This window comes from Prionailurus bengalensis, chromosome F2, assembly GCF_016509475.1.
Source record: "Prionailurus bengalensis isolate Pbe53 chromosome F2, Fcat_Pben_1.1_paternal_pri, whole genome shotgun sequence".
NCBI classification, from domain to species: domain Eukaryota; kingdom Metazoa; phylum Chordata; class Mammalia; order Carnivora; family Felidae; genus Prionailurus; species Prionailurus bengalensis.
This window is the reverse complement of record NC_057353.1, coordinates 23,412,543-23,519,261: the sequence shown is the minus strand read 5'-3', so window position 1 is coordinate 23,519,261 and position 106,719 is coordinate 23,412,543. Positions and strand designations below refer to the sequence as shown.

Sequence of the window (106,719 nt, the reverse complement as noted above, 5' to 3'; positions counted from 1 at the left end):
GTTAGGGAACTCAGCGACTCCATAAAGCATAAAAACACTAGTATCATAGGAGTTCCAGCAGAAGACAGGGAAAAAGGGGGCAGAAGTTTTATTTGAGCAAATTATAGGTGAAAATTTCCCTAATCTGAGGAAGGCAACAGACATCCATATCTGGGAGGTACAGAGAACTCCCATCAATATCAACAAAAGCAGGCCAACACCAAGACATATCATAGTAAAATTTGCAAAAATACAGAGATAAGGAAAATATTCTGAGAGTAGCAAGCGAAAAGAAATACCTAACTTACAAAGGAACTCCTTAAGGCTGGCTGCAGACTTATCAACAGAAACTTGGCAAGCCAGAGGGGGTGACATGATATATTCAATGTGCTGAATAGGAAAAATATGCAGTCAAGAATATTTTACCCAGCAAGGCTGTCATTCAGAAAAGAAGGAGAGTTAAAGAGTTTCCTAGACAAAAACAAAAAACAAACAAACAAACAAACAAAACAAACAAAAAACAAAACAAAACAAAAAAACAAAGGAAAATTAAACTAAACTAAACTAAACTAAACTAAACTAAACTAAACTAAAGGAGTTTCTGACCACTAAACCATCCCTGTAAGAAATATTAAAGGACACTCTTTGAGTGGGAAAGAAAGACCAAAAGCAACAAACACTAGGAAGGAGCAGAGAAACTCTCCAGAAATACCAACTTTACAATAATACAGTGGCACTAAATTCATATTTATCAATAACCACTCTGAATGTAAATGGACTAAATGTTCCAATCACAAAACATAACATAAGGTATCAAAAAGATTTAAAAAAAAGAAAGAGCCATCTACATGTTGCCAACAAGAGATTCATTTTAGACCTAAGACACCTCCAGATTGAAAGTGAGGGGATGGAGAACCATTTATAATGCTAATGGACGTCAAAAGAAAGCCAGAGTAGCCATACTTACTTCAGACAAACTAGATTTTAAGCCAAAGACTGTAACAAGAGATGAAGAAGGGCACTCTATAATAATAAAGAGGTCTATTCAACAAGATCTAACAATTGTAAATATCTGTGCCCCCAAATTGGAGAAACTCAAATATATAAATCAATTAGTAACAAACTCATTGATAACAATACAATAATAAGGGACTTTAAAACCCCACTTATGCAATGGGCAAATTATCTAAGCAGATTATCTAACAAGGAAACAATGGCTTTTGAATGACACACTGGACCAGATGAACTTAACTGAAATATTCAGACATTTCATCTAAAGCAGGAGAATACACACTCATTTCAGTGCACGTGGAACATTCTCCAGAATGGATTACATACTGTGCCACAAATCAAGCCTCAACAAGTACAAAAAGACTGAGATCATACCATGCATATTTGCAGACCACAACACTATGAAACTTGAAGTCAACCACAGGAAAAAATTTGGAAATCAATAAAAACAAGGAGGTTGGAGAACTTCCTACTAAATAATGAATGGGTTAACCAAGGAATTAAAGAAGAAATTAAAAAATACGTGAAAGCAAATGAAAATAAAAACATGACAGTCTAGAACCTTTGGGATGCAGCAAAGGCAATCATAAGAGGGAAGTATACAGCAATATAGGTCTATCTCAAGAAGCAAGAAAAGTCTCAAATACACAACCCAACCTTAGACCTAAAGGAGCTAGAAAAAGAACAGCAGATAAAGTCTAAAGCCAGTAGAAGAAAGGAAATAATAAAGATTAGAACAGAAATAAGTGATATAGAAACAACAACAACACAGCAGAACAGATCAACAAACTTAGAGCTGGTTCTTTGAAAAAATTAATAAAATCAATAAACCCCTACCTAGACTTAACAAAAAGAAAAGAGAAAGGATCCAAATAAATGAATCTTAAATTAAAAAGGAGAGATCACAACCAACACGACGGAAACACAATAAATTATAAAAGAATATTATGAAAAATGAGATGCCAACTAATTGGGCAATCTGGAAAACAATGGATAAATTCCTAAAAATATATAAACTACCAAAACTGAAACAGGAAGAGATAGAAAAATTGAATAGGCCCATAACCAGCAAAGGAATTGAATCACTAATGAAAAATCTCCCAACAAACAAAAGTCCAGGGCCAGATGGCTTCCCAGGGTAATTCTACCAGACATTTAAAGAAGAATTAATACCTATTCTTCTCAAACTGTTCCAAAAAATAGAAACGGAAGGAAAAGTTCCAAACTCATTCTATGAGGCCAACACTACCTTGATTCGAAAACCAGACAAAGACCCCACTAAAAAGGAGAAATACAGACCAAATAACCTGAGGAACATGGATGCAAAGACCAAATTCCCTGATGAACATGGATGCAAAAATTTTTGACAAGATACTAGTTAATTGAATCTGATAGTACATTAAAAGAATAATTCACCACAATCAAGTGGGATTTATTCCTGGGGAGGCAGGGATGGTTCGATATTTGAAATCAATCAACAATGATATACCACATTAATAAAAGAAAGGATAAGAATCAGATGATCCTCTCAATAGATGCAGAAAAGCATTTTGAATACAGCACCCATTCTTGACAAAAACTCAACAAAGTAGGGAGAGAGGGAACATACCTCAACATTGTAAAGGCTATATATGAAAGACCCACAGCTAATATCCTGAATGGAGAAAAACTGAGAGCTTTTCCTGTATGGTCAGGAATAAGATAGAGATGTCCACTCTCACCACTGTTAACTAAACAGTACAGGAAGTTTTAGCCCCAGCAATCAGACAACAAAAAGAAGTAAAATGCATCCAAACTGGCAAAGAAGAAGTCAAACTTTCACTATTCACAGACAACATGATAATCTATGCAGAAAACCCAAAAGACTCCACCAGAACATTGCTAGAACTGATACAAGAATTCAGCAAAGTTGCAGGATACAAAATCAATGTATAGAAATCTGTTGCATTTCTCTACACCAATAATGAAGCAGTAGAAAGAAAAAAGAAATCAATCCTATTTACAATTGCATCAAAAACCATTAGATACCTAGGAATAAACCCAACAAAGGAGATAAAATTCTGTGCTCTGAAAACTATAGAACACTTATAGTGTTCCATACACACAAAGAAATGGAAAAACATTCCATGCTCATGGATTGGAAAGACAAAAATTGTTAAAACGTCTATACTATCCAAAGCAATCTATACATTTAATGGAATCCCTATCAAAATACCAACAGCATTTTTCACAGAGCTAGAACAAACAATCCTAAAATTTCTATGAAACCACAAAAGACCCTGAATAGCCCAAGCAATCTTGAAAAAGAAAAGCAAAGTTGGAGGCATCACAACTATATTACACTTCAAGCTATATTACACTGCTATAGTCATCGTGACAGTATGGTATTGGCACAAAAACAGACACATAGATCAATGGAGCAGAATAGGGGTGCCTGGGTGGCTCAATCAGTTGGGCGTCTGACTTTGGCTCAGGTCATGATCTCACAGTTCAGTGGGTTTGAGCCCTGTGTTGGGCTCTGTGCTGACATCTCAGAGCCTGGAGTCTGCTTCAGATTCTGTGTCTCCCTCTCTCTCTCCACACTCTGTCTCCCCTCTCTCTCCCTCCCTCACTCACACTCTGTCTCTCTCTCTCAAAAATAAATAAAATGTTAAACAAAAAAATTTTTTTAATGGAGCAGAATAGAAAACCCAGAAATGCAGCCACAACTATATGGTCAACTAATCTTTGACAAAGCAGGAAAGAATATCCAAAGCAGGAAAGAATATCCAATGGAAAAAAGACAGTCTCTTAAACAAATGGTGTTGGGAACTGGACAGCAACATGTAGAAGAATGAAACTGGACCACTTTATTACACCATACACATAAATAAACTCAAAATGGATGAAAGACTTAAATGCGAGACAGAAAACCATCAGAATCCTGGAGAACACAGACAGCAACCTCTTTGACATCAGCCCTAGCAACTTCTTACTAGATGTGTCTCTGGAGGCAAGAGAAACAAAAACAAAAATAAACTATTGAGACTTCATCAAGATAAAGAGCTTCTGCATAGTCAAGGAAACAATCAACAAAACTAAAAGGCAACCTACGGAATAGAAGACATTTTCAAATGACATATCTGATAATAGGTTAGTATCCAAAATCTATAAACAACTTATCAAACTCAATACCCAAAAAAGAAATAATCCAGTTAAGAAATGGGCAAAAGACATGACACACATTTTCCAAAGAAGATACATATATGGCTAACAGACACAGAACAGATGCTCAATGTTACTTATCATCAGGAAATACAAATCAAAACCACAATGAGATACCACCTCACACCTGTCAGAATGTCTAAAATTTACAACACAGATAAAAACAGATGTTGGTGAGGATGTGGAGAAAGGGGAAACCTCCTACACTGTTGGTGAGAATACAAACTTGTTCAGCCACTCTTGAAAATAGTATGGACTTTCCTCAAAAAGTTAGAAGTCAAACTACCCTATGACCCAGCCATTGCACTACTGGGTATTTACCCAAAGTATACAAAAATACTGATTCGAAGGGGCACATGCACCCTGATGTGTATAGCAGCATTATCAATAATAGCCAAATTATGGAAAGAGCCCAAGTATCCATCAACTGATGAATGGATAAAGAAGGCAATGGATTATTCAGCCATCAGAAAGAACAAAATTTGCCAATTGCAATGACATGGCTAGAGCTAGAGTATTATGCTAAGTGAAATAAGTTAGAGAAAGACAAATACCATATGATTTCATTCATGTGTGGAATTTAAGAAACAAAACAAATGAACATAGGGGAAGGGGAAAGAAAAGAGAGAGGGAGGCAAACCATAAGAGACTCTTAACTATAGAGAACAAACTGATGGAGGTAGGTAGGCAGACAGGGGAAGATCTAAATGGGTGATTGGCATTAAGGAGGGCACTTATTGTGATGAGCACTGGGTGTTATATGTAAGCGATGAATCACTAAATTCTACTCCTGAAACCGGTATTAACCTATGTTAACTAATTAGACTTTAAATAAAAACTTGAAAACAAAAACAAAATAAATAAAATAAAATAAAATAAATAAACTCACTAATTGATAAGACACTGAGTTGCTCCTCTTCAGGGAAGGGGTAGTGCTTTTTTTTCCCAAATTTATTGAGATATAATTAACATAGAGGACTGTATAAGTTCATTTATCCATTCTACTGTTGATGGACATTTGGGTTGTTTCCAGTTTTGAGCTCTTAGAAATAATGCTGCTATGAACATTTTTATATATGGCTTTTGGTGTTCACATATACATTTTGTGTAAATACCCACAGGTAAAATTGTGGAATATACATATGTTTGGCTTTACAAATTTCTGGCTAATGGCTTCCCAAATTGTCTGTGACAATTTATGCTTTCTCCAGCAGTGTATGAGAGTTCTAATTACTCCACATCCTTACCAGCCAACACTTAGTATTGACATTTTCATTTTAGCCATTCTAGAGTAGGTATAGTGGTATTGTATTTACTTAGATACTCTCTTTTGTGAAGTGCTTCTTTTGCCCAGTTTCTACTGAGTTGCCTGTCTTCTTTATATTTTCTGTATATGCATCTTTTTTTGCTGTAAGTACTGAAAATATCTTCTCTCAGTCTGTGGTTTGCCTTTCACTGTCTTAATGTTGGATTCTTATGAACAAAAGTTCTTAATTTTAATATAACCCATATTATTTTTTTCCTTTAAGGTTAATACTGTGTTAAGAAATTTCAATTACCCCCAAGGTTCTGAAGCTATTCTCTTATGTTCCCATTCACATTTAGAATTACAATCCATCTAGAATTGATATTTATATATGGTATTAGGCACAGGTCAAGATTTCTTTTTTTGCACATTAATGTCTAATTGACCCAGTATCATTGACTGAAAAGGCCATTATTTCTTCTGCTGCACTGCACAGTTGCCTTTGTTGTAAATCAAGTTACTGTGTATGTGTGGGTCTGCTTCTGGACTCTTTCTTCTATTATTATGGACTAATGAAAAACAAAGCCACTTTCTTTCATTTCCAGATGATTTTGAAATATATTTGATATCACTCCCCATATATATAAAATAAATAGTTTTCAAGGCCAACCACAGTCTGAATCCAACCTATATTTCTAACATTACCTCCCACCAGCGGCTGGCACAAGAATCTTTAGCTCTAGCTGAGTCATGCTGAGTCCCTGGTCCAATTCTGGTTAAATAATGTATTTTAAAAACTTCATCTCCATTACTTCCTGGTGACTAGAACGAACTTTGCTGCTCCCAAGCTAATATCTCATGAGTCTGGGATATATTGATGGAATTACACCTTGACTCTTAATCTCTGACTCCATGCTTTATTGGTCTGACTTTACATTTGCCACAAGGTCCTGATTCTAATTCAATTCCCTTACCAATTATGGTGTAAACCTGGACTTCCTGCTTGACTGGGACCCAAACACCATGCCTGAATATTGCCAAAATGTTCTTAATGAGACTAAAAATGTTTCTGTGGAAACTCAAACCAAGTGGGATCTGTTTCACATGCTTCTTGAGACTGTAATGCACCTCCATTGTTGGCTGCACTTGTGAGTTTTGCCTAGAGATCCCAGCCATGGTGTCCACTCTCTGAAGTAAGCTCCATGGGTAATCATTGCAGTCCCAGGTCATGTATCTTCTTGAAAGTTGTGATGTCAACAGATCACGACTATGAGGGCCAGCCCAGAGCCAGGCCTTTCTTGTAGTCTTTATCCTACATTTTCTCTTTTTTACTCTTTCTCTCTCACCTGCAGTCCGGCAGTCATATTCTGTCTTGCTTCATAATCAAAATCATATGTATTTCAACATCTAACCTATGTCTCTAACTTTACAAGCAGCCATGCCATCCTAATCATCACTTATAAACATTCCAACCTTACTGTCTCCATGAAAAGATGCTTATTCTTATGCCCCTCTATGTTAATTGCAGTATTATTTATGATAGCCAAGATATGGAAGAAACCCAAGTGTTCATTGGTAGAGGAATGGATAAGAAAAAAGATACACACACACACACACACACACGGAATATTACTCTGTCATAAAAAAACAAAATCTTGCCATTTGCAACAATGTGAATAGAACTAGAGGGTATAATGCTAAGTAAAATAAGTCAGTCAGAAAAAGACAAATACCATGTAATTTCACTCATATGTGGATTTTAAGAAAAAAACAACCAAACAAGAAAAAAAGAGACAAAAAAAAAGGACAAAAAACCACTCTTAAATATACGTTGTCGGGGGAGGTGGGTGGAGGGAGAGGTGAAATAGGTGAAGGGGATTAAGAGTACGTTCATCATGAGCAATGATGTATAGAATGTTGAATCACTATACTGTACACTGGAAACTAATATAACACTGTATGCTGTTACATTGGATTAGAAAATTAATTTTTTAAAAGATGCTTATGCTTTCCCTTCTTTTTTCACAGCTCTACCTCTCCTTTAAGACCCATCTCAAATCATCCCCTCCCAATCTCCTTTCATTTGCTTTTATTTGTATGTCTACTTCAGCATGTATCACAACTAGCCTTAGATCATAAGTAATTATATGTGTCTATATAATTCTATAACTACATTTGTCTGTTTCCCTTACAGACTGTGGAACACTGGACAATCCCTTACAGACTGTGGAACAATATTGTCTGTGGACAATATTTTTAATACCTATAAATCTCAGTCTTGGGCCTTGTGCATAGCAGAGTTGTAAATATTCACTGAGTTTAAGTTGTGTGATGGAGGGGAAAAGATAGGATTGAATACTGGCTATACCACTTATCTACCTGCTACCCCACATGCCTGCTGTGTGACCTTGGCCAAGTCATTTAATTTCTTTGAGTTTCTCAGCAGCAAAATTGGGAATAATTGGGAATAAACTGCCTTGCCAGTTTATTATTAAATGACATGATATGTTTAAGTGCACTTAGCATATAGTAGTCTCATAATAGAAACAATTTAAGTCTTATTTATTTAAGTCATCTCTCCATCCAATGCGGGGCTTGAACCCACAACCCCAAGATCAAGAGCCAGACACTCTTCTGACTGAGCCAGCCAGGCACCTCTAGTAGATTTGTTTTTAATATAAAGTTTCCTAAGTATAAAACAGAGAATAGAACTAACAGATGAAATGATGAGTTTCCCAGGAATAAATGATTGGAAAGTTCTTATGCTAGAAATCCCATCATTTTATGTTTTGATTTAAAATTATCAAATATAGGGGCACCTGGGTGGCTCAGTAGGTTGAGCGTCCAACTTCAGTTCAGGTCATGATCTCATGGTTCATGAGTTCCAGCCATACATAGGGCTCTGTGTTGACAGCTCAAAGACTGGAGCCTGCTTCCGATTCTCTTTCTCTCTCTGCCCCTCCCCCACTAGTGCTCTGTTTATCTCTCTCTCTCAAAAATAAACATTAAAAAATTTTTTTTAAATAAATAAAATTATCAAATCATATTACAGTGGGGTATTTTAAGATATTAATCTCTGGTCTCACTACTTACATGCCATCACCAACAGTAAATGCTATTTCATATAATTTAGCATCAACCTGATAGGAAATTTGAAGTGACTATAAGTAAATAATTTCCATCAGGATATAATTGGATAGGAAAATTATTTCTAACCGATGAAACATTTTCCATTAACTGCTGTGGAAGCTGGATGTTCTACTATAAACAAGAGTGGGGTTGCTTTAGAGCATTCATACTACCAGACCTTAGTTGTATATCTAGGCTGGCTGTACTCTCCACATAGGGGATTCTTTTCCCTTGGCTCTTCACGTGGCTTACTGTTTCTCAGGTTTCATGTCCCAACTTGAATATCAATCACAGTTATTTCCTGTGGCTACCCTATCCAAATGAGGTACCACTCCCTGCCTAACTCTATTATTTTTTTTATATACCAGTCTCTTTGTTTCCTTCCTAGCAATTGGTAAAGTGTAATTGTTTATGTATTTGTTCAATCAGCCTGTCTCCCTCTATACACTATAAGTACCATGAAGGAAGGAACCATGTCCCTCTGGGTTACAGCTGATCACCAGAGCTAGTGCATAATAGGTACTCAGTGAATAACTAATGGACTGATTAACTTAACAATGTAAATAAACTTATTGCTCACCACTACCCTGTTTACCTCAACAACTTCTTCATTCAACTTTTAGTTGGCTGAAGAGCTCTCAGAACTAAATTCCACGAGTTTTTACTTCAATGGTTCTAAAATTTGGGGCCACATTTTCTCTTCCGCAAGGGTTTTTTTAGATATTGATCTACAGTTTTTTAGTGCCAGAATGGAGAATTCTGATGCCAACTGATTTATTCTTCTTAATTTTGTAAGGCAATATCTATAGGAGTTTTTCTTTATGTTTAAATTCTAGTATTGTTATTAGGCTATGTGTCTCTGCTGATTGATCTGTATTACCTTTCCAAAAAATTTCATTAGAATACATTTTTAACTTTTCCCAATTTTTTATAAGAATTTCAAGCTTTGAGAAAACAATACTACAATGAACACCTGTATACTCTTTACTTAGATTTATCAGTTAGCATTTGCCACATATGCTTTATCTGTCTTTATATATATATATAAAGTTTGTTTTAAAAAATTGGCTCATGCAGTATGGGGGCTGGCAAGTTTGAAATCCATAGGGCAGACTGGCAGGCTAGATATTCAGGTAGAAATTGACACTACAGTCTTGAGGCAAGATTTCTTCTTGAGGAAAGCCTCAGTTTTTGCTCTTAAAAGCCTTCAAGTGATCAGATGGGGTCCCACTCAGATTATCAAGGATAATATCTTCTATATAAAGTCAACAGGATCGTACATGTTTATCACATCTACAAAATACTGTTACAGCAACATTAGAATGTGATTAAATAACTGGGTACTATATATACTAGCTGAGATGACACATGAAATTAGCTATCAAAATTATCTCTACATTTCTCTATGTAGCTATAGCTCTTTATGTAGAATACATATACATATGTGTGTGTAAAATTTGTAATTTTGACTTACCATTTGAAAATTGCAGAAATCCTGACACCTTTACCCAGGTGTCCTAAAGACTATTCTCATATATAACCACAATACAGTGAGTACAATAAAGTAACTTCAATACAGTTAAATTAAAATTTCCCCAATTGTCATATTTTAAATCTAGCATTTACTAAAGATTACTTATTGCCTTTTTTTTTTTGTCTTTTTACTCTTCTTTCTCCCTTCCTTCCTTCCTTCCTTCCTACCTTCCTTTAAACTCTATAGTCAATGTGGGACTCAAACTCATGACTTTGAGATTAAGAGTTACATGCTCTACAAGCCAGCTAGGCACCTCATTATTTTACTCTTTAATTCTTGCACAATCCTCTTCTGTTACACTTGTCGCGCTGACTTTTTTTTTTTTTTATGCTGACATTTTTTTTAAGAGCCCTGGCCAACAGTGTTAATGAATGTCTTGCAATCTGGATTTGACTGATTGTTTCCTCATGATTAGATTCAGGTTAAAATTTTAGTCAAAGAACACTAAATAAGGAATGCTGTATATGTACCATTAAATCCCACTAGGAGGCATATAATATCAGTTTGTCTCTTCATTGGTAATACTGTTTGGTTCATGCAGTATCAGCTAAATATCTCTATTAGCAAAGAATATGCCTTACCCTTTGAAATTTATAAGTAATCTAAGGGTTGGTCATTTGTGACTATCCTCTTCTTCAGCAACATTTTATCTAATGGTATTAGTGTCCATTGATGATCTTTGCCTGAATCAGTTATTACACTGGTAGTTACAAAATGGTGATTTTCTAATGATCATTACTTCCTCATTTATTAGCGAACATTCTTCTATAAAAGAGAAGTTTCCCCTTTCCCTTTTCTTTTGGAGCACTGTTATGATTTGTTGGTTTTTTCTCATATTTTATGATTCATTACCATAATTATTCTTTTTTATAACCAAAATATACCAATATGACAAGTGGGAACCCCTTCAAAATAGGATACTAGTTCCTTTTTACATGTCCCCATTATTATGTGTACACTTACTTTTTGTCACAATGATATGTTTTTGGCTAAGCTTGAGCTTTCCATGCCCCAAACTTCCTTTTAGTGAGGAATAATACTTGAAACCAAGTCCTGTGCTCATTGTTACTGGATTATCATTAGTTCTATGCCCTATCAGTGGGTAGAGCTAGAGTATGTATGCATGTTTGTGTGTGTTTGTCTTTCCCTCCTTTTTTTCATATGCATAGGATAGGATGATGTATCCTCTTCCATGCCTTGCATTTTTTCACTTAATCATTCCATGTACATTCAAAGAGATCTTTCTCATTATTTTTATAGTTACACAGTATTCCATTGTGTAATTGCACCATAGTTTATGAACTGTTCTACTATGGATAGACTCTTATATTGTTCCAATAATTTTGTAGTATAAATAATTCCACAAGTAGCCTTGTAGAAATTTTATGTTGTATTTGTGGAGGGGTAAATCAATGTGAATTTCCTGAAGCAGGAACGCCGGAACAAAGGGTAAATGCATGTTTACTTTTGCTAGATATTGCCAAATTCCCCTCCAGAGAGGTTGTATCATTTTTCATGCCCAACAACAATGTATAAAAGTGCCTGTTTTCCCACACTATTTTAATTTCTACCAATCTGAGACCTGAGAAATGGTATCTCAGTGCAGTTTTACTTTGTGTTTCTTTTCTTTCTTTTTTTTTTAATGTTTATTTATCTGTGAGAGACAGATAATTCCCTTACCAATTAACTGACTGGGCCACCCAGGTGCCCCTGTATAATTTATTTCTTAAATGGTATAATTCACCAGTGAATCCATCTGGGCCCGTGCTTTCAGTTTTGTAAGGTTATTAATTATTGATTCCATTTCTTTAATAGATGGAGGACAATATTTATTTAAAGAGAGCATGTGCGAGTGGGGAAAGGGAGAGAGAATCTTAATCAGGGTCCACACCCAGTGCAGAGCCCAACGTGGGGCTCGATCTCATGTCTGTGAGATCATGACCTGAGCCAAAATCAAGAGTCAAACACTTAACCAACTGAGCCACCCAGGTGCCCCAATGTAGGACTACTTAGATGTCTATTACTTCTTGGGTGAGCTTTGGCAGAGTATGTCTTTCAAAAAATTGGTCCCTTTCATCTTGGCCCTCAAATTTGTGGGTACAGAGTTGTTCATAATAATATTCCTTTATTTTCCTTCTAATGTGCATGGGATTTGTAGTGATGTTCCTTCTTTCATTTATGGTATTAGTAACATGTGTTTCTTTTCTTAGGTAGTCTGACTTTAGGCTTATTGATATTATTTATTTTATCAAAGAACCATATTTGGTTTTGTTGATTTTATTGATTTCTTATTTTCAATTTCATTGATTTCTGCTCTAATTTTTATTATTTCTTTCTTTTGTTTACCTTGGATTTAATTTACTCTTCTTTTTCTAGTTTCTAAAGGTGGAAAATTTTATTGAATTTAGACCTTTTTTCTTTTCTAATATGTGTATTTGATGCTGTAAATTTCTCTAAGTACTGCTTACACTGCATCCCATAAATTTTGGTAAGTTGTAGTTTCGTTTAGTTCAAAATATTGTAAACATTTATCTTGCAGTTTCTTCTTTGACCCATGCATTATTCAGAATTGTGTTGATTAATCTTCAACTATTTTGAGATTTTCCAGGTATCTTTATGTTGTTTCTAGGTTTTTTTTTTTTTAAGTTTATTTTGAGGAAGAGAGAGAGAGGGTGCATGCATGGGTGGGGGAGGGACAGACAGGGAGAAAGAATCTCAAGCAGGCTCCACACTGACAGTGAGTAGCCCGATTCAGGGCTCTAACTCACAAACCATGAGATCATGACCTGAGCTGAGATCAAGAGTTGGACTCTTAACAGACTGAGCCACCTAGGAGCATTTTTCTTCCTAGTTTAATTTCATTGTTGTCTAAAATCAGACACTGTATGACTTCCATTCTTTCAAATTTGTTAAGGTGTGGTTTAAGGCCAATTATGGTCTCTCTTGGTGAATGTTCCATGTGAATTTGAGAAGAATATGTATTTAGCTGTTGTTGGATGAGATAGTCTATAAATGTTAATTCATCCAGTTGATTGGTGGTTATGTTGAATTCAACTATATCCTTAATTATTTTCTGCCTGCTGGATTTGTCCATTTCTAAGGGAGGGGTGTTGAAATCTCAAATAGTGAATTCATCTATTTCTCCTTGCAGTTCTATCAGTTTTTGCTTCACATATTTTGACGCTATTTTAAAGTGCATACACATTAAGGATTTTTATGTTCTCCTGAAGTATCGATCCTTTTATCATTATGTAATACCCCTTTTTATCCTCGATAAGTTTCCTTACTCTGAAATTTGCTCTGTTTAGAATTAAACAGTTACTCCAGCTTTCTTCCGATTCATGTTAACATGATATATCTTTCTCTATTCATTTCCGTTTAATCTAGAAGTGTCTTCATATTTAAAGTATGTTTGTTGTACATAGCATATAGTTGTATCCTGTTTTTTGATCCACCTTGATAATCTCTGTCTTATTTAAAGTGATTGTTGATAAGAGTTGGATTAAGGTCCACCATATTTTTTCACTGTTTTCTACTTGTTTCCATTCTTTGTTCCTATTTTTGTTTCCCTTGTTTATGCCTTTATGGTTTTAACTGAGCATTTTATTTTTTTATTATTATTATTTTTTTAATGTTTATTTTTATTTTTGACAGAGACGGAGACAGAGCATGAGCAGGGGAGGGGCAGAGAGAGAGGGAGACACAGAATCAGAAGCAGGCTCCAGGCTCTGAGCTGTCAGCACAGAGCCCGACGCGGGGCTCAAACTCACAGGCTATGAGATCATGACCTGAGGCGAAGTCAGACACTCAACCGACTGAGCCACCCAGGCGCCCCTAACTGAGCATTTTATAGGATTCCATTTTCTTTCCTTCCTAAGCAGTGTGTGTGTGTGTGTGTGTGTGTGTGTGTGTGTGTGTAGTTTTTTAGTGATTATCCTACAGTTTGCACATTTACAACTAATCCAAGTCCACTTTCAAATAACACTATACTGAATCAAGAGTAGTGCAAGTTAATTTATAATAACAAAATAATCCTAACTCATCCCTTCCATCCTTTGTATCATTGCTGTCATTTATTTCACCTATACATAAGTTTGTATAAATATATATTCACATACATAATTGAATACATTGTTGCCATTATTAGTTTGAACAAACTTATCTTTTAGATCAACTAAGAAAAACAAAAATGAAAGTTTACATTTTACCTTCACTTATTCCTTCGATGTCTTCTTTATGTAGTTACAAGTTTTTGATCTATATCATTTTCTTTCTCTCTGAAGAACTTCATTTAACATTTCTTGCCAGGCAGGTCTACTGGCAATAGATTCCCTTTTGTGTGAGAAAGTCTTTGTTTCTCTTTCCCTTTTGAAGGATAATTTCACTACAGAATTGTAGTTTGGTCGTTTTTCCCTCTCAACAATTTAAATATTTCAGCCCATTCTCTTCTTGCTTGTATGGTTTCTGACAAGTTGAATATAATGCTTTTCTTTGTTCCTTTATAGGCTGTCTTCCCCTTGTGGCTTCTTTTAAGATGTTTTCCTTTATCTTTGATTTTCTGCAGTTTGAATATGTTATGCCTACACTTAAATTTTTTTGTTTTTGTTTTCTTGGCATTTACCCTGCTTGGTATTCTCTCAGTTTCCTGGGCCTGTGGTTTGGTGTCTAACATTAATTTGGAGACGTTCTTAGCCATTCCTGCTTCAGTATTGCTTCTGTTCCTTTCTTTCTTCCTTTTTCTTCTGGTGTTCCTATTGCTTATACGCTACACCTTTTGTAGTTGTCCCACAGTTCTAGGATATTCTGTTCTGGTTTCTTTTTAGTCTTTTTTTTCTCTTTGCTTTTCAGTTTTGGAAGTAAGTTTCTACTGTCATATCCTCAAGCTCAGAAGTTCTTTCCTCAGCCATGTTCAGTCCTCTCATGGGCTCCTCAAAAACATTCTTCATTTGTTACAGTGTTTTTGATCATTAACATTTCTTTTTGATTCTTTCTTAAAATTTTCATCTCTTTGCTTAATTACCCATCTGTTCTTGCACGTTGTATACTTTTTCCTTTAAAGTTTTTGGTATTTAATCATATTAAAAAAAAATTCCTGCTCTGATAGTCCCAACATTCCTGCCATATCTAACTCTAGGTCTTACATTTATTCAGTCTCTTTAAACAATTGTCCTCCTAGCACAGGAATGTGTTCACAAACCCAAAAAACTCTGTTTCTGGGGTTTTTATGGAGATATCATCATGCAGGCATGTTCAATTACTAACTCAATATTCAGTGCCTCTCACCTCTCTGGGGGTTTGGAGAGTTGGACTGGCATTCTAGGCTTCTAGTCAAGGCTTGATCTTTTTGCCCATCAGCTTCCATCCTGAATATATACAGGGGCCTGTCAAGAGTTAACATATGATGCTCTATCACTGAGAAAATTCCAAGGGACTTAGGAGCTTTGTGTCAGGAACCAGGAACAGAGGCAAAATATATATTCTTTATTGTACTACATATTTTAAAATATTTTTTTTCCATTTTTTGCTTTTTTTCAGAAGTCATCAATTATGGCTATATATTTATATATATATGAATATTTTTATGTCTTCCATATCTATCATTTCTTCTCTACTCTTTTTTTAAAATGAATATCCAGTCTGTGTTGTTTTTTTTAAGTTTGTTTGTTTGTTTGTTTCTTTCTTTCTTTCTTTATTTATTTTGAGGGTGGGGTGGGCAGGGGGGTGCAGAGAGAAAATCCCAATCAGGTTCGTGCTATCAGGACGGAGCCCAATGTGGGGCTCAAACCCACAGCTGTGAGATCATGACCTGAGCCAAAACCAAGAGTAGGACACTTAGCCAACTGAGCCACCCAGGCACCCCCAATCTGTTTTAATTTTCTATTGTCTCAAAAATGTCTGTTTAAAACTGAGGGTGGATGGGGGGTGGGAGGGAGAGGAGGGTGGGTGATGGGTATTGAGGAGGGCACCTTTTGGGATGAGCACTGGGTGTTGTATGGAAACCATTTTGACAATAAATTTCATATATTGAAAAAAATGTCTGTTTATAGTTTGTTTGGATCAGGTTCTACACAAGTTTATAAAGCTACATTTATTTAATATCCTCTTATCTTTCATTCTGTGAGTTTTCCTCCACTTCTCTTTTTGTTATTTATTGAAGAAATTATATCATTTGTCCTTAGAATTTTCTATAATCTGACTTTAGCTATTTTCAGCCTCATGATGCAGTTTAATAAATTCCTGTATTTTGCACCTCTCTCATCCTTATTTCCTATAAACAGAGCATGAGATATAGAGTCTTGATAAGATTTTTTTTTTTTTTTGGCAAGACCACTTCACATTACTTCCTATTGTATCATCTTCAAGAGGCATATACTATCTGGTTGTCCCACTGTTACTGACATTAAAATTGATCAATTCATTCAGGTATATCATGTATGATCCATCCATAATAAAGTTCCATCCATAACAAAAGTTCCCTTTAACTTTTGTTCAAACTGATTCCTTTGGCACCCATTAATGATTGATGCCATGTTCCATTATTTCACTAGGGCTAGCACAATTATTCTTTTTCTTTTTTTTCATAGCTTCCATGTACAATATCTGTAATTCTTCTGTAAAGAATTCCCTTTCATCAATTATTGGGTCACCTTGAAATACAATTTATATAGGAAAGGCAGGAAAATGCTAATCTTTCCCCTCTCTCCCCAATGAGTTGGTGACCTAGCAAACTCTAAAGATGACCAATGAGGGTTTTTTTTTTAGTTTTTTTTTTTCCAACATTTATTTTTGGGACAGAGAGAGACAGAGCATGAACGGGGGAGGGGCAGAGAGAGAGGGAGACACAGAATCGGAAACAGGCTCCAGGCTCTGAGCCATCAGCCCAGAGCCCGACGCGGGGCTTGAACTCACAGACCGTGAGATCATGACCTGGCTGAAGTCGGACGCTTAACCGACTGCACCACCCAGGCGCCCCTTTTTTTTAGTATTGTTATGAATTTAAATTTTATGACACACAAACATACATATATATATTTCCATGTATACAATTATGTGCTCAGTATATTACAGTCCTTACTTGTTTTGTTGCTCAAACCATCTTCTTTTTGCCAGAAGATCCCCTTCAAAGTTGGCTTCTCTGATAATTTTAAACTCTGTTCATTTTTCATTTCATTTGATAAAGCCAATTAAGCAAACAGAGCCAGCAACAGAATAAAGTGTAATATTTACCTAATGATTCTCTAAATTTTCACATAAGTAATTCTAAGTGTACCCTCAAATCCCCAGAGTCTGAAGAACATTCTGTTTTAAATAATTTACCCAACAGTAAAATTCATGCTCTAAGAGGATGTACTATATTTACCCTGTGATTTCATATACCCTATAATCATAAGATTATATTTCCCCCAGTCCTATGATATTATGATTTAAGAAGCTATTAGGAGCCTTCCTCAACATGAAATCAAATAATTATGACCAACATTGCCCTCCTTCTTCAGTTGGTAACATTTTCAAATATTTCCCACTCTATTGACTGTCTTTAGCCTATGAAATTGCTCAAATCTCTTTCTGATAACAAACAAGAGACAAAACTTTCCCCCAACTCTTGACCTGGCATTTATCTCGAGTATAGTCTCATCTCCTTCTTTCTCTTCTCAGCTAAGACTCTTGATGTCTCCATATCTTCCCTTACCAGTTCACTCAACAATTCATTCCAATGAAAAGTAATCTGATGACTATCAGTGATATACTCCACATTGCCAGTTCAGTTGAACTTTTTTTTTTTTTTTTAATTTTTATAAGTCCTCTTGGATGAATTTACATTACTGATTACTTACTCCCTGTTCAAGACTCTTTGGCTTTAGGCCACTCTCTCCTTAAGTGTTAGTGCTCCCCTAGCCTCTGACCTCAGCAACATCTTCTTCCTAAACTCTCTCTTGGGGTAATCTCTTTATTTTCATGGTTTCAAATATAATCATTTTACCTAATGAGCTGTACTCCATGTGGTGCAGTCTCCCACTCTATTTTCAAAACTGCCCCATGAGCTTTCTTTGATGAAATCTCAGGAAAGAGCTAGAACTTCTCCAATTCCTCTGTCACAAGAACAAGCTTGTATCAGTCATTATAATTTTCAGGCCATCTAATGTTATATCACAATCTAAAACTTCACTTAAATGAAAGCTTCTCCCTACCTTCTCCCAGCTTAAGTCTGTGATGTAAGATTATCTGCTGAATATATTCCATTTAATTGTGGTAGTGACTTCTGTCCTTTTTGTCTCTCAGGCATTTCTTTTGTCATCTCCCTTCATTCTAGTATGAGAAGCTTCTTTCTTATGGGAGAGCTCATCACATGTGATTTGAGTGGGGCGGACTGCCTCCCCCCCCATGCTAGGAGAGTCAGCCCAGGCCTAACCAATCAGAGTACCTCACCTCTCATCACTGATTTGTTGAGAGATAGAGCTGATGAGAGCTAAGCTGACTGGAGGCCCTCCCAGATATTTGCTGCTAGAATTATCCACTAGGGCTAGTTAGCTGGTAGGATGAGTCTGTAGACTAGTAGCCATTTTGCTCACCACAAAGACTGACAGAAAAAGAGCCCTCCATATCAGCTGAGCCTCTGTTCTGAGGATTTTCTAGTGAATTCATTTGAGATATATTTTACAATTTCCCTAGAAAAAGGCATGACAGATGTCCTATAGTTAATTTAAAATCCTGAAGCATGTCCAAATGAATTATTTTTTTCTTCCCCTTCTACTTCCATTTCTTCTATATCTACCAATTCCCATATTTTCTAGTCAAAAAACCTGGCACTTAACTCTTTCCTTGTCCCCTTCATACAACAAATCTTAGTCCTATCTGTTACCCTGCCTAAATATCTCAAGAGCTCTTCCTTTTATTTCTCTACATGCCCTAGTCCAAGCCCACATCCTCCACTTGTCAAACACTTACAATAGCCTCCTTTTATGATTTTTCTTTTCTTCTCTTACCTGACTAAATCTGTTCACTCACCAGAGAAGTCAGGGCAAAACACAAATCTGGTCTTCTACTTCCCATTTGAAAACATCTCACATTTGGCAAATGGTTTCTAAGATAAAGTCCAATCTCTTCATGAACCAACAAAGCCTTCCAAGGCCATGTTTTGCCTGCCTCTTGTCTCCCACCTCCTTCCATCAATTTCAATTGGGCAATATCAAACTTGTCATTCCCTTTCAACACCAATTACATGGTTCCTGCTCCCTCTGCCCAGAATGCCTCTCTTTTACTGTTTTTCACCTCTGCAAGGTCCTTAGTTCTTCCAGAAAGTGGTCTTAAGCTCCTAGACAAGGACAAGTGCCCCCCACTTATGATCCCATAACAGCAAGTAAGTCGCTTTTTCCATATTCTATCAAAATCCTTTCATCTGTTTTCCTGATTGTAAGCAACGTGAGTATGGGGACTGTTTCTTACTCATTTTTAGATCCCCAGTGCCTGGCATTCAATATATGCTTTTTGTACAAAATTACCACAATTTTTTTATTTTGTCAAACTGTCTGAAAAGTCACAATTAGATATATTTGGGGGCATCAGATATTCTTGGTAAAATGTAAAATCCACATTGCCTATTAAATTTCATAGTTTAAAATGAATCAATTTGCTTAGAGTTATTTTTATTATAAAACTCCGGCGCCTGGGTGGCTCAGTCGGTTGAGCGGCCGATTTCGGCTCAGGTCATGATCTCGCGGACCGTGAGTTCGAGCCCCGCTTCGGGCTCTGTGCAGATGGCTCAGAGGCTGGAGCCTGTTTCAGATTCTGTGTCTCCCTCTCTCTGACCCTCCCCCGTTCATGCTCTGTCTCTCTCTGTCTCAAAAATAAATAAACGTTAAAAAAAATTAAAAAAAAAAGTTTAAAACTCCATTGATATGGGTCCTTAAGAGAATAGATTTGGAAGGATTTTTTAAAGAATTCAATCTGTAGAGTTAGAGTTCCCAAGGTAGAATTCTGATTCTGCTATGGATAAGCATGTGGCTTCGGCAAATTATTACCTAGCCTCTCTAGGCCTATTTTCTTACCTGTAAAATGAGAATTGTTTTATGTATTTCATAGTGCTGTTTTAAAGATTAAATGATACAAGAAATACAAGTCTCTCTTGCATTGCCTATATGGCACATATAAATATTCAATCCCAAGTAGCTGGCATCATTATTATTAATAAAGGCAGGTCTGGAAGGATGCCACATGTGGGGAAGGACACTGGGTGGGGCTGGGAAAGGCAACATCCCAACCTTGAAACTTTGCTTATGGCAAGCTCAGTTCAAAGCACAGACTGCTCTATGTTCACAAGGGGTATGAAATTTGGGGATCTTGTCATAGGTATTTCTCAGTCACTGCCACACACACCCCACTTCTTATCTCTAGCCAACATGTCATCTGCCCACTGGAGAGAGAACTTGGAGTAAGTCAGAAGAAAAAGTAGGTATTGCCTGTCAACTGGATGGTGATATGCAGTTCACAAAGCTTCTTCACATTAATGATCTCACCTAACTCCACCACAAACCACGTGTTGGCATTTTTGTCCCTGTTTTACAGATGACGAAACAAGGTCCAGAAAAGTTTAAATGACCGATTCCAGGTCATGAAACTAAGAAGTAGCTGAGTTACGATTCAAATGTAGGCCTTCTGATTCCTAGTCTAGAGCCTTTTTTGACACATGGTAAACAGAGATCAGGCAAAAGGGGGCATAAAAAAGGGATGAGAAAGTTAGGCCGGAGGGAAGGTCATAGGATGAAAAAGAACTATCTGGCAAGGACAAAATCAGTAGGGCTGCCATCCATCCTAAGCAGCAGAGAAAGGATAAATATGTTTTTGGGCAATGATGGCCTTATGAGCAGGTGAAAAGAGGGAGATATGAATTATGATGAGACAGTTATGGAATTTTTTACAAGGAAAATCACTTATCTGGAAAGTTCTGAAAAAATAACTGACTCCCCATTTTACAGATGGAAAAGTCCAGACTGAGGAGATACCTACCCAGCCTTCAATCTCATATCATTAATGGGAGAGCCAGTCCAAAGACCAACCATGACTTACTGGTATGGATATATTAAAATCTTGAAGTGCTTTTATTTTTTAAAAAATAGCTTTATGGGGGAGGGGTGGGGGATGCCTGGCTGGGTCAATTCGAAGAGCCCGCGACTCTTGATCTTTGGGTCATGAGTTTGAGCCCCACGTTGGGTATAGAGATTACTTAAAAAAAAAACAATAAAAATAGAAATAAAAAGTTCTTTAGGGTATAATTTATATACCATAAACTTCACACATAATTGCTCAAAATGTTGAGTAAATTTATACACTTGGGTAACCATCATCACAATCCAGTTTTAGAACACTTCTATCACCCACCCCCCTAAAAAATAAAACACTGAAATACTTCAGTAGTGGTTAGTAAATAGCCACTTCCCTCAAACCCCCAATCAATCCTTCAATCCTCTGAATCACCCCAGATCTTCCTATAATCTAATTTCAGATACCTGGTCCACCGGGTAGGGAATATCCAGGCTCCTGCCCCAGCATTGAGCAGCTTCTGTTCTGCAGGGTTGGAACCTTTGCCACACCTGTGCCACATCTGTTGTAAAGTAACTTCAATATCACCCCTGGGAAGGATGAAGGCAAGCATATAACTCCTCTGGTTCCCAATCTGGAGCTTTTCACACAGGACCCTGCTTTTCAGAAACATAGGAAAATACACAAGTGAACAAAAGAAAGCAAGTGCTATGAAATTATATCTACATAAAGGATAAACTGGTTTTGAAAGGTCATGAGATTGAGCTGCTATCTATCATGACAGTTACCTCTTCAGTAGAGGTGTTCTTACCTTGAGGTTTATACACGTCTGCTATTGGATGAAGTTCTTCTGAAGGTCAGGTAACTCCCTGAAATACAAAATTTCACAGGTATGCGCATTTTTCTGTGGAGTGGGTCCATGGACAAAAAGGAAAAAAAATAGGATAACTTGCTAAGAACATGTTTGATAAGAGGTTTAGGGGAGAAGCAAACAAGGAATGTGCTCAAGGAATGTAGACATGGGGAAAAGAATTCTAGCTAGAGGGACAGGTAAAGGGGAGAAAGTGAAGACGAAGTTCTCTTGATTCACAATTTTGTTTACAAACCAAATATGTATGTGAATCAACTATTTTTGACATATAAAATAAGTCATACATATTAGGTCATACATATAAACCATGTGTTATTTTGCTAATTTTCTTTGTCCTTTATTAATAGATTTCACATGAAATGACTAGTTTGGGTTACACTTTTTTTAAAAGGAAACTTCATTTATTTTTATGTTTTATTTTTGAGAGAGAGCAAGAGTGAGCATGGGCAGGGGAGAGGAGCAGAGGCTCAGCATGGAGCCCAACACAGGGCTTGATCCCATGACCCTGTGATCATGACATGAGCTGAAATCAAGAGTCAGACGCTTAACTGCCTGAGCCACCCAGGGCTTTGCTTATTTTAAATTATCACTCAGGGACGCCTGGGTGGCTCAGGCAGTTAAGCATCCAACTTTGACTCAGGTCATGATCTCGTGGCTTGTGAGTTTGAGCCCTGTGAGTTTGAGCCCTGTGAATACGAGCCCCACGTAGGGCTCTGTGCTGACAGCTCAGAGCCTGGAGCCTGCTTCAGATTCTGTCTCCTCCTCTCTCTGCCCCTCCCCTGCTCATGATCTGTCTCTCTCTGTCTCTCAATAATAAATAAATGTTAAAAAAAAATTATCTTAAAGTATCACTCTAAATTGTGAATATAGAATTTTGCTACTTTATTAAATCCCATCTGTAGCTCAACTGGATTACACTAGCATTTTAAAATTGTTAACTAAGGCCCCCAGTATGTCTATATAAATTGCAGTGAAGTCAAATTCATTCCTAACATATTTATAAACATGATTTTTTAACTCAAAATAGTACAGCATTCCCATTGCATTTTATCTTAGACTTTTTAAGATAGTATTTTGGATATATCATTTAAATTTGATTATCTCTAGTAGGTACATGGAATTTGAAATCTGGAAGAAACCTTCAAGATTATGCAGCCAGACTTGCTCATTTTACTGATAAATAAACCCAAAGAGATTAAGAGCCCTGACCAAGCTCACTAATGACAGAGTGATAAGACTATAAGCATTGGATTCATAGCTTGGTGTCTTTTCCAACATCCAATTAACAAGCTAATGATTACTGAACTACCTACATTTCTTTGATGAGATCAGGCAGTAGGAGACTACGAACAAACCATCTGTGGAGACACAGACTCAAGTGAAAACTTCTCAATTCTACCTCTTCACACTCCAACAAGCATATTCTCATAGGACTTCTCCTAAGTCTCCAGTTTAGTGCATCACTAGAACTCAGACATTCATAAATCAGATTATATTATCAATATTGCAGTATTTGCCCCGTGATCACTTTGTAGGTTCTTCAAGTTACTAGACTCTGGTTTCCCATATTTCCTCCCTTTTTCTGCCAGAAAGTCCAGCTGCTTTTAGTCCTCTGTATCACAGGCTCTGCCTTTGCCTTGGTAGGTAAGACCTCAGGCACATACATAGCTTGTGTATGTCCTCTTTTCTTTTGTCTTCCAGGGAGGTGGAGGGGGGGTAGTTTGTGAGATGAGGGAGAATCACCTCCTTGAACATGATGGTCATTTGTAATTGACCTGGAAATCAAAAATTATCAAATACTTTTTATGTTTAAATTTCTCCAGTTGTCTCAAAAATATCTTCTTTACAGTTGGTTTGAATCAGGATTCCAACAACGTTAAACATTTGCATTGGTTTAATACGCCTGTTGTATCTTTTATTGCAAATGGTGCCATTAAAAAGGTTCATTAAGGGTATGGGAAATCTTAATTTTATTATCGTTGAACTGTTTTCCAAAGGGATTGTACCCATTTCACTCCTATAGAGTTTATGAGAGCTTCACCTCCTCCTCCACTTTTGGTATTGTCAGACAGTTTGCCTTTTGCCTATCTGATACTAAGTCCCACACTGTAAAGAAATGATATGTGAGCCTAGTCTTCAAACACTGTATAATGAAATGTTTTCGATAAAAAGATTTCATGCTCCCTGGAAATACTATACACTTCACCCCATCTGAAAGTCATTGTTTTAGTTCCTGAGTACATCAGGATCTTTCTGTTACATATCAAAGAAAAAATGAAAAGATAGTAAGCATATACTATTTAATATTTCCCAGGAAAGATATAGTTGGTACTGACTTATCCCTCCCATGAAGATCCTTTTTAACATACATATAACCCAAGGGACCAGATGTTGATTTTACTGTGAGGAGTGTTGTAAGGAATTCTGTAACTCCTTTTCTTATTAGTATGTCATGGCAGGTTGTTGGTTCTGCCGATGTCATAATGCTTTGTTTGTGGGGGTCATCCGATGTCACTTATACTTTACGAAGACTCAGCTTTTTAATAAAATTAACTCTTGGGGTGCCTGGGTGGCTCAGTTGGTTAAGTGCCAACTTCAGTTCAGGTTATGATTCCGTGGTTCCTGGGTTCAAACCCTGCATCGGGCTCTTTGCTGACAGCTTGGAGCCCACTTCAGGTCTTCTGTCTCCCTCTCTCTCTCCCCCTCCCCTGCTCATGCTCTCTCTCTCAAAAATAAACAAACATTAAAAAAAAAAAAGCTAAATAAAATGAACTTTAGATGGTAAAACCTGACCTTCTGGAGAAATTTTCTGAGAACATAGGGATAAAGATTTCCAGAAGAAAATTTATCTGGAAAAGCTTTCCTCTTTCCTTGGGATATATGGGTTTTACTTACAAATGAAATGTTGACAACACAACTGAGCTGACACCAGATATGCTTCTGGATGATTCCTGGTTGCCAAGACCCTCCAAACATTCCTCAAGGACACAGTCATTTTGCACAACAAAGGGAAACCAGCCCATTTCTGGCAATAGGGTGGAATTCTAAGAGGAAAAAGCAAATCAATATAACTTCCTCTCCAGTGATGAAGAATGATTCATTCATATTATACTATAGAATAATCGGTCTTTTTAAAAGATCTTTTTCCTTTTTGAAAACACTTCAGAGAATTTCTCAGAGAACGTAATGATCTATCTTTAGGGGGAGAAGAATAACATCCTACATTGCTCTTATATTTAAAATCTTACAGAAATTTGCAAAAAGAGCCCAAGTTAATAAAATGATAGATTTTAAGCGTTCCTTCTGGTAAAGTAAAAGCATTCTATTCAATGTATCAGCCACCTAAATCTTTAAAAGAACATGAGGTACAAGCCTTTGGCTTCCATTTTCCTGTTAAAAACCAATGACATCTTCAGTCTTGGGATAGCTTTTAAAACTGTGGCTTCTGATAAATGTTGGCAGAACTGGTGCATTCCCAGAATAAATTCTGAATGCTCAGCTTTCCCTATTCAAAAACATCCCTCGGTCAAATGACTACAAAACTGCCCACCATGAAACAAGCTGAAGAGAAGTCCGGATGTGCTACAAGCTGTAAGTGTAAATTATAAAGTGCACTGGCACATTATGTCTAAGATCAAATCTCTATAAACAAATGTGAATGCCCTAACAACCCTATTACTGATACACGTGAAGTTTAAAACTGAGGGGCTGGGGTAGTGAGGAGACAACAGCACACAAACAAAAGAAAAACTTCCCTTTTCAGGCAAGTTTCAGCTCTATCCTTGCCTTTAAAATACCAAAGTGCTGTTTTGCTCTCAATTCTTGTCCCACTGTACAAAGAAATCTGTGTCTCTATCCCCCAAATTAGGAATATGAGAAGCTTTCCAGACTGTAAAGACCAGAAAGCAGCCCCGCAGGTAACTGGCCCCAAGGGTGTGAAAGCGGGCATGGTGGTGTGGAAAGCCACGCGAAAGGAAAAAAATCTGTAAACCCTACACCTGTGGTTGAAAACAAACAAACAAGAACACCCCACGGGACTGGACATCATCAAAATCTCGGGGTATAGAGAGAAAAAAACAACCACCATGGCGAGATCAGAACCAGAGCGACGTTTCTTAGACGACCAGGTCAGCAGGTGAGCTCGCCGGGCACGCCGGAGAGCTGGATGTGACTGAGTACCGACAGCGCCATTTACTGTGCTCTCGCCTGCCCCTCCCCCACGGAGGCCCAGCGCTCCAGCCAATCCCCTCCCGCCGTCCCCTTCCCATCGGAGGCCCCGCCCCCCGCGCCCAGGATGCTGGGCCCCCGCGGCGTGACGCGAGCACGGCAGCTCCGCCCCCTGCGTCTCTGGCCTCGCCGGCCTTGGGGGGATGGTTCCATCATGGCGTCAATGCAGGTGAGAGGAGTTTGCAGCATCTGGGCGGGCGAGGGAGCCGCCAAGAGAACGCAAGCGTTTTGTCAGGGGCGGCGTCTGGGACTCTGGGGCACCCGGGCGGGCTCGGGAGCGGCCCTGGTAGCCAGTCCTTTCCCAGCCTCAGGACGTTGGGGAGGGGTGAGAGAAGGCGAGAAGAAGGGCGGGGGAGGGGGGTCCTCGGTCGGTCGAAGCGGACACCAGCCGGCCGGGAAGTTGGGGGATAAAGAAGGCTAAGAGGGGGGGAAAGGGCGAAGTTTGGCGTTGGTTCGGCGACAGTGGTCTCGAAATCATCTGTCGTTCACACACACACACTGGCCTGTCCGCCCGCCGCAGGGATGCCTTCTTCGCGGTCCCCGGCCCAGCGGAAACAGCTGCTTTCGCCGTTGTCACTGGGGCAAGGGCGGGCCTGAGAGGGGCTGAGTGTGGGGTAGCTGAGAAGGCGGCTGGCTGCAAAGGAGCCTCGCGGCCTCTGCCCAGGCCTCCCACGCCCAGCTTCCCTGACTATTCGGCCCCTCGGCTCTCCTCTCTTTTGACTCTTAATCCTTTGCCCCGTGTATCTTCCTCTGTTAGCCTTCCCACTCTCAACGAGCATTAGTCCGGCAGCTCACTTTGTAGCTCTCCCCGAAGCTGCCCTTAGTCCATCAGCATCATTTGTCGCCTAGTATGCAGTCTCCCCGAGATCTGAGTCACCAGCCCCCTTATACCTTCGGGATAGCTCGCCCTCAAAATTTTTTTTCTACGGTGCCCCACCCTTGTGATCGCGGTAAGGCTACAGCCCTTTGCCCTTCTTCCCCAGGTCTTTAGTGGAATCTTAGTTTGGTAGGAGGCGTTTATTAACCCGTGTCATAGCTACCTGAGTTAGCAGTTCATGGTTTTCTGGCTTTCCAACTTAATACATTCTTTTTTTCCCCAAGCCATGGAGTTTGGTGTTTTGTTTTGTTTTGTTTTCCAGGCAAAGATGGCAACCACAACTGCAGTTTTGTAAAGATTGACTGTGTTATCTATAGCTGCATTTAATTTTACAGATGAAGACTAGCTCTAATGAAAGTATATAGGAAGAGAAGGTAGAACTCTTGTTTGGAGTGTCAGCTGAGTGCTTTTTAGAGTTTTGACATCATCTTAAAGAGACTGACATTTTTCTCAGAAGGATTTAGTGCTTTTGTTTCTAGAAGAATAAGCAAATCTCCCTATCCCCCCCCTCTGTTTTTTCTCTCGTTTCTAGGCAAGATCACTTTTTCTTCTCTTTTCTGCATCTTCCTCTTTTGTGGACATATTTGCTTCACATTTACTTCTGTGCTTTTTCTTATCTATTCCCTTTCAACTTATTTTCCGTGCGGTATTTTTACTTTTGCTTCTCACTCTGGACTTTCCTTCAGAATAGAAAAATGTATATAATGTTCCTAGTTGAAGGGATGTCACAAAATGGTGCGGGGAAAAAAACAAGAACAATTTGAGGAAACATTATACTTTACACCAACCTCCCCAGAGACGTTAGAGAAGTTTCGTCATTTGAGGCCAAAAAAGGAACTGTGGAACACTAGTTGAACAGTAGATAGGCTATATGACTAATTTAAGATTATTTGTATTAAGATTAAAAGTATTTGTTTTAAGACTAAAAATTAAGGTTAAATCCACAACACTTGTGAGATTGTATTTGATGGGGAATTATAGGGATAACTAATTGGTTAGATTTAGACTCCAGGGTTCTGGAAAAGGCAGATTTCAGTTTTTAAAAGGAAAAAGTACAGAACTGAGTCAGTACAGAACTTAATGGTGATAATCTTGGATTTTACATGGCGACTTAAGCAATAGAGAAAAAAAAAAATACTTGCCACTGCATTTTTCTGTGTCCCAAGTACTACCTCTGAGTATCTTATTACCCTTTATTCCTTAGTGTCTTCTGATTAGAGGAATGGAAAACTAAGGTTTCCTATTTTAGTTAAAATAAAACCTTTCCTTTTGTGTGTATTTTTGAAATACCTGATAAAGGTTTTCTGGTAGTAACTAGAAAAATAATTTTAATATAGATAAATCAAACTTCTGAAACACATTACTACTTTCAGTGTGTTTATTCTGTCTTTGGTGAACAAAATTTTTTCCTGACCATCTTAATAGCAAAAAAAGTTTTTGTAAAGATTTTGTTTTTTTAAAGTAATCTCTACACCCAACGTGGGGCTCAAACTTAAAACCCCAAGATCATGAGTCACATGTTCTATGGACTGAACCAGCCAGGTACCCCTTAAACTTAACTCTTCAAAAAACTGAATTACATATAAAACTGCAACCAGATTATGAAATTTGTTTATTTACTTATCAATTATTTTTTAAGGGCCCACTGTGTTGGGTACTGATCAAGGTGCTGGAGATAAAGCAGATAAACCAAAGCAGATCAGGACCTCTGCCTTTGTGGATATAATAGTCTAGCTGAGGGAGACAGATAAGAACTAAATATTTAAGTTAATTGCATAGTATATTAGAAGGAAGGTGTTAGTGCTTTGGAAGGAAGTTAGGAAATGGATATTTTGAGGATTTCAGTTAGGAATCCTCAGCTTAGGAAAAAAAGATACTATACACAAATGCTGCTCTGACCATGTCTTACCTAAAAAGTTTTCAGATTTCTTTATCTTACCCGTACCAGGATATTATTGCTGCTGAAGAGATTACATAAGCTGTGAGAGGAACTGTGTCTTAAAAACATAAATACTCTACAAATGTAGGATTTGATTACTTGGTAAAATGAAATAAGTCTTTAGGATCAATAACATCAAGTAGACTTTGATTTTCTCATTGGAGAATATTTTGAAGTTGAGGTTTTAACTTCTTTACTGTACCCTATCAGTGCCTCCCAGCCTTTTCTCAGGTGGTGGCATACCTAGGAAATAATTTTTGAATCAGGTACTAAGGTGGATGAAATAAAACATTGGTGATGAGTATCATCACATCTGTACAGCTCTGTACATCTGGCACCTCTGTAATGCTGGAGGTGCTGTCCTCTATCATATTGATAGAGTTGTTCTTCAGTATACAGTGCAGAATTGTGGTTTTCAAACTTATTTAAGCCTTTGAGATGTTCTTTCTCATTTTTTTTTTCTTTCCAACTGTTTCTTCCTAGAACAAAGTCACATATTACCAGGATAATGGTTAGATTATGTTTTAAGAAAACATTTTTAGAGAATGGTGGGTTTCTGGCAGTGCTTAACATTGGCAGGAGTTAGAGTAAAGAAATAGATCCACATTTAATTTTGATAGTTCTAGAAATGTTAAATTACTCTTGCAGATTTTGTGCATTTTTTCTCTCTTACCTAATGGAGACTTATTTATTAACTGTTGATTTAGCTAGATGAAGGAGATTAAGATTTAGAAACAGGTGGATTTTGAATGGGTGCTTCTTTTCAGAGGATTTAGAATAAATTATTTTGGATTATTCACAACACTGCACTGCTCTTTACTCAAGTATCTGGCTGTAGTAATTGAGAGGTAGAATATGGGCTCTTACTGACATTTTTAGTAGTCACATTGCCTTGATGGACTCCATATAAGTATTTGTGATGTGAAGGGTTACAGCACAATCAAAGGTTAGAAAATTGACTCATCTTGGATCTTGAGGTTTACTGGGTACTGGGAACTTGGGGAGTATATATACCTAGAATTATAGTATCTGAGAAGGTTGATTGCATAATCTGGCTAGGAACAGGGCTGTCCGGGAGCTTTTAGGAGAAGCCTAGGAAAGGGGGAACAGAATAGAATTGAAGGTATTTTGTGTGAATGATAAATATAACTAGATAGTAGAGTTACTTGAGTAAAGGATAAAACTAAGGTAATCATCTTAACTTTCAAAGCAGTCATTGTGATACTTTCTTTTAGCTGTTAATCAATTACTGCTTAATGAGATGCCTTCTATTTTTATCCTAAAGTGTTTGGGTGTTTTATTTAACTTTTCAGGTCTCTTTCACTCCCATGGGCCATAGATCTCCCGAGAATAGGAAAAATACCTTTTCTCTGTCTCTTAAATGGGTGCATAGTGATTACAGCAAATGTTCATTGTTTGGCAAACCAAAAAGCGTTTCTAACTAAAGCAAGTTCTGAAATAGTTTAATTCTATTTTACAGAAATCTTTTTTTTTTAATTTTTAAAAATGTTTATTTTTGAGAGACAGAGAGACAGCATGAGCGGGAGAGGGGCAGAGAGAATGGGAGACACAGAATCTGAACCAGGCTCCAGGCTCCAGGCTCCAGGCTCTGAGCTGTCAGCATTTAACTGACTGAGCCACTCAGGCACCCCTGAGAATTTTTTTAAGCAATTCTGTAATAGTAAGGTTGAGGCCCTATAAAGGAATAATTTAAAATTCATATTTATATATATGTATTCCCCCAAAAGTTGGCTTATTTTCTTAGTTTATCTTTGCCATAATTTTTATGTTTTGCAAAGTATACTTAACGTTCTTTCTGGATTCTTATTCCAACCTTGTAAAATGGAAATGAGATAATCCTGTTTCATTTCAGTAGAGACGGAGAGTAATCACTTATTTGGAACGTGACTTACCCAAATTATGTAGCCACTGTGTGGTGAAGCTGTGATTAGATCTGTTAATGCTATGAAGTTGTAGGTTATTAACATATTAACAAGTTTGGCATTATAGAGAAATCATTGGGACAATTACTTAACTTTACAGTCAAGAAGTAAACATTTGCTAGAATATTTTATAGCTTCTGTAGCTGAGAGGATAATATTCCCCATATTTTATAATATAAAGTTAATGCATCACATTTTAAAAAGAATTTTTTTATGCATGTACTTGTGTGCTGAGTAAAACTATGGCAAATCTTTACTGTTCAAAGATAGTTTTTTAAAAAAAATATGTTTATTTTTGGTTGAGCACAAGTGGGGTAGGAACAGAGAGAGGGAGATAGAGGACCAGAAGTGAGCTCTGTGCTGACACACTGACAAGCAGTGAGCCCAATGTAGGGCTCAAACTCCGGAACTGTGAGATCATGACCTGAGCTGAAGTCGGGCGCTCAACCGACTGAACCACCCGGGTGTCCCAAGAGTCTTTATTAATCAAGGTGAATTTTTTAAAAATTTATTTTCAGTTTTATTCTTTTTTGAATGTTTATTTGTTTTTGAGAGAGAAACACAGCATGAGCAGGGGAGAGGCAGAGGGAGAAGGAGACACAGAGTCCGAAGCAGGCTCCAGGCTCTGAGCTGTCAGCACAGAGCTGGACACGGGCTCGAACCCATGAGCTGTTGAGATCATGACCTGAGCTGAAGTTGGACGCTTAACCAACTGAGCCACCTAGGCACCCCAAGGAGAATTTTATTTTTATTTATTTATTTTTTTAAAAAGTTTTTTTAACTTTTTATTTATTTTTGAGACAGATAGAGACAGAGCATGAACGGGGGAGGGTCAGAGAGAGGGAAACACAGAATCCGAAACAGGCTCCAGGTTCTGAGCTGTCAGCACAGAGCCCGACGCGGGGCTCAAACTCACGGACCGCGAGATCATGACCCGAGCCGAAGTCGGCCGCTTAACTGACTGAGCCACCCAGGCGCCCCAAGGAGAATTTTAAAAGTAGGGGTGATCTGGCATCTTTCTGCAAGTATAGTTCTGCATAGTATTTATCTAAATTGAACATTTGTTATGTGAATTTTATTTCTTTGTGTCATTGCTGTCTGCTTTAATTTTACCTACACAATACTTGTTCCTGTTTGTCAGGTGTTTTTAATAATTCTTCATTTGATAGCCTTTATTTGTGAATGCAGGTTTTGGGTCACCAACAAATGGTGCGTGCCTTTGAGTTATTTTATTCTGATAAAAACTAACTTCAAAAAAAAAAAAAACTAATTTCATCCAGTAGGTCTTATAAAACTTCATTAGAAAAAAATATAGGATCTGGAATCAGAAGACCTGGATTTAGGTTCTGTTTCACTACTTAATGTCTGTGTTGCACAGAAATCAGTGTGTCAAGTTAGTGGTTAAGACAAAAGCAGATTGATAGAGGTAAACATGTATGAAACTGCTTTTTTTGACTTTACTTCCCAAACCTGTTTTTTTCTCCTGTAGTATTCTTCATATTGGTACATGACAACTTTATTCATCCATTTGTTTCACCAGAAACCTTGGTTTCGTCCTATCCCATAATCAAAACATCATCAAATTCTATCCAGCTCTACCTTCAGAATATATCCAGAATCCAACTGTTTGTCCTGTCTTCTGAATTACTTCCTGATGGAAATCCTTGTCATCCCTCATCTGGATTATATCAACAATTTCATAACTGATTTCCCTGCTTCTGCCCTTGTTCTCTTACTGTCTTTTCTCAGCCCATTATTTAGATTCTTTCAAAACAAAAGTCATATGTCACTGCACTCGCATCCCTGCTGTGGCTTCCCCGTTTTACTCAGAATATACAGTTGACCCTCCAACAATGCAAGGGTTAGTGGTGCTGACCCCTGCGCAGTCCAAATCCATACATAACTGTTGACTCTCCAAAAACTTTACTAATAGCTTACTGTTAACTGGAAGCCTTACTGATAACATAGTTGATTAGCCTGTATTTTGAATGTTATATGCATTATATACTGTATTCTTAAAGTAAGCTAGAGAAAAAAAGGAAAACCATAAGGAAGAGAAAATGCATTTATATTACTCTACTGTATTTATAAAAAAAAAATTCATATGTAAGTGCACCTGTGCAGTTCAAACCCATGTTCAAGGGGTTACACCTGTAATCCAGAGTCCCTGTTAGGGCATAGAATGCCTTACATTATCTATCTTTTTCCCCTCCCTGCTCACTTACCTACAGACTCCTTTCTATTTCTACCTCAGGGCTCTTGCCTTTTTTTCTCTTCTTGGAGTCTTCACCTATTGGGATGGCTCACTTCCTTTGTTTATTCTCAGATCTTTGTTCATATGTAGTTTTCTCAGAGAACCCTTCTTTTGACCACCCCAGTGTAAAATAGCTCTTCCATCCATGGCAGTTGTAATTACTCTGCTAAGTTTTTCATAGCCCTGACATACTATTTATTAATTTACGTACTGTTTTTCCTGAACATGACTCAATGCCTGGTATTTAGCAGGCCCTCAGTAAACGTTGAAGGAATAAATGAGCGCAGCTTCTGGATTCAGATAAACTTGGTTTGAATTGATTCTAGCCTTGCCACTTAATAGTTGTATAACCTTTTTTGCCCAATATAAAATAGGAATAATAATCACATGGGATAAAGTTGCAAATTACTTCACGTCATGGATCTTTAGAGGCTATAGGCCTCTTATTTTAAACTATAGTATCCCTATAAGATACTCACTTTTTAATTTTTTTTTTTTAATGTTTGTTTATTTTTGATAGAGCGTGGGGAGGAGCAGAGAGAGAGGGAGAGACAGAATCCAAAGCAGGCTCCAGGGTCTGAGCTGTCAGCACAGAGCCCGACGCAGGGTCAAACCCACGAACCATGAGATCATGACCTGAGCCAAAGTTGGATGCTTAACTGACTGAGCCATCCAGGCACCCCCAGATACTCACTTTTTAAAAAAAATTGTCTGATTCTTGCTCCTGTGTTGGCTATCAATGGGAAAAAGCAGATTTCCTATATGATCCTGTGTCAAATGAGATCTCTTCTATTTCCACACTATAGGAGGGAGAGAAGAAGTATGGTTTCTAATTAGCATCTATGCTTGACTAATTCTCAAATTTTGAAGAGGATTAGCAAAGTAATATTTTGACTTTTTATAACAGTTTAAATGGCACATTCACATTTTTTTAAATTGAAATATAATTCACATACTATAAAACTTACCTTTAAAAAAAAATTTTTTTAATGTTTATTTATTTTTGAGACAGAGCATGAGCAGGGAAGGGGCAGAGGGGGAGACACAGAATCCAAAGCAGACTCCAGGCTGTCAGCACAGAGCCTGATGTGGGGCTCAAACTCACAAGCTGTGAGATCATGACCTGAGCCAAAGTCGGATGCTTAACTGACTGAGCCACTCAGGCGCCCCAGAACTTACCATTTAAAAATTTTTTTTTTTTCCCAACGTTTATTTATTTTTGGGACAGAGAGAGACAGAGCATGAATGGGGGAGGGGCAGAGAGAGAGGGAGACACAGAATCAGAAACAGGCTCCAGGCTCCGAGCCATCAGCCCAGAGCCCGATGCGGGGCTCGAACTCACGGACCGCGAGATCGTGACCTGGCTGAAGTCGGACGCTTAACCGACTACGCCACCCAGGCGCCCCTCATTTTTATTAAAATGTACAATTCAGTGATTTTTAGTATATTTACAACCATCATTACTATTTAATTCATCCCCAAAAGAAACCTTTTACTTATTAGCAGTCACTCCCCATTCCTCCCCCCCCCCCCCCACTTCCTCGACTCCCCTCCTCCTCCACCCCTGCCCCTCCAAATGGAAATCACTAATCTATTTTCTGTCTCTTTTTGCCTGTTCTGGGCACTTCATATAAATGGAATCATACAATATGTGGCCTTTTGTAACTGGCTTCTTAGTATAATGTTTTTGAGGTTTATCCATATTGTTGCTTGTATCAGTACTTAATTCCTTTTTATGGCTAACAGTCCATTTTATGGTTATACCACAGTTTATCCATTCATCAATTGATTGACATTTGGGTTGTTTCCTGTTTCCATTCATCAGTTAACTGGCAATTTGAATTGTTTCTACTTTTTGAATGCCACTATGAACGTTCATGCACATGTTTTTATTTGGCAGTGTTTTAATTTGTCTTAAGTATATACCTAGTAGTGGAATTGCTGGGTCATTTGGTAACTCTGTGTTTAACTTTCTACGGAACTGCTAGGCATTTATGACAACACCATTTTACATTCCCACCAGCAGTGTGCAAAGGTTCCAGTTTCTACACATTCTGGCCAGTGTCTGTCCACTCTTGATTATAGCTATCGTAGTGGATGTGAAGTGATACCTCCTTGGTTTTTTGTTTGTTTGTTTTGTTTTCTGTTTTTCTTTTTTTTTTTCTTTTTTTTTTTTTTTCTTTTTTTTTCTTTTTTGACAGAGAGAGTGCATGTGCACACAAGCAGGGCAGGGGCAGAGGGAGAGAATCTTAAGCAGGCTCCATGCCCAGCATAGAGCCTGACTTGGGTCTCCATCCCATGAACCCTGAGATTATGACCTGAGCCAAAACCAAGAGTCAGACATTTAACCGACTGAGCACCCAGGCGCCCCTCTCCTTGTGGTTTTGATTTGCATTTCTCTAATAACTAAGGATGTTGCGTGTCTTGCGTTTATTGGTAAATTTCTTGGAGAAATGTCTAGCCAAATCCTTTGCCCATTTAAAAAATAAAGTTGTCTATTCATTGAATTGTAAGCGAGTTTTTTTCTGTGTGTATTCTGAATATAAGCCCCTTCTCAGATATGTGATTTGCAAACATTTTCTCCGAGTTATGTTTGCACGTTCCTGATGGTATCCATGCCAGCACAAAATTTTTTATTTTGATGAAGTCCAATTTAACTGTTTTTTTCTTTTGTCAAATTTATGCTTTTGGTGTCATATCTAAGAAATCATTACCTAATCGAAGGTCATAAAGATTTACACTTTATTACAGCTATGTTCTCTTCTGAGAGTGTTACAGTTTTAGCTCTCACATTTAGGTCTTTGATTCATTTTGAGTCCACTTTCTATATGATGAGGCATATTTAGTTTAATAGCATTAATATGGCAGCTTGTTTTTTTTTCTTTTTGAAGTTGCCCAAGGTGAGAGCCTATCAGATTTGATAGTATCCTGCTGGATTCAAATTATTTTTCTAAGTCAAGTGGAGCTGTTAAGCTGTTTTTCAGATGACAATTTGTATTGCAGCCCTACTACTAAAAAATGTTGATTGTGGTCCTAATAAACTGTTACTGAGAATATTTATTCACATACCCGCTTTTATCATAATTAAAATAGGCATACCAACTTAACTTTTTAGGCTTAAAAAAACTTCACGCCACAGGGCATTTTAGAGGTCATCTGATTCAGCCAGCATACCTTTTCTTTAAGTCATTGCTGTATTTTGTGATTAGAAGTGTTTGATAAAATATAATTTGTTTACTTTTGTACTACATGAAAAGAAGATATTTGAGCAAATTGAGTATACGGGTGTTTTTTGTTGTTTGTTTTTTTTTTCTTTTTAATGCTTACTTATTTTTGAGAGGGGGGCACAGAGAGACCAGAGACAGAATCCAAAGCAGGCTCCATGCTGTTACCGGAAAGCCCAAAGTGGGGCTAGGCTCAAACCCACAAACTGTGAGATCATGACTTGAGCTGAAGACCCTCAACCTAGTGAGCCACTCAGGAGCCCTGAGTATATAGGCTTTTTATTTATTTATTTTTTAATATAGATTTGATATGAGAAAAATTGTCACATTCTTAGGAAATCCAATTTAGGAGTTCTAGTGGACAAGATTACATAGATGAGCATATTGGTGTCATGGTTCTTGATCTTGAAACTCAAATAGAATTCATTTCTTTGTAACAATTTGAGCTACCTTGACACTTCTACAGACTATTCTCAGTATTCATGGATTCTGTATACAGGATTTGTGAACCTGCCTGCTTGGTAAAATTTATTTGTAAGCCTAAAGTCAATCCTCATGGTGCTTTTATGGTGATTTGTACACATGTGCAGAGCTGTGAAAAATTGGAGTACCTAAATATGCACATACCCAACTGCAGTCAAACAAGGCAACACTCTTTCATGCTGTAACTGTTTGAGCTGTCATGCTGTAAACAAGTGTCCTTTTTTTGGTCTATTTAGTACTTCATGTTTTGGGGTTTTTTTTTGCATTTATGTGCTTTTTGAGATTTCACTGTTTAAAATGGTGCTCAGGCATATTATTGAAGTGCTGTCTAGTGTTCCTAACTGCAAGAAAACTGGAATGTACCTTATGTAGAAAAGGTGTGTGTTAGATAACCTTTTTTAGGCATAAGCTCTTGGCCTTAGGTTCAATGTTAATGAATCAACAACAGATATTAAGGATTCTTTAAACAAACACACAAAACCAGGTTGTTAACTGATTGGTTGAGTGTGACCAGAGGATGTAGGAACCTAACTCTCTTTCCCTTAGGAACAGCGTGGTTCAGTATTTGCTAATTTAGTATTTGCTGTGATTTTATAGTCTGTAACATAACTACTGTGAATACTGAGAATTGGCTGTTTGATTTAAATTTCAGTCTGCCTTTGATTTCAAATATATTGCAACCAGGTTAAAACTGGTAAAACTTGCTACATCTAGGTTCCTTGTTTCCTTTTTTACCTTTTTCTGCTGTAGATCGATGCCTTCTAGTTTTTTTTTTTTTTTTTAACGTTTATTTTTGGGACAGAGAAAGACAGAGCATGAACGGGGGAGGGGCAGAGAGAGAGGGAGACACAGAATCGGAAACAGGCTCCAGGCTCTGAGCCATCAGCCCAGAGCCCGACGCGGGGCTCGAACTCACGGACCGCGAGATCATGACCTGGCTGAAGTCGGACGCTTAACCGACTGTGCCACCCAGGTGCCCCAATGCCTTCTAGTTTTTTTACTTGAGTTACCCGTACAATTCAAGTTGGTGGTTTCCCACTTTGGCATTATATTGAAATCACCTGGGGAGCTCTGAACGTGGGGGGGGGGGGGGGGGGTGGGGACCTATCCCCAGAGATTGACTTAATTGGTCTGGCATGCATCCCGGGTATTGGAATTTTTCTCAGCTCCTGGGTAATTCTAATGTGCAGTGTAAGGTGAGAACTCATCTTTACTACAGGGGGTGAACTTAGGTGTGCAAATGATGTAAATTGGATCAGGTGTAATCCATCTCCTTGGACCAGATTTAGAGTTCAGGAGATAGTAGACATTTCTTTCTTCTTCTGCTTCTTTTTTTTTAATTAGACCTTCTTTTTTAATGTTTATTTTTGAGAGAGCGAGTGAGAAAGAGCATGCACTGGCACTCACAAATGAGGAAGGGACAGAAAGAGAGGGAGACAGAGGATCTGAAGTGGGCCCCGTGTTGACAGCAGAGCGCGCAAGTCGGGGCTCGAACCTGCGAACCGCAAGATCATGACCTGAGCCAAAGTTGGACGCTTACCCGACTGAGCCATACTGGTGCCCCAACAGTAGACATTTCAAAGTTGATACCTCTGGAGAGAGCTTTAAGAACCAAATTTGAGACTGACAGTCTTTCTATGTGTTCCTGGCTATCTGTATAATTACAGTTCTATCAAAGAACATCCATTTCCTGTACATATCAACCAATGTTGACTGCTTTATTAATTTTAGTGAATTCTCTTGTTTGGTGGCTATTTTATACAAAGAAAGTTTCTGCCAGGAGAGTTCTTTTGTGGAGGAGGATACTTTTGTGAACAAAATACATTCTGTGGCTGCTGTGTGGTCTTCTAGGCTCAGTTATGAGTTGAGTGATTTTTCTATGCCAATTGTGTACCTAGACAGACTTACCAATTTTATTTCATGAATCTTTGGAGTTGAACTTGAGTAATTCCAATCTCAAGTTGTTTTGTTGTTATTATTTTAAATAATCTTAGGGGCCCTGTATTAAAATATGAATAGTTCTTATATTAGTCTTGTCTTTAGTCTTCTGGCCCTTCCTTAGGGCCATTATTATTACTGGCCCTTGCATCTCCCATTCTAAGGCCTATGCTGAACTTTTTATCAGTCCATTAAAACCCCTGAGAGTCAGGTTGTTTATATGATTCTGGGTGCTGGGTCTCTCTCCCCTGTCCATTGGTTGAAGTGGACATTACTGCAAACATGTAGATGCTGCACCCTTAACTTGCTAGGAATACTTACCAATTCTTTTTAGTCACTTTTTATATTGAACATCTATTTTGAATTCTGGGTCTTTTTTTTTTTTTTTAATTATGAATTCTGGGTCGTTTTGATAGCCCTCCTTCTTCTTATTGTTCCTGGGATTAAAAAAAAAACAAAGTTAGCCCTTTCACTTTGTACCTGACATCATGCATGAATCCACCAAACTTAGCTTCAGTCCTCACAGTGTATGCACTTTTTCCTAACTCCTAGCACATTTTACCTCTTTCATTAGTATTTTTCATTTCTGCCTCTGTATAACTCACAGAGCAGTGTATTAGTGGTAAGCACTCAGGTGTTTTCTGAGTATTCAATTTGGTAGAACAGAGACTCAGGAAAATGCTTTTTCAACATAGGTCAGAAATGATATGAGAACATGGATTTCTTGCTATATCTCTTATTCCTTTGATGTCTCTTTTTTTGCTTCTGCCTTAGCCCAATTACACCAAAGAAATGAGGTGAATGGGAAAAAGTATATAGAATTTTAAAATCAGTGTAATATTTGTTAATTATATAAATCTCTCTCAACTAGATTAATATTTGGTTGGTAATTCTTTCACATTGGAGAGACCTTTATGAACTCAATGCAAATCTATTTTTTTTTTTTCTTGTGATTAAACTTCCAGTCCATAACCCTTATGGTAACAGCAGATAATCTTAGGTCTTACTTCATTGATACTAAAATAATGTGGTTGCTTTCTCTCTAAACCAAAATATGTTGTGTCTCAGGATATTTCTCATGTCTGAAATTTATTCTTTTTCCAGATGTTTTATTCTTAGGGTGTGTCTAGGTGTGGTTTGGGTATAGATCTGTTTGTGTGTGCTTGTCGAGGTAGGAGGTTGTTTGGGGAGAGAGTGTTGTGGAATAGGGAATTTGTGATTGGTTCCTTCAGATGTTGCAGAAGACAGGACCTCTGTTGATGTCTATAAAATGCAGACTGGTTTCTGATAAGACTTTTTATCTTTAAACGTAAAGCTTTTGCATAGTGACAGAGTTTTACTTCAGATTCTTCCAACTTAAAGTACATGGAAGAAATTGGTCAGTTTAGAATACTCCTACCAAAAACAAAACAAAAAAACAGAAAAATCAACCCTGAAAGGATAAAGAAGTTTGGCTCAATCCTGGCAAGCTTATAGTTTTCAGAAGTTTGTGCTGACAATGATAGAAGTACCAGGGGAGGCTAAGATAGTTAATGATGAAGGCTTGGAAAGCATTATCCATGATCCTAAACAGTAAAAATGGTGTCAGTAGGTACTGCTCCCTCTTTTTTTCAGCACCTAGTCTAAAATTGATAATTTTTTTGTATCAGCTTCTGACTGAAACCAGGTTTTTTAATTTAAAATATGTTGTTAATGTGTTTTATTGTTGTATTTTACATTTTCATAAAGTGGCCAAAAATAAGGTAAAATTCAGCTCTAGTTTTGTAATTGAAAAAAACTTTAAGGTAAATTGATATTTTCTTAAACTGGCAACATTGGTTGCCAAAATTGATTATATAAATCAGTCATTTATACTTATCATATTTCTTTTTGTTTTTGTTAGGATGAAACTTAGTGTAAATACATTTTATGTTCTCTTTAAGTTTATTATTCAAATAGACTGTTTTACTCTCTAGAGTGTTACTGTGTTACTCTCTAGAAAAAAATCAAGTTGTTGCTTTTTGTTTTAGTTAATTTTTTTTTTTTAGTAATCTCGACACACCTCGTATTCTGGAACTCATGACCCTGAGATCAAGAGTTGCATGCTCTTCCAAGTGAGCCAGCCAGGCTCCCTCAGGTTTTTAGTTAAATCTCAGTGGCCTTGTATTTCCAGAAATTTTACATACTAACGTTAAAGAAGTTGCTGACTTCTGAGTTTGCATGGAGTGAAAGAAACGTGCTAAAGGTATTCTTAGACTCTTAGAGTTATACTGTGGCTATTTTTGACAGCTGAGGCCCAAATATGTGTAAATTTGTAAGCAAAAATTATCATTAAGAAGACAGTGATTTGGGGTGCTGGCTGGCTTAGTCAGTGGAGCATGAGACTCTTGATCCTGGGGTTGTAAGTTCGAGCCCCACATTGGGTGTAGCGATTACTTAAAAGCTTTTATTAAAAAAAAAAAGACTGGGGGGTGCTTGGGTGGCTCAGTCAGTTAAGTGTCTGACTTCGGCTCAGGTCATGATGTCATGGTTCGTGAGTTCAAGCGCCGCGTCGGGCTTTGTGCTGACTGTGAGGAGCTTGGGATTCTCTCAGTCTGTCCCCTGCTCGTGTGGGTGCATTCCTTCTTTCTCTCAAAGTAAATATATAAACTTAAAAAAAAAATAGTAGCCTTTCTACTACTATACTGTTTATACTGTTGTAGCCTTTTATAACACATTGATGTCTTTTATAAAACATAAACTGAAACTATTCTGAAAAAAAAAAACCTTTTATTTTGATCACTTCTACGTATTTACATATATATGAGATACTCTGCCATCTACCTTAAGCACCAGGTCTTAAGCATATTGCCATATTTTTCATGTTAAAAATATTCCTGTAAACATTAAATATGATTCTATTTTTCTTTTCTTTTTTTTTGATTCTTATTTGCCAAAGTTAATCTAATCTTATAGAGGTTTCTGCTGTGTCAAGGGAAAGTATTGATGGAGTAAATCCCTAAAATCACAGGATAGCATAACTGAGCATGCTGAGGAAGAAAACAAACAACTGTTTATCTTCAGTGTAATAAAAAAGTTGCACAAACTATCTTTTCATTAAATGGATATTTGGGTTTGGCAAAGTAACTAACCTGGAATCTTAAGGTGAGTAGTTCACTTTATGATTTTATTCTTGCTGATGGTAATCTTTATAAATAGTGCTTAGGCATCACATTTTGTGGGCATTTAAATGGGTAAAAGCTAACAAGGGGAGGGAGGAAAATTGTTTATACTGAGTAGCTTTTCCCCCAATACTATTTTTTTTTTAGTGTTTATTTTGTGAGAGAGATGGAGCACATGGGGGAAGGGCAGAAAGAGAGGGAGACACAGAATCCGAAGCAGGCTCCTGGCTCTGAGTCGTCAGCACAGAGCCTGATGTGGGGCTCGAACCCACATACAGTGAGATCATGACCTGAGCTGAAGTCGGACTCTTAACCAACTTAGACACCCAGCTGGCTCCCCATACTATTTTTAATTAAAAATGGAAATTTGCTTGCTTTGGACAAGATACAAGGTAATGATAAAATGAATTATGAACCTGTTTGCTTTCATAGTGGTGATTTGTTCGTTTGGCTAACTAAAAAAGTTTGTATAGTAGATTTTGTAATTAAAAGGAAATTTAGAGAGCTACAAAGAGAAAGTAGCTCTTTGTATAGTAGCCTTCTCTATATTTGCATTTTTGCCTCTGTGGGCCAGAAGCAGACAGTCCTCCTTTTGACATATCGATCCTTTGACAGTATGTCAGAAGGTCAATTATACCCTAATGCTAGGTCACAGTGCCTACATCATTCACCTCACTTTGTCTCATTATGTAGGCATTTTAACATCTCACATCATCACAAGGAGGGTGAGTTCAGTATAAAAAGATTTTGAGAGAGACTACATTCACATAATTTGTTGTAGTATATTGTTAGTTGCTGTATTTTATTATTTTATATGATTTATTATAATATTTTACTGTTAATGTCTTATTGTGGCTAGTCTATAAATTAAACTTTATTGTATGTATGTAGAGGAAAAAACATAGTATACATGTAGGGTTTGGCACTCTCTGTGGTTTCAGACATTCACACGGGGTCTTGTAGTGTATCTCCCTCAGGTACGGGGGCACTGCTGTATTTAGTTTTGGAACACGTTGTAAACCATTGTAGTTATGTAGAGATCTGGATATACAGAAATAACACTATGTTCATGTTAGATGAACATATTATAATATATAGGATTTACAAGATAATATACAGAAGTGCTTAAAACTTTGATGAGAATGTATGCATCACTTGTAAAACTACAGAAAACTAATTGCGGGTAAATATTGAATCAGACTGAACAATGTCTAGAGGAAGCTGCATGTAGCTTTAACTTGTGAAAACAAGTAGAATGGGTTCTGGGATTTTTTAATTAAAAGGAAATTTAGAGATCATTTAATCTAACTTTTTTTTTAATGAAAAAATGGGCCCCAATTTGAGGTGACTTAACTTGGCTAGGTTCATACTTCTCAGATAACTCTACTTAACAGACAGAACAGATTATGTTTTCAAAGAAATTGTCCATATTATCAATTTTATCTTTCCAAGATGAGTTCCATTACAAAACTAGATTTTACTCAGAACAGTAAAAATCACAATAAAAATGCAGTACATCTTTAAAAATATATGTATTTATTATATGAATGTTCTAATATTTACGCTCAGTAAGTTCCAAATCATCAGAAGTGTGTTCCTTTGGGATTAAGTCTATAAAAAGTAAAGATCTGTCCAACTGAGATCCATCAAGTTTGTGGCTTAAAAAGATCTTATAAAATCTTCTTAGTTGTAAAATTTAAAAGGTAAAGGCCCTGGAAGCTGTCTTCTGGTATAGAGAGTTGAGTGTCAGTGTTTGTTCTAACAGCCTGTCATGATCTAAATAGTCATGTTCCTGTTGTTTCCACTTTTTCCCCCCATTATGAGCTTTCATTCTCTTCCCACCCCCCAATTTTAAATTATTCCTTAGGATAAATTTTTAAGAATAGTGTTCCTGAGTCACAGAATTCAGTATTTTCTGGCTCTTGAAATACTTGATGACACTTAATTTAAAGTCATTGGGTTGGAGCTTCCCCAAAATGGTAGAAAACTATTTTGCTTTAGGGGTACCTACAAAAAGAGTGGCCAGTAAGTAAGACATAAGCATAGCAGAAATGGGAACAGAGCCGTTTTGTATAATAGAATCAAAGGGGGTAAAGCTTTTCACGTGGGAGATTATAAGTGATAAGTCACCAAAATGGGTGACTTTGTTTTTAAGTAGGCTCCACACTCAACGTGAGGCTTGAACTCACGACCTGAAGATGAAGAGTTGCATACTATACCAACTGAACCAGCTGGGCATCCCGAACCCCAGTAGAATTTAATAAGCAAGTAGCATTGAACCTTGAGAAGTTTTGAGGGGTTGAAGCTTAAGTGAATGTATTAGAGGGGAAGTAGAGAGGCAGTGGATGTTGGCTGAGTTCAAGGAGTTGGGATAGTGAAACGAAAGGAGGAAATGGACAGAAGTAGAGGATAAAGGATGACTTTTTGCTTATTTTAAAGCTGGCAGAGACCCAGTTGATGGCTGAAGGGAAGGGATTCTGGAATGGCAAAGAGTGAAGTTATTATTAAGTCAAATTATTAATTTGATCCTAGATGACTTGATAAGATCCAGTGAGAGACTGATGGGAAGATTTTGAGAAGGGAAAAGAATCTCCTTTGTCTGGGACTTCATTGAAGGACCAGAGATTGACTATAGGGACCATGTGTTTTGTTTTGTTTTTTTCTTTTAGTTTTAGCTAAAGATGAGGAAACAAGTTGCGGTTTGCATTCTTTGCATGTTTTAGTATTTTTTGCTAAGAGGAAGCTTTCCATTAATAACTTTTGGAGAACATCTGGGGCTAAATTTATAGATTGCAGCTGAGAGAGACGCTGAAGTTTGTTATTTAAAAATATTTCCCCAAAGCAAATGAAGCTGATGCATATTTTTATTTGTTCTCTAATAAAGTTGGTTAGGGAAAACTCATAATTTTAGGATAGTAATCTTTTATTTCTTTTTATTTGCCATCTTATTTTTTTTCTTTTTTGTTATCTTTGAATTTTGATACTAGTGTGTTTATTTGGAACTTAAAACTTTTCAAAATAATGTTTTGTCTGTTGGACATTCTCATTCTATCCTGTTAACAATCTGAGGTAGATATTTAATTATACAGGAATTAAGATAAAGGTTATTATTTATTCAAAGTTACATATATAATATACACTCCTGAAAACAGGTATTAATTTTTTTCAATGAAATATATCCCTTACAGCATATTCTAATTTATACTCTTTAAGGTTTGTGCTTTGCTTACCATTAGAACAAATAAGTTACAGAACCTACTATTCCTAAATCCTAATTCTGGCTTCTTGTGATAGATCTGCAGTTTGATTTGAAGGTCAAACCAAACTTTCCGCTCTTTGAGGACAGTATTATCCATCATTTTATCCAGCATATTTATTTAAGGTTTGATGTGTGCCAAACCTTGGCTACAATGTGCATTTTCCACTACATAGCATGTTTTATGCTTTATGACATTTTATTTTCCTGAGTAATTTCTTTATTAACACTTACCAAAGTCTCTGGATATAGCCCAGCCTGGCAAACTGGAAGGTAAAAAATTTTGAATTGTACCTTTACAGGAGAAAAAAAAAATTACTATTCTTCCGAAGTTTAAAAAGGTTAGCTTAAATGAGACCTCATTTCATTCAGGCTTAATGCTGATGACTGTTTTTCATCTACAGTGTGAAATGTAGTGATCAGAAGGAGAAAGTAGACTCAGCACTGTATTTTATTTCATCTGGAGTCAGTGTTTCTGGGTAACTTAAATATTTTATTTGGAGTTATAATTTTCAAAAACTCCAGATAATTTCTGAACTAGCTTGAGAAATTCAGGTTTGATTCTGGGGTTGTAAACTCATTGCCTTCTGAATGAAGCAAAGCTGGTTTAAGGTATAAAGTATGTGTGATGCATGCATTGAGTTTGTAGTAGAGAGTCTACCCAGCCTAAAGAGCCTCATTTAAAAGGAGCAACTGTGGGGCGCCTGAGTGGCACAGTCGGTTAAGCGTCCGACTTCAGCCAGGTCATGATCTCGCGGTCCGTGAGTTCGAGCCCCGCGTCGGGCTCTGGGCTGATGGCTCAGAGCCTGGAGCCTGTTTCTGATTCTGTGTCTCCCCCTCTCTCTGCCCCTCCCCCGTTCATGCTCTGTCTCTCTCTGTCCCAAAAATAAATAAACTTTGAGGAAAAAAATTTAAAATAAAAAAAAAATAAAAAAAAATAAAAGGAGCAACTGTGCTTCAACTCTGGTTGATTGACTTATTTTCATCCATCAGTCTGAATGTTCACAAGCTTGAATTCCACAGGTTCAAAACTGAATTTAGTCTCAGCTGCCTCCAGCCCCAACGAGAGATCTGCAATTCCTGCCTGTTCCTATTAACTGTATTTCTTTCAGATTAATAGCACCACCATCCATCCAAACTAACATCCTGGAGTCATTCTTTTTGCTTCTCTTCCTCCCCCCCCATCCAGTTACCACTCAATCCAGTACATTCTGCATCCTAATATAGTCCTGTTGCTCTGGTTGTTCAGTAGTAGTGTCCCAACCCTTCTTTTTCTAGTATTCAATCTGACTTCCTGGTCTTCCTTCTGTCTTAACTTCTCCAGTGTATCTGCCCACCATTATTGGAGTTACTATTTTTACTAGAAAACTTACACACGTTTAATGTTGAAATTATAGAAAATTACAGATAGGCAAAAAGAAAAATCACTACCCCAAGAAAATCACTGATGTTAAGATTAAAGGGTATTTTAATTTGTAAATATTTTGGTTTATATCTTTCTTTCCTAGGTATACAACATTTGCCCTTGAAAAGACACTTCCCTTGTAAAATCAGTCCCTGATCCTGAACTCTAGGTCCCATCTTCTTAGAGGTTTTTTTACATCAGTTATCACCTTCTGTATTTACATGTGCTTCAGTTTTTCCTTAAAAAATAAACACCTCCATCTACCACTTCTGCCAACTATCATTCTATTGCTGTCCCTTCTTTCACAACCAAACTTTTGAGAGTGGCCTAGAAAAAAAGATGATGAAATATACATACAAAAGAATTTAAAAATTGCAGGTGAATATTTAAATAATATTAATAAAATACTGAACTTAAATAAAAGTTACCATTACTTTTGAAGTTTTCTTTCTGCCCCTAATTGTACCTCATGTCCTTCGCTGAGTAAATTTCTCTTCTGGTTTTTATCCCCAACTTTTTATTGTAGATTTACCTTAAAGTGTATATTGTTTTGCTTTTTTGAACATTAAATAAATGGAATCATACTGTAAGCTTTTCTGACTTTTGTTTAGCATTTTAAGATTAATTTATCTTGATGGATGTAGTACATTTTTAAGGTTAAGTAGTGTTCTTTGTTACAAATTCTATCAGTATTTTACTCCCAAATTATTATGAACATTCTGCTTTAGATATACTGATACCTCTTGCCTGGTGCACACGTGTATGGTTTACTTTAGGGTATATATCTAGGAGTGGACTTACTGGGTGGTACTCTGTCTTTGTTCAGTTTTACTAAATGTCAGAAGTAGTTAAATCAGTTTATGTTTTTGCTGGTAGTACGGGAGTCCCAGGGATACCACATACTCCCTGGTTTGGTATTGTCTGAGTTAATAATTTTTGTAGGTGATATCATTGTGGTTCTGTTTTACATTTCCTTGATTATTTGTTTATGGGCCATTTTTGTTTCCTCTTGTATGAAATGCCCATTGACTGTTGTCAGTTCATTTGTCTTTTTATTGATTTATAGTTCTTTTGTATGGCTAAATTCTTTTCCCAATTCAAGATTTGTTTTTTTGCTTTCACAGGGTCTTGATAAACCCTAAAGAAAATGTCAGTCTTTTCCTTTTGTTCACATTTTTTGCATTTTGTTTAAGAAATCCTTTTCTACTCTGAGGTCCTGACATTTTTCTGAAATTTGTCCTAAAACGTTATCTTCCAAAAAGTCTTATGATTTAGCATATATTAGTCTTTTAATCCTTATGGTTTTAGGTAGAAATCCAATTTCTTTGTTGTTGTTGTATTTGGTTTTTTTTTTAATTTGTTTTAATGTTTGTGTCTATTTTTGAGAGAGAGAGACAGAGAGACAGAGCACAAGTAGGAGAAGGGCAGAGAGATAGGGTGACACAGAATCCCAAGCAGGATCCAGGCTCCAAGCCGTCAGCACAGAGCCCGATGTGGGGCTCGAACCCACAGACCATAAGATCATGACCTGAGCTGAAGTCAGACGCTCAACCGACTGAGCCACCCAGTTGTTTGTTTTTTTACTCCCTATCCAGTTTGTCTCAGTTCCATTTACTAAGAACCTTTACTGTTTGGTCATCAGTCAAGTTTCCAAATAGTATGGGTTGACATCTGGGCTCTTTCCTCTACCCTATTTGGTCTATATATGTCCATACTTCACAGTTTATGGTGAAATCTTGATACCTGCCAGGGTGAGTCCTGCCATCTTGCAAATCTAGATTTCTTTTCTTAAGGCAGACATTAAGGGAAATTTGCAAAAATATAAAATAATATCAATTCTTATAATTTCTCTATCAGAAGTAAAGTTATCTTCATAAATATTTGTATGTTGGGGTACCTGGGTGGCTCAGTTAGTTGCGCGTCTGACTCTTGATTTCAGCTTAGGTCAAGATCTCATGTTTCTGGGATCAAGCCCTGCTTCAGGCTCTGTGCTGACAACATGGAGCCTACTTGGGTTTCTTTCTCTCCCTCTCTATCTGCCCCTCCCCCACTTGCTTACACACTCTCAAACTAAACATTTTTTAAATAATAAAAGATTTATTGAGCAATAAGTTTATTTTATTTTTAAATGAATTAACAGACTTTAAAATTTCACAATTCAAATTTCTAATAAAGTAGTTATCTATGTGTCTGTTTATCTATCTATATCTATATCTATATATTTGCCCCATATTAACAAAAGCTTTTTGGGGAACTAAAAATCTTTTAAGTATAAATGCCTTCTAAGATGGAAAGTTTAGTCTATGGCCATACCACCCTGAATGTGCCTGATCTTGTCTAAGACCAAAAAGTTTAAGAGCCATTGCTTTAAAGTAAACATTTAAAACTATAATATAGTTTATGTTAAGTACACTTTTAACTGTATGTCATAAGTTTTATAGGTAATATTTTTGTGAGAATTTCTGAATATATTTGGTCTCCACTATGATTCCTTCTCTGATCATTGTGTGTAAAAGTGTGTTTTAAGATTTCTAAATGTATGCACTGTCTCCTATTTTTGCTATGTCTAACTTACCGCATTGTGTTCAGAGGATGTGATTTGTATCATACAATTCTTTGAAATTTGTTGAACTAGATTTTATTGCTTAACACTGGTCATTTCTTACAAATGTTTTATAAATGCTTGAAAAACTTTTTTTTCTCTAGGTATTAGTGTCAGTATTTTAAATATGCTCTATTGATCTGTGAGCAGATAGGAAAATAATAACTACTGTAGGTATTTTCAGGCAGAGAGTTTTAATGCAGGTAATTGGTTACTAGGGTGTGGTTAGGACTAGACCGGCCAAAGGGAGGGGAGAGGGGTTGAGAGGAACAAAGCAGTTTTGTTTTCTTTCTCCCCCTTCCCCCCCCCCCCCCCCCCCAAAGATCTGGTTGTTGTACTGCTTAATGGCTGGAACCAAAGAGTTTGCACTTGCTACTAAGCTGCTGGAGCTACTCTGAGTTACTGCTGTTGGTAGAAACCCACTACCAGCTCTTGACTTCAGTGGGAGAAATCTTCATTTTGGAGACATTATCAGAAACTGGGGGGTGGAGACTGGCATTTTCTTACACTCCCCCCCCCCCCATTACCTCCTATCGGCAAAACCAAGAAGGGAGTCTGGCAAAAGTAGTTTGCAAGTTGATTTGTCTGATTGATTTGTCCATTACTTTGAGATATGTTAATAAAATTTCCTGTTATGAAGGTAGATTGATTTCTTCTGTTGATCAGTTTTTGAGGCCAAGTTGGGTATATTCAAGTTCTATGCTTTTGGTGAATTGAACCTTCTATCACTATATAGATTTCTTCTTTTTAGTATTTTTGGCCTTAAAGTTGGTTTTAGCAGATACAAGTAAACTATATCAGCTTTCTTGTGGCCTGGTATCTTTTTTTTTTGTCCTTTGACTTTGAACCTTTCTGTGTTTTTGTTTTAGTTATATCTCTTAAAAATATCATAAGTATATATTTTTACCATTTATTTAACTTTCTTTACCATTTAAAGAACTTAATCTGTGGGGCACCTGGGTGGCTTAGTCGGTTAAGTGTCCGACTTTGGCTCAGGTCATGATCTCGCGGTCGGTGGGTTCGAGCCCTGCGTCGGGCTCTGTGCTGACAGCTCAGAGCCTGGAGTCTGTTTCAGATTCTGTGTCTCCCTCTTTCTCTGACCCTCCCCTGTTCATGCTCTCTCTCTGTCTCAAAAATAAATAAATGTTAAAAAAAAAGAACTTAATCTGTTTTTAATGAGTAACTGATATAGTGGAATTTGTTTCTTTTTTAAATGCTTTTCATTTATCCTGCTTTTGTTCTGTACCTTTGTCTTGTATGGATTGATTTCTTTTTCCTTTTTCTCATTTTGTTTTTTCCCACTTCCACCTGTTTAAAAGATATACCTCCTATTCTTTTAAGAGTTACCCTACCCGGTTTTGCATTTCTTTCAATGTTGTCATTCGTGTTTTTATTCCAAACTGTAAAAATTTTTTTTAAATTTATTTTATTATTTTTTTAATATTTATTTTTGAAAGAGAGAAAGCACGAGTGAGGGAGGGGCACAGAGAGAGGGAGACAGAGAATCCTAAGCAGGCTCTGGGCTATTAGTGCAGAGCTCTGTGTGGGGCTTGATCTCATGAACTGTGAAATCGTGACCTGAACCAAAATCAAGAGTTGGGACACTTAACTGGCTAAGCCACCCAGGCACCCTCTTTTTATTTTACAGAGAGAGTGCAAACCTTGGAGAGGGACAGGGAAAGACGAGAGGGAGGGAGGGAGGGGGAGAGAGAGAGAGAGAGAGAGAGAGAGAGAGAGAGAAAGAGAAAGAAAATTTTAAGCAGGTTATCCACTCCACGCAGAACTTGATGGGAGACTCCCATCTCAGGACTCTGGGATGATGACCTGAGCCTAAAGCAAGAGTTGCATGCTCAAACCCGTTCAACTGATTGAGCTACCCATGCTCCCCCTGTTCCAACCTTCTTGTTATGAAAATTTCAAATGTTCAGAAAAGTACAAAAGATAGTACATCTATAGTTTTTATATAGATTCAACACTTAACATTTTCCATATTTATCTTTCATTTATTTTTTGTTGTTTAATAAAATTTTTATTAATCGTTTTATTGAGAAGTAATTCACATACTATGGTCGTTTGTTTAAAGTATACAGTCTACTGGCTTTTAGTATATTTGCAGAGTTGGTCACCATAGTCAATTTTCGAAAAGTTTGATGAATGTTTTTACTGAGATATAACATGCAGAAATCTAAATGTAGAGTTTATATATTCACAAAGTGAATGCTATCACATACAAAGAAATAGAATAATAGTTGTACATCAGGAGCCTCTCTTATGCCCACTCCCAATCGCGACTACCTTCTGCTTTCCAAAGGTAATCACTATCTTGATTTCTAGTGCCATCACTTTGCCTGTTGGCAAGCTTTATATAAATGGAATTATATGATACGTATTTTTTTCTTTGACTTCATTTTCTCAGCATTACTTCATAAGATGATCTATGTTCTGTATAGAACTGAATAATTCTTATTGAAGTGTATGAATAGACCACAAATTATTTACCCATTTTACTTTTGATATTTGTTTCTAGTTTGGGACTATCACGAATAATGCTGCTATAAACATTCTTATACGTGTGTTCTATTGAACCTATATATGTTGGGTAGATACCTTGGAATAAAATTGGTGGAATAAAATATAAAATAGTTTATATTCAGGTTTACAAAAATGCGAATTGGTTTGTCCACCAACTGTATGAGAGTTCCAGTTCTTGCACATACTTGGCAACGTGGTCTTGTCAGTTGTTTTTAATGTTAGCCATTTTGGTAGATATATGTTATTACAGTAATATGGTTTTAATTTTCATTCTCTGATGATCAGTGAAGCTGAGTACTTTTTCATACAAATTATTCATTACATTGCTTTCTGTAAATTGTATGTTCTAGTCTCTTGCCAATTTTTCTGTTTGGTTGTCTTTTTCTTAATGACTTCTAGGCATTAAGTTAGGCACCTAATTTAACATGCACAGCTATCAAAATCTAAAGCTTCTAGGCATTAAATTAGGCACCTAATTTAACATGCACAGCTATCAAAATCTAAAGCTTACCAGTGTTAACTGGTATTAACTTGTACTGGAATTAAAATAAAATAATAAAACAATAATCATTGTCTTTCATACAATATAAAGCTTATGAGTATGTTTGTACTCTTTTACTCATGACCCTGAGATTGAGAGTCGCATGTTCTGTAGACAGAGCCAGCCAGGCTCCTCTGTTTTGCACTCTTCTAAGACAATGTGATCTTAGAATGTTCTAACTCCCATTACCTGTCTTCCAATTTATGTATTAATTGCCCTGTATTTTGGTTCTGTTCTGTTTTAATCTTACCAATTGATACTTTAGGCTCCTATGTTTTGTTGAAATCCAAAATCTAAAAAAATGTTTAGAAACCAAAACTTCAGTGTATGTTGACCAAAGATTTTTCTAGTGGCGAAACCTGCCCTGAGTGGACATGAGACTGCATAGTCTTGAAAAAAATCCCATGTATTCAAAGTGCTGAAGCCTAATTTGTGACATTTTTAAAGTTTATTTTGTTGAGACAGTGTGAGGAGGGAGGAACAGAGAGATGGGGGGGGGGGTGCGGGAGTGTGGGTGACTGAGGATTCAAAGCATTCTCTGTGCTGACAGCAGTGAGCCCAGTGCGGAGCTTGAACTCATGAACTGAGAGATCATGACCTGAGTTGAAGTCTGACACTCAACAGACTGAGCCACCCAGGGGCCCCTGTGACTTATTTTGAGAGAGACTGTAAGCAGGGGAGGGGCAGAGAGAGGAAGAGAGAATCCCAAGCAGGCCCCCCGCTATTAGCATAGAGCTCAGCATGGGGTTCCATCCCCATGACCTCATCATGACCTGAGCCTCATCATCCTCATCATGACCTGAGCCAAAATCAAGAGTTGGATGCTTAGCTGATGGAGCCACCCAGGTACCCCAATATTGTTATTTTTATAAAATTCAAAAATTTCTTAATTTTGAAACACATCTGGCCGCAAGACTTTATCCATAAGGAATTGTGGGCCTATGTTTTATAGCCAGTGTTTAGATTTATAGATTTACTTATATATTTATGTATTTTTGCTCACCATTCCTTTGCATCTTAAACTTGCAATTTGGGATCCTTTTCCAGAAGGAAGTCAAGATTTATTGTTCGTTGGTTGCTATTGGTGGTAAACTCTGTTTTGTCTGAAAATACCTTTTTTTTTTCACTTGTGTTCCTGAAATTTAGTTTAGTTTTACCAGATATAGGAGTTAAAACTGTCCATTGTTTTCACTTACACTAAAGATAAAATTCCAGTTTTCTAAGTTCTAGTGTTATCTGACTTCCATTGTTACTTTTAGGCCATCAACCTAATTTCCATTTCTGTGTGGCTAATCTGTCTTTTCTCTCTAGTTTTAGGATTAAGCTCTTTTTAAATTGATGTTCTGTACTTTAAGTTCAGAATTCTTTTTATTTCGCTGTTTGGAATTCATTGAATTTCTTGACCTGAGGATTGATGTCTTCAACAATTCTGGGAAATTCTCAAGCATTATCTGTTTAAGTGTTGCCTCTTATTCTCCTTTATGTTCTTGTTTCACATTTTCTTTTTTTTTTTTTTAATTTTTTTTCAACGTTTATTTATTTTTGGGACAGAGAGAGACAGAGCATGAACGGGGGAGGGGCAGAGAGAAAGGGAGACACAGAATCGGAAACAGGCTCCAGGCTCTGAGCCATCAGCCCAGAGCCCGACGCGGGGCTCGAACTCACGGACCACGAGATCGTGACCTGGCTGAAGTCGGACGCTTAACCGACTGCGCCACCCAGGCGCCCCTTGTTTCACATTTTCATCTCCATTTCTCTGTTATATCCTGGATAAATCCTTCAGGTTATTGTCCTAGGTACTAATTCTCTCTTCACCTATTTTAGTCTGCTACTTAATCTATCCATTGAGTTTTAAAAGGTTTTATTTATTTATTTATTTAAAAAAATTTTTTTTTCAACGTTTATTTATTTTTGGGACAGAGAGAGACAGAGCATGAACGGGGGAGGGGCAGAGAGAGAGGGAGACACAGAATCGGAAACAGGCTCCAGGCTCTGAGCCATCAGCCCAGAGCCCGACGCGGGGCTCAAACTCCCGGACCGCGAGATCGTGACCTGGCTGAAGTCGGACGCTTAACCGACTGCACCACCCAGGCGCCCCTAAAAGATTTTATTTAGATAAAATTTATATGCTATAAAATTTAACCATTTAAAGTGTACAATCAGTGGTTTTTAGTATATTTACCTGGTTTCGTACCCATCCCCATAATCTACTATTAGAATATTTTCATAATCTCCAAAAGAAAACGTGTACCCACTAGCACTCTCTGTTCTGACACTTCACTCCACATCCCTCAGGCAGATAACTAGTCTACTTTCTGTATCTATAGACTTGCCTGTCCTATTACATGAAATGTAAATAGTATCACATACACTAGTTTTTTTGTGACTGATTTGTTTCACTTGGCATAATGTTTTTGATGTTCATCCATGTTACAGCATGTGTCAGTAGTTCATTCTTTTTTATGGCCAAATAACATTTTATTATCTGGACACATTTGCTTACCTCTTCATCAGTTAGTGGGCATTTGGGTTGTTTCTTTTTGGCTATTGTAAATAATGCTACTATCAATATTTGTGTACAGGTTCTTATGTGGATATGTTTTCACCATCCATTGAGCCCTTAATTTTATTTAATTTATTTTTTAATGTTTCATTCATTTTTTGAGAGAGAGTGAGCGAGCAGGCATGGGGGAGGGGCAGAGAGAGAGAGGGAGACACAGAATCCAAAGCAAGCTTCAGGCTCTGAACTGTCAGCTCGGAGCCCAACAGGGGGCTTGAACCCATGAACTGTGAGATCATGACCTGAGCCAAAGTCGGATGCTTAACCAACTGAGCCACCTACGTGCCCTTCATGTTTACATTCTTACTGTAAAAGAGTCATAGTATAAAAGTATATAGTGCAAATAGAGGTGTCTTCTTTCTCCTCCATTTCCACTGCTAGTAGGGTACTACTGTAAAATAGTTGGATATGCTTCCTTTGGACCTCTTTTGTATACATTTATATAACATTTGTACAATCTGTTGCTTTTGTTTTAACATAAAGGAATTCTATGTATTTTGAGACTTGCTTTTTCTTTTTTTTTTTTAATAAATTTTTTTAAAACATTTATTTATTTTTGAGACAGAAAGAGAGCATGAGTGGGGGGAGGGGCAGAGAGAGAGGGAGACACAGAATCCGAAGCAGGCTCCAGACTCTGAGCTGTCAGCACAGAGCCTGCTGCGGGTCTCGAACTCTCAGACTGCGAGATCGTGACCTAAGCCTAAGTCAGATGCTCAACCAACTGAGCCACCCAGGTGCCCCTAGACTTGCTTTTTCTTCATCAGTATATTTTGAGGTTCTTTTGTTAGTACACATAGTTCTTAATGGTTGCATAGTTTTATTTCCATATGCCATAATTTGTGTAAGTTAGCTATTGATAGACACATATATTTTTTCTGGATTTTGCCTTTGCAAATAGTGAATTGGTCAACACCCTTATTAATTTTTTAGACATGTACTAAGGCAAAAACCATTATGTGCCAGGCACAGTTTTGAATGCTAGAAATACACAGAAATAGACACAATCTGTGCCTTAGAGTTGCTTACAGTTATATAAATCCTATAAGGACATAATTGGGGGATCTGGTACTATTCTGAATGCAAGAGAAGATAGATTTTTATCACAGTGGGTATTGAATGCTATTGTCTTCTGAATAAGTTCTCATTTGGTCCTTATTAATTTTTAATTTATCTTTCTAGATTCTGATAAATGAAATTGTTGCCTCCAAAGGATAGAACTTCTTTTCTTCTAGGGTTTATATTTGCTTCTGCCAGTTGCCTGGGCATTACTTCCTGGACTACTTTGATTAAATTCTTGTCTAAGGTTGTAGGAATTCATACTGAAAATCCACGTGGGTGTCCACTTGAGGTTAAGACATTTCGTGGAAGAAATTTTTTCTTCCTCCGCCCATTGCTGAGTTCAAAACAGGCAAATTTCTATGCCTTTCTCTTACTCTTACACTGCAGAGTCATAGTCTTCTGTTAGAAGCCTCACTTTCTGGCCTTGCCCTCCTTGGGTTTGGTAGAAATCCCCAAGGCGAAATCCAACCATGATCCTTTTATTTCAGGATTCCTACACTCACTTTTTGTTTGTTGTTTTTTGTTGTTGTTGTTGTTTTTTATAGAATTATTCAGAGTCTCTATTCTGCCATTGTGCTGAAAATGAAATTGTTTAGTTTTTGTAACACATTCTTCCTTTGGTTTTCAGTTTATCATGACCGTGGTTTCTTTCTGTGCCCACTCCTCTCCTTTCAGGCACTGCTGTACCCTGAAAGCATGTAGAAGCATGAAAGCATACAGTTTTTGTTTTTTTTTAGACTGTGGCCTCTTTGTAAGAAGAGGAATCTTTAAGTCTTGTCGCTTTTTGCATTCCAATCTAATTTTTGAAAATGTTAGTTTAAAATAAAGAATGAATACCTCTATTTGTTGGAGGCTTTCCATTTCTGAAAAGGGGCAAGAGTTTCAACAAATACCTATTAGGAACTAAGTCTGTAGAAGTGTATTTAGAATTCAGTAGGAAAGGAAATGTTTCCTTAATTTGCATGAATCAAATTCTGCTTCATTTTACAATAAGGTAAAATCATTTCATTGCTTAGCCTCTCACCCTGAAAGAAGAGAGATAGCTATTGTTATAATTGTTTAATGTTGTTGGGGGGAAAAATAGTAGTTGTTTGATAGTGTAATGATACTAATGTGTATAGTAATCTTATTTTTATTCCATTGTGTTCCCCTATTGTTAACCTTCCACCTGTTGGTTGTTGGATGAAATGAGAGAAAAACAGTGTTGGCCATTTCATGTACAGTTGCATTGGCATCCACTGACATTTATTTCTACATTTTTTAAAATGTTTATTTATTTTTGAGAGAGAGAGAGAGACAGAGCATGAGAAGGAGAGGGGCAGAGAGAGAGGGAGACACAGAATCCGAAGCAGGCTCCCGGCTCTGAGCTTTCAGCACAGAGCTGGACGTGGGGCTTGAATTCAAGAACCGTGAGATCATGACCTGAGCTGAAGTGGGACACTTAACTGACTGAGCCACCCAGGTGCCCCTATTTCTACATTTTTAATGTTTTCCTGTCTTTATATTTTTCCCTACCCTAAATAAGGTTTTTTTAATCCTTTATTTTTTTTAATATTTTGAGAGAGAGGGCATGTGTGAGTGAGGGGCAGAGAGAGAATCCCAAGCAGGCTCTGTGCTGCCAGCTCAGAGCCCAGCGCAGGGCTTGATCACATGAGCCGTGAGATCATAACCTGAACCAAAACGGAGTCTAGACACCTAACCAAGAGTCTAGAGCCACCCAGGTGCCCCTAATTTTACCCATTAGAATATAGGCATACCTCAGAGATCCTGTGGGTTTGGTTCAGACCACCACAATAAAACAAATATCACAGTAAAATGAGTCAGATGTATGTTTTGGTTTCCCAATGTATATAAAAGTTGTATTTACACTATGTTATAGTCTGTTATATGTGCGGTAGCATCGTGTCTGAAAAAACAATGTGCATAGTTTAATTAAAAAACTGCTAAAAATGCTAACCTCCATTGAGCTGTTAGTGAATTGTAATCTGTTTTGCTTGTGGAGCTTCTTGCCTGGATGTTGATGGTCATTGACTGATCAGGGTGGTGGTTGCTGAAGGTTGGGGTGGCTGTGGCAATTATACGAAGTCAGACAATGAAATTTGAAGCATTGATCAACTCTTCCTTTCAGGAATGATATCTCTGTAGCATTTGATGCTGTTTGACAGCATCTGAACCACAGTAGAACTTCATTTAAAGTTGGAGTCAATCCTCAAACCCTGCCACTGCTTTATCAACTGAGTTTATGTAATACTCTAAGTCCTTTCTTGTCATTTCAGAAAGTGACAGCATTTTTACCAGGAATGGATTCCAACTGAAAAAAACACTTTCTTTGCTCATCCATATGGTGCAACTCCTTATCTATTAAAGTTTTATCATGAGATTCCAACAATTCAGTCACATCTTTAGGGTCCACTTCTAGACCTTGCTGTTTCCACCACATCTGCAGTTACTTCCTCCACTGAAGTCTTGAACCCTCAAAGTCATCCATGAGGGCTAGAATCCATTTTTTCTACATTTCTGTTAATGTTAATATTTCGACTTCTTTCCATGAATCATACAGGGTTTTTTTTGTTTTTTGTTTTTTTGTTTTTGAGAGAGAGAGAGAGAGAGAGAGAGACATTCCCAAGCAGGTTCTGCACTGTCAGCACAGAGCTTTATGTGGGGCTCAAATCCATGAGCCGTGAGATCATGACCCAAGCTGAAATCAAGAGTTGGCTGCTTAACTTAGTGAGCCACCCAGGTGCCCCAAATCACACATGTTTTTAATGGCATCTAGAATGGTGAATCTTTTCCAGAAGGTTTTCAGTTTACTTTGTCCACATGCATCAGAAGAATCACTGTCTATGGCAGCTGTGTATTTCTTTTTTTTTTTTTTAATTTTTTTTTTAATGTTTATTTATTTTTGAGACAGAGAGAGACAGAGCATGAACGGGGAGGGTCAGAGAGAGAGGGAGACACAGAATTGGAAGCAGGCTCCAGACTCTGAGCCATCAGCCCAGAGCCTGACGCGGGGCTCGAACTCACGAACCGCGAGATCGTGACCTGAGCTGAAGTTGGACGCTCAACCGACTGAGCCACCCAGGCGCCCCAACAGCTGTGTATTTCTTAAGTAAAGACTTGAAAGTCGGAATTACTTCTCGATCCTTGGGCTGCAGAATGGATTTTGTTTGCTGGCTTGAAAACATTAATCTTGTTGCACGTCTCCATAAGAACTCTTGGGCGATCAAGTACATTGTCAGTGAGTAGTATTATTTTGAAAGGAAGCTTTTTTTCCCTGAGCAGTAGGTCTCAAAGTAGGCTTAAAATATTCAGTAAGCCATGTTGTAAACAGATGTGCTGTCATCTAGGCTTTGTTGTTCCATTTACATTGCACAGGAAGAGTACATTTAACGTGATTCTGAAGGGCTCTAGGATTTTTGGAATGGCCAATGAGCACTGCCTTCAACTTAAAGTCACTAGCTGCATTAGCCCCTTACAAGAGACAGCCTGTTCTTTGACTCTTTGAAGCCAGGCATTGACTTCTCTCTAGCTATGAAAGTCTTAGATGGCCTCTTCTTCCAATAGAAGGCTGTTTCATTTCCATTCAAAATCTGTTGTTTAGTGTAGCCACCCTTGTTAATTACCTTAACTACATCTTCTGGATAACTTGCTGCAGTTTTATATCTCTTACTGTTTCACCTTGCACTTTCATGTTAGAGAGACGGCTTCTTTCTTAAAACCTCGTGAACCAATCTCTGCTAACTTCAAATCTTTCTTCTCAGTTTCTTCACTTTCTCAGACTTTACAGATTTGAAGAGAGTTAGAACCTTGTTCTGGATTAGGCTTTGGCTTATGGGAATTTTGTGGCTGGTTTGATCTTCTATCCAGACCACTCAGACTTTGTCCATATCAGCAATAAAAGGGTGTTTTGTTTTCTTACCACTCAAGTGTTCACTGGAGTAGCACTTTTAATTTCCTTTAAGAACTTTTTATGTTGCATTTACAACTTGGCTAACTGGTACATTTCATTTGATGATGTATTCTTCAGATTAAACAGTAATGTTCACTACAAAATGACCATAATAGCAACTTTTTTTTTTAAATACAGTCATACTCATCATCCTTAGCTGTGTGAAGAAGAAAGACTGGAATTAATATATGACTGTGGGCATTGATGAAAATGACAATAGCTGAAGAGGCAGAGATCACATCATTGGGATGAAACTCCATGGTTTAGCACTGTGCTACACAGAGTATGATTTGTAGATGTTACTGGGCCATGCTTTTCATTTAATGAGGACTTGCAGAAATTACTCCTAATTTCTCCAGTTTGTTTCAGTGAGACAGTATATTATGGTTTAAGAGCATGTGAAGGAATAAATGTTTGCCACTGTTAATGCTAGCCCTGAAGATGAGTATGGTTAAACAAAAATAAAGTGATATATTCAACAAAATAAATAAACTCTTTTGCTAGGTAATGCAGGGTGGGCTTGCGGAGAGGGAAACAGCAGATGAAGGAGAGAAAAGAGGAGAAAGGAAAATAAGATGTCAGTGAGTAGAAGTTAGGTATTGTGATAAGTTATTGGCAATGAAAAAGCAGATGACAGTAAAAAAAAAAAAAAACAAGTGGAAAACAAGGATATCAGACTATCACAATTTGCTGCAGAGTTAGTTGGGCTTATAGATCTTATTGTTATTTAAGGCTGTCACAATAATGCAGTCATTGTTAGGCTAAATTATGTTCAGTACACAATGGCAGGGCTCTTTTAGGATAGAGTTTTGCCACACTTAAAAAGTTTTTTGGACTTCTGAGATTTTATGTATATATGTATTTTATGTCTATATAATTTGTTTTAAGTTTTTATTTTAATTCAATTAACATAGTATTTTATTACTTTCAAGTGTATAAGATAGTAATTCAGCACTTCCATACATCATTCTGTGTCCATCATAAGTACACTCCTCAATCCCTGTCACCTATTTAACCATCCCCTCAGTCCCCACATTAATTTAAAAATTTTTAATATTTAAAAGTGTTAGTCTTTGTATTTATCCATTATCTCATATCTTGATTATGCCAGGGAGGCATATGGCATATTCAAGCTTGATTTAACATTATGAGTGTATATTTGGATAGCTTTGATATTTTGAGTTGGGGGAAATGGAATAGGACTGCTAGAATACAGTGATTACAGTTTTAAAGTGATTATCTTTTAAATTGCTTTTTTCTCTTTTGTATACAAACTGGCTTGAGCCTTCCAAGGGCTTTACATCTCGTGAAGTTAAGAGTAATAATAAATGTGTCTATTCTTCACTATGTTGACTGTTTTGTGTTTCCACAGTTCACCTTTGGTGTGAAGCAGCTTACTGTAGTAATTCTTGGGGAAGTAATAGTGGAGAGAGGGTATGTTAAGCTCCAGAGCAGCCTTTTAATACTATATTAATTTCTTTCTTCAACCCAGTACTGTAGTAATAAGCCCCAGTCATAGGGGAGAGTAAATCTCAAGAATAATCCCTCACATGCATTGAGTTGGAAAACATTTTAGGAACTGAACTGGTGTCACTGTAAGTACAGGGTTACAAGTCCTAGGCTGTTGTAATCTAGAGCAGAGATTCCCAGCTGTGGTGTTATGACATACTGGAGTGTCCTTCAGTTTTGTGGTGTGCTCCAATACCTTGTCATTGATGATAGTTGCAAAATTTGTCAGTGGTTTTCTTAATACTCCCCACCCCCAAAGGTAATAAATTAGAATGGATTCATATCACTTTGAACCATTTGCTTTTGTGAGGAAGGAAAGAAAAGGAGGTGCTGGCTGGACTACTGAAGCCAGAGCCACTGAACAGCCAAATCAGTTTTTTTGTTTTGTTTTGTTTTGTTTTAAGTAGGTTTCACGCCCAACATGGGGCTTGAACTCACAACCCTGAGATCAAGAGTTGCATGCTCTATTTGCTGAGCCAGCCAGGTACCCCAAGCCAAACCAGTTCTGAAAATGTTTAATCATTTCTCTCTCAAGGTATTTAGATGTATCAGGATCTTTCTTACTGATTATGTAAATCCATCTGGATCTCTTCAGAGCTCAGATTCCTGTGTGTTTTTCAGACTTGAGCCAACATAAGATGATGGCTTAGTTGGGAGTTTTTCAGGTTTACTCTAGATTTGTGGTGCTTCCAAACATTTAGATTCTGGACCTGACCATTTTTGATGAATGAGGTGAGAAAAAGAAATTCTTTTGCTAGTAGCCTTAGGCCTTTTTGTCTGGGAGGACAAGATGTCTGTGCGCTTTTATGCAAATTCTGGAAAGAAAATGCATGTTTAAAGAGTGACTGAAATCATGTATTTTTGGTTAGGTATTAAATATTGAGATAAGAATCATTTTTGGCATATTAAATTTATTCAGCAACTTAATTTTTATTTTTCAAGTAATTCTGGTATTTAAGTATTAGGAAAATTAAACTTTTATTAATACAATATTCATAGATTTTTAAATGCAGTTTTTTCATATTTAATCCAAAATGAAGATATGTCTTACCAGTGGTGTGTTACTATTCAGTTGGCAGTAGTCTTCTTTTTCCAGGGTTATATAAAATAATGGTGCATCTTAAGACTGATGATGTTTCTTAGATTCAGAAAATGATGATACATTTGCAATATATGTAATTAGTTTTTCCATATCCTCACCAATTAAGGTACAGACAAGGGTGATATTTGGCCAAGAACCATTGCAAATTTCTTGGCTTCTTCCCCTCCCAGTGGTTTCAGGGTAGTTCTGCTTCTCTGGTTACAGCTGTTACCTTCTGCAATTAGTTTCTATTATCTTCAGTTATTTTAGTCTGTAGCTGCCATTTTCAGCACTGTATGGGAAAGCTGGCCATGTTGCCATAATGGTTTTCACAGCTGGTGGTATCATCACTTTTGCTAGTGTTTCTTATCCACTTTCATAATACTTTGTCTTCAATGATAGGAGGAGCTGAATGCTTTCCTCATGTGATAATAGCTTTCTGTTGATTGATACTACATGGTGTGATCTCTAAATAGATCACTAGCTCTTTACATACTCAAGTAAGTATGAACTCTTGTTTATTTTTACATCAAATTTTTAGGTCCTTCTCTTTTAGCTTCTGTGTCCGTGTTCAAGAAACTTAGGGCTAGTTTCTTTGTTGTTGCTTTGTTTTGTTTTGTTTTGTTTTGTTTTGTTTTGGAGTATACCTCATTAGAACCAATTTCTTAGATGATCCAAAGGACCCTTGAGGGGACTGACTGCTTATTTAAAGACGTGTTCTGCCTTCTCCAATGAATTATTGTTCTGAGAATACACCAAAGGATAAATTCCCTGTTTTGTGAACCATCCAAATAGACAAACCATTTGACCTTCCATTCTTTGTATGTTTTTTTTTTTTATGTTTTGATTTTAAGTGCATGGGTGAATTATTACTTTTATTAGTGGGCTTAGTAAATATGCATTAGCCCCCAAAAGGTTGGTCATGCTTTATCTCTTTATTGGCGGTGATGTGGATGTGTGCAAAGTAGTTTAAGGCCTAGTAACTAAGACATTAAGGGGCTGGCATGAATTGTCTTTTTATGTAGTGACTCACCCGCTCAGTAAAAAAAAACTTTTTATGTAGTGACTCACCCCCTCAGAATGTTTTAGATTCTGACCTGTGATATTGAAATGGAAAGTGGGTTGTAGATTATAACCCCTTTTCATGAGGGGAGTTTGGAACAGAGATCCTGCATTATCTGTTGCTATATAACAAATTATCTCCAAATTTAGTAATTTAAAAGAACAAACCTTTATAATCCCATGTCGCCCAAAGGGTCTGGAATCAGAGGCTTAGCTGTATGGTTCTGGCTTAGAGTCTGTCTTGAGTTTGTAAGCAAGATATTGGCCTGGGCTGCAGTCATCTGAAAGACTGGCTTAGGGTTGGAGAATATGCTTCCAAATCATACATGGTTATTAGCAGGAGGCCAGTAATCTTAGCATGCAGGCTTCTGAATTAGGCTGTTCACAATATGGCAAGTGATTCTAAAGAGAATGACCAAGATGTAAACCATATTGTTTTATAACCTAATCTTGGGAGTGACATACCATCATTTCAGCTATGTTCTGTTAGTCACACTGTTGAATTTTGGTACAGTGTGGGAAGGAACTACACAAAGATGGGAATACAAGAAAGCAGAGTTAATTGCAGATTCTCTTGGGAGTTTGGTCATCACAGGTCTTTTTCTTTGTGGACATGTAAGAATTAGTGTCAGGGTGAGGAAAACATTTCTTTTTTCGTAGCACTCTTAATCATTATGTTCAGGAGACATAAGGGATAATGATACCAATAAAACTCTTCTTAACTTACCTTTATATCCTTATGTTTCAGTTAGTACCTGTGCAAATTGCCTTATATATCCTTGATTTGATAACAGGGCTTTAGTAAAGTTCTGTGTAAAGTTCTCAAGATCTGCAGAATTTCTACAGCAGTGTTACCCAAAATGTGATTATTGAAACAAGACTTTTCAGAGATGCTCTACACTAATGGGTTTCCATTACTTTTGGAAACTTCTTTGTTATCTTCTTCTCCTTGGAGAATCAATGTAGAAGTCTCTGAGAAGTCCCGCATTGAAGATACCAGTTTTTCGTTGTTGGCACCCAGTGTTCTTAATTCACTTGAGGAGCACCTGGGTGGCTCAGTTGCTTAAGCATCCACCTTAGGCTCAGGTCATGATCTTACAGTGGTTCATGAGTTTGAGCCCTGCATCAGGCGCTCTGCTGTCAACACAGAGCCCATTTCAGATCCTCTGTCCCCTTTTCTCTGCCCTTTCCCCACTTGTGCGTGCGCTTGCTCTCTCTCTCTCTTTCAAAAGTAAACATTTAAAAAAATAGTAAAATAAAATAATAAAAATTTACTTGATCAGGGCACCTGGGTGGCTCAGTTAAGTGTTTGACTTCAGCTCAGGTCATGATCTCGTGGTTCGTGAGTTTGAGCCCCGCATCACATTGGGCTCTTTGCTGTCAGCCAGAGCCCGCTTTGGATCCTCTGTCCCCCTCTGCCTCTGCACCTCCCCCTCTTCCCTTCTCCCCATCGCACGTGTGCATGCTCTCTGTCTCTGTCTCAAAAATAAACATTAAAAAAATTTACTTGATCATTGAATCACTGTATTATATACCTGAAACAAATAATAACACTGTATGTTAAATACACTGGAATTAAAATTTAAAAACTTGAAAAAAAATATACTTGATCATATAACCTACATTTGTTAACATAAGTGGAATAAATTAAAAACCTTGTTCTAACATAGAATTTTATCACAAATATAATTCTTTATTCAAAACAAGTCACTTAGCTTTATTTCTGTATTTTAGATACTTAAAATTTTTCTTAACTGCTTTTCAATTTGTAATTATTTTGCATTTTGGAAGGCAGCTGAGATCAGAAATTGCAAGTAGTTGATACCTTATTTTCATTTTACTAGCAATTATGATACTGCAGGATCTAAGGAAAGATTTCATTCTTGGCCACTTTAAGAGCCATTTAGGAATTTAGAATTTTTTTTTTTTTTAACATTTAGTGATTTATTATCGATGTTTTTCAGCATATTCTAGACCTGGGGATGCTGTGATCAAAAACATAGTCGGTCCTCATTGTGAGGCGAGAGCCAAACAAATGTAGGAGGTAATTGCAGAAAGGCCACAGAGACCAAAGTAAAGGTGTGGTAGTCCACAGATACCTGCTTGTGGGCCAAGTGTGTGTGCCTATTAATAAGTTCTTTTCCAGTGATTCTCAACAGAGAAGGCAGGAGGTTTTTTTGTTTGTTTGTTTGTTTGTTTGTTTGTTTTTTATTTCTTTATTTTGAGAGAGAGAGAGAGAGAGAGAGAGAGAGAGAGAATGAATCCCAAGTAGGCTCTGCACTATCAGCACACAGCCAGACGTGAGGCTCAAACTCATGAACGGTGAGATCATGACCTGAGCCAAAATCAAGAGTTGGTCACTTAACCGACTCAGCCACCTAAGTGCCCAGAGAAGGGAGGAGTTTTCCAATCTGTAGTGGTATTGGATGCTGTTAAATTTACTTAAAGGCATCATAAACTGAAAAGGTCTAGAAATATTTGTTAGTGATACTTGATTGTCCAGCAACAGCACAAACTAGCTTTTAAGTAGAGAATTGTTGAGTTCTGAACAGATACCCATTTTGGTCTACTTTATTCCAAGAAAAGATGCTCATTAAGAGTATTTATAATGTTACATGAAATAATTTCTAATAACATGGGTTATTTGATTTTTAAACCCATAAGTTGCAGGCTTCTATGGTTTTTGTTTTGCTTTGTTGTATACTGATAAAGAATGTCCACTAGTGATAACAGAAGAGTTGAACAGTAAAAACTTATAAACAAGAATGTAAATACATAGTCATTTGGGTTATGTGGAAAAATAACTGCATATCTTGGGCCCAGATATGTTATATTCTGATATTGATAGTTTAAATTATGTGCAGATACCCTATTTAAGAAAACAAATATGGGCTGTAAATTGTAAATTAAATTATTTAAAATGTTTTCAAAAGGCTTTTTGCATGAATGGTTACTTGTATAGTTTCTCTGAAAAGCTTGCATGTCTGGAATGACACCTTTTTTAAGGATGATGGAGAACTGTGGTTTTTACAATTGGAAAGCAGTAAAGGAAACAGTGCTGAAACTTTTAAGCATTAAAAACCTAGGCTGAGATCTTGTAACCCCAATGGAGTAACAGTGAAGTTTTGTAGGTAGCTGGCTGCTCTTCATAACCACTTTACAGCATCAATGTTTTCAAATATATTTGGAAATCTTTTGATTGTGAATTATGGGACAAGCAATTAAAACTTTGAGAGTGAGGCATATATACAAGGTGTAAGGGACTTGAAAAGATATGAGCCTATGGAGGAAATTTAATCAAGGATTTCATTCTGTGTAGAAGGATATTTACATTGTCATTTTTCTTAAAGTACAAATTATTATTGATACTCTTTTCTAGAAACGATTGCAGAAAGAACTGTTGGCTTTGCAAAATGACCCACCTCCCGGAATGACTTTAAATGAAAAGAGTGTTCAAAATTCAATTACACAGTAAGTAGTTAATTTATTATTATTATTATTACTTAATGTTTACTTATTTTTGAAAGAAAGAGGGCACACATGCACACGAGCCGGGGAGGGGCAGAGAGAGAAGGGGACAGAGGATGTGAAGTGGGCCGACAGTCAGATGTGGGGCTTAAACTCATGAATCATGAGATCATGACCTGAGCCCGAGCTGAAGTCAGATGCTTAACCTACTGAGCCACCCAGGTGTCCTGGTAGTTAATTTTTGAAGTACTTACGTGTTTCATTTATTATTAGTGTAATGTATGAATATATACTTACTTTTTTAATGTAGAATTTTCATATTTAATTCCACTCTCTTCTATCAAGAGATAAACAAATAGATCTTATTCTATGCATTTATATATACAATTTGGTGTTATGTAATATCATATACATTATATATAATGTATCATTTGTAACCCTTTGTTTTTTAAAACCATATGTTTGATTACTAATTTTTTTTTTTTTTTTTTTTTTTTTTTTTTTAGTGTTTATTTTTGAGAGAGGGACAGAGTGCGAGCAGGGCAGGGGCAGAGAGAGAGAGGGAGACAGAGAATCAGAAGCAGGCTCTGGGCTGTGAGCTGTCAGCACAGAGCCCAACACAGGGCTCAAACTCATGAACCATGAGATCATGACCTGGGCCGAAGTCAGACGCTTAAAACAACTGAACCACCCAGGTGCCCCTGATTAGTAGTTTTTAAAATGTCTCTTGCTAAGAAGGCAGCATTTAAAAACTTAGGTCTGTCTTCATTTATGAAATGATCTTCCTCTTAAATAACACAATTTGGCATGAAGTTGTTTATCACAGTTTTCAAAACCACATGTAAAGGTTTAAAGAGAGTAATAGTCAAGAGGTGTCTCCATCCCATGAACACAGTAGTTGCCCTGTACAGAAGGGTAAATAAATGAATGTCAGACCCTCAACAACCTCTTTTAATAGATAAGAAACTTCTTCATGAGGATGAAAAAGTGAAGCATGAAAGGAAGACACAGAAATATTCTAATTCCCCTCCTTCCTTGGGAGTAAAGAAGTGAAATCTTTTCCCAGATACAATACCAAGAAGGGTAGAGAGATATGTGTCCTCTTGCATAAAAATGAGCATTTGAATTAGTTTGAAACATTTTCAAGGGTATCACTTTAAGTCTCCAACCCTGTGTAGTCTATTTTTTACCACTCCTTTGATTTAATATTTTATTAGACAAGGGTAAATGTTCTGAAATTGGGGGGGGGGGGTAGTGGTGGAATTTAAAATAATGAACCCTCTTCTTAAAAAAAAAAAAAAAAAACTCCAAAAACATAAAAGGGATAGGAGGCAACAAGATAAAAGTATACTGTAGACCAAGTTGTAGGGCAAATACTTAGTGATAGTCTAGGTCCAGAGAGCAAAAGTGACCAAAATTCATGGACTAGGGCACCTGTATGGCTCAGTCAGCCAAGTGTCTAACTCTTGATTTCAGCTCAGGTCATGATCTCATGGTTCATGGGATCAAACCCCACTGTCAGCAGAGAGCCTGCTTGGGATTCTCTCCTTTCTCTCTCCCCCTCTTTCTCAAACAAACATGTAAAAGAAAAAAATTCATGGGCATATTTATCTTTTTAGAGAAACAGTTTTGGTTATCTTTGACTTTGATACTTGAGTCAGTACTTAAGACAGAAGTCAAGCCTTTTAAGAACAGGGATATGAAGAATGGATCTACTGATGGTTGGATGGATATTGATGTTTGAAAATGTAGTGTAGATTTCTATCTCTGTAACAGTCATTTTAAAACATTGCTGGGTTCGCAAGTATTTTTAGGTTCCCTGCAAAACTGAGCAGAAGATACAGAGATTTCTCATATATCCTCTGCTCTCACAAACGCAGTCTCCCCCATTATCACCATCTTGCTCCCAGAGTGGTATATTGGTTATAATTGATGAATTATGATTGACACACCATAATTACGCAGAGTCTGTAGTTTACATTGTAATTCATTCTTGATGTTTCTAAGGATTTGGGCAAATGTACAGTGACCTGTATTATCATTATGGTATCATACAGAATGTTTTCATTGGCCTAAAAATCCCCTGTGCTCCAGCTATTCATCACCTCCCCCAACCACTGATCTTCTTACTTTCTCTGTAGTTTTCCCTTTCTCAGAATGTCATATAGTTGGAACCATACAGTAAGTAGCCTTTCAGATCTCTTTTACTTAGTAATATGCATTTAAGGTTCTTCCATTTCTTTTTGTAACTCTCAATTGATTTTTCATTTCCATCAAACAAAATTTGAAAATGGAATGTATGGCATTTGTTCTGTATAATTATGTGATTTTTTTTTTGTTCTGTATAATTAAACAGAATATATTCCATTTTCATTGGTAATAAGTGCTTCCTCTTTCAGTCTTTTTTTGGTGGGGCAGGAGGACTACACAACACAATGATTTATAAAATGTTAATGGAATGTTCTGCATTAAAAAAAAATTTTTTTTAATGTTTATTTATTTTCGAGAAACAGAGTGCAAGTGGGGGAGGGGCAGAGAGAGAAGGAGACGCAGAATCTGAAACAGGCTCCAGGCTCTGAGCTGTCAACACAGAGCCTGACACGGGGCTCAAACTCTGAATCATGAGATCCTGACCTGAGCCGAAGTCAGACCCTCAACTGACTGAGCCACCCAGGCGCCCCTGTTTTACATTTTTATAAATGGTAACATTTGTATCAAGTAATTATACCATATTATATCATAACTACCAAAACAGCAGTGTCTTTGTTGCAGGATAAACCTGTCATTTAGGTTTGTCAGGCAGGTTTTTTTTTTTAATAATTTATTGTAAATCAATCACAAAAGTTTTATATCTTTATCTTCCAGGATCTATAAATACTCTTAAAAAATTCTATCTTAAAATATGTGTTTAAATGGGATAAGAATTATAATGAAAGCACATTAAGCTTTCTGGAAGACAGTTTGGTGGCATATATTAAGATATTTAAAAATGAGAGTGTCATATCCTTTGACCTAAGAAATAAACCCATGCTGTCTTAGGAAGGAACAGAGATACAGAAAGATTAGCCCAGGGGCACCTGGTTGGCTCATTCAGTAGAACATGCCACTCTTGATCTCTGGGTTATGAGCTTAAGCCCCATGTTGGTGGACATAGAGCTTATTTAAAAAAACAAAATTAACTTAGAACTAACTATACTTCTTTCAACGTTACTATTTCTGGGGACAATTTGGAAACAATGTAAATATCTATAATTGGGAAATGGTTTCTCAGTGAAATGGCATCCCCTGAGTTACAGCTGATAGCATGAAACACAAAGATTTTGTATAGTCCTAATTACCTGTGAAAATCCTTAGAGAGGCAATATTGGTATGTATCCTGTCTTAATATATCCAACAGAGCTGGTTTTTCCTCCAGAAGGGAATAGTTGGTTGTTTTTTTTGTTAGTAGGAGCTATGAATGCATGAAAAATACCTGTCTAAACATTAGAATCCTAGAACAATAGTTATTCACAGGAAGTTAAGAACTGAAACTTCTCCCATATTCATCCTCAGAGGCATGTACCCATAATTGGAATCATAAACACTGGTGATTTGAATGTATATAATTTAAGTGTGCACATAATTCAACTATTAGATGTCAATATCATAGATAAAGAAACTACAAAATGACTAGAATGAAACGTACCCCCAAAATTTCAACAGTGATTATCTTTGGGTGACTTTTGTTTATTTATACGTTTCTAAATTTTCTGTGGTGAACAAACATGCATTACTTTTTTAATTAGCAAAAGTTATTTAAAATTACCCTGTACAGTGTTGAAAATTATGCCTTCTTTGACCGATCTCACCCAGGTATTGGAAGGATTACTGAGATATTTGCTTAGCTATTATTTAAAAGCTGTGTTTGGATAGATCACATGTAAATTTGTGGTACATTATATCCTAAAATTTGCCTTTAAACAGAAAGAAAGGGCACCAGGAAGTCCTCTGATTTTTCCTTGGAATAATCACTGCATAGTGGATGTCAAGATAGCTAGAAAGGACCCAGTTTTTAAAGAGAATAGATTTTTGTTTTTAATGCAGTTTATGCATTATACATTTTCTGAACGTTTTTATTCATTTTTGAGACACGGAGTGTGAGTGGGGGAGGGGCACAGAGAGAGAGAGAGAGAGAGAGAGAGAGAGAGAGAGGGACACACACACACACACACACACACACACACAATCTGAAGCAGGCTCCAGGCTCTGAGCTGTCAGCACAGAGCCCGACTTGGGGAGGGGTGGGGGGGGCTCGAACTCACGAACCATGAGATCATGACCTGAGCCGAAGTCAGACGCTTAACTGACTGAGCCACCCAGGTATCCCTGCATTATATTTAACTTACTGCGTACTGGTTCTAATATCAGGAAAGTGCTATGCGATTTATCTTTCCAACACTTTGAGATGAATATCTATTTTCAATGAAATTTTAACTTGTTTTTAATATCAATTTTACAATTGAAATAGTTCAAACAAGAGAGGTAAAACAGCTTACTCATGGCCACACAGCTAAAGGACAGACCTGTGTAATTTCATGATAAAATATTGGCTCTTGGCTTATATTTTTTATTGCCATGTATAGTATTCAACACGCATTCTGAAAATGAATAGCTATGTTCTTAAGGGCCTGTATGTGTTAGCTGATTGCTTTCAGAGAGTAGGCACATTTATTATTTTACATACTCTAAAGTCCATAGTATATGGAATCGTGACTAGAACCCCAACCCTGTATTCTCAATATTACTTCCTTTTGTTTCCCTGTACTTAAATACATTTTTATACCTAAAAAATTTAAGAGGAAAGGAATTGGCCAGAGAGGTAATTAGGAATTCATTCTTATGACTGGTCCATTTTTGCTTCGCAATGTGACCCTATCATCTTTGCCACCATAACCCTTGTTCTACTCCTGTTCCTCCTTTTTTTTTTTTAAAAGAGCAAGAGATAGGTGTCTGGCTGGCTTGGTCTGTAGAGCATGCGACTCTTGATCTCAGGGTTTTAAGTTTGAGCACTATGTTGGGTGTAGAGATTAATGAAAAATAAATTAAAAGAGCAAGAGATAAGTGTACAGACTATAATTATAAACAGATTTGTATTCATGATTGTTATATGTGGAAACAAAGTATGCTTGTAAAGAGGCCATAGAAATCTCTTCTAAGTTTTTAAATTTTTTTTTTTTTTTAACGTTTATTTATTTTTGAGACAGAGAGAGACAGAGCATGAACGGGGGAGGGTCAGAGAGAGGGAAACACAGAATCTGAAACAGGCTCCAGGCTCTGAGCTGTCAGCACAGAGCCCGACGCGGGGCTCGAACTCACGGACCGCGAGATCATGACCTGAGCCGAAGTCGGCCACTTAACCAACTGAGCCACCCAGGCGCCCCTCTTCTAAGTTTTATTAAACAACTGAAACATAAGACGCAAAGGAAAGGCATATAGAGCCTTGAATAGCCATCGGAGTAAGTGGACTGATGTCAGCTTAGCTTCTTTTTCCTGTTTAGTCTTCTCTAGAGTACTGATGAGAAGATGTGTCTAACGGCCATGATTCTCCAGTCGTTGTTGATATCTACTTCCACCATTGTTTCTAAAATGACATCAGAAAGGCAGTTCATTTGTTTCATGTTATCTATAAAGTCTTTTCAGTCATTGCAGAAATAGTGTTTCTGCATATAATAAATAGTGTTATAAAAATACTGTTCCTGCATATAATAATTTCTGCATAAAATAAAGAGCACAGGCTTTAATGTCAGCACACTTGAGTTGGGTTTTATTTTGTGTTTTTAGACCTGGGTTAAAATTTGGCCCTGTCCTCTGCTAGTTGTCTGACTTTGATCTGGTTAAATAACCCTTGAGTGTCAGAGAAGGGAATAGGGCGAGGGAGTTAATGTGCAGTAGGATGAAACGTGCTATTGCAAGCTAATGCCTGGCATAGAGGAAGTCTTCAGTGTTCTTTTCTCTTTCTCATCCCAATTCCTCTCATCTGAAGTTTTTAATTTTTTTTTTCCTGTTCTAGGTGGATTGTAGACATGGAAGGTGCACCAGGTACCTTATATGAAGGAGAAAAATTTCAACTTCTATTTAAGTTTAGTAGTCGATACCCTTTTGACTCTCCTCAGGTAACTGCCTTGCTTTTTAACATTTTATTGTGTTTTTAGATTATAGCAAAATACTAAATTAGTGACTTTTTACTAAATACAAACTTAAAAAAAGAAATCCATTATAATTATGTAAATAGATTTGTTCCTTTTTCTTATTTGTAATATAATCAAGATCTTGGGAACATTTACTGTATTGAGATTAGGACTTTGCTTTTGTACTTCTAAGAAGTTAACATTGTTCTTATTCATAGATGTTAGTGGAAAAGGGTTTGGAAATCTAACCCAGGCCCAGGGGTTGTGGGAGAATTTAACATTTTGGAATACCTGGAGGCACTTAATCCTAAATAAGATGACAGAATAATTGTGAGGAGGCAGTGCTTTGTTGAAAGGAACACTTTCTTGATTTTGCATTAACATGCTGTCTTTGTAGGCTTTTAGTACTGTAAAGATAGAACATATTACAAGATGTTGAATATCTAAACATAAGCCCTAAATCTGATTATTATAATTTGAGGCACAGTTAGTTTAGGTAATGGGTTAATACTTAGACAAATGATAATGGTGATAGAACTTTTTTGAGAGCTGTTTAACTGGTGAATGATTAATCCTTGGAAGTTAGAGAAAAGGAGACTCCAGGATGGCGTCCACATTGCTGGCTTGGAAGATGGGTGAATGAGTTACTAGTGGCAAAATGTTAAGACTTAATGCCAACTGTGTCTCATATTGCTGGATAATGAGGTTATGGATAATGAAATTTCCCAAATACCTAAAATTCAACATTTGAAGTGCTAAAATATGTTATTTTTGAGGAAAATCATATTTTATTGCCACTTTAAATAGAATATACCTAACAGTGCTCTTGGCCATGTAGGGGTACAGATGGAAGCCAGTTATTGTATTGTGCTATAAATAAAGAGGTCATTGTTTTAAGGCACAGAATTAAATGGAACTGGACTCCTTGAGTGCTACAGTTTTTTAATGTGAGCAGAAAATTAAGATAAGCTTATTTTTATTATTTCATAAAAATAAAGCCAAGAGTAATGACCTTTAGGCCTCTATAATAAGCACCTGTAGACTATGATCAGAAACCAAAGCAAACATCTTCTTTCTCTCTAGAAAACCATCTTCACCTTTTGTTGCCTTTTGGCTTATCAGCATCATTTCAGATTGTTAATGCTTAAAGGCAGTGTGGTCTCAGGTATTCCCTTCTCACCTTCAACTTGTTCTACTTCACTTCAGCTAAGTTTGTGGAAGGTATATGAAGGAAGAATGTGATTTATGAACTCCAAAATGTTGACTAGAAGGATATTGGAGAAGGCTTACTCCAGGAGCCCACAGATTGTTTTATCATGTTTTATCAGAGGAAGATAATATTTCTGTAAATAGGAACCAAGGCAAAAGTGTCCTCTAAACTCTCTCCTCAGTATTTAATTCTAAATCAAATATCACTCTGCAGCATCATTTGGATTTCATCTTGAATATTTCTGTAAGTTAGAACATATATAATGAATTCTATCATATCTCCAAAATATTTTTTGTCCTTCCCTGGTTTGACTTCTGCCCACTTTTCTGATTCTTCTGATTTGGGATTCTTTATTCACTACCCCCGATACTTCTCACTCTTTTCTGTAATGTCTTCAACCATCTTAAGCGGCTAACTCCCAGATCTACAGTTATGTGTACAACCTCTTCCTGAGGTTTAATTTCACACCCTTGTTGGATATTGCTACTTAAGTACCTCCAGATGTCTCAAATTTAACACTTTAAACTCAATCTTTTCCAATAATAAAATAAGAAAAAAAATTTTTTTCCTTGGGTTATTGTCCATCTGTCTGCTTTTGTTGAAATTCTTTTCTTCACCGTTAAATGCAGCTTTTGAGGTCCTTTTGCAGTGCTTAAGTCAGTCCCTTCTTATCTTACAGTCCGTGGTGTACTCCCAAGTTTCCATCTTTCATGCGGGCTATTATGTAATAGCCTCTAGTTCTTTCCACCCCCCACCATCCTTTGACAGTGCTGCTAGATTTCTCTGAAGGCGCAATTACCTCATTGGTTTGCACAGACACACAACACTACCACCACTATACAACAATCCCTATCCTCCTCCATAAAACTTCTAATGCTTCTTTATTTTCTGTGAAGTCAAGTCTGAAAACTCTTTAGCTTAGTGTTCAAGTACAAACTTAACCATTTCAGCCTCACATTTACCTCCATGACTTCTATGTAGTAATATTTGTATCATATTTTCTACTGTAAATTCCATTCTGATTTTGTCTTGTAACAGCTCTAATGAAGTGGTTAGGGAAGATGGATTCATTCTCGTAAGTGAAGAAAGTGAAGTCTATAGAAGTAAAATGTCTTGTTCATGGTTTAAAAGCTAACTTGTAGGATAGTCAAGACTTAAAACCCAAGTTACCTCTTTCCATGCTGCCAATTAGGTCTGAGTACCAGAATGGGGAAAATGCCTATTTATCTAGACAGTAATATTATCTCTAAAAGTGAAGGATTGTATATAGAATGATAACTTTGAAAGCTCTGGGCAGTTGTTCCCAGTCTTTTGGACTGTGGGGGATTCCTTTTTTTCTTTTTTTTTTCCCCCATTCTTCTCATGGTTTTTATTCAACATTGATTTATTCAACGTGTGTGTGTGTGTGTGTGTGTGTATGTGTGTGTGTGTGTGTGTGTGTTTTAATCCAAGTTAACATATAGCATAATACTGGTTTCAGGAATAGAATTTAGTGATTCATCACTTACATACAACACCCAGTGCTCATCACAAGTGCCCTCCTTAATGCCCATTACCCATTTAGCCCATCCTCCCACCTAGCACCCCTCCAGCAACCCCTAGTTTGTTCTCTGTATTTAAGAGTCTCTTTTTGCCTCCCTCTCTGTTTTTATCTTATTTTTCCTTCCCTTCCCCTATGTTCATCTGTTGAGTTTGTGAAATTCCACATATGAGTGAAATAGTATGTCTTGACTGATTTATTTCGCCTAGCATAGTATACTCTAGTTTATCCACGTTGTCGCAAATGGCAAGGTTTCGTTCTTTTTGGTTGCAGAGTAGTATTCCATTGTGTATATATACACCACAACTTCTTTGAGGATTCCTTTTTAACATCACTCCACAGAAGCTGTGTATTCTAGTATCCATGATTGAGAAGAGCTGCTCTAAGTCTAGTAATACTTAAAAATTTTTTTTTTAGTTTTTATTAATCACATCGTCTATATGATTATAAAATAATTGTAATGGTCTAACAGTCAGTTGCTTGATGTGCATATCAACTTTGAGGTTTTCCAATAACTGAAACTTTCCATTGGTCTGTTGCCCTGGGGAAGTGATTAGAACTACTCTAGGGCAGTAAAATTCCTCATTCACCATAGATTTTATTTGATGAGACCCAGAAACACTGGGACTTGCTGGAAAATTAGTTTTTGATCTTCCTGTGCAATAATTAGTACTGAATATACCACTACTAACAAAAGTAGAATTTGGGAAAATAAACCTAAAATAAGCCAGTCTGTTGTGAGCTTAGTACTTTTGCATCTGTAAGTTAGATCTTTAAGACTGTATTAACTTTATAGTCTTTTGTGTTTTCTTTCCCTACTAGTTGTAGTTAATTTCTCATATATCTCGCTTTATAGTGAAAAAGCTGCCTGTCTAAACAGGTTTTTGGCCCGGTCATTTGCTTTAAAAGAAACAATAACGACAACAAAACCTTTTTATATTGGGAGCAGAGATGAGGCACTTTTCCATCCCTGTTTTCTGCTAATGTGCACTTACCATCAGCCATACAGAAAATAAAATATCTTTCTGTATTATATTGTTTTTCTGTGCTAGGATCCAGGTAAGTGATTGGTTGGTTTTGAATTAATGGGTATTTAAACATGAATTATGTGCCAAATACTGTGCTCTGTACTTGAGAGATAAAAAAGAGTACAGAAATTAAAAGGCATCGGGCCTGCCTTTAATAACTGGTTAGGTATGTGGATAGTCAGACACAGAGTAATTCATTCTGTAAGGGGTGGAGGGCATAGGTATGAGAGATAATTTGGGCTGGAGGGTCCATCATAAATGGTGTAGGACATTTATATCCCATTGTAAGAATTTTGACTTTTACTCAGAATGAGATGAAAAATCTTTGAATATTTTGAGCAGAGGAATGACATGATCCTACTTAAAAGGAAAAATGTGGCTGTTGTGTGGCACATTGATTGTTGGGTGTACAAGAGTACAGGGAGACCAGACTACTATTGCATTAATCCAGGTGAGAGGTGATGGTGGCTTGCACCAGAAGGGTAGCAGTGGAGACTATGGAAGGTGGCCATATTTTGGACCTTTAAAGGTTGAACCAACAGGATTTGCTCATGAATTGAGGAATATGAATGAGGGAAAGGAGACAGAGAAGATTTCCACAACTTTTGACCTAGGCAACTAGATGGACCATAAATTGAAGTATGAATTGTATGCTTTGGGAGCAAAAGAGAAAGCAGTGACCAATTTAGATTAAGATGAGGAGACAGAAAAACCTGTTTGTACTGGGACTTAAAGTACAGGAAGAATTTATGTCAAAAGTGGAGCAAGTCACAAGAAGACGTGGCCTCTTCTGAGATTTGTGAGCAAATATAGTTTTATGTATAGATGCTGGAGGGCTGTGGGAGAAGATGAAAAAGGAAGGATGTTTTGGGGTTTATCCAAGAGAGTCTTGCAGTATGAAGGATTTGGGGATTTATCTCGAAGGAATTGGGAGGTATGGTCACCTCTGCATCCAAACTGTGAAGTCCTCAAGTTTAGTGTCTAGTGTTTTGCTTCTTTTCCTTTCTACTTTGTCACATTAGCAGCCCTTCTGTTCCAAATATCTATGATCTTATACCGTCTTTCTCTGTCAAAACATCCCATTTGAATGCAATGAAACTGAAACACATCTATATTATCTTGCAAATGTCCTGGTTATACCTTGTTTTTAATTAAGCTTTTCAACTCTAATTTTTGTTGAAGAAATTTTAGGCATTTTAGAAATAGGTGGGGAAGTATTTTTTTAGGGGGAAGAGAACACTGTACTTGGTCCTGAAACCATACTGATGCTAAAAGTGGTGCTGGAAATATACTTGCCTTGATTACAAAGCTTTAGAAACACTGGGGCAGGTCGCTTTCTCCTTATCCTTATCCCCCTTCCTATTCATGCCCCCTCAACATGGACCCTTTCGTTCTGTTGCTCAATACTCCTTCATTGAAGAGATCCAGAAACTATTTTCATAGTGTTCTCATAGTGTGATTCTCCTTGTTCTTTCATGTGAAGGGGGTTACGCTTTCCAAAGTTTTAAATAACCATTTTTATTGCTTTAAGTTGTCTAGCATCTAGGATACCTGATGAGGAAAAAGTGAACAGTGAACCCTATTTGTTGAAGTCTGGTAAAGCAGAGGGAAGATAAATGGAGAGGACTGGTAGGCTAGAAGAACACAGCTTGTAAAGGAGAGAGAATGTACCATCCAGGGAACCCAAATTTAGTTTCATTGTATCCAGGAATTTTGTCTGTGTAATACTTGAACTACTTGATGCTACTAATACATATTAAATGACTAAAAGGGGAGCATTGAATTAAAAACTATGCTAAAACTCCAAATCTCCAGTTATTTTTGTCAGATATTTACCATTTGTGGTAGCCTGCCTATATCATACATTATGAATAATTACATATCTGATTCCAACAAACTTTGCTTTTATGTTCAATTTCTATAGTTGCCCATTGAGTCTTGTCATCTACTTACAGTTTTAATAAGAGAAAACATTTCCTTATATTGTTCCTAGGGAAATCTTTGTATCCATTTTGTAGATTGGCTTTGATATTTTATAGCCTGTTTTGTACTACTTATTCTTGTCATGTGTTTTGACCTAGTTTGACACTATATTAGGTTACTCTCTAATTAGTTGCAGAACATTAGTGTGAACTCAGTAGTATATGCCTTTCTTGTGGTCAGATCTCAGTATTTGTGGGCTCATTCAGTATCGACTTAATGTTTGGAAATCCTAATGTACTAGTACCACGAATTTCATATTAGAAACAGTTACCTAATTTCCATTCTTTATTTTGTCACTGTCAGTGGCTTTCATCCTCAGATTAGTAGTTTTATGAAAGACACTACATTTGGTACCAAAAGTTACCCAGGGATTGGCTTGCTTAAAACTTTAGGTTAGATGTGCTTACTTACCTCCAAAATTATGCGGATTCTGAGCATAGTTTTCTTAGATCCCACCTACTGTGGAAAATACACCATAATGATAGATGTTTGGAAATTTAGAGATGTCTGAGGACTGTTTCTCATGCAGACTCAGAACTTCAGATGTGATTCACGTGCATTAGATCTAAAATCATTAGATCTACAATCATGGCTTTTTTTTTTTCCCATAAAACAGCTTATTCTTTAAAATCTGTACTTCCATTTGATTGGTTTATGCAGTAGGGAGTGTGTGCAGTCTCTGTTAACTGTTTATATGCTAAATTTGAATTTGAATAAATTATTTAAAAAATAAATAACTTTTAAAATAAAGAAATTAGCAATGTTCTTATTCCCTTTTGTTTCCAATTCATTGTATTCAGTTGTCTTCTTAAATCTGTTTTGGTTTTGTCAGTTACTTGGGATTCCCCTCAAAAAGTTTTTTTAATTCTGAAAACAGCTCTTCATCTCTTAAATGTTCAGAACTTGCTTGGCTGCAGTTAAATAACTGAAATGTCCATTTCCTCCTTTGGATTGTACTGTGTGTTAAATAAATGAAGATGGTTAAGAGCATGATCTAAAAGAAATTCAGCCTTGGTTACTTTCCCCATCACATGCAAAGAACCAGAATCGCAGAGTTTAAAACTGTCTGTGGAAGCTGCTTACCAGCCTTTTTACATGAATAAGCTGTTGAAAAAAGTTTTTTCTTTTATTTCAGGGGTTCATCCTGGAATGCCAGTTACATCTGGCATGTAAACTCAGCCTTTCCATGTTTAGGCAAACTTCTAAAATTCTGTATCTGGCAGGTTAGGTCCTAGGGGCTATCTTAATATGTGCAGCTTATTGATTCCGCTGTTTTAGGCTGGCTGCATTGGCCCTGCATGCAGCATGTTAAAAACCCCCAGCTTTTTTTTTTTTTTTTTAAAGGTTTATTGAGATCTGATTAAGTTTATTACTTCAGTTCCCTTAGAGTTCAGAGCTGTTTCTGTCTTGATTTCTGGCTCTCCTCTGTGCTTGTCAGGGTCTGCTGCTCCTGCTGTAGGTGTCTTCTTCTGCATTTCATCCCTTCTCTCCTGATTTCCTTGTTCATGGGCCCTTCTTGGCTCTCAGGCCAAGTGATTTAGTTTGTAATCCGTTCTAAGAGAAATACTCCTTTCCTTCTGCCTTGTGAATTGGCTATTCGAAGCATGTTGTGATAACCTTTGTATTTTGCTGTGTATTTTCCTTGATGGTCGCTGATGCATGCAAAGAAGATATCTTAGTAGTTCTTCATTTTTTGGTACTTTCAGAGCACTATTCTGTGTGACTTTTTAAAAAGGAGACCTTACTGGAAAAGAACTATCCTTTAAAATATATTTCGTGGCCAGGGGATAAGGTCTTGCTCGGGCACTGTTTGTGTTATTACTGAAAATACCCTACTGGCCAAACGGGATTTTGTGGCAGAATGAATCCCCCAGGGCAGATGCATATTCTGTGAGATTATAAACTCCCACTCTAGAAATCTACAACACATTGTGGGAATATCAAATGCATATAATAAACTACATGTTTATAAAAAATAGAATTTAAAATAATCGTGGGTAGACTCAAAAAGTATGGAGCTGCAAGACCATTTAAGCAGTCATTTCCTTTTAGGGTAGCACTTTTTTAGCAAAAAAGTGAATGAAAAGGGTAATAACACTGATAGATAAAATTGAGATAAATAATATGCTTTAAACACAGCTGTGCCAGTCAGGGATTGGGTGGTCTTCTACAATCAGGCAGAGCAAGTAACTTGATATCTCTTATTTTGAGACTTATTTTTAGTTTTCAGCTTTACTTTAGCTCTTTTCAGTGGAAATGGAGGGTGCATGACCAGAATTTAAAGAAATAAAAATATGCAAATGTGCAGAGTTATTCCTTTGAGAAGAAAATTCCTTTTGTTGTCTTATATTAGCTTCAGCCCAGGCAATGAGTTCCATATGTTAGTAGTATATTTGAAGTGTTAGAGGACTCCTGCTTATGAAAGAGTGCTTTGTAAATGTAAATATTTGTGAAATTATAATAAAGTCAGAATTGTTAGATAGATATTTTAAATAAAAGCAAAAACCCAGCTTATGATAACTTTCCATAACATCCCATATTAAATAATGACATACCTTACCCTAGCCATACTTATTTCACTGGCTTTCTATAAAAGGGAAAATAAGTTATGCCTAGAGTAACAAATACTTCATCAGTTTCTGACATAACTGAAGCTAGGGTTTCTTACTAAGATTTTGTTGTATTCAAGTGTGAGGCAGTTTGTAGGGCTGAGAGAGATTACTGTAAGTCTCTTTTGGGAACTACTGGTTTATATTTGATGAGCTTTGTAAAAATCTCATCATACCTATTGAATCTGTACCTATGAAAGTGGGACTCTTGAATTCTTATTTTTTAACCAAACCTTCAGGTGATTTTTTTTTTTTTTAAGGTCAGGTCAGAAATTAGTAATTACTACTAAACAACAGAATAAAAATGGTACATCTTACTGCAGCATAAAATTAATGTAAAGATTGGTGGATTAATTTTTATATCAAAATAAGTAATTTTTTATGAAGTAACATATATAAGCATTCTTAAATATTAGACTTCTGCTTTCTTTGTCCTACTTTGGACTGTGCTTACAGATTCATCAGAATGTATGAATTCATTCTCTTGCCCACTCAGATGCTTAGTGTACATAGGGGTTTTGTTTTTAAATATGGAGTTATTGGGGCGCCTGGGTGGCGCAGTCGGTTAAGCGTCCGACTTCAGCTCAGGTCACGATCTCGCGGTCCGTGAGTTCGAGCCCCGCGTCGGGCTCTGGGCTGATGGCTCAGAGCCTGGAGCCTGTTTCCGATTCTGTGTCTCCCTCTCTCTCTGCCCCTCCCCCGTTCATGCTCTGTCTCTCTCTGTCCCAAAAAAATAAATAAAACGTTGAAAAAAAAATTTTTTTTAATAAATAAATAAATAAATAAATAAATATGGAGTTATGTGTTTATTTTTGTTTTTTTTAAATACATTTATTATGTATGTATTTATTCAACTTCATTCATTCTTTTTTTTGAGAGAGAGAGAGAATGTACACATGAGTGTAGGAGGGGCAGAGAGAGGATCATAAGCAGGCTTTACACTCAGGGTGGAGCCCCAACAGGGCTGGATCCCACAACCCTGGGATCATGACCTGAGCCAAAATCAAGAGTTGGACGCTCAACCAACTGAGCCACCCAGGTGTCCCAGTGTAGATACGTTTAAGAAGCACTAACAGGATTCTTAATGAATTATTAGGGCAAAGGAGGGAATAATAGATTTATTACCTTTCAAAAAACAGTGCTGAGGCAAGGAAAGTTGGAGAAAGGAAAAATTGTTAGAAGAATTGAGTAGAAGAGGCAGAGAAAAACAAGTAATTGGGAGACTCATTCAACCATTTGTGTGTGTGTGTGTGTGTGTGTGTGTGTGTGTGTGTAGGCACATAGTTATTTGCTGATTAATAAATAGTAATTTGTATCCATCATAATGGACAAGTGAGTTTAGAGCAGGTGTTATATATAGCAGTCATTTCCTTTTGCATGTAGTACCTTAGGTGATAGCATTGTTACAGGTGGAAGGGGTGCTCCTATCATCTAGAATTCATGTTGTCCCCAAATTGAATACTTTCATATGATTTCTATATGCAGAGAGCAATGAGTAGAATTTGAAAAAGCATTCTTATAAATATAGTAGTCTTTTGCTAGGCTAAAAATGCATGATTAATTTATGAATTTTTAAAAGGAATTTGTGAAAAATAGTTAAAATAAAAAATAGATGATCTGGGCTTTTTCCCTATGTGTACCATTCCCTACGTGCTCATTCATATAGTGAAACCAGTTCTTCGTGAATTGATGAGAATAAACAATGAGCAGTTATTTTTTAGTTGCTTAGTTGGTTTTTAGAATAATAAGTTCTGTGGAGAATATTTTATTTCTTGATAACACAGAATACTTGGGTGTTAATGGAATTTTATTCTTTCTTAGGTCATGTTTACTGGTGAAAATATTCCTGTTCATCCTCATGTTTATAGCAATGGTCATATCTGTTTATCCATTCTAACAGAAGACTGGTCCCCAGCGCTCTCAGTCCAATCAGTTTGTCTTAGCATTATTAGCATGCTTTCCAGCTGCAAAGAAAAGGTAGGACTTTTCAGAATTATTCCAAGTAATATCTGTTCTTTTAGTTTGGGTAAGAAACTATTTTAATATATGATTTATTTGAAAGACTTAATGCCTTTTATTATGAAGTTATAGGTAATATCATGTTTAGTAATAGATTGGAAAATTACTGTGATAATTTTTCATTCCACGTAGAAGTCAGACATTGTTTTATATTTCTTAAACAGAAAAGTTCTGCAGATTTCTTAAATAATCTGAATTTTATTTCTGTAAGCATACACAGGGCAAATGTGTACAAGAAATTCTTGCTTCTGGATTTCACAATGGAAAGCCCCAGGAACAAGTTTTCATAGCTCCCTTCTCCACTCTGTTGGCTCCCACCCTATCATCCTCTTTTAGGGAATTTCCCAGGAGCCAGAGCTTTCCTATCATTATGATCATCATAATGACTAGGTTGAAGGAGGAGGATTAGATTACCAGTAGAATTTTCAGGACTTCCCTCTAATTCTCCTTTACTAATCCACAGATCCTGTGTCTGATGGAAGGGCAAAAATTACCAGAAACAAAAATCAAATGAGTCAAACTTAGGATACCCTTTTAAAGTATCTAAATCCTGTGTGCATTTCTGATCTTCTTGTCATTTCTGCCTGAGGGTTAGTGTAGCACAATATTCATATATTTCTATATTTTAAAGACTCTCTTTCATAAGGGTTTCCTTTTGTATTCGGTTTAAAGGAGAAACAAATTTACCTTATGTATTAGGGGGTCTGTGGGGTTATTTCAGCATTTTTTTTTCCTGTGTTCTCCAAATTCAACTGTCATTTTTACTAAATTAGTGTTTAGAGAACTTGAAGGTTAGTAGCTCATTTTTAAATGGTAAGTTCTCTAGACTCTGAAACACCAAGACACTGTTTGCAAAGTAAGTTTCTTGGAATGTTAGTTCCATAAGATGTTTCTTGGTGTTAGTTTTAAAAAAACAAATAGGTTTTTTTTGTTCAAAGAAGTATGGGAAATAATGGTTTAAATTGTATTTTTTAAAAATATGCATTATAAGCCCTTAACGTACAGTTTTATATACCTAATATAAGAAAGAAAAAAACTTCTGGCGGTAAACTATTACACCATTAGTTAAAAGGTATATAGCCCCATTCAGGAATATTAAAATGTGCAGAAAAATGTACACCTTAGAATAGAGGAAATAAGGTACATACTATCTAATTGTGGTATGACTTTTTAATTTAAGTTTCCTCTTTCCCTGTGGGCTTTTTCACATTGCATATAAAGGCTACGCTTGAGCTTTTGTTAACCCCAAGGGCTTTGGAAACAACTCTTACTCATTTATTGCTTCCATATTTTCTCATCCCCCACACTTCCAATCCCAGCATACATAAAAATTTTTAGGTGTAGAGCAGAGCAGTTTGCAGTTACAAAGACTTCTGTGCCCGTGTTAATGTTTAATGTCTTCTGAAAGGTGAGGCAGTTAAGTATAAAATTTAATAAGAAAAATTGAGACGAACACCAGTGATGTGTGCATGTAACTCTTGCATGTGCCTTGAATTAATTAGCACTTTTTTACATTTTAATGTAATTTAAAATACATGTAATGATTTACTCTTAAAAGCTAGAAATGACTATATTCTTTACCTCCTTTATCCTTTCTAATCCTCACTATTCACATTTCAGTTTTCTACTAGTTTTCTTGCATAGTTAGTAAATGACTAATTATTCCATTTAAATTATTGGCAAGCTATGTTATATAATATAAACTTCATTATATTTAAACAAGGTAATAATCTGGAAGCTAGAATTCTGGCCACACTAGTTCTGTGAAATATGAGGAAAATTCAGCAAACATTTCGTAGGTACCTACTAGATGCTGTTTTTACTGTGTTAAGTACAAGGTTACAAACATGAAGAGGAAACTTGGTTTGAAACTGAGGGGATCTAGCTCCAAACAAGCTTTTAAAAGTCTTTTAACTACTCACCAAAAGCTCTTCTTTTAAAAGAGGTGAATTTTACTCTGTGGCCAATGTGGTGCTGTGAGTTTCACTTTAATATTTGAGTTGAATACAAATTTTAATTTTTATTATAAGCATTTGGGAACTTTGATTTAGTCATAATTCTTTCACTCCAGTTTTCTTTTTCACAGGCAAGAATGGTTCCCTAAACTGAGGGCATTTAAATCCATTATGTCAGTAGATTTCAGTAGTTAAAAATAATTTCTGATATTGAGAGGGCTTTCAGTAATTTACCATTTATTCTCAGTGCCCTTGTAATATAGATTATCCAAACTTTCCAGCTTGTATTCAGTTCCTAAAACAATTTTGGTAATCCATCTTTTTGTATAGTTACTTTATTTTTCTAAGAACCGTGTCTCTGTGATCACTTAGTAATTTGGTTGTATTCTTGACTTAAGCAAATAGAATGAGTGTATTTTCTTCCTTAAACATGTATATATATATATATTTTTTTTTTGAAGATTGGGTTCTAATCAATATACAGAGAAGATGAGTTTATGAAATTTGTTGCAGTGGTAGCAGTTTATTCCACATGAACACAGATTATGACTTTGCAGGACAAACAGCAACAGACCATCTATTCTTTGAGGTAGCCAGGCATCTCATTTCATAATACTAATTTTTCAGGTATTTTCTTAATCTGTGTCAGCAGGGTAATCTTGGGATAGCTGTTTAACATCTTATACTCTTCCCTTTTGTTAAATCACTATTAACATTGACTTATAAGAGCGTTATAAGGCTCAACTAAGATCAGAGTTCTGTACCTGAGTTATAGAAGTGCCAAGTGGACTGCCTATCTCCCTTCCTGTTGTCTAGGCAGTCCTGCTCGCCATTAGTTGTTGGTTGGACCTATCATATTACCTACTAACCTGCCCTCAATGGCTTTAGTACAAACTTGACATGTTTCCAAATTTTTGTAGAGAGTCACATATTTGTTTTATGTAACCAGTATCCAACATTTTCAGTAAAATTCCCTTCCATAATCTGTCGTCAGTGTTGTTGGCATCACTTTTCCTGCTATAGCTCCCTTGGAGAGCTGCCATATGTTTCTAATATTATGCTAGTCGGGACATATGTATAGCAGAAATGCCAACATAGCTTTTCCCCCTTTTTCTTTTTATATATTGTTTGGAAACTGAATCCTTTAGTTTGTCCTTGGTGGTACTATCTTACAGGAAAACCATAATTCTTTGTGGAGGTCTAAAGTTGCTGTTAGTTTCTCAGACAAACCTAGTAAAGTAGACTTCTCTGACTTTTTTTCTTTTTTTTTTTTTTTTTAATTAGTTTCTAGAAGTAATTACTAAATTATTTCTAGGGAGATAAATGAAAGCAAAATTCTTTAAAACCTAATGCTACCACTTTGGGTTAATAGTTGGAACCTAATCCAAATCACACATGCATACCTTTATTTTATTTTATTTTATTATTTTATTTTATTTTATTTTATTTTATTTTATTTTATTTTATTTATTTATTTTATTTTATTTTTTAATTTCGGTGTCAAGACTCTACTTTTCCTGGAATATATTCATTTGTGCCACATAAACATTTGTATTTTTTATGCTGTCTGTGATAATTCTGCTAAAGCTTTTATTAAAACTGTCTCCTTAAATCTTCTTCTATTTTATAACTTCTTATCTATTTAAATTCTTTTTGGTTTCAGAGACGACCACCAGATAATTCTTTTTATGTTCGAACATGTAACAAGAATCCAAAGAAAACAAAATGGTGGTATCATGGTAAGCAGTTTTATTTTAGCATTTTGGTTTGAAAGATTATATATCTGTTTGGGGAAAAGAAGGGAATATATAACTGATGTAATTTTGTAATATAGAGAAGGGTCTTTAAAATATTTAAGACATTTAATGGATACGTTGGACTAGATTTTTAATGGGGCACATAAAATCATACCTATCATGTAAGTAAAATCTAAAATCACTTTAACATTCTAAAATGCTACCATTTTATCACTAAAAAAGAGTCTTTAATCTTTAAGTGAAATTGAAATTAGTTATTTGGAAACCTGTTAACTTAAAATAGAAATTTTGATGTCTTTTGTAATTACTTAATTCTGGTACTGTTCTTAGTGGCAGGAGGGGGAATCACATTGTAAAGAGATGATCCATTATATAAAGCTCTTCCTATTCTAATAGTTAGCCCTCAAAATTTTGTGGTTTTTCTGATTGTAGCTGTATGAATACAGTACTCTCCCTGATTTTGTTTTACTGATTCTGTTGGGAGAGTGCTGGTAGCTTTTTAACTGAAAACTGCCAGTCTTTTCTAAACTGACCTCACCTCTTCCTTAAAGAGGTATATTTGAAATTCACAACAAAAATTTTATACTCTTCAGTGTACTTTTTGAAGGGAGTGAACAAAACCACCCTGATATATTCATCAGAGCATTTCCTTTATTTTTCTTTTTTTAAATGTTAGCCTAATAAAAAATGAGAACTGGGGCGCCTGGGTGGCTCAGTCGGTTGAGCGGCTGACTTCAGCTCAGGTCATGATCTCGCGGTTTGTGAGTTCGAGCCCCGTGTTGGGCTCTGTGCTGACAGCTCAGAGCCTGGAGCCTGTTTCCGATTCTGTGTCTCCCTCACTCTGACCCTCCCCCATTCATGCTCTGTCTCTCTCTGTCTCAAAAATAAATTTAAAAAAAGTAAAAAAAAAAAAAAATGTAAAAAAAAAAAAAAAAAAGAAATGAGAACTGACAGCTATTTAGTAAGAATATGATCTTTCCCCCCCTTATCTTTCTATCAATTGTGAAACCTTCTGTTACCTGAGTTAATTTGAGTCAATTAAAAACTTTTTAAATTATAAAGTTCTGTAGGTGTTGAGATAAGTGATGGCTAGAATCAATACAATAGCACTATGCCAACAGTTACATGTTAGAAAGCATAGTGAAAGAGGAATGCCCCTAAGAGCCATGGAAAGGTAAATACTCATGTTAATGACAGTTATAGATGACCTAGAAGAAAAAATGACAAAACTTGTAAGAGCTATCAAAAAATAGAGATATTTGATGACAAACTAGTATTATATAATTTTCAAATTATAGGTTTAATATAATTTAGTAAAAATCCAGTGGAATGATGGGTGAGTGCTTGAAAGTTGGAAAAAAATAATAGGTGAGAAGAGCAGTTTGGATTTTGAACTAAAGGATAATGAAAGAGAATTGGTCTACTAAATACCAAAACATATTAATGCAAGAATAGACATCAAAATAGAATTACTCTTTCCTAGGCCTTTTTATATATAAGATTTGAATATATGGTGAATTAGGTGTCACAAATCAGAAGGCAAAAAATTATTTAGTAAGTTAACCTGTTAGAAAGTTGGTAATCATTTTGGGAAAGAAAAATTTACATTTTTACTTCATATATAAAATATTTCCTGTGGATTGAATTAAGTACTTTTTTTTTAAACAAGGGAAAATATTTTCTTAAAGTTCGGGATCATCTCTAGAGGAAGGAAGAATTTCTGAAATCAAAAGGAATCACAAATGTTAAATATTAAAGAGTTGTATGAAAATTTAAACCTTTTAGAAAAACCTCAAAGCACAGCCAAGCTTTATTTTAAAAATGTGAAAAACATTTACAGTTTATTAAAAATAAAGACCATTTATGAGAGTTGCTTAACATAATAAATAAAATTAATAAAAAACCTTGGCCAAAAACTTCACAGTAAAATAATTACAGATTTAATATTTTGAAATTATTTTTGAATTGGCAGAGTTGTATAAAATGAGTGCAATCTTGGAAAAGAATAAAGAGTAGAAAAAAAATAGTGCTTTCGTATTTGTTGATGGTATAGCAAGTTCAGCAATATTTAACAAAGTTTAAGATCAAGACTTTTGTCTGAGTTACCAACTTCTGAGAATCCATCCTAAGAAAATCATCTTTTAATTTTTTTTTTAAATATTTATTTTTGAGAGAGACAAAGACAGAGGGTGAGCAAGGGAGGCGCAGAGAGAGAGGGAGACACAGAATCCGAAGCAGGCTCCAGGCTCTGAGCTGTCAGCACAGAGCCTGATGTGGGGCTTGAACTCACAAACTGTGAGACCATGACTTGAGCCCAAGTCGGATGTTTAACTGACTAAGCCACCTAGGTGCCCCAATCCTAAGAAAATCATTTTTAAAACAGGAAGTGTTTTATACGTGGAATGTTCAGTGGAGGATTATTTATAATACACACTATTTGTTATCTTATGTACTATTTGCCTGGATTCATTCCAGGCACAGACATGCACACAAACACACCTACCTCAACGAATCCTTCCGCTACACACACCCTCAGGAACTCCTTCAGCAAAGTCTTGTTGATTGCTTTCTCTTTTAAAGAATTTAATAAACTTTATTACTATGCCTAGAATGCTGGTTTTGTTTTAGTCTTTAAGGTATCCCCAAATAATTCTGATAGAACTTGACGCTTGAGGACTACCGTTACAGGGATTCTGAGATATAAAAGGACAGGTTTCCATATAAAATGAATTAATAATCATACTTAAGGAGTTCTTTCTGAGCACTGAAAATCTACTAAAACATTTAAGACCCTACTTTAAGTAAACAGCCCTTTAATTCAATTTACACTGCTGTCTTGTCATTCTTTTTCATCCTCTTGCCTAGGACCAAACACCAAACTACCTCTTCCTTCCAAAAAAAAAAAATTCTTGAGTGTCACAGACCCTGTATCTTAGCATAGAAAGTCCCAGATTCATCAAAAATTCAGATTAGTCAATCAATATTGACAAACACACTAAATCAAACATGTTTTAAAGTGTCAAAGTTCTAAAGATAGTATAGTCCTTCTGTTTCAAACTCAACTTCACTAATCATAAAAAAATGCCCCGTTGTCTTTTCCATAGATTTTAAGCCACTTGTGTTTTCTAATAAAACTTGAGAGGAAATTGTCTTGGAGTGATGAATTTTAAAAATACATATAATTTGAATGTATAAACTGCTATCTTGCCTCAGTGTGTTCGTACATTTTCCCTTCCTTACTCCCTGGTAGGGAAATTTCAGAAAGATACAGTCTTTCGGGCCCTCTGATGCTGCCTTATATAGATAAAAGGACTTATGAGAAGTCCTTTATCCAAGAATATTCCCAGAATTTCTCATTATGTGCTGTTGAATAAGAAATGGAGAGGGGCGCTTGGGTGCCTCAGTTGGTTAAGCATCCAACTCTTGGTTTTGGCTCAGGTCATGATCTCATGGTCATGGAATTGAGCCCCATGTCCAGCTCTATGCTGACTGTGGAGCCTGCTTGGGATTCTCCTTCTCCCTCTTCTCTCTGCCCCTTCCCTACTCTCTGTCTTTCAAAATAAATAAATAAACTTTAAAAAAAAAAGAGATGGAGAAAAGTCCCATAGTGAAACTAGAAATATAAAATTAATTATTTAAAACAAAATACACTTCATAGAAGTTATTTTTCATAGTTAATAGTTTTTATCTGTTAACTGAGAAATTTATACTTTCATAACTAAAATAGAAAAAGTCTTTTAATAGGTTGGACTATTACATTCTCCACCTTAGCCAAAAAGTACTAAGAAAAGAGAGGCTTTTCAAAGTAAATTAGCTTCTTACTGTCCAGGAGTTCATTTTACCAATATAAACAGACTAAAAGTGTCTCTCCGCCTTCCTGCCCCCAAAATACAAATTAGCCATCGTTAAAGGACTGGATTGTATTTCAACTAAATTATGACTATTCTAGCTCAGTTTCCAGTCCCAGGTACAGATACATTTTTTTTCATTTACAGATAATTCTGTTTAAAACATTCTCAGATTATTGATTTACAGTGACTGTTCTTAACTCAGTATGTTTTGTACTCATGCTTGAACCCTGCATACCTGAATCATTCCCCTCCCAGAATCTCTTTAAATCGACAGTTTGCTTCATGAGTGACCATCATATGAAATCAAGAAAGGGTAATACTAGTTGTACTTTGAGATGATAGAGCAGCTGCTCTTTCATAAAGGTGAGTGGGTATAGACAGTCTTCCTTGAACTTTTCCTTCATCTTTAAAAACTAAAGCATTTCAGCTGTGTAGCATATATTATCTCTGCCTTTATACATTTCAGAGTGACAGTTATAAGCAATGTGAGAAATAGCTCACCTTGACCTTACAGCTGAATTTGAAAAATCTTATCAAAAAGGTAATCATACTCTCACTCATAAAGCAGAATACGTCAGCTTTGTTTTGAGTTTTCCAGATGTCAGCTTATATGTTTTTCTGTTTAGCTGCGTTAGTTCCAAAAGATCTTCATTGATCAATCATGTTCTCCTTATAACACCAAATTAGCAAGAAATATGGACTCTTGTTATTTCTTAGCATCATCTAATTTTGAAAGGGCTACAAGGTCAGGCCAGTGTCCTGACATGACCTACAAACTGAAACAAAAAGATCCAGAGACTAAATAAAGACTTGCTTGGAATTAGATGAACTTACTGAAACACTTAACATTTCAATTTCTAGAAGAAATTGAATTCTGCCCAAGCAGAATTGTGGGCCTCAGGTATAGGCTCCACAGTCCTTGGGTCAACGTGGGTCAGAGTGTTCGTCAGTGTTTGTAATCAAAAGAGACAAGGGAGGTTTGGGTTTAGTTTCATAATATCTATGCACTTGAGAGGGCTTCCTGGCTGTAGGATGAATGCCACTATTAATGAAAAACAATAATTCAGCAGTTCAGAAGATCTCCTGGATTTGGAAGAGTAGGTTTCTGCTGATACACCAGACTTGAGCTGCCAGATAGATACCAGTGTTGGGTGCTTGAAAAAAAAGCCTCTTTCAACTTAAATCTGTGATCTTCCACATTGTTAGTATACTTTGAAAATGTAGGACAGTCACTGCTACCCTACTGTTACTCTTTGTAGTATATCTTCTGCATTTCTTTCTGCATTTCTTTTGAGATTCTTCTCTAGCTCCTTAATATTAAAGTGCAAAAATTTCCTGAGATGTGAACACACATTCCTTACTGTTACTTACTTGAAGTTTACTATCAACCTGTTTTCCAGAATTCTTTGATAGTTTCTATTCACTAAAGAATTAAGGCCATTGGGATACAAATATTCTGTGTTGCAAATTAAGGCCAGGGGTCCATATGCTTTGAAAAATTGGTTAAATGGAGAGAATAGGGTTAAAAAAATAAAGGGAACTAACCAAAATAGGTATTTGAATAGACAACTCATTTCCGCATATATAAGGGGAATTTACCTATAATTCAGGGCTAAGATGGTAGCCAGTTTAGTGCACAAATGTTTCCAGTTTAGCACACAAATGAATGAATGAGCCTAAAGTTCAGTATCAAAACAGACATAATTGTTCTTGAAAAAGAGAAAAAGTATTTTTTTATGGAATCATAAAAATATTTCAATAAGATAGCCAGTAGAATCCATTAATAATATGATCCATCTGTTTCCTGGGATCCATATTGAATGTATATAACTTAGTTTCATAATGATTGCTTTTCATAAATGGCAGTACTGATCTGGTTCTTGAAGCATTTTCCTTAAGGTGATAAGAGAATTGAGCAGTATAGCTTAAGACTGTTATTGAGTATTGGCTTCAGAAAACTAGGCTTACAGGAAATAGATTGGCATAATGTTTAGATGTTATGTCCAGTAAACTGTTGAGTTTATAAGTTTGGGGAGGAGTAGAAGAATACCTCGCTCTCTTTTTTTTTTTTTTTTACAAAACTTTAAACTACATTCTGGTTCCATTCAGCTGGACCTGTAAAATTTTAAGGATTATAAGGGGATAGGAACATAAAATTGTCTCAGACTAGTATTGATAAACTCTTTTTCTTCCTGTCTTATAGCTGTCTATAGAACTATAGTACTTATAGAGTCTATAGAACTTATAGTAGTCCATAGAACTACTTATGTTAGGTGTAAACCTTTTTATTTGCACTACCTTACAAAATCATTTTCTAAATTCCCAAGTACAAATGTTTACGCAGCTTAACAGCCTTTTCCCTTTATTTCCTGCTAGATAACAGTTCTGTTGTCTTTTGTGAAATCTTTCTTGAACTGGTTCATCAAAGTAAAATTTGAATTCCCTAAACTGTTAAGACACAAACCTAACTGTAAAGATTTATTTTTGTCTTTCTTAGAATTGGGATCCCACTTCATATCTACTGACTTATTACTGTGTTCCTTTTTTTCTAGTCTTTTGTCCCTGGGAATATCCAGGGAGGTGGTTTCCAATATAACGTGATGGTTGTGGTGTCCATTATAATTGGATGATTCTTATACTCGGGAGAACTAAATGACATGCTTCTAATATAGTTCTCTTCCACTCATATTTCCCAGAAGCCTAGTGAAGTTAGCCATGGTAGATGTCACTTCTTTGGAACTGATGATTTGTGTATTATATTTGAGGGTATAGTTTTAATAAGCGCTTACACAGTTCCAGAAAAAAAGTTTAAGGGATTAATCTAAGATTTTTTTTCCAGGCCTTCATTTTGCTACAAATACTTTATTCAAGAGGTTAGATATATTGTGTTATTTGACCATGTTTTATAGACCTATATTTGTCTTGATCTTATTAAATTAACAACCTTTTTTTGTAGGTCATCCTGGTATTCAGTAATCTTTTTCATCTAGTTAGGAAACTGTGTTCCTTTTGCTAACAAATGAGTTTTTTGCTTCTTAATGATGGCCTTTTTTTCCTAGGAAAAAGTTTGCCTGGCTTTGGCTCATACTTGTCTCCATACTTAAGTATTTGCTCATAGACTCTTTGGTTATTTACAGCCATGATGGATTTGTAATGTTAAATCCATGTGTCCTTGTGGGTCCAGCTATCAGAGATCATGGAACTCTATTTTCAAAACTTAGTACATTTATTTCTCTAAAGATAGAGTATTTAAGACAGGGAGTATCATATTCGTCCTCTAATTTTTTTTTTTTTTTTTAACTTCTGATCCAAAGTGGAGATTAGGGTAGGGAGAATAGCTTTGTATGGATTTCTTACTCATTTTGGTGGATTGTAGCACATTCTACAGCAGCCCACTATACTGAAAAACTTCCAAAATGAACAACCTGATGCAGATACATTTACAGTATCACCTATCAGAGATGATACCTTTGGAAATAAAAGCTTATTTTTGGCAGTTAACTAGGTATATGATGTTCAAATTGAATTTTGTCTCACCTTTTTATTGTATACATTGTCATATGGTATGATACTTAAAGTTTGACCTATCAGAATTTAGTGCAGTCCCTTAGCTTAGAGATCTAAGGGCGGTTAGTTTGAGTATTAATTTCAAGGACCCTAATATTATAAATTACTCTGTTGGAAAAGTGATGTTTTAACATTTTTTATATTCTGCATCCATGACATCTGTATCTCCTCTGTATTCCAAGTTCCACAGTAATTGAGGAAACATACTTTCATGTGACACTTAGAAACTATAAACTGTCCATTTACTTCCTTCTTAAAGATATTATTTCTTCAAAGAATTCTAATGATTTAGGTAAGATTTATTTTAAAAATCCAATATATTTCACCCTTTAGATCACCCTTAATGTACAGGGGATGGAATATTCCACGTGTTTGCCTAGCAGGGAATTCAGATATACTGGTTTTTAGCTCTTATTGAATCATTGGGAATGGGGATTTTATTAACAGTGTATTGATCCTAACATGGATATTTTATAAAATTTTATTTTAGCCAATTTTTCAGAAATGTTTTAGAGAGCTTTCACAATTCTTGGGTAGTTGTTACTAGTCTTCCTTCTAAAGCCTCTTTCTGAAGAGTAACCAGTCCTCAAAATAAATCCTTCAGATATGTCTTGTGAAATAAAATTTGCAAAATATGAATCCCCAAATTTCATGTCTTACATAAATATGATGTGTTGAGGCTACCAAAAGTCATTACTAAATTATTTTAGTTTTTTTAACCTCATTTGCATATGTATCTATACTTGCTGAAAAATGTATTTTTAAATGTATTTTCCATAGAGAAATTAATAACACTGACTATGTATTAATTGATTTGGAGATCATACCTTATTTGTGAAGTTATTTCCTTCATAGACTAAAGGCACAACTTGTATTATCCTGTGTTAAATAGTAGGACACTGTTGGTCAGGAGTTTGCTTCCTGTCTCATTATAATGTAAAATTGTGGCCCTTAAAACAACGCTTGAGAGATAAATCCTGAATATGTGCTAACATATATCAATTTATTATTTTAAGTAGAACTAACACACTAATTAATGCATCATTTAAGATCTATGTGAACTACATTTCCATGAAAGAATTTAATTTGATGTGTTTGTCACTATATAATTGAACACAAATTGGACTTTTTATTTGCAAGGATTGGGGGAGGCAAGTCAGACAAATAAATCATGTTCTTCTTGCTACTTGAAATTATTTATATGTTAGGCTAACTTGTGGATTTTACTTATGCAGGCTTGACTTTTTTAATTATCTTTTTTCTCCTTTTCTTAAAGATGATACTTGTTGATGCCACTGTTATCATCCTCCTAGCAGAAGATAGTCCTACTGAGAAAATGAGCACTTTGATCATTCAGTCTTTGAACTTTAACCTTTGACTGGAAGTGACCTATAGGCAATGAAGACTACTTCCTTTTACTGCATTTTTACTCGTGTGCATTCTGGGCGCATGTTGATCGCTGGTTCAGTCCAGGCAACTGACATGCTTTTATTAGTCATACAGTATTAATGCAGGTGTCAGGAAATGTCAAATATAATTCCATTTTTTATTTTTATTTTTTTAAGCTTTTGGAAAAGTTCCAGGTCCTCATGTATTGTGCAATAACAATGACTTCCTTGGCGGTTTTGGGACGTTCATTGCCGGCAATGGACGTTTAACAGGAAAAATTTTCATTAACTCCTGCCACCCAATGATTAATGCATGATAGGGCCTATGAAATGAACTTATTGGTTATAGTGGGATTATAAATAAAGTGAGGGATCCAACATTACCTTGAAAGTCACCCCAACTGTTTATATTTGGATTCTATGCACTGTGATCCTAAGGTTAACGGCATGAATTAACATGCGTCTTTAAAGGACTGTAATGAAAGATCATTGCGTATTTATTGAATTGTTTATATCTGCTGTCAAATTGTTTTGACATGGAAGGTTTTCAAGTAACATTGGCAGAGAGGTACAATATGTTATCCCTATGGTGAAAATAAATTCATTTGTTGTATATAGTTCCTCAATATCTGAAGTAAAGGTATGAGTAATATAGGGTATGAATGGTTTAATCAAGGCTTTATTTTGGAAGTAAGAAAAATGGCAGTGATGATTCAACTGCTGCAGTCCATAATTTGGGCTTATTTGTACATTAACAGTTTTTCCAAGTAGGTTACACTCTGTTACTTCCTGCTAGCCATCAGCATGAGCCCTACTGCCTAAACACTATTTCATTTATTTATGTTTGGAAAATCCACAAACAGTTTTTGTTTGCAATTTTGTTTCTTTTGTTATGTTTTAAGTCAAGATTGAATGTTACAGTACTTCAATTGGAAAATTTTTGTCAAGTTTTTTCCTGTAAATTTTCTTTACTTGTAAGTATCATTATGTCCTTTAATCCTGTACCCTAAAATAAGAAATACATTTTTGACAGAGGCTTAATGTTTTAACAAAAGAGTGTGGACATTTTTATTTTAAAATTTAGGAAACAGTACACTATAGAATGGTATGTTTGCTTATTTGTCTCACACAACCATACAATTTTTCCTGGAGGGATTAGTTTTGTTTTCTTGTTGTTTAAAAGACTTTGCTTACAGCTAGATAAAGTTTTCTATAGAAAAAAATTGTTGAAACGTCCAATTCTCAGTACCATGTAAGTTAATGATACTGCAACTAGGTTCTCTTTTTAAGAAGCGATTATGTATTTTATAAATTACCTTTTCACATATGCAAAAATCTGTTTCTACTACAATGTTATTTTTACTAATGCCTGTTGTTGCACTCTTTTTGACATATCCTGCAGTGAATAAATATATGAATCAATTTGGGCTTAAAAGTAAAAGCCAATTGGCTGAAAGGTTTGAAGTATGTACCCCAGCAAAACCATCCAATCAATAATTGGCGAGGAGTATTTTCAAAATTGTTTTTAATCTCTGTATAGATGACATTTTGTAGCTTTGTACATGTTGTTAATTAAGGGCATATAATTTTACACTCTAAAAGTATAATTGCTGAACTCAGGGGTGGGTAGACTTCAAAAATATGTCTGCTGTAGAAATAACTTGAAAAACAAATTAAAACTATGGCCAGCCACCAAATTGTGGACACTGTTTATACTATAGTTAGCAACTACCACTTTTTGAAATTAAACACATTTTTGTTCTTTCTTCACTAGATACACCTAAGTTCTCACAGTAGTTTCTATCAGTCTTATTAGTTGCCCTGTTTAACCAAGACAAAAAATGTTTTTTGGAATGCTTGAGCTACTCTTAGTTTTTAACTGCTTTTTAATATGAAAATTGCAGTGACAAATTATATATTTTTCATATTTTACACAACTCTAAACTGATTGACTTGATCATTTGTGGGGGTGGAGGAATCTTTCTCCATAATGCTGGTCCTCTTACTAAAATTCTTTTATAAAGAAATGACCTGTGACATTTATTCACCAAAGGAATTAATATAACAGGTCAAAGATGAACAATGCTGTCCTGTAGATTAATAGGTGGTATATAGCCTCAGTTGAGTTTTGTAAAATAAAAATAGCAGTATTTTAAGATACCTCTCTCTCTACCTAGAGATATCATAAAATAAAATGAAGCAGAGGAAAGTAAAGGAAACCAAATAATTTCAGTACACTTTACGGTTTAAAGAGAAGGTGAAATATCCTAAAATATAGAAATACCAATCATTCAAAATTTGCAATAAGATAACACTTTATTCGTTACATTACTCCCTTGAACTTAGGAATTATTGGAAACTCCTTTGCACTTAGATTTAATTAAGTTGATTTTAAATGTAAGTTACATTATTAAAAGACATAAGATGTTTACTTAAGTCATTGCTCTAGAGAGCAAAATTAATGACTTTGTAATAATAAACAATATTTCTCTGTAACACGTTGTTGAACGACAACCAGAATACCAAGAAAATGTACATAGGAATATGCTACTTCCCTCTTCCCTTGCTCTATGGGGCACTGTCTGCTACATAGGCCTACAGAATTATACTTTCATATTTAGACAATATGTACTCTCTATTTATTTATTTATTTATTTATTTTAAGGCCATTCTTCTGGTTTGCCAAATTCTGTTAAGGCAGTGATACATTCATTTCCTTATTTTGCATGTTTATATCATGAACTTGGTGCCCTTAAAAAAAAAAAAATTATGTCAAGTAGGTATTAATGCCATAGATTTTAATGAGAGAAATGGTTTTCAGTTTTTTAAGATAAATTTTTTAAAATACATTTTATGGCTGTTCTCTTAAGGAATTTAATATTCACCTCTAAAGGACTCACTTGTAGTGTATGAATTCCTCCTTTTAGCTAGCAGGGACATAAAGCTTTTTTTAATCCCCAAAAGAAAATGCTAAAAAATAGCTTTTATATACGGTTCATCTGGAGAAAGACCTTAATCCTTATTTGTTTTGACTAGGTATATAAATATTTGGTATAAAATAACTAGAATAGTTTATTACTTTTTCCCTTCTGAAATTTTAAATATATGCAAATATATATCATTAGATTCCTGTGGTGAATAATAATTTCTTCAGATTCTAAAACAGGTATCTAGTGACTGCTTAATTATTTCCAGATTGCATCAAAGATGAATTGACAAATAATGGAAATGAGTAGTGATATGAAAATGGTATGTAACCACATATTACTTGTTTCTGGTAATCAAATCTTATTTTTTAAAAAGCCTATTGTTTTTGAGAATTGAGATATTTAAACTTGTTACAACTTCTTCCTAAAAATAGAAGAGAAGAGGAGGTACTGTGTGTTCAAAAATTTTTTTAAATAAAGAATTCAGTGTCACTAGTTCTAAGCCTTTATGGTCACTGCTGCTTATATTTCTTGATCTCACTTTTATTTAATTTTTTTGTACATATTCGAGATGAATGCTTAGGATTATTAAGTGTATATAAATTGGTTTTCTAAAAGAACTGAGGCTTACCCATATCTTCTCTAAGGATTCACTGTTACCAAAATCAGCTACTGCACGATTCTGTGTTATGCTAATGCCTTTGCATGATTAAGATCTGTGAAGGTGTCTTTTAATCTGCACCACTTGGCCCAATCCTCTTTGCAGTCTTGTTTTTCTCTCTCTTCTTTCTTCCTGTCTTCTCACAGATGTCCACTATGTCGGTCTTCAGCAGTTTCCCGAAGTTTTCCTCTCCCTCTCCCTTCCTTCCTTCTTTCCTCCTTCCTTTTCTTGAGGTTAGGGAATCCAGAGAAGGAAGACTATTGAAATTACATCAGAAATTTTTCTTAAATAAGAGGACTCCTTCCTACAGATAAAATATGTAGAATTTCTGATACTTTATTTCAGTTCAAGAGTAGGTGGCTAAATTTATTGAATAATTGACTACTTGATAAATGAGCTGTTAATTGTAATTTAGTTCTTAAATACTAATATTAAGGGAGTTTTGCTTACTTTTTGGATGGTGACTCTCCCAAAGTCTAATTATTGCCCAAATGAATTGAATTAATTGTTTTGGTAAAAGTGTTTTTTCCATTTATGTTTCTAAGCCATTTTGAGATTTGGAACTTTTTTTCTTTTTTTTTAATAATTTGTGGGAGACTTTAATTTTCTCAGCATGAACTGCATTAAAGACAGGCTTGTATGCATCATTATCATTAGAGGCCCGTGGAGTCTACACCTGTACTTCAAACTTTAGATCTTTATCTTTAAAGTTGAAGTTCTGGTTCTGACTATCGTCCTGATGATTGAGGTGTTCTCTGTGACTTTAATTCTCAAAAGTTACTGGGACTGATAGTTGAGGATGAATCTCCAGAATGGTTATATGACTGTTTTATCAAAAAATTGTTTATAAAACAATATAATATCTGAAGACATTTTTGAATGTGTGGAAGGAAAGCTTGACTAGAAGCTGGTATGTTTTACCATACCTAAAGAACTGCAGTTGTGCAAGTTGAGTGCAGTTGACAGGGAGAAAGAGAAACCGTTCTTGTTCTATTTCTTGGTGCATACTTTGTCAGGGTTTTGTCAAAAGTTTGCTTCTGCAGTAATTCTAAGCAGTTTTCTCAAAGGCAAAGCATGGTTCTGGGCTTTGGCTTGTTAGGTGTGGCCGCACTTGTCAAATTTCCTGGTAAATGGAAAGATTGAATAATCCCACCTCTCTAATTCTAAAGCCTGAAACAAGACTAGTGAGGAATGTGGTAGAATGTCAGATACCATGAATATAAATGCGAGTCTCTTAGTAGTTAACCACAGATTATTTACATAAATGCAAATTGATTGTCATTCTCGGGATAAAATCATTAATCGAACAGATTATCATGTCAGTTATCTGGTAGCCAAGAATTAAGTCTATGTTCAAGTTAAAGTGGATTTGTTGTTTTTAGTTGGTACCATTTTTCTCTCAATATTCAGAAATACAGATTGTGCATTTTATTAATAGGAATGGAAGCTCATGCTTGAGGATTTGAATAGGGTGGATGTATATATTTTATAAATTCAAGTTGTAAAATATGTAAAGCTGCTGCTTTTTGAATAGAATATAAATGTTAAGACATAAATCTATATATTATATATTTTTAAATACATGTACCAAACTTTTGTTAGTTGAATATAAATTACATTGTGTGCTTTATGGAATTCAGTAACTTTTAATAATAAAGCAGTTGTCATTGATTTTTTTTATGTAGACTTGAATATTAAATTGGATAATTAAATCTCTTTGTAGTTTATAATAATATAAAAATTTACTTATGTACTAGTTTCTCATTACAGAGGACTGCGATCTTCAAAGGTTTGTGGAAACAGTGACATGTCCATTTCCAAAAATAGGTGCAACAGCACGAAGATAGTCCCTAACGCCACTTGTTTATTTATTTAATGGATCATGTTCACTTAGCAATGTAGCCTAGTATATTTTAGTGGTTCTTCATGCTTTAATGGAAGAAGTCCTGATTGAAAGACAGGCATCTTCAGAAAAGGTGGAAATTGAGACCCAAGCACTTGCTTAGAGTCCCACCATGAGTCTAGTGTTGCTGAACGTTAAGTTCTATTAGATTAATAAGGACATACCATAGAGACCTTTGGAATACTTTCCTGAGTATACACATAGATCAACTAACTTATGTAGATGAGTGACTCGTGAAACTATGAGAAAAGCAGAGGAGAGGCTGAAGAATCAGGATACCTGTCTGCATCTCAGTTATTCACAGCAGGAAGAATGCTCTGCTGATATTCTAAGTTCTCTATCCAGGGGGGCCCTGCTTGCCCCAGGAGCACCTCACTCCTCACAGGGGCATGAAACTGCCTTACCTCAACATGCTGTTTCTCCATCCTCAACAGTAGATGAGTAACTGGTTACGTAAATGCAAGACCCATCTTTGTACTTTGATGACATTCTCTCCCTTTATTATAAATCTTAGAATAATTTCTACCTCTCTCAGATGGTTTAAGCAACACTGGATAAGTGAGTCTTTTGAAGTCCTCTCTACATTCCGTAGTACTTTTCACACTAACATACAGCAAAATTAAACATGAACTGAAGAGAAGTCAAATGACATAGCTAAGAGTTTTCTGTGCTTGGATAATAGGCTCCAAGGCCACAGTGGTTCTACAACATCTGTCCTGTTGGGAACTTCTGTCAATAAATCTTTTAAATTGCTTATGAGATTTCTTTTTAATGTTTGCTTAAGGCAAAATATGTAAGTGAGTACCTGTGTGCTCTTTCCAATCCAGTGGAGTTTGGAAATGTTTTAATAAGGAAAATTGAAATAAGAAACTAAGGTAGAAAATATCTTCTCATATAGGTACTTGACCTTCAGGGACCCATGGTGGGTAGATATAACTCATCAGGCAAGAACCTAATAAGGATGGCTATTTCCTGCAAAAAACGTTTCCAACTTAACATTAAAATTTTCTTATGTCCTGGGGCACCTGGGTGGCTCAGTTGGTTAAGCGTCCCACTCTTCAGGTCATGATCTCACAGTCATGAGGTCGGGCTTCGCACTGAGCTGAGCGTAGAGTGTGCTAAGATTCTTTCTCCCTCTGCTCCTCTCCCCCACTCACACTCCCTCTCAAAAAAATAAAAATAAAAATAAAAATAACTCTTTAAAAAATGTTTTATGTCCTCTCTCATACCCCGGAAAGCATGTTTCTCTTTTCTTTCCTGTTATAATGGCATTCTGTCCAACCTAGTTATCCAAACGAAGACTTAATCGCTATTTACTGGTCCTCTCTGACATTTTTCATCATTAAGTCCTTTTGAGCCTTTCTTTAAAAATGATCTCAAATCCCTCCCTTCTCCTAGTGTCCTTGTCATTCTGTCCCTTCACTACCTGCATCCTGTGTTCCCAGGCTGCTCTTCAGCCATCCACACAATTTGTTCCTTAAATAGTAGCAAAAGAAGACTACCTATACTTTGCTAATGTTCTTCCATGTTCCTAGAGTGTTTTTCATCTGCTTTTCTACCTAAAAAGTCCAGTTCAAATGTAGTTCTAATGTTATATTTGTCCTTCCCTTCCCACCCCCTACCAGTCTTCTGTCCTGGATTCTTTAACAGTAGGGGCAATGTCTCAAATGCCCCCAGCATGTAGCACACAGTACACAACATAGAAGCTTTTAATAAATGTTTGTTAAATTAACTTGATTGTACTTGTATTTTTATACTAACTTTTCTAAAGAAACTTATGCAAGTGCTAGCAGTTTTGAAACCTACCTCTAAACCACCATCTGTGTGAAGTGTCACAGCAGAACAACTTACCCTTCCTATCCCAGAAAGTTTGAAAAAATTGCTTTGAAGTAAACCATTAACGATTCTTCATTGGTTTTACTTTCGTTTATTAAAAAAAATATTTTTCTCGTATCTTTGCCCTATGTCTGAGGTAAATTGCTTACCTTGAATATATATTTACAGATTAAGAATGTAATTGTTTTAGGGCACCTAGGTGGCTCAGTCAGTTAAGTGTCCGACTTTTGTCTTAGGTCATGATCTCACAGTTCATGAGTTTGAGCCTCACATCGGGCTCTCTGCTGTCAGTGCAGAGCCTGCTTCTGATCCTCTGTTTCCCCCCCCTTCCAGCCCCTCCCCCACGTGCACAAATGCTGGTGCGCTGTCTCAAAAACAGGACATTTAAGAAATTTGATTTAAAAAGAATATATAATTGTTTTAAGCTAAATATATCTGAAGAGACCTGAGCTCATAAAGGTAAACCTAATACTCATCAAGGTTAAAAACAGACATTAAGCAAGTACTTAGAACCTCGAATGCTGAGGATGGCAGGTAAGACAAAGCATATATCTGTCTTCAAAGGGTCTATATTCTGAGCAGGATAAGAAAGAAAAATAATAACATCAAAAGTAATGAGCCCTAAAAGGTGCAGATAAATAGCTGTTTCTGATAATCATGGAAGTGAGTTGACTGCAAAAAGAAGCGTAATGGTTTGAAAGTTAAAAATGTAGATGGGTTCTAGGGAAGTACAAAAGCCCTAGGACAGGGTTTGTATGAGGGCCAGCCTGGAGGAGGATGTGCCTGCTTCAGAGTACGTTGTTGGGGAGGGGGAAGGGCAGCAGCCAAGGGCCAAAGGATGGTAGAGCCTTGTGGGTGAGGGTAAGGTTGAAATTGGTCTTTCGGTTTCCACTAATCAAAGAGCTGAGCCTAGCACTCAGTTCCTTTTGTCCTAGGGCGCTTATTGAGGAGAGATTATAAAGCTGAGTCATTGTGTGGGCAATATCACAGGAAATGTTGCTCAGAAAACACAGCGAGGGATCTGAGCTACTATACCTACATCCCACCCACCAAAACTAAAGCCAGCGACTAGCAGAGCTCCATCCCCAGAGTGAAGGTCACCTGAGGAAGCAACCCTGATTCAGACTTGCATCTTGGATTGGTTCAGGGAATGTCAAGCTTTGAACTTGGATTGAGGTGTGGTCTCTGGCAGTGTCCTCAGGAGGTGGCCAGGAGGAAATGAAAGTTCTGTGGAAGAAGCTATTCTCTTCCCAGGTCTCAGATGATCCATACAAGTGATTTATTTCAATACAGTGACCAATACACAAAGGTTATCCCTTCTACGAAGCAAGGCACTGTGAAATGACAGACCTAGAAAGCACTGGAGGTGTGGGGTGGGGAGTGACAGGATCTGGTACAGTTTACTGCTCTGCATCCCACATTTTGTTGGGAGCTTCTGAAGAACAAGAACTGTCTTGTTCATCTTTACACTCATTCAGATATCAAGTGCTTTCTGTATCCCAAGGAGCTTATGATCTGGCAGAGAAGACAAATGGGTAATTAAAATAGTGTGACAGTTGTGATAGGCTAATCACAGTGCTGAGTGAGCATCAAGGTGAGAACAAAGCTGTCTAAGGGAGTCCAGGAAAGAATTCCAGGCAAAGGTGGGAGAGTGAAGATGAGGGCATCTGAGATAAGGCACAGAGCAAGTGCAAAAGCCCAGGATGAGAGAACAGTGTTCAGAGCATTGAATGTGGATGAGGAAGTGGTAAAAATAAATTGAGATAAAATTAGAGCTAGCATGCAAAAGACCAAATTAATAGAGTTTTGGTTTTATCTCCTGGGTGACAGGGACTGATGGATTCAGATTTGCACTTAAGAAAAATACCTTGGCTTATAGTCTGGAGAGTGATCTGGAAGGGTCACGAGAGGGGAAAAACAAGAGACCTTATCAGTACCAAATGATGATGACAACTTGGACTTATTATAAAGTATTGGCATAAAGACAGACATACCAATGGAACGGCAGGGAAAGTACAGAGATTAGTTTTTTTTTTAAAGATGCCAAGGTACTTGTAGGGGAAAAGAATAATGTATCCAACAAATGGTACTAGAACATTTGGAAAGCTATTTGTAAAAAAACAAAAATAAAAATCTTCTATACAAAAATTAGCCCAAAATGAATCATACACTTAACGAGTAAAACTATAAAATGTCAAGAAAACACAAGCTCTAAGATCTTGGATGTGGCAAAGATTTCTTAGCTATGAAACAAATTACTAAAAACAATTGATAAATTGGGCTCAACAAAATTTAGGATTTAGGCTTTTAAAAAGACATTTTGTAAAGACTGCACAATATATGTGCAAAGTATATAACCCAATAAAGCACTTGAATTTAGATTTTTTTTTTAAATCTTAGGGTTTAATAACCAGAAACAAAACCCAATTTAAAAATGGGCAAGTTTTATGTTTTTTTTTTTCTTACCTGAACTATTCTTGACTGAAGAAAATACAGAGACAGCAAATAAGTAACTGAAAAACTGCTGAGTATCAATGATTAGGGGGAATAACAGGTGAAAACCACAAGATACCACCGCACCATCACTGCACTGTCTGTACCAAGTTTTGGCAAGGACGTGGAGTAATGGGAACTTTCCGACACTACTGATGGCGATGTAGAATGTGTAAGTACTTTGGAAAACTGTTTGACAGCTTCTTTAAAAAGTTAAACACGTACCTATACTATATAAGTCAGCCATTTCGCTCGTAGGTATTTACCCAAGAGAAAAAGACTATGTCTACACAAAAACTTGTGTATAAAGGTTTGTATCAAGTTTGTAAAATACCCAAACTGGAAGCATCCTAAATGTCCATTAGTAGGTGATTGGATGGCCAATGTGAGATATCCATACATTGGACTGCTACTCAGCAGTAAAACAGGAATGAACTATTAATATATGCAACAACATTGATAAATGTCTATTATGCTGAGTGAAAGTACCCATGCAAAAAGTACCCTGTATGGTTTTATCTATAGAAAATGCAAATTCATAGTGACAAAAGTCAGAAGTATTTGCCTGAAGATATGGGTGGTGGGAACAAACTTTTGGAGGTGATGGATACTTGATTATCTTGTTTTCCCAGATTTATATGTATATGAAAACTCATTAAATTCCACAATTTAGGGGCACCTTGGTGGCTCAGTTAGTTGAGCCTCCAACTCTTGATTTTGGTTCAGGTCATGATCCCAGGGTTGTAGGATTGAGCCCCGTGTCAG

General features: G+C 36.4%; 1 protein-coding gene and 1 long non-coding RNA gene across 3 annotated transcripts; one reads left to right on the top strand and one right to left on the bottom strand.

Moving 5' to 3' along the window:
* Positions 1-21,490: 21,490 nt before the first annotated feature.
* LOC122496065 lies at positions 21,491-25,043 on the bottom strand. The gene is made up of 3 exons (XR_006300666.1): positions 24,907-25,043; positions 21,952-22,009; positions 21,491-21,796 (listed from the first exon to the last, which is right to left on the bottom strand). It is a non-coding gene; the product is annotated as an uncharacterized LOC122496065 (long non-coding RNA).
* A 1,262-nt stretch (positions 25,044-26,305) lies between these two features.
* On the top strand, positions 26,306-101,393 carry UBE2W (ubiquitin conjugating enzyme E2 W). Of its 2 annotated transcripts, none has more exons than XM_043601211.1 (6): positions 26,306-26,407; positions 66,972-67,063; positions 73,110-73,212; positions 83,419-83,574; positions 87,235-87,310; positions 96,023-101,393. In XM_043601211.1, exons 1-6 carry the CDS (start codon positions 26,306-26,308, stop codon positions 96,034-96,036), a joined length of 543 nt encoding a protein of 180 aa, XP_043457146.1. In that variant the 3' UTR covers positions 96,037-101,393. The 2 variants fall into 2 exon arrangements, with proteins under 2 accessions (XP_043457146.1, XP_043457147.1); XM_043601212.1 differs by lacking the exon at positions 26,306-26,407 and adding an exon at positions 42,306-42,428.
* The last annotated feature ends 5,326 nt before the right edge of the window (positions 101,394-106,719 follow it).

What these genes read in the sequence shown, in the direction of transcription:
- UBE2W (XM_043601211.1), top strand. Translation starts at nt 26,306, where the DNA reads ATGCTGGGCCCCCGCGGCGTGACGCGAGCACGGCAGCTCCGCCCCCTG. An exon ending in GTTCAAAATTCAATTACACA is followed by an intron (nt 67,064 to 73,109) that starts GTAAGTAGTTAA and finishes TTCCTGTTCTAG; the next exon opens with GTGGATTGTAGACATGGAAG. An exon ending in TTTCCAGCTGCAAAGAAAAG is followed by an intron (nt 83,575 to 87,234) that starts GTAGGACTTTTC and finishes TTTTGGTTTCAG; the next exon opens with AGACGACCACCAGATAATTC.